The 144179-nt window shown below is 42.4% G+C and overlaps 3 protein-coding genes across 3 annotated transcripts in view; all 3 read left to right on the forward strand.

The window, feature by feature from the left end:
* Positions 1-2980, forward strand: part of rfx4 (regulatory factor X, 4) — a 171796-nt gene extending 168816 nt beyond the window's left edge. The window contains exon 18 of the mRNA XM_060840046.1: positions 2708-2980. Coding sequence (XP_060696029.1) covers positions 2708-2980 — 273 coding nt within the window. The remainder of the gene's footprint in view (positions 1-2707) is intronic.
* Positions 2981-35925: 32945 nt separating this feature from the next.
* Positions 35926-83635, forward strand: ric8b (RIC8 guanine nucleotide exchange factor B). The gene is made up of 10 exons (XM_060839702.1): positions 35926-36091; positions 42820-42867; positions 48134-48742; positions 50160-50254; positions 57619-57769; positions 60505-60600; positions 63352-63496; positions 65220-65364; positions 67360-67479; positions 79726-83635. The coding sequence occupies exons 1-10, from the start codon at positions 36002-36004 to the stop codon at positions 79844-79846; spliced, it is 1620 nt and encodes a 539-aa protein (XP_060695685.1). The 5' UTR covers positions 35926-36001; the 3' UTR covers positions 79847-83635.
* Positions 83636-140033: 56398 nt separating this feature from the next.
* The window catches only part of tmem263 (transmembrane protein 263), a 15650-nt gene continuing 11504 nt past the window's right edge, over positions 140034-144179 (forward strand). Inside the window, exon 1 of the mRNA XM_060840047.1 lies at positions 140034-140097. Within this exon, the coding sequence (XP_060696030.1) occupies positions 140034-140097 (64 nt within the window). The remainder of the gene's footprint in view (positions 140098-144179) is intronic.

Below are 144179 nucleotides of genomic sequence, written 5' to 3' on the forward strand. Positions count from 1 at the left end.
GTATCAGGGAATCATTGAGAGGTGCTATATAAGTGCAGGTCCTTTACTTTAATGCAAACAATCATCTCTGATTGTTCTTTTAATTGAATAAGTTAAACCAGTTAAAAATAATTAAAGCATCATTATTGTTGGAGTTATATAGATCACAAATGTTCATTTTTCTCCCAAGTTCCTGAATTTCTTTCTAGTCAGTGTAACTGGAACTGGGTTAATGGAGTGCTATGGTCCCAATCACCCCCCTTCCAGCTAAAACATCAGGGTGAGGAGCTGTCCAACAGAGAGACTGGTTACTCCACAACCATTTAGTGGTCAACTGGACATTAATAGATCAGAGGTAGGACTTCAGGGACAGGAAATTGCCTTGCGGAGGGCGACTGCTCAATCAGATGGAGAAAGTCCTGCAGTTACAGCAGCACCACTGTGAGCAGTGGCCACTGCTGGTACTGCACCCTAGACTTGAGGAGGTGCTCAGCCCTGAATCAGGACTCGACCACTGTTTGCTGGAGGAGTGGTCTATATCAGAACTACGCTGGCAGGACCTACGTATAGGCTGAGTTATTAGGGTTTGAGAGGCTGGGCACAGGGCATATCTGGAGGGTTGGGTGGGTTACTAATTTGGAAGGGGAGGAGGATAGTTTGTGCTGCAATAGGGGCTGTTAAGACCCTGGAAAACCAAGCAGGTTGGCCATTTGGCATAATTCTCTCCCACTGCCAGTTAATGCTCAGCAGTGGTGGGATGAAGCCCCTAAATTGACAGCATTTGTCCACCCAAGTGCTTGAATTGACCCATGGACAAGTGGGCTGTGTGATGCCACCTAACCAATTCTCAAAAATTGCTGACCAATTGTCCTTTGGGAAAGGTTTTGGTAGGAGCAGGAATGGAAAGGTACGTGTGAGCAGAGGAGTGTCAAATCCAGTCCCTGGAGGTTGGAATATTTCTTGCAAATATTTCGAGGGAAAGTTGATCTTATAATGTATATTCTTTGAGGGTAAAATGTTTGTCAGGGTGACTCATTAATGGCTTGAATTCCTGATTGTGCCTAATTTCTCCCCTAGCCTTTCTCCATCCACTCCCAAACCGAGTGCCCACTTAAACATGGCATTGAACATTTAATATGTTAATTGAGGTGTGACATTCACTCGCAGCCCATTGCACAATTGGTTAAAAGCTGGGTGCTGGGAGCAAGATACGCTCCTCGCTCTGGGTGGAGGTCAGCCTAATGACCACTTTGTGACAGGGAACACTGCACAAATAAGATTTTCCAATTTCTTTCCCTTGGTTCTGCGTCAATGCTGAAACTGTTTGGCACTGAACTAATTCAATGACATCAAGGGCTGTTTTAAAACAACCTACAATTGTTGCATTGTTGAAACTTGATGAAAAACCGTGCAACTTACTTTCATTGGAGGCATGGATACAAATGTTTTCACCTCAGTCTTCAGTTAAATAGGCTCCTTTAGGAGTCAGCTTTTAAAGCTGGAATTTGTTTTTTTGTGCAAGTGTACACGTCTTAGATAATTGTATAAATTCTATGCTAAATGGAAATTTAGTGTGTGATCTTATTCATTTGTCTACACAAATGGGGAATAAAAGCCCCAAGAGGGTTTATAATGCTCTATTCAGGACAATATAATCTTCTTTAACTTAAGGCATAGACAGACGCACATAGCAATAAATTAGCAGTCAATTTAACATTCAACAAATAAGCAACCAGATTTTTGATTAGGACTTTTATAAATGTTATCCCTGAATGATGCTGGCAAGGCTAACATTTATTGCCACCCCTAATTGCACTGAAGGAGATGGTGGTCATGCACCTTCTCAAGTACAACAGGGGGGTTTGCTTGGCTATTTCAGAGGGCAAGTAAGAGACAACCACATTGTCATGGGAGCTGGTTCACGTGTAGACCAGTTTGGATAAAGACAGAAGACTCCCTTCCTTAAAGGCCATTAGAGAACCAGCCTTTTTTAAAAAATATATATGTTCTGTATACCTACACAAACACCATTATTCATAAGAACTTTTTATTCCAGATCCATTTAATTAATTGATTTTAAATTCTCCAGCTACTGTTGTGGGATTTCAAACTATCTTTAATAGATCATGGTCCAGCCCTCTCGGCTACCAACAATATAATTACCATCCTTACACATCCTGCTGATGTTCTTCTACACCTTAGCCTTACTTGAACTTGTTACTTTGGATATGTAGATACATTGGAGAAATTGGGACCGTCTCCCTTGGAGCAGACAAGCTGAGAGATTTAGATGAGGTGTTCAAAATAAACAAGATAGGGAGACACTGATCCCAATGTTGGAAGGATTGACAACCAGAGGACACAGATTTAAGGTAATTGGCAAAAGAAGCAATGACAATATCGCTGCTAGTTAAGGATGCAGTGCCTGAACATGTGGTGGAGTCAAGTTCAATCAAAGACTTTAAGAGAGAGTTGCATTATAATCTGAGAAGGGAAAAAGTGCAGCACTAGGGGGGACCAAAAAGGGTGGTTGGGCCATGGGTAAATTGCTCCTTAGGACAGCCAGGGCAGGCATTGTGGGCTAAATGGCCTACTTCTGTTCTGTAACCATTGTGTGATTCCCAATCGCTTTGGTTTTATTTACTCCAATTAGTGCAGGGAGTGTTAGCTGTGTATTTTCTGAAGCAGGCTCCTAGTTGCCAGCTAATGCTGTGTTTGTGTTCCACAGTACCCTTTCAACAGCCAGACACCGAGGATGGAGCCATGCTTGATGAGCAGCACCCCAAGGCTGCATTCGACACCGGTCACACCTCGCTGGCCTGAAGTGCCTGCGGCTAACAGCTGTTACCCCAGCCCCACCATGCATTCAGCACGGTACAGCAACTCGAGTGAGATGTATACGCCCCTGGTTCCCCGGAGGAGTGCCGAGTACGAACACGCACAGCATTTTCCCGGCTTTGCCTACATCAATGGGGAAGCGACCACTGGGTGGGCCAAATAATTCTCTCCTGCAAAAATAACCATATCTAGACAGTGGAAATACCGTCCCACAAATAATATCTGGTCAACTATGAATTGCCACTGAAAGCAACGCATGAAGAACATTTTTTGAAACATGTTCTGCCAGTAGGGATTTAAAGAAATGCCTGGTGATACTAGCATCTCTGTAAAGCTGAGACTGATCAATTGGATCAGAAATGATGATCTGGGTGGGTGGGCTAATTTCTTCTTCTAAGTTGTGCAGTTTGCAATGTGGACATCTGCACATGTAAACTATTACATATTTCTTTAACACATGGTCATGCTCTCTTTGGGATTTAACATTTTTTAGCTTGTCTAAAATTAAAGGTACAAGTGGAGATCCATGAGATCACCTCACCAACCCTCCACCGAATGCCTCGAGGAGATGTTGACCCCAGGAAGGGAGTGTGGCTCATTGCCTGCCCACCACCAACAAACCTAGCATCTCATTCCCAATCATCAAGAGAGACTTATTGCTCCCTGTACCTGCCTTTCCTCCTCGCTACTGTGATGGTGGCAACTGTTAGGAGACCTCAGTAATGCCTGATGTCCTGCAGAATGCAAGGGGCACTGCACTTTGGTGTACTTGCTGAAGACCAGCAACATGCTGCCCACCAGATTTTACATTTGGATGTAATCCTGCTCTATCTGCACTGCACAACAAGAAGAGGTACAGTACTGTGGGCATCAGACAATATTTGCTTGTGTTTTTGCATAGCCACATAAACTCTTAAGGTTGTTAAAGCTGTGCCTTAGAAACCATGTTGTGTATGTGTGAAAATATGTATCTAATTTTCTATTGTATTTTTGACAGACTATTTTGTAGAAATAATATTTCTTTAGCCTGTCTGTCTAGTGTGTGAGTGTACTATTTTTGTCATGTTTAATTAACATAGTACCTGTATGTTTTGCAATTACAAAATGAGGTCAGCAGATTTTATGGACATATTACCCTATGGGTAAGGAGAATAATTGAAAGATAACACAAGAAACTCTAGGCTTTTTGTTTTGTAAATAAAAGCACTGATAGCACCAAGTGTGGTAACTATGGCTGTGGATAAATTTGAAGTACATAGTATTATTTGTACAGATGTGCAAGATATATGAAGGCAATACATTCTCAAAATGCAAATACATTTTTTAAAAATTACCCAGTCTTTACTGTCCTTAATATTGTGACTGTTCTGTAAATGCTTGTAGCCAGAAGTGTATTCTGGGGATGGATAGTTGAATGAGATATTAATTTTCTCGACCAGATGGGCTACAAAATCAGAGGTTTCTCAGTATGGTGTGCACACTGGTGATTCAGTTTCTTGCCTGTTCATTTAGTGATTACACTGCATCTGAGCTTTCCTGTAAGATTTGCACATGCATATTTTGGTGTGTTAACTTGCTTCCTCATCACAACAGAGGCTCACTTCATCCCCATAGGTGAAGTGGTATTAGGAAACTTTCAAAATTATTGACACAGTTTGCAAATAGAGAAGCATTTCACTGACAACTATGCTCTGCTTTGGATAAGGTAGAGAGCCAAGCAGAAAGCCTTGTAGGCACAGAGCAAAGTCATTCACCCTTTTTCAATTTCCCTGAGCAAATATTTTCTTCAAGCAGTACCTTTTCAAAACTCATTGTGTAATATTAATTCTGCCCTTCTTCTCTCAGGTTCTTCTGCCAATAATCTTCAATCTATGCCCTCTGGTCAGATACTCTTCTGTCAGTTGAGGAAAAGGTGAGGACTGCAGATGCTGGAGATCACAGTCGAGAGTGTGGTGCTGGAAAAGCACAGCAGGCCAGGCAGCATCAGAGGAGCAGGAGAATCAATATTTTGACATTGTTCATTCCTGATGAAGGGCTTATGCCTGAAACGTTGATTCTCCTGCTCCTCAGATGCTGCCTGACTTGCTGTGCTTTTCCAGCACCACACTCTCGACTTTCCAGTCAGTTGAACCAATTTGTCCTTATTTACCCCCTTCATAATTTTGATCACTTTTCTTAAACTTCTTGTTGATCTTCTTTGTGAAAATAAATCCCACCTTTTACAGAAACCCCACTTAACAGGACAGCTTGGTAACTGGAACTATTTAATAAATCTCCTCAGTACCTTCTCCAAAGGCATGCCAGCCTACTCAACAGAGGATAGCAGTGTTAGAGTTCCCAGGAATTCAATCTGGTTGTAACACTCCCATTAAGATAATAACTTCCCCTTAATTAAAATGGTTCAAATCCAGCCATAGATAGCTCAACGAAAGTATAACAATGGAGTTTTGGTGGAATTTTTGTTAATGAATTTCTCTGTGGTCAGTGTGACAATTTTCACATTTTACAATTTTTTTTAGTTGTGCTTGCATATGAGAACAATTCACTACAACTTTGTATCACATAGAATCATACAGCACAGAATGAGTCCAATTGCCCTGTTGCAATTGTACTTTACTAGCTCTTTGAAGGCGTTATGTAATCAATCCTACTTCCCTGCTCTTTCCCGAGAACCCTGCTCATTTTTCCTTTCCAAGTATTCATTCAATTCCTGATTCAAGGTAATTAAATCTGCTTACATTGCTCTTTCAGGCTGTCCATTCCTGATTATAACAATTTACTGTTCAAACCACTATTGTCCTTAAATTAGCCACCAAAATATTCAGGATTAAGTTTGACGATCTTTGCAATTATCCAACGATTCATTATGCAGCTCTTTCAAATTTTCAAATGATGTATGAATAAATGGCGGGACAAAATTTCATTCCCGCAATGTGGGTAACATTAGCTGTCCCAAACGTGCCCTCAGAAAATATGGGTGGAATATCCTTTTGAATCACTATTTGAGGTTGAATTCAACTGAGAGCGCTTCTAGAGGACAGGCAAGAGTCAGTCATGCTCAGTATGGGACTGGAATCACCTACAGAACAGGTACATTTCACAGGTTTCTTTCCCTTAAGGGCTTAGGGAATATAAGCAGGAACGAACCATTCAATTTCTCGAGCCCACTCTGCCATTCAATGAGATTAAACCTGATCTTTTACTTCACTTTCCTGCACTATCCTCATATCCTTTGATATTTTAAATAAGTAGGAACATATTGATCTCGGTCTTGTACATGCTCACTCACTGAGCCTCCACAGATGTCTGGGGTAGAGAATTCAAAAGATTCACCAGAGTGAAGAAATTTCTCATTGCAATTCTACATGGCCAATCCCTTAATCTGAGCTCATGGTCTCTGTTTCTAGATCTCCAAATCAGGGGAATATCCTTGCTGCATTTACCTTATCAATCCCTGTAAGTGTTTGTGCATTTGAATTGATTAGTTCATTCTTCTAAACTCCAGAGATTGTAGTCCATGTCTAGTTAACCTTTCCTCATGGGACAGTCCCCCCATCTCAGGAATTAGTTTGATGAACCTTTGTTGCACTCCCTCTATGGTAAAAATATCTTCCTATAAATAAGAAGATCAAAACAGCTCACAATATTCCAGTTGTAGCCTCATTATAACACTACTTAATTGCAGTAAGACATCTTACTCTTTTATTCAATTTATCTTGTAATAAAGACCAACATACGATTTGCCTTCTTAATTGCACATTCACTTTCAGTGACTAATGAACAAGGGCACCCAAATCCCTTTGACTTCCCAGCCTCTCACCATTAAAGAAATACCCTGCATTTCTGTTTTTCCTACTGAATGGATAACTTCACATTTCTCCTCATTTGTATTCCATCTTCCAAGTTTTGTTCACTCAGCTTTTGAAACTGTTTGAAGGTCTTTGCATCATCCGTACAATTTCCATTTCCAGCTAGTTTTGTGTCATTTGCAAACTTAGAAATAATTTGTTTTATTCCCAGTCATACAACTCATTGATATAGATTATGAATAACTGGGACCCAAGCACTGATCCTGATATTACCCTGCTAGTCACAGCCTGCCAACATGAAACTAACCTATTTATTCTTACTGTCTATTTTCTGACTATGAACCAGTTCTCAATCCATGCCATAGGTTTTAACTAGTCCCGTACAATCTAATTCTGATTACCAATAAGGGCATACTTAAGGTAATTATGACAATCTGACAGCTTAATGGACACTTATACTAATCTCACCTTCTTATTTCCAAAGTTTTAAAAGCTAATTTCAATTCTCTGCCTGCCACGGCGGGATTTCATTCTGTATTCTCAGGATAACTTGTCCAATAGTAATGACTCCACTATTGTCCTTGTAAATAATGAGGAACAATTAAATCTGATTCAGTGGAATTTAACTTTATAATATAACTGAGTTAACAGAAAGCAGTTGTAGTTTAGTGTGGCTGATAGCATGTAGTGCTAATGTAATTCATCAGTAATCTAGAGGTGAAGGCTAATATTCTGGGATGTGGGTTCAAATCTCACTACAGCAGTGGAATTTAGCTTCAGTTACTAAATCTTGAGAAAGGAGCTAGTATCAGAACCATGACAAGTATTATTAGTTATTTGTAAAAGAAACATCTATTTCATTAGTGTCTTTTAAGCAAGGAAATCTGCTGTCCTGACTTTTCTGGCCTACATGTGACTTTAGCAATGTGGTTAACTGATATCTGAAATAGCCTAGCAAGCTGCTCTGTTCAAGGGTAGGTAGGAATGGGGAACAAATGTAGGCTTTGTTTAGGAGCACTTATATCCCACGAAATGTAAAAGTGTAAAATTTTTGTTGCCCATTCCGAATTGTGGTTGTGAAGGTGATGGTGAGTTTCGTTCCTGAAGCTGAAACAACTACATATTTCCAAGTCAGGATGATGTATGGCTTGATTGGAAATCTGAAGGTTGTGGTGTTCTCCTGTAGTTGCTGTCCTCGCTCTTCTAAGTGGTAGAGGTTGTGGGTATGGAAGGTGCTATTGAAGGACGCTTGGTGAGTTGCTGCAGCCCATTTTGTAGATGGTATATATTATATGTATATATATATATAAAATCTGCAAAATGGTTCTAGTGTGTTTGTGACATATAATGTATATATCGCACATACACAAGTCAGTGTTCTCAAACTACTGTTCTAATGCAAAGCAGCTGATAATGTTTATTCAGGCAAGCTATTCACCATTCTCAATGAGTTGGAGCATAAGGACAGAAGCAATACAGAGAAAGGTATCCTTACAAGGGGAAATCATCCTATGAGCATTTTCCCTATGATCCTCCCTCCTCCCATAATGTGTGTTAGTAAGCTTATTTCTCATTCTTCTCAACACCAATGACTTCAAGCTGAAGTCATGGCTAATGTCATCTAGGAAAGTTGGAAGGTTATGCTGAGTCTCCCTATGTCTGACTCAGAAAGCTTAGCTTCAATTCTCACCTGCTCTGGAGGTGTGCCAAAACAGGCTGCTTTAAAAACCTCTATACTGAAACAACCATTGTCTTTTTGGAGTGATAAGCAAATGAGGAGGATATTAGAAGATGGGGCTCACTTCTGAGCAACTGCTGAGGCTGATAGCTCTTCACGTGTTCGGAAACCTCCTGCTACTTTTGAAATGCCAAGAAACACTGACTTTATTTGAAAAGACCCGGGATGCTTGTTATTTAGGTTCCTTCATTTTAGCATTTGTAAATTACCATCAATAAAATATTCTGCTGCTTTTGATTGTAGCTTACAAATGTATGGCTTACTTATAAAACAAAACAAAATGAAAGGACACAGAATGCTAAGGTACCAGAGGTTTGTAACCATATAAAGGCAAAATTTATTTGTTAAAGGATTTAAAAAAGAATGACAGTGTTCATTTCAGGAGCGTTAAGGGTTGGAATCTTCAATTCTGATGATGAAGTAAGGTGTTCACTCTGTCTGACATCACACAATACCACAGTAGAAAGGGGAATCAGTCACTAAACAGATCCTAACTAATGAATCTGCAACTCTTCATATTATAAGGATTGCAGATCCAAGATTCATTCCAGACTTTGAGACCCACTTCATGGACACCATTTTATTTTCAGGCCTTTGAAACAAACCAACTTCTTTAAGCTTAATTAGTCAAAAAGCACAAAAAGCAGGACTTAATTAAAAAAAAATTGTGCGTCTTCTAATTATGAGAGCCCTTTGAGGATGTGTCCAACCGACTACTACACTGCAGTCTTGGAATTAATCGAAAGGTGAGTGAGTAGTTCACCCATGATTAACAGCAGAACGCAGACAAACGTAAATGCAGCTAAGCCTACAAATAAGCCTTCAATTTTCCATTGCTGCATCATTGCACACAACCGAACACGAAATATTGCAACTAGGTAGTATGATCAATTGCATTTCTTTAGAGAAGAGCTAAATGATTTAGAGTAAAGTATTTTCTCGGTTCCTAAAGCGTTATACTTGAAAGCTTGCATATTGTTGATATTAAAAGTAAACTTGTACAGTTTGCTAATTACATTTTGCCCATCTAACCACATCCCTTTGACATTCAATGACATTACCATTGCTGAATCCCTCCCACTATGAACATCCAGGGGACTGCCTTTGACCAGAAACAAAACTGGACTTTCGATATAAATACTGTGGCTTGACAGCAAACCCAAAACAAAATGTTAAATGTCAATCTGCAATTAGAGAGCACTTGATGAGATTCCTGAGTATGCTAATGGTTACTGTAACAAACAAATTAAGACGATCACTCAAGCTCTTAAATGCCCAGTTTGCAGTTATAGAATTAATGTACATTCATAGCTAAGGATCCTTTCTCTGTAACCATTAAGTTCAAGCCTTGACACTTATGACCTGGAAATGGGGGGAGCCTATAATTTCTGGGTACTTGCTCCATAACAAAACCTTGATCCCTTTTCTCCTCGAGTGTAAATTGTGATCATTTAAATTTGGTAAACTTGTATTTGCCCTGGTGAGTGCAAGATGAACTGCATTGGGAACATGTATATCATTTAGACAAGATTCAACAAATGTAAGATTTGTTGTTGGTCCAGATTTGTTGTCCTATACTTATGTTCATATTTGTAACTCCATTTGTCATTGGTAAACTATGATGAAGGAACTATACAAATTCAAAGTGGTTCTACATTGCTCATAAAAGTAATTACCAATTTTGTCAAATCTATGTACTTCATTAGAGTTTTATTTTCTGACTGCTGGCACATATATACCATACTATATAAGATCCAGAATCCATCCTTAAGTGCCTGAGCACCAATTCTTTTCAGAAATTGATCAGTGAGGACACTGGTGCTGTTGAGTAAACAGGATGCGAGTTTGATGTTAAGAAAAGACACAATGACCTTGGAATTTTGTTGCTTTCAGAATATTATTTTGTTTTTTGTTTGTGATGCAGCAAATTGAATGTGACCCTTGAGATGTGATAAATAGACGCAACATGAGGGTTTTATTGTTTGTGCAAGTTTAACTGAGATTGGGGGATAAGGGAGGAGAGATTGGAGGTTTGCACATGATTGCTGAAAATGATTTGAGGAGGGTACAATCCAGTGCAGATTGGTTGAGCCGAATAGCCTGTTTCCATGCTGTGTGTCCACACTGTGTTCTGTCAATCTCCACTCAATTTCTGAAATCCATGATGTGGAGGTGCCAGTGTTGGACTGGGGTAGACAAATTAATGGCACACCCACAGGACTGAGGTGCCTAGCAGTTCCCCTACTGCTTAAATCAGAGAATGTTGTAGATACAATACATGATGAATTTCAGTAATTCATTAAAAAAACTTGCCACATCTTCCAAAGTCATGTGCCAGAAGTCACATGACAGAAAGTTTTAGTCCAACAGGTTTATTCAAAATCACAAGCTGTCTGAGCACAGGTCCTTTGTCAGGTGAGGTGTCACACAGGTGATACCTGGTGTCGTGTTTCACACAGGTGTCATGTGACTTCTGACAATTTCTGAAAACTCATGGGCAAATCCGTTTGTTTAATCATTCGATTTCCATGAGATGTTGGTGTCATGTAAAAGTTGAAGCTACTTTTTCCAAACCTGGGATTAGTGTCTAAATAATGAACATACTAATCTTATTCTGGGATTTCTCTGATTTATTGTTGAAACAGCTGGTAATATTAAACAAATCCATATGAAATAATTTACCCCCATAATATTTAAATTAATCTAATCTGTCAGCAGTGTATTAAAAGTTGATGAATCCAATCTCTACCTTGCATTGTAGATTGGAATATGAACATATGAAATAGGAGCATTGGGAAATCATTTAGCCCTTGGAACTTGCATCACCATTCAATAAGATCATGGCCACTCTATTTGTGTTCCAGGTGCCACATTCTCTTCTATTCTCAATAGCTTTTGATTCCTTTGCCTATCAAGTAGTTATCCTGATGAAGGACTTATGCCTGAAACATCGACTCTCCTGCTCCTCAGATGTTGCCTGACATGCTGTGCTTTTCCAGCACCACACTTTTCGACTGACCTCCAGCATCTGCAGTGCTCACTTTCTCCAGGAATTTATCCATCATTTCCTTAAAAATGTTCAGTATAAAAACTGCTTTAACTTATTGAGCTGTGGACTTTAACATGGGAAAAAGTACTGCTTTAAACCACAGAGACTGGGGAAGATGTGGCAAGTTTTTAAATAAATTACTGAAACTCATCATGTGTTGTATCTACAACATTCTCTGATTTAAGCAGTAGGGGGAATGCTAGCCACCTCAGTCCTATGGGTGTGTGTGCAGTGCCATCAATAAGCCCCTTCCATTTTCTTCTGAAGCTGAGTTCTAAAATCGCGCAATCCTTTGTGAAAAAAGTATTCTTCACATCTAGATTCTAAAAGGGCAACCATAATACTAAAAGTGTCCCTAGTTCAGCCACAAGGGGCAATACCTTTTCCATGTTCACTTGTCATGATCATTCAAGAACTTATACTTTTCCAGTCAAGATACCTCTCACTCTTCTAAACTCCACTGGAAACAAGCCCAGACTGCCCAACCTATCTTCATAACACAACTAACTCATAGCAGGCATCAATTGAGTAAACCTCTTTTGAACCACCTCCAATGCATTTACATCCTTCCTTAAGTAGGGAGACCAAAACTGCTCACAATATTCAAGACATAAAATGACGTAACAATTTGAACTCATCAATTTAAACAGTGGAGTAAAACTGGGAATCGAACCCGAAGATTAAATGGTTAGATCACTTGAATTAGGACAGACTGAAGGTGATTTTATGAACATTAACTTTCAGGTGTCTGTGAAGGTTCTTGTGGAGTAGAGGTGGTGCCCTCCAACACTATGACTCTGGGTCAAAATGCTTCGGTTTCGTTCCCACCTTCCCAACAGGTGTGTCATGACATATATGAACCAGTTGATTAAAAAGGATCTATGCAGGCAGTTGTAATCGATAAGTTAGTTAGTATGCACGACAGGGACACTACCCCAAGAAATGGTCAATTGAAATATTTTATGTGTAATTTTGAAAAAGTAAACAAATATGTGGTCAGACCACATTTGGAGTATTATGCACAGTTTTGGGCCCCATATCTCAGGAAGGATGTACTGGCCCTGGAGTGTGTTCAGAGGAGGTTCATGAGAATGTCCCCAGGAATGAAAAGCTTAACATATGAGGAATGTTTGAGGACTCTGGGTTTATACTCAATGGAGTTTAGAAGAATGGGGGTGGGGGGGATCTAATTGAAACATACAGAATACTGAATGGCCTGGACAAAGTAGATCTTTGGGAGATGTTTCCATTGGTAGGAGAGACTAGGACCTGAGGGCATAAACTTTGAGTAAAGGGAAGACCTTTTAGAATGGAGATAAAGAGGAACTTCGTCAGCCGGAGAGTGGTGAATCTATGGAGTACCTTACCACAGAAGTCATGATTTGGAGATGCCGGTGTTGGACTGGGGTGTACAAAGTTAAAAATCACACAACACCAGGTTATAGTCCAACAGGTTTAATTGGAAGCACACTAGCTTTCGGAGCGACACTCCTTCATCAGGTCGCTCCGAAAGCTAGTGTGCTTCCAATTAAACCTGTTGGACTATAACTTGGTGTTGTATGATTTTTTAACTTATTACCACAGAAGGCTGTGGAGGCTGGATCATTTAAGACCGAGATAGATAGGTTCTTGAGTATTAAGGTGATCAAGGGTTTCGGGAAGAAAGCGGGAGAATGGGATTCAGAAACATATCAGCCATGACTGAATGGCAGAGTAGACTCAACAGGTTGAATGGCCTAATTTCTGCTCCTATGTCTAATGGTCTTATAACTTTTTTAATGATAAAAGTTAGGAACTTGGAAAATTTTGGTCATTGTACTGTTTCAATTTAAGGGGGTTGATTTCCATTGCTACTACTACAGAGTGCAATTGTTCAATATCAGTTCACTTAATTGTGTCTGTTTCTTTGGCTTACAGTGTGTCACATGTGCTTAGATTTTAATTTCACAATGGCCTACAACCCTGCCATCCCGCCCCAGAATTTAATGACAAGGAAGGTCTTCACTGAAGCAGGAGAAGATTGTGGGAAATGTGTCCTGTCTAAGGAGTGTTCATATTTCAAATGTGAGGTGTTGCTTTTTACATTTGGTGCAGATGGGATACTCTTAATGTGGTGTGAACATCATTATTTTCAAACATCATTCAAATACGAGAGAGTTTATTAGCAAAGTGTGAAAAGGACTCAGCAAGGGGGAATGTGCAATGAAAGGTGCATGAGGCGGAATGTATTCAACCTCTTGGCAAGCTGTCTCTTTGGTGGTGGGGTCAATGACCTCCAACACTATGACCTTTGACATGAGACCTAGTATGTCTGTTATAACCGACCCACAAATCCATGAAACTCACAGCCAGACATCACTCAGAGGGGTTGAGATAAAACGACTGCACATGGGAAAAGCACACAGCGTGCACTGCACAAAATAAGCACTGTCACATTACTCACCGGAGGTAAAACTTCTTCTGCCTGTCCCCTTCAATCCAGCATTAATACAAAATTGTCTTTCTGATTTCAGCATCTGCTGAACTGTTAAATGTGTTGCTCCAACAAAGTGGGCAACAAATCAGATTTGTTTCTGACAGGAGACTGGATGATGAGTGACCTACACTAATCCCATCAGTGTAATCAGAAACAGAGATCAATGGCAAATTTACTGTCTTAAACTTATTTAGCAGGCAATGATTTTTTGTAAGATTCACCGCTTCAATTAGTCCAGCAACACTGCATGAAACTTGTGGTTGCTTAGCTCTCACAGTGATATTTATACTATTGCCCTGACAACAATCATTTTAGCAGCTTACCGGTGTAAATTCAATACTGTTGTGCAAGTTCTGATCTGAAGTCAATGCAGATCCAGTGGGAAACAGCTAAGAGAACCCAATGTTAGATTATCGCACACCACTTCAGCTGTCAGCCCTATGCTCCCAGATCCTTTTTGGCTGCTAGTGGTGGAACTCTGGTCAGGTGAGTCTATTTGTATTAAGGCACATATATTCGGAAATATTTTAGCTTGAGCAGGTGACCCATACTTATATCCAGTTCACTTACCTTTGAAAATTGTATGGAATAGAATCAAACAGAACATGCCATCTTGCCTTTGTAACAGCTATCCAATTTAATCCATTTCATTGCTTTTGTTTTTCATTTTCCAAGAATTTATTCCTTTTGAGAGTGTCTAATAAATCTGATTCCACATCCTTCAAACAATGCATTACAGGTCACAACTACTCCTCTACATAAAATCATCCTTCCTACCCTGCCTCTAAATCTTCAACCTGGAATCTGTGTCCTTTGTGTAACTGACCCTCCTGACAGTAGGATTAGTTTTTTTTTGCTACGATCTCCATTGAGAAAGCAGTTCTCCAGCAGCCTCACAGCCAAATTCTCAAGGGCAATTAATAATGGGCAATAAATGCTTCGTTGCAATATAGTTTGATGTTGTTATTGAAGTCCATGGCCTAAGCCTAATAGCCAGAGGTGTGTTATAATATCATTGCTGCATTCCAAAGAATAGAATCATTTTCACCAGTTGTTAGACAAAATTAGAATTTATTGGGCCAAGGCAATTTTCAGACACTGGTCAAGGCAACTGAGTTCAGGAGTTAGGCCCCTTACATATGGTGGTGCTTGCTTTAAGATCCCTTTGATCAATGGGACCAGTTTTTAAAAATTCACTTCTATGACATGGGCATTCCTAGCTGGACTAGCCCGCTTACCCCCCAGCACAGTTGCCCTTGAGAGGGTGGAGGTGAATTACCTTGGGTTGAAGTGGAATAAATTCAGCAGAGCAAGAGGCCATTAGCCAAAGAATAATTACATTTTTTTGGAAGTTTAATTTTGAAGCCTGAAGGAAAAACAACATCCTCAGGATCAAAATCCCTTCCCATTGTCCTTCCTTCTATCCTTGCTTCTCCCTTACACACATAATACTGAGCTAAGACAAGGTAAATAATAAAAGTATTTACCTTTTTATCTTAGCCTGCTGGACACACTTTCCTCATTCCTGATGAAGGGCTTGTGCCCGAAACGTCGGATTTCCTGTTCTTTGGATGCTGCCTGACCTGCTGTGCTTTAACCAGCAACACATTTTCACCACTAAATAATAAAAGTGTTTGGAATTTCCTTAGAATATTTGCAAATTGCCAGCAAATTTGTAACAGGAAAAGTTCTGAGGGTATTCTGGCTGTTGTTTATATCCACAGTAGCAATCTGTTAGTGTCGTGCTTGTTTGCCTGGTGTTTATGATGTATGTGTGTCTGTTGATTGCTTGCTACTCTCTGTCTGTGATCGGTTAATTTAATTGAGTTGAAGTGAATTAACTTTATTGTCACTGTACTCAAATGAGTACAGTGAAAAGTTTATATGTTGTCACTTACAGCGCCATCTTAGGTACAAAGGTACTTAGGTGCAATCCTTAGTTACAGGATAGAGGAAAGAAGAAAAAATGTTAATTACAGCTATACACAATAGATCAGAAAATGAAACACTGTTTGGCAGCACGGTGGCTCACTGGTTAGCACTTCTACCTCACAGCACCAGGGTCCTGGGTTTGATTCCAGCCTCGGGCAACTGTCTGTTTGGAGTTTGCACATTCTTCCTGTGTCTGCGTGGGTTTCCTCTGGGTGCTCTGGTTTCCTCCCACAATCCAAAGTGTGCAGGTTTGGTGAATTGCCACTAGTGTTCAGGGATGTGTAGGTTAGGTGCATTAGTCAGGGGTAAATGTAGAGTAATTGGGTAGGGGAATGGGTCTGGGTGGGTTACACTTCGGAGGGGTCGGTGTGGACTTGTTGGGCCGAAGGGCCTGTTTTTACACTGTAGGGAATCTATAAAAAAAAGAAACAAAGTTAAAAAGACAAATATCATAGTTGCTCTCTGCAGCAGACTAGCTCAGGGAGCCTCCACCTGGTCTGACCGCTGGCTGCCAACACAGTCTTCACTGGGTGGCTCTTGCACCAGCCACTGGTTGCTGGCCTCCCTACTCTGGCTGCTGGTGTCTCCGCTGACCATCGATGCTGCGTTTAGGGCCAAGAGAAGGGAGGAGTGGGGAGAAGGAAAAGAATGGATGGAGTGGAGGATCTCTGGCTGGAGCATCTTACTCCGCTGTCAACTTGCTGGAAGTTAAACTTAGAAAAATTCAGCAAAGTTGAAGAAAAGCCATCAGCTATGTGCATGGAGAAGACACATTAAAGCATTGCATCACACTCTAGATGAACAAACAGAAGTTGGTGTACCATATCCATATATGTTTGAAACATAAGACACATAACAAACAGCACCATTCAAATTGGAGTTCTCCCCAATGCCCTGATTAATATCTATGTTGAATTTTTAAGGCGAGAGGAGAGAGATTTAAAAAAAGACATAAGAAGCAAATTTTATTTCCACATGTGGAATGAACGTCCTGATGAAGTGATGGATGCAGGTACAATAACAATGTTTAAAAGACATTTGGATGGATGCATGAATAGGAAAAGTTTGGAGGGATATGGGCAGGCTGGTGGGACTAGTTTAGTTTGGGATTATATTTGGCATGGACTGGTTGGACCAAAGGGTCTGTTTCTGTGCTGTATAGCTCTATGTCTCTAAAAGTAAGTAGCAGCAAAAGCTGGTTAACTGGTCATTCACCCCATTGGTCATCTTTAAATTGTAAGGCTCTGAATTGGAATCCCATTCCATGCTTGAACATAAAAATCAAGGCTGATAATCCAGTGAGTGATACACAGTCAAAGCTGTCACCTTTTAGATAAGATGTTAAATTGAGGCCCCACCCTCTTGCTCAGGTGGACATAAAAGGGGACGTATTGCCAGACTATTAATCCAGAGACCCAGGTAATGTTCTGAAGATCCGGGTTCAAATCCTGCCACGGCAGAAGATGGAATTTGAATTCAATAAACATCTGGAATTAAGAGTCTAATAATGACCAAGATTCCATGGTCAATTATCAGAAAACCCCATCTGGTTCACTGATGTCCTTTAGGGAAGAAAACTGCCATCTTTACCTGGTCTGACCTACATGTGACTCCAGACCCACAGCAATGTGGTTGACTCTCAACTGCCCTCTGGGCAATAAGGGACAGGAAATAAATGCTGACCTAGCCAGCAACGCCCTCATCCAATGAATTAAAAAAAAGCCTTGACACAATATTTGAAGAGTGTGACCGTTCATCTAACACCATGCCTTCACCCCTGTCCCCTTACTTCATTTCCTGGGAAATATCTATCCCTTAATTGAAGCCACTAGCAAAGATTGCTATTTTTGAGCTCTTCCTATGCACAGACTGGTAGCTATGTTTTCTTCAACTAGTAATTCACTGGGGCTTGTAAAACATGTTGAGATGTCTCATAGTCATGAAAAGTGATAATTAAATGCAAAACTTTCATCCCATTATGTGGGGCATTGCCTTACACAGAATGGTTGCGATGTTCTCTGTAGTTTACGGTAACTTTGCTTGATCATAGTTTGTTTCATACAAAGTGTTGTGCAACTCACTGGAGAGATATCATAAGAGCTATAAAAATGCAAGTACTTGTGCAGTTGTTTTACACTATATCATGTGAAATTAATATTTCATATTTAATATTTCACTAGTGTATTGTATGTTTGTCCCCATTTAAGGGAAGAATGTTATTGCTCAGAAAGGAATTTTTTTTCTTTTTATCTGCCATATGTCAGCCTCAAGAACTCGTATAGAATAACAGCAAGGGAACGGGTTTGAGGTAAGCACTCTTTCAGAGAGCTGGCATACAGCAATGGGTCAAATGGTCCTTTGCACTGTAATATTTAGTGATTCCAGATTACATTGTTGTGCCCACACAATGGGCAAAATCAGCAGCTTTAAAGGCCGTGGGTTTTTAGTTCCCTGTTTAAACCTGAAAGTGGTGTTTCCGGATGAATAAATGACTTCAATTTGTCTCTATGCGTGAATTGAATCAGGTTCCATCAATTAGCAGTGGCAGTGAAAACTGTTTGTGGGTTGTGCCAGCTCGTCATTTTCTACTTTATCATTCCAGCCCGAATGACATCTCCATTCTACCCTTGATGGAAATGACGCAAATACTCACTTTGTCAGAATATGAATAACCTGTGTTCCTTGGCATCAATGGAATTTCTGGAACACTGTGCTGATCGAAGTTCTCCTTTTGAAGGATCTGTTGCAGAAACGTGTTAGCAGCACAGGAGAGGTATTCAAGATCCACATCAGCCGGATCACCACTTCCCCCTCCCACCCAACATACTTGAGCTTCATCCAAAACTTTGTGGCAGAACAAGATCCCAGTTGGAGGAAACTTGCTTTCTATTATTTCCACAAAATGTCTGAAACATCTACACCAATCTCCCCTGTACACCATGCGACTAGGCCCAAATTCCTTTAATCAAAAGCTGTTCTGGACTCTAGTGGTAATTTGTCAATGACACTCCACTTTCACTACCTGTTTTATACAGTGTTATTAGTTTGAGCTTATTTCATTTCAATCATTTTTGTTTGACTTTCATAAATATTCAATGTAACTTCACATTAAATCTTGAACAAATTATTTTTATTTGTTACAGGACACTGTGCCAGTACATATTGCCCATCTCTGAACGGACTTGTGAGGGTGGTGGATGTTATAGATGGATCAGGAAAGGTCAGAAAGGGTTAAAACCTAATTGCGTATGACAAGTACCACTCACTGTGATGACATAATGAGAATGGTGGGAGAGTAAAGTAGGATTTTGTGCGAATCAGACTAAAGATAGCTTCTTAGTAGTCTATGTAGTAATAGAGTCTTAGTCATACAGCAAAGAAATAGGGCCTTTGGCCTACCAGGTCTATGCTGACCAACAAACACCAAACTACATTAATCCCATGCATTTGGTCCATAGCCTACTATGCCCTGGCACTGGAAGTGCTCATCCAGATGCTTCTTAAACATTGCGAGAGTACCAGCCTCCACCACACTCTCAGGTAGCATGTTCCATATATCTACCATTTTCTTGGTGAAACCATTACTTCTCAGATCTTCTCCAAACAACTCACTCCTCACCTTAAACGTATACTGTCTAGTCATAAACATGTCCACGATGGGGAAGAGATTCTCACGATCTACACTTTGACAACCTTTTCTTAGAATTTGAAACATTTGCAGAGAAACTACATATTATTTGCAGTACAAGACTATTCTTGTTAATACAAGAAAGTGGCTACATTTGTATACGTAGACCACATAAGCCCCTAAAGAACCCACATATTTAGAATATAAGGGTAGCAGAGCACACAACATTGTGATCAACGTGGGATCTGAGACTTAACTTCACTGCACCCATCCCAATGAGGCAAACATAGTCCTAATCCTTAGGACTTTGTGGAAAACAGATACTGCTGATTTATGAGGACAGCAAACCCCAAAACACCTTATGGGAACTCTCAACACAAAAAATATTTCAAAGAACAACACTGAAAGCATTTCAGACCTGACAAGAGAGGTGCTGGAACAGCAGAGATCTGCAGCTCCAAGGCAGAGGTACAGGCCGTATCATGAAGAGATGGTCTGTGGGAATAATCCTGAGCCTGAGTGAATGGAAATCGCAGATTGTATGACTGAAAGCTGAAAATTCCAGTTAGAAAGGGGAAACTTTAAATGGTACTGTCATTCAGGCTGAAAGGGCAGGAATTTAAAAACAAATAGATTGCAACTCACATTGAATACTGCCACCATCGTGAGTGGATAGAACAAGTCATGTTTATAAAGAAATCAGAGCAAATAGAGCCAAGACAAGGAACCTACATAATCTGGGAGTGGAGAACCAAAGAAATTATATACTCAGTGTTTGTAATTCTGTACCACAAAGAGCTGTAGAAACTGAGTTTTTCAGTAAGTTTAAAGTAGAGATTAATAGATTTCTGATTATTAATGCTGAAGAGGATATGGAAATAGAATTGGTTAAAGATATTGAAATGTTTGGTCAGCTATGTGTTGGAGCAGGCTTGACAGACTGAATGGGCCTAATTCAGTTCCTATGTTCCTAAGAGAAAGACAATCTAAAGACGCAAACAATTCTTGTAGAACCTTTCCTCTGTCATAACGTCAGAAGTGGGATGTTCATTGATGATTGCACAATGTTTAGCATCATTTGCAACTCTGCAGATACCAGAGCAATCCATGCCCAAATAGCAATTTCCAGGCTTGGTTGCTGACAAGTAGCAACCAATATTCGTACCACACGAGTGCCAGGCAATGATCATCACAAACAAGAGAGAATCTAACATTGTTCCCTGACCACCAATGGCATTTCTCTTACTGAATCCCCCACTGTCAACATCTTGGGATTTCCATTGACCAGAAACTCAAATGGATTAGCCTTATAATTATAGTGGCTTCAAGAGCAGTTCTGAGACTAGGAATCCTGCAGTGAGTAACTCACCTCCTGACTCCTCAAAGCCTGTCCACCATCTCCAAAGCTAAGATCAGGAATGTGCTGGAATACTTCCTCTTTACCTGGATGAGTGCAGTTCGAACAACACTCAAGATGCTTGATACCAACCAGGATGAAACAGCCTGCTTGATTGGCACCACAAATTTTCTACAACATGCACTGTAGAAGTTCATCAAGAGTCCTTAGACTGTACTTTCAAACTATGACTACCTCTAACTGTAAGGACAAGGGAATCACTATCCCTCCCACACGACTAACCCTGTATGCCCTCTACATGGCTTACTCACTCACTCGAGATCCTTTCCACCTTTCACCCATCTGCACCAGCACTAACAGCTCTGCCAACAACTTCTATCTCACTCAATCCATCCCTTTTATTTTTGAAGAAAATGGTCCATAATTGAGCAAAAAGAGCCAAAATGGGGGGTAGGAAGAGATGAACCTGACTGTGATTACCATGAGTGGCTGACTGACTGTGTCCAAGTCCATGGATTGGTGTCAGAGGGCTGCCCTCAACTTATTGTGTCAGGCCACCCTAACTGGAAGGGTGCCTCCCCTGACTGAGGACTACTCCCTTTCGACTTTGAGAACACAGTGTGTTTGCTTGGGCATTGCTGGCACATGGTGAAGGTATGAGGTTGAAATAGTCTGGTGCTGTACAGCAACAGATAGCTGATGTCTGTTGATAACCATGTCAGTTTGCCTGTGATCCATAAGTTCTGATAGAGACAGTAAAGCAGAAAATGCTGTGGCGCTCAAAGTGATGGAGCACTAAGAGAGGATGTGAGGATTCCTGAGATGCAACTTGGTCCAATCCATAGTCTTGTCCTTGCCACTGTGTGCAGAGTGTCCTTGTATCAGTGTTTCAATGACAGATGCCAGTGTAATTCAAAATGCAGAACCATCCCGTAAGTGACCAGAGATGTGCCATGAAGGTGTGGTCAGGCTGCTTTGTATCCGATGGCAATGTTTGTGGATGTGAGGTTTGTGCTGTCATTTCCCATGGAGCGAGCCTTGAGATGTTGGTACTGGATGGAGACCCAGAGGAACAAGCAGTGAGCTAGGGTCACCAGATAACTGTAGTGATTTTTCATGTCAGGAATTTCCAATTTCTTGGTTCTATTAAATGGGTTGGAGAATGGGAGAGTACAGATTAGTGAGGTGAGATTAAGTAATAATTATGGTAATAATGAGCAATAAACCTCATTGATGGGCCTCTTGCTGCTCATTAGTGAGAATGTTATTTCAATATCTGAGTGTTTTAGGAAATCTCAGTGAATATCTAAGAGATACTAAGGAGCTGGGTGTTTTCCCAGAATTGACCATGCAGTGAACCCAGAGTGAGTTGGTCTAGAAAATCACACCATCAGTATTGTGACTCAAAATAAAGAGGATTTATATAACTGTCTTGATGATAATTGTACTGAGGAGAATCAAAAGTGAAAGCTTTAATTGGATAAGACTTTGGACTGACCAATTGTTGTTAAAAAACAACATTTTATAGAACTGTGTAACTGCAGGTCCAGATTTGTGCTATTACTTGTGTTTTTTTTATCTTTGTTGTGTTGACTATGTTGTGAAAACAATCTCTTTTTATTTGAAATATCTGGTTTTGATTTGTATTAGAGTAAAGGTTACAAGAAATTGAATCGCTAGTAATTTTTTCATTTAGCATCTTTGAACAAATTTGGTGATTTTGGTTTATGGCACCCACAAGTAGGGTGATAATACCTGATGTTGCGCCATTTTCAAGTCCTCTCTGGCACTGATTTAGAACTGGATTGGAATTTTAGCCCCTTTAGTTTAGGATTGTCTTTTTTGACATTTTGTCATTCAAAACTGAAAAGTAAAACCTCAGTAAAGTGAAGTTATGTTAATATAACAATCAAAAATTGGCAGTTTCACAGAAAAAGAACCTATTAATTGGATATAATATGTGGTTCATTTATCTGGAATTGATCTTGTTAAGATAATTAACATCTCACTTCTTCACCCATTAAATGATACAAAGAATTAACAATTGTTCCATTATACTCAATTAATAGATTCCACTATACGTCATTACTTCAGAAGATGTGGCAGGATTGATCAGCTGGGAAACTGGTGCAATTCATTTGTCCATTTCACAGTATGACTGTGTACTTTGTTTTTTTTCTCAGAAAGGAACAGAATGATTGAGCAGATTGTTCAGTTGCCACTGAATAAAACACTGAACTGTACAATTAGCTTGGATGAATTGAATCCCTGAGAAGTGAACATGTCTATTTCACAAGTAAAATGTCTGTTTTAAGGTTACATTTTTATCTGTGTTTAAGTCCTTTATTTAAAAAGTTGTTCTGTGTGTTTGTTTTAGCAAGTTATGTAAATCTTTCTATTGCACATTATAGATGATCGAACAATTAAATTGTCATTGCGAATTAGTGTGGATTCACGTATTTTAAACTGGGTAAACAGAGGGAGAAGAACTTGGAATTTTGCAGCATTACTTTCACTGGAGATGCTAAGCTGTCTTAGTCAAAACATTGAGCATTTTGAAGTGTGATCACTGAATGCAGATTAATGTAGTGGACAAATGAAGTTTGCAAAGTTCAAGACCTCTATCAGTGCTACAGAATTGCAAAATCGCAGAATTGTTACAGTGCAGAAGGAAGCCATTTAGCCAATCATGTCTGCGCCAGCTCTTGGTGTATTATAGCTTAGTGCTAACATCTTGAATTTTCGCTGCAATCCTGTACATTGTTTCTATCTAAATAATCATCTTGTGCCCTCTTGAATGCCTCAATTCAACCTGCCTCCATCACACGGTGCATTCCAGACCTGAGCCAGTATCCAGGTGAAAATGTTTATCTCATCTCTCATTTTCTTCTTTAGCAAAACACTTAATAACTGTGCCCTCTGGTTCTCAGTCGATTTATGAGGGTAACAGTTTCTTCCTATCTACTTCTCTAGGCCCCTCATGTTTGTGTAAACTTCTTATCGAATCTCCCCTCATCCTCTCCTTTCAAGGAAAACAGCTCAACTTCTCCAATCTGTCCTCAAAACAGAAGTTTCACAAAGCTGCAACCATTCTTGAAAGCCTTATCTGCATTCATTCTAATGCATTCAACTCCTTTCAATTGTCTGGCACTCAGAACTGTACAACGGTACCCCAGCTGAGGTCCAATCAGTGTCTTACATAAATTCATCATGACCTCTCGGCTCTTGTACTCTATGGTATCATTTATGAATCCTGGAATACGATATCCTTTATTATAGCTCCCTCTGCCTGTCCTGTTTACTTTTAGTCCAGCAGAAGACTTAGAATAGTACCTTTTAGTTTATACTTATTGTCTGTGTTTGTTTGTACCAAAGTGCATCACCTAACACTTCTGTGTTTTGAATTTAATCTGCCCACTCTGCCAACTTGTCAACGTTTTTTTGAAGTTTTACACTGTTCTGTTCCCAGTTCATAATTCTTCAAAGTTTTGTGATATCTGCAAACATTGAAATAGAGCCTTATGCACCAAGATCTAGAACATTTTATATATATATGGGGTAAAACAAAGGTCTCAATCCTGGAGAACTCCATGACAAATCTTCTAGCCTGAATGGCGATGGCCTAGTGGTATTATCACTAGACTATTAATCCAGAAACTCAGCTAATGATCTGGGGACCTGGGTTTGAATCCTGCCACAGCAGATAGTGCAATTTGAATTCATTCTTTTTTTTTAAAAGTCTGGCATTAAGAATCTATTGATGACTGTGAAATCATTGCCATTGGAAATTTCAATCTGTCTCACTAATGCACTTCAGAAAAGGAAATCTGCCATCCTCACCAGTCCTACAGCATTGTGTTTGGCTTTCAATTGCCCTTGGAAATGGCTGAGCAAGCCAAAGGGTGGCTAGGGATGTACAACAAATGCTGGCCAGCTAACAATGCCATGAGTGAATGAAAGAAAAGGTATGGTATGATTTGATCCCCTGCCTCTGAATTATTAGTGTGACCTCTGGGTTACTAGTCCTTTCACATTATATTCTGCAACCTTAAAAATGTAGTTTATATATAAATGAATTCACTCAGCTGAATCTGGCTCTGAGCTCAGCTGGTCATGTCATTCATCTGTGTTCCTTTCTGTGACAGGCCAACTTTGACGCTGTTTGTGTTTAGGTCTCAAGTCCTTTTTTGTCTCTTTTCATTAAAAACAGCTTGTTAAGTGTAAGATGAAGAAAAAACACCGGTGTAAAAACTAATTACAATAAAGTGAAAGATTCTTCAAGTGTAAACAGCAGGGGTACTAGAGTAATCTTGATCCAGCATTTTCTCATTCTCCACATCCTCTTGTTCCAAGTACCTCTGCACACACGGCGATAAAAATGATCCACAATGAAATATCGCCTCTTGCATCATGCAGTGCTATCAATTTTTATTCCTGATTATTTGCATCCTGGGTATTACTAGTAATCCACTCAACCAACTTATCTCTCCTGTGAGTATAATTTTCTGGTCAACCTTTGTCACGTTCCAGCACTCGTATCCATATAATTACATACGGGATTGCATAGAAAGTGCAAGACAGACACGAGTCATTCAGTCCAACTTGTTTCTACTGACCTTTATACTCTTATTATGAAGAGACTCCAAATTTCTTTTAAAGGATTAAGTATGAGAGCTGACAGGAGGAGAGAAGGGGTAAGGTGTGCTAAAAGTATTCCATTTCATGTGATAGTAGGCTAAGAGTGGGTGAGATTGGATTGGCTATGCTGAATGCAACCATATCATGAAAGGACAAGGGTGCCTATTGACTGCTTAAAGGCACAATATTGAATATATAGTGCATTAGGTTTTATGGGAGAAGACACTAACAGCATTCAAAAATTACTAAATAATCAAGGTGTGAAAGGGGGAGAGGAAATAAATTCAAGAACTATCTTTAGAGGAAGATATTATGGAAACTAATGAGGCTAAAGACTGATAAGCCCCCCGGGCCTGATAGCTTGCATTATAGAATATCAAAGGAAGTATCTACAGAGATAATCTTGCAAGAATCCTTAGATTCTGGAAAAGTTCCAAAGGAATAGAAAACTGCAAATGTAACACCCTCCCAAAAAGGAAAGAGACAAAAACAGGTGAAATCGTGCCTGAGAAATTTATTAGATTTCTTTAAAGTTAAAATAAATAGGATAGATGAAGGGAACCAGTAGATGTGATATATTTAGACTTCCAAAAGGTTTTTGATAAGGTACCACACATAGGCTACTTTACTAATTAAAGCTCATGGTGCTGATGTGGTATGCTTGCATGGATTAAGGATTGACGACCTAGTAGAATGCAGAGAGGGGGTCAGGGGAAGGAGTATTTTCAGAATAGCAACTTGTAACTAGTCCACAGCAATCAATGCTGTGGTCACAATTATTTACAGACTGCGATGAAGGAAGTGAGTATAGTATAGCTGTGTGTATGGCTCCTACAAAAGTAGGTGGGAAGATGATTGATGAGGATGATACAGAGGTATAGACAGGTTAAGTGAATGGACAGAAGTGTGGCAGAATGGGATATACTGTGGGAAACTTTTAAGCACTTTGGCAGTAAGAACAGAAGAGCTGAATATTATTTAAATGAAGAAGGAATGCAGAAAGCTGTAGCACAGAGGCATTGGGGGACTCCCGAGAATGAATCACAAAATGATAATGGACAAGTTCACTGGATAGTAGGGAAGGCAAATGGACTACTGAACCAAATTGAGAAGGAACTTCTTCACCCTGAGGGTTGTGAATCTCTGGAATTCTATGTCTAGTGAAGTAGTTGAAGCTTCCTCATTGAATGTTTTTAAAACTAAGATAGATAATTTTTTGAACAGTAAAGGAATTAAGGGTTATGATGAGAGGGTGGGTAAGTAGAGCTGAGGCTATGAAAAGATCAGCCAATATCTTGTTGAATTGTGGTGCAAGTTCAAAGGCCAGATGGCCTATTCCTGCTCCTAGTTCTTACATTCTTTAATTTAAAGGGAATGGAATATAAAAATATGGAAGTTTTGCTAAAAGGATAAAAGGACTATATATAGCCCCAGCTAGTCATGATATATATTAAACGATTTATTTGAGGAATCTAAATGTTAAATGCAGATGACAAAGCTGGGTAGGAGCGTGAACAGTGAGGAGGATACATTGATACTTTAGTCAGAAGTCACGCAACACCAGGTTATGGTCAAACAGGTGTATCTGAAATCACAAGCTTTTGGAGTGCTGTTCCTTCATCACTTGACTGGTGTCATGTGACTTCTGACCTTGTCTGTCCTAGTCCAACGCTGGCACCTCCATTTCATTCAAACAAGTTGAGTAAATGGGCAAATGCGTGGCAGATGAAATATAACTTGGATAAATGGGAGAATATCCATTTTGTTCGCAAAAACAGAATGGCAGATTATTATCTGAATGGTGATGGAAGAGAGGTGCAGTGAGACCTGGTCTTTGCACACCAGTTGCCGAAAGTAAGCATGCAAATGCAGCAGATGGTGAAGAAGACAAATGGTATGTTATCCTGAATAGTAAGAGGATTTGAGTACAGGAGCAAGGATGCCTTGTTGCAACTGTACAGGGTTTTGGTGAGACCACATTTGGAGTATTGTGTAAAATGTTGGTCTCCTTATGTGAAAAAAAGCATTCTGGCTATAAAGGGAGTGCAATAAATGTTTACCCAACTAACTTAGCAGGACTGATGTATGAAGAGAAACTGGATCACTTGGAACTGTAATTTTGGCTAAATATATTGGTTCAAGTTTAGAAGAATGAGGGGAAATTGCATAGAAACCTATAAAATTCTAACAGGACTAGGCAGAGTAAATGCAGGAAGGGTGTTCCCATTTAGCGGGGAGCCCAGAATCAAAGGGTCACAGTCGAAGGATATGGGGTAGTTCATTTAAGACTGAGTGGTGAACCTGTGGAATTTTCTTACACGGAAACATTGAACGTTTTCAATAAGAAGCTGTAGTTCTTAGAGCTAAAAGGATCATCGAGTACTGAGTTGGATGATTAGCCATGGTCATGTTGGATGGCAAAGTAGGCTCAAAGGACCTAATAGGTAACAGACTTTGCGTATTTTTAATTTTGCATTATAATTTCCAACATTTATATTTACAATGTTTGCTAGGCTTTATTAGGTCAAAGTACTGTTAAGTCCAATAGGTCAAGTTGCTAATAAGCATACTTGAAATGAGTTTAAAATGTAATTGCTATTCAGTTATGGAGTCTTAATCATACTATTGTACTGCATGGAAATAGACCCTTCAGTTCAACTCGTCCATGCCATTCAGATATCCCAGATTAATCTCGTCCCAGTTGCCAGCATTTGGCCCATTATGTTCTAAAGCCCTCCTATTCATGTAACTATCCAGATGCCTTTTAAATGTCGTAATTGATCCAGCCTCCACCACTTCCTCTGGCAGCTCATTCCATACAAGCAGCACACTCTGCGTGAAAAAGTTGCCCCTTAGGTCCCTTTTAAATCTTTCCCCTCTCACCCTAAACCTATTTCCTTTAGTTTTGGATTCCCCTACCCTCGGAAAAAGACCTTGGCTATTATCTAAGCCACTCATGATTTTATAAACCTCTATAAGGCCACTCTTCAGCCTCTGACACTCCAGAGAAAATAGCGCCTGTCTATTCAGACTCTGACAGAAATTGGAGAAGTTGCCAGGAATGGATTTATCTCTGAAGTAAGTTAGACCAAAAGAAGATTGCTTGTAATGCACTTTATTTAAACCACATACAGAGCAACTTCAGTTATCCGAATTTCGATTATCAAAATTTCGGATTATCCGAACAAGATCTCAAGGTCTCAATGCTTGGGTAAACTGTGACAATGACAAAGTCTGAGGATGTAAAAATCTCTTGCTCCATCTTCCATTGTATCACTTGAAGTAAGTATGATACTCTATTTGAAACAACCCTCTGTTGTGACGTAACAGCTACACATTAAATAAAAGCTTAAAGAAGAGAACTTACTGAGTGAGAGAAGCTGGATCTGGGACCTCGGCATGTCTGTTGCAAGGGGAACATGTGACACCACTGGCCACTGGGAGAACTGCAACCTGGTCTCACACCCACTCCCCGTGGCCATCAGATCAGTTATCCCAACATTCGATTGTCCGAACAAAATACTCCCTGACTGTGTCGTTCGGATAATCAAGGCTGTCCTGTATCATGGTACCTTCACACTTTACAAACTGTAATTAGAAAAATGTAATGTGTAGTTAATGCCACAAAGTCATCAATTGAATAAAAGATTTGTTTATGCATTATAATTTATCAACTTATCAAAGTTTATCATCGAAAATTAATTGTGCTGAATTTCAGTTGCTGTTAAATGTAAAATATTAGAACTCTTTTGAGCAAGAGTTATCAATAAATCTATTTTGAATGGCAACTGTTGAGTTTGCTGACACATTCAGAGAATTCTCTTCTCTCCCCTGAACACTGACATGAGATCTGAACAGGCGAATAGGTTTTTAGTTTAACATTGTAACTGATGAGCAGCACCTCCAACAATGCAACACTCTTTGTACTGAAGTGTAGGCCTGTATGAGCAAGGCGTGGAGTGGACCTTGATCCCATGACCTTCTGACTTGGAGGTGATCGCACAGGCCCTTGCAAGGAGTTTGGGTGCTAACTCTGTGCATGATATGTTTATCATGAGCCTTTTTCTCTGGCTACTCAGAGGATCTCACCTTTGACTTAGTAATTCAGGACTGTGACTACAGTACAAGGATTCTAGGTTTATTGGGGTCAAGTGGGTCAAGTTTGAAAGCCCTGTTGTAATCTGTTGATGGGATACAAGCATTGCTCCTGAATGAGACTAACCTTTGAGTGAGGGTTATATGCATGTTGCAGGTGAAAGATTTTGATAGTATGCATTCACTTTATGCCAGTTACAGTATCAACTACTCCCAAGGCAATTCCTGGTCTTGTATAGCACTATTATAGCAACTAACAAAATATAGTGCAATAGTAACCAGTTTCTACAATGTATCAAAAATTACTATAGTTAATTTGGAAAAAAAACGCATGTTTACATGTTTAAAAATGAATTTGCTTAAATCACATAAATAAATAAATCTTATCCAGCCTCTTGTAAAGCTTCAAAATCCATTTGCAGACAGCATAAATACCGGAAGAAACATCAAAGCAGCGCTTCACAGGAGGCTCCAATAGCACTGATGATGTTCCCTAGCCAGGGAACGAAACGTTTGCAGCAAAAACTTCCAGCTCGGCGAACAGAACTACAACAATGGACACCCGAGCTACAAATCTTCAACCAGACTTTACAGCATAAGTTACTTTCAGATTGAAGGTAAATCGGAAAAAATATTTCAAGGTTACAAACATAAAGACCAATGGGAATTTGAAAAAAAAAGAACAAATTAACAACTAACTAAATAAAACAAAGGTACAGGGCCAGGCAATGTGTTGTACCTGCATGGTTTGGGAGATGGTGGACTCCTATGTGGGTGTGACAACAGTTGAAGCAAGTATTCATTGCTTAAGGAACTCCAGCTCAGAGTTGATGAGCTGGAGTCTGACCTCTGACCTCAGAACATTGTGACACATGAGGGAGGGAGAGAATTAACTGTGACACAGTGAGGAGGCAGCCGCATTCCTTACATTAATTTTTACCTTGAATTCAGTGGTCAGGGATGGGACGGTGTGACTATGAGTGAAGCAGGTAGAGGGATCCGGGAGGTAGTACTGAAGGAGCTTCAGCCCTTGAGCTTGTCTAACAAGTTTGAGATTCTTGCTGCCTGTGTGGATGAGAGCAGGGGCTGTAGGGAGAATGAGCAAATTGATCATAGCACCAGGTACCATCATTAAACAGAGGTTAGAAAAGAGAAATGTAATTGCAAATGGGGATAGTATTGTCAGGGAATAGACACTGTACTCTGTGGCCAGGATCAAGAGTTCTGAAGGCTGTGTTGCCTGTCTGGTGCCTGGGTTCAGGATATCAGGATATGGATGGCACTGTGGCTTATGGGCAGCACGATGGCTCTGTGGTTAGCACTACTGCTGGTTCGATTCCAGCATCAGGTGACTTTATGTGTAGATTTGCACATTCTCCCTCTGTCTGCATGGGTTCCCTTTGGGTGCTCCGGTTCCCTCTCACAATTCAAAAATGTGCAGGTTAGGTGAATTGACCATGCTAATGTGCCCATAGTGTTCAGGGATATGTAGGTTACATGCATGAGTCAGGGATAAATGTAGAGTAAGAGGGTAGGGGAATGGGTCTGGATGGGTTACTCTTCAGAGGATTGGTGTGGACTTAATGGGCCAAATGGCCTGTTTCCACACTGTAGGGATTCTATGATCTCAGCTAGGCTGCAGAGGAACTTAGAGTGGGAGGGTAAAGATTGTGGTCCATGCTGGTAAAAGAAAGAAAAAGGTTTTACTGAGAATATGAGCAGCTACAGGCTAAATTAAAAGGCAAAATGAGAAAGGCAATAATCTCCAATTACTACCTGAGCCATAAGCTAATTGGCACAGGGTAGCCATGTGGCTCAAAGATTGGTGTGAGAGAAACAGGTTTGAATTCATGGGACATTGGCACCAGTACTGGGAAGGACGGAGCAGTCCTGATAGGACGGACTGCACCTGAATCAGGCTGAGACCAGAACCCTGGTGAATTGCAATAACAAGGCTTTAAACTAAATATTTGGGAGGTGAGTTCAGTTGCATGGAAAACTAAAATTAAAGGAGAAGATAGAATTGCTGGTTCAAAGTTTGGGAGAAGATTTGTAGCTCGGGTGCTCATTGTTGTGGTTCTGTTCGCCAAGCTGGGAATTTGTGTTGCAAACGTTTCGTCCCCTGTCTAGGTGACATCCTCAGTGCTTGGGAGCCTCCTGTGAAGCGCTTCTGTGATGTTTCCTCCGGCATTTATAGTGATTTGTCTCTGCTGCTTCTGCACTGAGGATGTCACCTAGACAGGGGACGAAACGTTTGCAACACAAATTCCCAGCTCAGCGAACAGAACCACAACGAGTACCCGAGCTACAAATCTTCTCCCAAAAATTGAACACCTACGGGCGAGAGACACTAAGACAAGCCAGGAAATGGGAATCTGTGCCAACCGCCTAAGCGGCACATACGAAAACCGGAAGCGGCAGAGACAAACCACTATAAATGCCAGAGGAAACATCACAGAAGCGCTTCACAGGAGTCTCCCAAGCACTGAGGATGTCACCTAGACAGGGGACGAAACGTTTGCAACACAAATTCCCAGCTCGGCGAACAGAACCACAATAGAATTGCTGGTTAGCGATGAGAATTGGTTACCAGAAAAAATAGAAAAGACAGGATGTGTAAATGTTTTATTGTACCAAGAAACCATAAAAGGATAGGGAATTTTGATAATGGAACAGACTTTGTATCTTATTCAGAATAAAGTCAATGAAATGATATTGCAAATCAAGGTAAATCAAGATTGCAAGGACTTTAAACTGGTTAAAGGAGAGGAGGACTCAGGAGAGGTTATTAATGTTTCCAGACAATCAAGAGGACCAGAGATTATGGAAAGGCTCAGGAATCTAATTCAGGCACTCTAGGTAACAGTATGAATAGGGGGCAGTGAACACAGGACTGAGGGTGCTGTACTTAAATGAGTGCAGTATATGAAACAAGCTAAATGATGAAAGAGAATAATATGAGGGTAAGCTAGTTACTAATATAAAAAAAAGTTGGATGATGTTTTTTAGATATATAAAAGATAAGAGAGAGACAAGATTGGACATTGAACCACTGGAAACTTAGGCTGGAGTAGTAGTAATGGAGTAGACAAAAGGAACAGTGGAGGAACTGAATAGGTGCTTTGCATCAGTATATCAGAATTTCAGGGAGCAGAGGCGAGTGTAGTGGCCATCACTAAGGAGAAGGTGCTGGGAAAGCTGAAAGGTTTGAAAGCAGATACATATCCCTGACTACACCAGTGTTCTATAGGAGAGAGCTGAGGAGATTGTGGAGGCATTGGTAATGATCTTTCAGGAATCACTGAAGTGAGGGTGCCAAAGGACTAGAAAATGGCCAAGTTACACCCCCTTTTAAAAAGGGTGGGAGGCTGAAGACAGAAAATTATAGGCTGGTTATCCTTACCTTGGTCATTGGTAAGATTTTAAGAGTCCATTACTAAGGATGAGATTTTGGAGTACTTGGAAATGTATGGTGAAATAGGGCTAAGTTAGCATGGCTTCATCATGAGATTATACCTGACAAATCTATAAGCATTCTTTGAGGGGGTAACAAACAATTTGGACAAAGGAGAGCCAGTGAACGTGATCTGTTTGGATTCCCGGGATTCCTTTGACAAGGTGCCACTCAGGAGGCTACTAAATAAGATAAGAGCCCATGGTGTTCAGGCAAGATACTGGCATGGTTAGAGAATTAGCTGACTGGCAGAAGGCAGAGTGGAGGTAAAGGGATTTTTTCCAGGATGGCAGTCAGTGACTAGTGTTGTTCTGCAGGGCTCCGTGTTAGGACCACATCTATTCCTGTCATACATTAACAATCTAGATGAATGGCATTGTTGCTACACTTGCGGGTGACACAGAGATAGATGGATGAACAGGTAGTGTTGAGGAGGCAGACAGGCTGCAGATGGACATGGATATTTATTCATTCATGGAATGTCGACATCACTGACTAGGCCAGCATTTATTGCCTATCCCTAACTGCCTAGAGGGCAGTTAAGAGTCAACCATATTGCTGTGGATCTTGTGTCACGTGTAGGCCACTCCAGGTAGGAATGGTAGTTTCCTTGCCTAAAGGACATTAATGAACCAGATGAGTTTTCCTGATAAACGGCAATGGCTTCCTGGTCATCATTAGACTCTTAATTCCTGACTTTTTATATTGAATTCAAGTTCCACCATCAAGTTCCCAGGCCCTAAGAACATTACCTGAATTCCTGGGTTAACAGTCTATTGATAATGTCACTGGCTCATTGCCTCCCAGAGAGGGCAAAGAATTGGCAGATAGAATACAATGTCGCAAAGCGTGAGGTTATACACTTTTGATAGGAAGAATAGAGGCATAGATAATTTTCTAGATGAGAAAAGGCTTCAGTAATCTGAAGCATGAAGATACTTGGGAATCTGAGTTCAGATTTTCTTAAGGTTAATGTTCAGGAAGGCAAGTGCAGTGTTAGCATTCAGTTCAAGAGGGTTAGAATACAAGAACAGAGATGTATTTGGAACATTATGAGCAGTGTTGAGCCCCTTATCTAAAGCTTTGGAGAGGCACTTGTCATGAGGAGCAGTTAAGAATTCTGGGTTTCTACTTAATGTAGTTTAGAAAGGTGGGGTGGGGAAGTGGAATCTTACTGACACTTACAGAATACTGAGCCTGCATACAGTAGATGTGGAGAGGGTGTATTCACGAACGTGAGAGACTTGGACCCGGGGCAACATCGAGGGCCAAAGGGCCTGTTCTGCACTGTATTGTTCTATGTTCTATTATTACACCTCTAATCTAACCCCATTACACCCCTAACACTACACCTTACTACAACCTAACATAACCACCATTATACATCTAACCTAACTGCCTATTACACCCTTAATCCAGCTCCCCATTCCACTCCTCACCAGTAGACCCCTAAACCAATCTCCATGACTGCTCAAACCTATTTACCATTTAGAACCTCAACCCAAGCACCAGCACATTCCCAATCCAAGGCATTACCCCCCAATTTAAACACCAGCACACTCCTAATCTAGGTCATTACCTCACAACCCAAACACCAGTACTCTCCTAATCCAAGTCATTATACTCCAGGTTATTAAAATTTGGTTGCCAGGGTGACGAGTGCAAATCTGGTAACAGGTATTGGGTGGGTGGGGGGAGTGTCAGTAGTCAGGCCGACAGATGCAGAAGGGGAGTGTGTTGGTTCACGGAATGACAGGGAGTCATTTGTTGGCTTGACGGGTGCTGGGTGATAGGTGAGAGGGGTGGTGGGAGCAGGTCAGTTTCAGTGGTGAGTTGTGTGGGGGGAGTGGGTTGTTGCTGGAGTAACGGGTGCATGGGTCACAGGCCAGTTGCCAGGGTGACTGGAGCAGGGGGGTGGGGGTGGAATGGGTAGCTTGGCAGTGCAACCGATGCAGGGATGTGTGGGTCGGTTGACAGGGCACTGGGGGGGGGGGTGCGCAATTAGTTACTGGGAGGCAGGTGACGTAGGGGAGGGACAGGGTCAGTTGTTGGGGGTGGGCATGCTGGTTATCACGGTTATGGAGGCTGGGTGGTGGTGAAGGGCGCCGGCCGGGAGTGAGGGGTGACCTGGGGGGTTGGTTGTCAGGGTGACAGGTGCCACCCTGACGGGTGCCTGATGGGTGCCAGGGACAGGGTTTGGTTCAATACTTGGTATGACGGGTGCCGGGGAGTTGGGGGGGGGGGGGGGAATGACAGGCGTCAGGGACGGGGTTCGGGTCAGTTGTCGTGGTGACGCGTGCTGGGGGGGTGTTGGTTGTCACAGTGATTGGTGCCCAGGGAGGACAGGTCGTTTATTGCAGTGACAGGTGCTGGAGGGGATGCCAGTGGGGACGGTGGGGGCAAGTCGGTTGTCAAGGAGACAGTTGCGGGGGTGGCGGTGATGGATTCTGGGGTGTGACGGGTGCCATGGTGGGGAGACGGTGTCTGTTGTCAGGGTGACGGGTGGGGGTGGCACGGGTTGGTTGCCGGGGTGACGGGTGCCAGGGTGGGGAGGGTGATGGGTTCCAGGGTTGATGGGTGCAGATGTCAGTTGTCAGGGTGACCAGTTCAGAGCAGGGGTTGGGAGTGTTAGTTGCCGGGGTGACGGGTGTGGGGGGGGGGGGGGGTCGGTTGCCATGGTGACGGAGGGGGTGCGGCGGGTCAGTTGCCGTGGCGACGGAAGGGGTGTGGCGCGGGTCGGGTGACGGGTGCGGGAGGGGGCGGGTCGGTTGCCTGGGTGACGGAGGGGGGTGGGGCGCGGGTCGGTTGCCGGGGTGACGGGTGCGGGAGGGGCGGGTCGGTTGCCTGGGTGACGGAGGGGGGTGGGGCGCGGGTCGGTTGCCGGGGTGACGGGTGCGGGAGGGGCGGGTCGGTTGCCGGGGTGAAGGGTCAGTTTGGGCGGAGCTCATAACCTTTGGGCTCGGTGATCGGGCTGTAACCGAGGCCCAGGCTCTATTCCGGCGTTAACGATGGATTGTGCTCCCGCGGCGGCCCTGGAAGCGCTGGAGAGCGGCGACAAGGAAGAGATAGAGCGGGTGCTGCAGGAATATAATCGGCAGGTGAGTGGCACCGACCGGGCTGGCGGCAATGACTCACACCCGGGACCCTGCCCCCTTCCCCAAGTTACCCAGGAACATATATCTCCTCCCTCTGCCAGGAATGTTACCTCAATCCATCACTGCCCCCCCCCCCCCCAACACCCTATTCCTGGGAAAATCACACACACCCCCTCCCCTCACCCCGAACATTTCACCCCCCTCCCCACACGAATCTAACCCCACCCTCGAGAACAACATGCCCTCACTCCAAGGTACGTCTCTTCCCTCTCACCCTCCCATCTCGACGAATATTGCCCACCCCAGTCCTGATGAACATCCCTCCCACCCCACTTCTGGGGGCAAACCTGTCCACACCCTGAGGAACACAACCCCCATCACAATCCTGAGTAACATCTCCCCACCCCACCCCCGTTCCCCCCATTCTAAGGAACATCCCCTACTGCAACCCTCTCCATCCTGAGGAACATCCCCCTCTCCTGCCGCTCCCATCCTGAGGAACATCCCCCTGCACACCCCCTATCCTGAAGAACATACTATGCCCCCCTTTCCCCACGTCCCTATCCTGAGAAATATACCCCCCCCCATCCTGAGGAATATAACCCCCCCCCAACCTGAGGAATATCCCCCTTCACACCCCCCCATCCTGAGGAACATACCATCCCCCCAATCACATCTCCATCCTGAAGAACATCCACACCCCCGCCCCCCCCCCCCCATCCTGAAGAACATCTCTTCCCCCACCCTCCCACATACACATCCCTACATCTCGCAAACATGACCATATGATCATCAGAAATGGGAACCGATTGGTCCCTCAAGCCTGCTTATTCAGTCATGTCATGGCTGATCCAACATTCTTCACATTCTCTTTCGTGTGTTTTCCCTGTGATTCCAAAGATGTGCAGGCTAAGTGAATTGGCCATGCTAAAATTGCCCGTAGTGTTAGGTGCAGGGGAATGGTCTGGGTGGGTTGCTCTTCGGAGGGTCGGTGTGGACTTGTTGGGCCGAAGGGCCTGTTTCCACACTGTAAGTAATCTAATCTAATCTAGAAATTAATTCTTGATACCCCTACTGATCAAGAATCTACCCCCTTCTCCCCATCCCTGAGAACCCTTACCTCACAAGAGGAAATGTCCTCTTGCATCTGTCCCATCATGCTCTCTGAGTCTGTGTTTCAATAAGATCTCCCTTCATTCTTCTAATTTCTGATGAATTGTAGGAATTTTCAAAGCTGAAGTACTGCGTACAACCCAGAGGGGCTGGTTTGGACAAACCTAAACCATAAATGGATGATATTGTTCCAACAAAAAACGAGGACGAGCATGTTCCCAATAATCTACCATGTGACAGGCCCTATGACTGTCTATTTTGACAGATGATGCTAAGAAGTATGTTACAGCTGTATAACTTTATTCTCAGCAAATCCTGGATAATAATGTGTTAACAACATCTGCCCTTATTGTTAATGTGTAATACTATAATTTACTTGGGGCAAGAGAGATATACCTGATGAATTGCAAATCAGCACAAATGCCTTCATGGCTTTAACCTCACTGAGATTTTCACGGGTTTACTATTTTGCACATTAATTGGTCATTAGACTGGGAAATAACTGTTACATTTAGTATTTAATGGTGCCAATCCCCTTTCTAACGTCACAATTTTTAATTACTGCCACAGTCTTCCTTCCATCAAAAATAAATACTTAAAAGTGTAGTGTCTCATTCCATCAGGAAGTACATCGTGTTTAGAATTTTACTTATGTTTCATTTTAGTTGTTTTAAGTTGTTCACTTTTCTCAACGTTATTTCTTTTTCTGTTTGAGACTCAAATTAAATTTAATTCCCTCTCCATTGTTTCTCTATAAAGTTTTTAAATCTCATTATTTAATCAGACACAGTGCTGGTCCCTGATGCCCCATTGCCTTCAGCTCATGTTTTCAGCAATTTGATGTCACTTGTTTTAGCGGAGAATCCAGGAACAAGTCTGATTAATTGGGCATGGAGAAAGTGAGGACTGCAGATGCTGTACATTTGAGTCAAGAGTGTGATTCTGAAAATGCACAGCAGGTCAGGCAGCATCCAAGGAGCAGGAGAATCAACATTTCAGGCAAAAGACCATCATCAGGAATTATGGTTGTGAGGCAAGGGGGTGGAGAGATAAATAGGAGGGGGCTGGGGGGAAGATAGCTGAGAGTGCGATAGGTAGATTAAGATGGGGGTAATGGTGATAGATCGGAGGGGAAGGTGGAGCGGATAGGTGAGAAAGAAAGTGGATAAGTCTGACAGGTCGTGAGGGTGATGCTGATTTGGAAGATTGAATTTGGGATAAAGTGGGTGGGGGGGATGATATGAGGAAAGTGGTAAAATCCAGATTGATGCCATGTGGTTGGAGGGTCCCAAGGTGGAAGATGAGGTGTTCTTCCTCCCAGGCATCGGGTGGTTAAGGTTTGGCGATGGAGGAGGCCCAGGACCTACATGAGCTTGGTGTAGTGGGAGGAGGTTTTGCCACAGAGTGGTGAGGTTGGTTGGTGCGTGTCCTGGAGATGTTCTGTGAAGCGTTCTGGAAGTAGGCATCCTGTCTGCCTAATGTGGCAGAGACCGCAGCAGGAACAATGCATACAGTAAATGACATGTGGAAGTACAGGTAAATCTCTGATGGATGTGAAAGGTTCCTCTGGGGCCTTGGACGGAGGTGAGGAGGCAAGTGTGGGCTCAGGTTTTGCAATTCCTGCAATGGCAGGAGAAGCTGCCAGGTGGAGAGGGTGGGCTGGTGGTGGTGGCAGTTCGGGGGTGGGTGGGTGGGGGGAGGGGAGGAGAGTGGTGGTGGGTGGACCTGATAAGAGAGTAGTGGAGGGAAGACTTGATAAGAGAATAGTGGAGGGAATTGTCTTTACGGAATGCAGATAGGGTTTGGGAGGGACATACATCTCTGGTGGTGAAATCCATTTGTATATGGCGGAGGATGATACAACATTTACAGTGGTTGGTGGTGTGGAAGGTGAGGCCTGGGGAGGTGGGTTCTGTCATTGTTGCGGTTGTGAGGGGGTGGGAGTTGAGGGCGGAGGTGCAGGAAGTGGATGAGATGTGCTGGAGGGCATCATCGGCCAAATGGGAAGGCAGATTGGGGTCTTTGAAGAAGAAGGCCATCTGGTGTCTTCTGTGGTGGAACTGGTCCTCCTGGGAGCAGATGCAGCGGAGGCGGAAGAATTGGGATTAAGGGGTGGCATTTTTACAAGAGGCAGGATGGGAGGAAGTGTGGTCCAGGTAACTGTGAGGGTTGGTGGGTTTGTAGATGTCTGTGTTGAGACAGTCACCGTTGGTGGAGATGGAGAAGTCCGAGATGATCCAGTCGAACTTAAAGTCGGGGTGGAATGTGTGGGTGAAGTTGATGAACTGTTCAGCCTCCTTGTGGGAGCACCAGATGGCGCTGATATAGTCATCAATGTAGTGGAGGAAAAGGTGGGGAACGGTGTTGGTGTAACTGCGGAAGATGGACTGTTCCTCGTAACTGACAGAGCTGGGGCCCATGGCTACCCCTTTGGTCTGGAGGAAGTGGGAGGATTCAAAGGAGAAATTATTGAGGGTGAAGACCAATTCAGCTAAGTGTCAGTGGAGGGGTACTGGTGGGGATGCCGGGAGAAGAAGAAACGGAAGGCTTGGAAGCCCTTGTCATGGTGAATAGAGGAGTGTAGGGTCTGGATGTCTATGGTGAAGATGAGGCTTTGGGGGCCAGGGAAACGAAAGTCTTGGAGGAGGTGGAGAGTATGGATGGTGTCCCGAACATATGTGATTAATTGGGCATGTTGTGACGTGTCTCACTCCAGTAAAATCCGGTTATTGTGAATTTGTACACAATTTGAATTTGTGTTTGAAAAGATTAACACTTCCCAGATGGAGAATTTTGCTGGTATATGAAGGGACTGGGGACATTTGGCGAAGTTTGCTGATGATACAAAGTTAGGTGGACAGGCAGGTAGTACTGAGGAGTAGGGGAGGCTGCAGAAAGATTTGGATAGTTTAGGAGAGTGGTCCAGGAAATGGCTGATAAAAATCAATGTGTGCAAGGACGAGGTCTTGCACTTTGGAAAAAAGAATACAGCCATGGATTATTTTCTAAGCAGTGAGAAAATTCATAAAGCCAAAGTACCAAGGGATCTGGAAGTGTTCGTCCAGGATTCTCTAAAGGTTGGCTTACTAGTTGAGTCCATGGTTAAGAAAGCAATGTAATGCTGTCATTTATCTCAAGAGGGTAAAAGCAGCGATGTGCTACTGAGACTTTATAAACTCTAGTTAGGCCCCATTTAGAATATTGTGTCCAGTTTTGGGCCCCACACCTCAGGTAGGACGTACTGGCACTGGAGTGCGTCCAGCAGAGATTCACACTGATGATCCCTGCATTGCTAGGCCTAACATATGATGAAGAGCTGACGATACTAGGATTGTATTCATTAGAGTTTAGAAGGTTGTGGGAGGTCTAGTAGAAACGGTGGATGCTGGGAATTTGTTTCTGTCAGGTAGGGATACTCGGACTCGTGGACATGGTCTTAGAATTAGAGGGGGTCAATTTAAAACAAAAATAAGGAGACATTTCTTCAGCCAGAGAGTGGTAGGCCTGTGAAATTCATTGCAACGGAGCGCAGTGGAGGCCGGGATATTAAATGTCTTCAAGGCAAAGGTTGATAAATTCTTAGTCTCTCAAAGAATTAAGGGATATGGGGAGAGTGTGAGTAAGTGGCGTTGAAATGCCCATCAGCCATGATTGAATGGCAGAGTGGACTTGATGGGCCAAATGCCCTTACTCCCACTCCTATATCTTATGGTCTTACTGCTACTCCGACCAAAATGATGACTTCACATTTATTAACATTGTATTCCATCTGCCAGACCTTTGCCTACTCACTCAATGTATCTATTTTTCTCAACTGTAGTGTTGAGGTTTTTGAGTGGTTTGGAACTTCACTCATCTAAGTGGAGCATATACCATCACATTGGTGATTTTTGCCTTATGGATGGCGGGCAGGCTCGAAGTAGTCATTGAGTGAGTCGCCAGGGTTTCCAATCTTTCACTTGTTCTTGTAGCTGCTTGTGTTTATATGACTGACTAGAAACTGAGTAAAAAATGAGGTCTGCAGATGCTGGAGATCACAGCTGCAAATGTGTTGCTGGTCAAAGCACAGCAGGCCAGGCAGCATCTCGGGAATAGAGAATTCGACGTTTCGAGCATAAGCCCTTCATCAGGAATCTGATGAAGAGCTTATGCTCGAAACGTCAAATTCTCTATTCCTGAGATGCTGCCTGGCCTGCTGTGCTTTGACCAGCAACACATTTGCAGCTGACTAGAAACTGAATTGGGCCAATCATAATTTCCAGCATTTTGTTGGGAATTCAGTAATGGTAGTGATATTGAATGTCAGGGGAGATCATTAGATACTCTCCTCTTGGTGTTTGCCTGGCACTTGTGTGATGTGAATGTCACTTATCAGTCCCCAACAAACTATTGTCCAGGCCTTACTGCATATGGACACAAATTGCTTCAGTAGCCAAGGGGTTGTGAACTGTGCTGAACATTGCACAAACTTCAGCAAATAACTCTGCATCTGACTTTATAATGGAAAAAAGATCATTGAAGAAGCAGCTAAATAAAGATGATTGACACTGCCCTGAGGAAGTCAACTCTTGTGTAGCGGTAGTGACCCGAGTTCAAGTCTTACCTGCTCCAGAGCTATGTAATAACATCTCTGAGCAGATGGATTCAAAAATATCTATCCTGAGGAGCTCCTGCATTAATGTTCTGGGGCTAACATCATTGTCGCAACTGTCACAGCTATCTTCCTTTGTGATTAGTGTGATTCCAACTCGAGAAGAATTTTCTCCCTATTTCTGTTCATGTCTTCGGTTTAGCTCTTTTGACCAAGAGATTAACGAGGTCAGGAGCTGAGTGTCCAGGTTATTGCTTTGTGCCACTTGGTAGCATTTTTGATGACCTCTTCATTTTGTGGACTGGATGTAATGCATGACTGGACTCCTCTCTGCATTGCTGGGTAGTATTTGATAAGTCGAATGTGCAAGTGATTAAGATGTGGATGAGACATTCAGCTGTAGTGCGCAATGTTGTGATGTTGAAGATGGGCTATTTTGGTGTTAAGAAACATATAATATTTGAAGCTGAAATCTGTTTTAAATGTAAATTAGTGAACTGATAGAATAAGGACAGTGTAGCTTTACAGTTCAAGCACTCGTAGTATCCTAATCCAGGATCCTTATCCCGTTCAATTATGAAAACTTTTGGATAGATTAATAACTGTCATACATTAGTCTGTCTGCTCATTTGCAAGAATCTACAGGTAATTGTACAAAAACAGTGCATTCTGTTATGTATGTTCAGCTGTTTTCTTCAGAAGCTGCTGCTTGGGAAATAATTGGAGGACTTTCCCATCAATTATTCATGGGGCATGGGCTTAATCAAAGACAAAAAAAAAGTGCACAGATAATTTAACTTGAGGATTTATGCCAAGAGAGATGAATGTTTGCAGGGAAGTGAGGGAGTACACATACTCTGGGAAATTTTAATAGAATTGGAGAGCAGTTAAATCAGCGAAATGTTAAGAAACTGAGGTTTATCATGTTTTTTTAAGAACTGGTCAGATAGATTATGAAGCCTTGTCAAGTAATGTAAATTCCTAAATACTCCATACTGCAATCATTTATTGTTGTCTTATTTAACAGAACAGTCGAACTTTCACATTTGATCAAAATGAGGAAGAAGAGAGAAAGGTAAAAAAAAATGACAATACGTATTTTTTTTGACAAAAACAAAGATGCTTAACCATAATTACACTACTGAGCTGTAGTGGCTTGGCATTCTCAAACACCAATACGAGGATTTGAAAATATCTAAAACGTAATTGTCTCGGGCCATTAAATGTTTATATAATTTGTTTCATTTAGTTTAAATGTTGGATAATTTTAACTGTAAAAATTGAAAATTGTCTTATGTTGCATAAAACTCATCCTGGTGCTGTTGAGTTCTGAAGTATGCCTTCAAATTGAAGATAAAAGTGCTGGAATTTTCAAAGATTCCCTGACCTACTAGACTTACCAGATTAAGCTACTCTTGCATATGGCTTAGAACCAATTGCATGAGATCAGTGCTGCAGGAGCCTAAAAGCAATGTTGCTTAAAGGCCATCTTCATGAAGTACTGCAAATTTGGTCAATGGATTTAATGTGGACAACTATGAGAGAGTTCGCTTTGGAAGGAGTAACAGGAATGCAGAGTACTGGCCTAATGGTAAGATTCTTGGCAGTGAAGATGAACAGAGGGATCTCTGTGTCCAGGTACACCGATCCTTGAAAGTTGCCACCCAGGTTGATAGGATTGTTAAGAAGGCATATGGTGTGTTAGCTTTTATTGGTAGAGGGATTAAGTTTCCGAATCATGAGATCATGCTGCAGCTGTACAAAACTCAGGTGAGTTTTGAGAAGATTTGTAGCTCAGATTGAGGTTCTGGATGTATGTTTGCTCGCTGAGCTGGAAGGTTAATTTCCAGACATTTTGTCACCCTGCTAGGTAACATCTTCAGGTGGTCTCTGGGTGAAACATTGCTGATGATTCCTGCTTTCTATTTATATGTTTGGGCTTGTTTGGGTTGGTGATGTCATTTCCTGTTTTTCTCAGGGGGTGGTAGATGGGATCTAACTCGAAAAAACTCTGGTGCGGCCATATTTGGAGTATTGCATACAGTTTTAGTCACCAAATTATAGGAAGGATGTGAAAGCTTTGGAAAAGGTTCAGAGGAGATTTACTAGGATGTTGCCTGGTATGGAGGGAAGATCTTATGAGGAAAGGCTGAGAGACTTGAGGCTGTTTTCATTAAAGAGAACAAGATTGAGAAGCAACTGAATTGAGACATATAAGATAATCAGAGGGTTAGATAGGTTGGACAGTGAGAGCCTTTTTCCTCAGATGCAATGGCTAGCACGAGGGGAGGTAGCTCTAAATTGAGGGGAGATAGATATAGGATAGACTTCCGAGGTAGTTTCTTTACTCCGAGTAGTAGGGGCATGGAACAAACTGCCTGCAACAGTAGTAGACTCGCCAACCTTAAGGGCATTTAAATGGTCATTGGCTCGGCTCGTGGATGAGAATGGAACATTGTAGGTTGGATGGGCTTTCGATTGGCTCCACAGGACGGCACAACATCAAAGGGCGAAGGGCCTGTACTGCGCTGTATTGTTCTATGAGGGTGGATTGTCCTTTTAATTCAGAGCTTGGTAAACTATTTTTAAACTGTTGTATTTTAACAATATAAGCAATTTGCAATTATCTTTAAATGTACTGAAAAGCTGCTCTACTTATAGTTTGCCGTATCATTGAAACTAAAATTGAAATATTGTACTGATAAAGGTCCATTCATGTCTCTGGGAGGTCCTAAAGCACTCAACAGCCAATTTTTAATTGTACCTTAAAAAAGAAACATAAAGTAATTGACCAGGTTAATCTGTTCTTTTTGTTTGATATGGCTTGCAGGAGGAATATTGACCAAACACTAGAGAATAGCCTGGATTTCAATAGTGCAGTCAAATATTTTACATTCACCCACATATAATACCACATGCTTACAGAATATTGAATGGCCTGGACAGAGTAGATGTTGAGAAGATGTTTCCATTGGTAAGAGAGACTAGGACCTGAAGGCACTTTGTTTTCTTCTGTGTGTAGGGGGAAGGGGATTTATAAGAGGGTTAGAACTTTAACTAGTATAATTTCTTACCAACAGCTCCTAATTGTTTACCTGTAGCAAGAGTCTAATTATTTCTCATTAAAAAAAACTCTTGTTAAGTATAGAAACCTGGTCTGTCTTCCTGTTGATCTGGGTACAGAAGTCAGGGGAATTATGGATATCTGGGTATTTTTAAAACCTTTTAATTTTTGTGATGAATCTATAGCAATAGAATTGAAAAGTATAGTTGAAATTATACCAAACCTACACTGAATCTTTTCTAGACCACATTTAGGCTACTTTGTACAATTCTGGTTGTCATCTTAAACAAAGGATATAGAGGTTTTGGCCAGAGTCAGAAAATGATATCAGAAATGACTGGGTATATATATCAGGAAAGGGTTAACATGTTAGGTCTGTACTCTTGGAAGAAGGTGGCAGAGCGGAGATGTGATAGAGGTGTTTAAAATGATAAGATTTTCATGGAGTGGATGCAGAAAGAATGTTTTCTGTTGTGGGGAAGAGCACAATGGAGGAAAAAATGGAGAGTAAGTCACTAAAAATTTGCAAGAAACTTCTTTACAAACTTCACAGAGCACTGAGAATGTGGAACAGCGAGTGAGTAAAGTGAATAATGTCAGTACATTTAAGAGGAATTTGGACATACATATGAGGGAGAAGGGAATACAAGGTTGCGACAACAGATTGAGATGTGGAACAATGAGAGGAGGCTTGAATGGAGTATAGTAACTTGTAATAACTAGTTGAGCCCAATGACCAGTTTCTGCCATGCGCACTTCAGACTTAATAATGATGGCAGGGACAGAAAAGAAAAATTCTGATCTGATACTAGAATGTCATCACCCAGAGAGTGACTAAAAGATGGAAAGGACCCTGAGTATAAATCTAGAGTATCATTTAAACAGTTACGTGCTGTGACATTCTATAGAGTAGGTTGTTTTCTAGGGCTTTTCATGAAAGATGAACCAAGATTGGCATTCCTGTCCCATTTTTACCGTGGAATCATCAGGGAAAATAATCGTTTTTTCTTCTGGCTTTTCTGTTCATTATGTGCAGTGATATTTAGGTGTCAGTATCTTTATTTCCTTCTTTTGAACTCTGTTCCTGGTATAATTTTGGATCTTCTCTCTTTTGTTATTTGTATTTTGCTGTCTTTCGCTTTTGGAAAGATAACTGCAGTTGGGAAGGAAAGCTGTTTCCTAGATATCTCCATGTTTGCAGGACATTAGGCAACAGAAATTCACTGCTGAATCATAGGGAAATTAAAAGGATACAACTTATATACAATTGAAAATCACACAACACTAAGTTATAGTCCAACAGGTTTAATTGGAAGTGATGCTCCTTCGTCAGGTGATAGTGGAGGGCTCAATCGTAACACAGAATTTATAGCAAAAATTTACAGTGTGATGTAACTGAAATTATACATTGAAACATTGACTTTGTTAATGTAAATTTTTGTTTAAATTCTGTGTTACGATTGAGCCCTCCACTATCACCTGATGAAGGAGCATCGCTCTGAAAGCTAGTGTGCTTCCAATTAAACCTGTTGGATTATAACTTGGTGTTGTGTGGTTTTTAACTTTGCACACCCCAGTCCAACACTGGCATCTCCAAATCATGGCAACTTATATACAAGTGCTTTCTACTTCTGACACCAGAATAAAATGCATATTTTGAGTAGTGTATGTATATATGGTACTTGGAATGGCTGTGTGTGTGCATGTGTGTGTAAATATCTATATTTTCTGTATTAAGAGCCCTATATTCTCAATGAAACACTGACAATGAGGGTTAATCTGGCTGAGCTCAAACACTCCAGGTGGTTCTGACTGCTGTGGGTTAGCAAGAGAAGTATAGGCAGCAGAAAAGCCCCCAAACTTGTTGCTAGGAGACTTGACTAGATACTTTTAGCCATTTGTGTTATTTATAGATTTAGAAAAAAAAAATGTCTGCCAATGGCTGTGAACATGCAAGGCTTGTAAAAATGCAAACTTCATTCAATGTGATTCTAAAGTCCCTTTTATCTTATTTCAACTCTTTGTACTTTCTTTTGTTTCCTTGTTGCACACCAGTGGCTTAGAGGATGTTTAGCTAGGCAAAGTTATGCTACAGCGAAAAGACAAGCTAACAGTGCAGTGGATCTCCTTGGGGCCCCTGAGCTGGCCGACAGGGAAGAATCCTTTGTCTTCCCTCTAGATTTACGGTGACCTCTAAGGCACCCTGTTATTTTGGTGTAGTTTGAACGGCTTTATAAGTCAAATGAGAAGGTGATCACTGACCACACCATTTCTGATTCCCTGTGCAATTTTGGACATTTGGTTTGGCTGTTGCTTTCACAGATTAGCAACATAGATTACTGGGATTTGAATTCCCATTGTTATGAACCCTGAACCATGACACCTATATGGTCTTTCCAAATTCCTCCAACTTCCCTATATCACTTAAAAGTCAGAGTGTAAGGATTTCAGCCTAGAAGCTTACTTGAAGTTAATTTGGCAGAATTAGCATTTGTATGCAAACAATGAGAAAAAGTGGCAAATAAACAATATCTGGTAATATGTAGGCTTTATTTTAACCAGACAATAAAGTGAACAATAATAAAACCATATTGTTACTGCTAGAAAACCTGAAACTACTGGAGAAGCTCAGCAGGTCTGACAGCATCTGTGGAGAAAAAACAGACTGGACTCAACAATAAGTCTGTGTTCTCACATTTTCAATAAAATGGACAATGTCACTTCCTGGAAAGGAAGCATAGATTTTCATCACTTTAAATTTTCAGTGCAACAGACAACTGAAGGCACCTGGTAACCTTTACTGGGGGTTGGATCGAAGTTCTCTGTTGAGGAATAAAGATGATGTATCGGAAGCACTGGTGTGGAAAGTGACGTTGTCAGCAGAGGAGCTGGAAAATGGAATAGAGTTTTTTTTTAGAGGAAACCGGGTGGAAATATAATCAAGGTAGCAGTGGCAATGAGCTTAGAGTAGTATTTAAATGAACTATTTATGAAAAGAATATACATATTTTTTAATAGAAATCACAAATTTAGAAACATTGATATAAATCATAAGTTATAATGCAAACAAATGATTTTTAATTGATACTAGAAGTTAACTAACTTCATAATGCTTTAATAAAGTGCTTACAATGAAAGTCAGGCCTTTCAGCCCAACAGGCGCTTTATCAAAATGTCAACGATTTTTCTGATTATTTCACTGATCAATATTGTTGTGGCCTTTTTAGTTAGTTGTTCTGAAATGCTATGTTTTACCTCTGTTGTTTTATGTTGACAGAAAATATGTGATGAAATATTGAAAGTGCTGCAGAAAGACCTGGGACCATCTTGCCAAGCCACCTGTTTAGAAACAATCCGTATACTCTCCAGGGACAAGAAAGCTTTGACTCCTTTGACAACCAGACCAGCAATGCTTGCCCTAATGAGGTTGGCAGGATTGGAGTACACACAAAGCTCAGCACAGGAGATGCTCAATTTTAGTGTTATAACTGAAGCTTTAAAATGCCTGTGCAATATTGTATTCAATAGTGAAAAGGCGCAGCAACTTAGTGTGGACTTCAAGCTTGTCAGTCGAGCCTGTGAGCGCTTAAAGGCGCACAGAGACAAAAATGTGCCTCGTGAAATTAAGTTCTTTGACCTGCGCCTTCTTTTCCTGTTGTCTGCATTGCGAATGGATGCCAGGGTTCAGCTAAAGGAAGAACAGGGGCTACTGTTGCTTACTGATATTCTAGAGAACACACTGGATATCAAGTGGTCAGATAAATATGTGGTGGCTACAGACTGCAAGGGTCCTGTCTTGTCTAATGAGCAGGCAGATTTATCCATGGAGGTTCTGAAAGCTCTCTTTAATGTTACTTATGACTGCAGTCAGCAGCAAATTGATGAAGTAAGTTTCCCTTATTTATCTAATGCATCATAACGTTTTGAGCAGATGTTTGGGAGATAATATTGTGTTATCATGTGACATAGTTTGCTGAATTGAGCTACAAAAAAATAATACTCCCACTGTAGGAGCAAATTACTGCAGATGCTGGAATCTGTACTGAAAACAAAAAATACCGGAGGTCACAGCAGTCAGGCAGCATCCATGGGGGGAGAACAAGCTAATGCTTTAAGTATAGGTGATGCTTCATCAGAGCTGACGTGAAGTGTGATGGGGCATTGCTGACTCTTCATGTTCTCTGGTTCTAAGCTCACCAGCCAGAGAAACCACCTCTCAGCATCTACCCCATCAGGCCATGTTTCAATGATCACCTCTCATTCTCTAAACCTGAATATAGGCATATTCTCCTCACCCTCTCATCCCAGCAATCAGTGTAGTGAACCTGCTCAGTTAAGTAGTTCCTATATTTGAAGACCAGAACTGTGCAAATATATCAATCCTAATAGAATTACAGTAAGACTTCCTTACTTTTGTCCTCCATTCTCCTCACTATGAAGACTAACCTACCATTTTTGCTACTGCTTGTTGCATGTGCATGTTATCATTACATGTTCCTTGTATAGGGACTCTCAGATTCCTCTGAAAGTTGACATTCAACATTCTTTTAGTATTTAAAGTCTGTGTTTTTCTTTTCCTACCAAACGTAACCAGTACTCCTACCTGTCAGTTTCCATTCTCACTCATTTAACCCACTTATATCTCTCTTTGCAGACTCTCTATCTTCCTCAAAACTTAGACTTTTTCACTTAGTTTTGTGTCAGAAGGAAAATGTTTTGATTTGAAACTACTTCACCACTTCTTTTACTTGCATTCCTATCCTGTTAGACAAATTTATAATCATCAGAAAAAGTAACACTTAAAACCTATAAAAACTGCCAGTGTAACTTAAAACTGTTTTCTAGCATAAATAATTAATTCCATTAAGCCCTGAATCAGTGATACAGAGAAGGAGGATATTCCCACCCTATTCTTTCTATTTTACAACACAAGGAGCTGACTGATCATGTTTGCTTAGTGTGTGACTAATTCCATGCTGATACCGTTGACTCCTAACTCTTCTGAAATGACCCAACAAGCCACTGGCTGTATCAAACTGGCATAATTATGACATTTAGGAATGGACAATTAATGACACTGCACTGATGATACACCTTTCCTGAGAATGGACAATTAAAAAAGAAAGATAGCAGGCTTTAGAGTGAGAAATTGAGTAAGGTTGAAAGAAAAATTGAACTTAAAATTCAGTTGTATTCTCTTTTCTGACTTAGACTGGTTATAGAATAAGAAACACTTTGCTAGGTGCAGAGTTTTATTTTCTGGTGAAAACTTTATCTCAGTAACACTAATTTCTTTTGGGCAGGATCGTGCCCATCAGAACAGACACCTCGCTGCTATTCTGTGTCACTGTTTGCTGCTGAAGACTCAGTCTGAAGACAAAACTGAAGAATTTCACAGGTCAGTGCATTGTTTATAACAGTCTATCTGACCCCTCACAACCTCATCACCAGCTATGAGTGAGAGTGAAACTAGGACTGAAACTGGTTTGAAGAAGAATTATTTCAATTTTTGACGGAGTGTCAGTTAGCATAAAAGGTTGGCAAACTAGTATACGATTTGCATATACAGTGACAACAACTATCTGCACTTAATGACAATCCGAAAATAATTTAATTATTTTCCCCAAGATTTTGCGAGGTGAATGTGTGGCCTTAACCAAGATCTTTGTATCCTCACTAACCACTGGAGAGGTCCCAGAAGACTGACGAGTAGCTAACGTGTTTCTGTGTTCAAGAAGGGAAATAGGCATAATCCAGGAAACAATTGACCAGTAGTCTCATGCCAGATGTTGGGAAGCTATTGGAGAAAGTTCTTAGAGATAGAATTTATGTGCATTCAGATAAGCATGGCCTAATTAAGGACAGTCAGCATGGCTTTGTGCAGGGCAGGTCATGTCTTACTAACTTGTTTGAATTTTTCGAGAACGTGATGAAGGTGGTTAATGAAGATAGAGCAGTGGATGTTGTCTACATGGATTTCGGTAAGGCTTTCGACAAGGTCCCTCATGGTGGTCTCATCCAGAAGCTTAAGATGGTTGGAATACATGGTGACTTGGCTGCAGGGATTCAGAATTATTTTGCCCTAAGAAGGCAGATGATAGTGGTGAAAGCTGGTTTTCAGGCTGGAGTTGCGTGATGCTTAGTGGTGTTCCGCAGGAATCAGTACTTCTGCTGTTTGTGGTAAATATATAAATGACTTGGATGAAAATGCAGATGGGTGAGTTATTAAGTTTGCATGTAACACAAATATTGGTGGAGTTGTGCATACGGTAGAAGTTTGTCAAAGGAACAGTGGGGTATAGATCAGTTGCAGGTATGGGTGGAGAAATGGCAGATGGAGTTTAGTCTGGGTAAGTAGGAGGTGCTGCATTTTGAAAGATCAATGTTAAGGCAAAGTATACAGTTAATGACAGGACGCTGAACAGCATTGATGTACAGCGGGATCTTGAAGTTCAAATCCATAGTGTTACAACATGGAGTAAACCCCTCTGCTAATTTAAACCTGGAACACCGAGATGCTCACTTTGCACCATAATCTGTTAAATTTCGAGGGGCAAAGAACCATCCCAGATCTCACTACATAAAGTAAAAATTAACAATTATATTCTTTAAGTCCAAAAGAGAACATTAAACAACAACTATTTACAACTCCTTTCTCTTAAACCTATATTTTACCTCCAATTCTACAATTTGGTCCGATTTTTAAAAAAAACCATTTAGGTTTTACAAAAAAAACCCCACATTTCAAAAATAAATCAGCCAATGATGTCAATTTTCCTTCGTAGATTTTCCTCTGTATTTTCCTGGGTCATCTTTTCTTCGGTCTACTGCTGCACAAATTGCTTATGGACAGGTACCTTTCAGAGAGATATTCAGCTAGCAGTCTGTACTTGTTGGTGCTCTTTGCTGTTGTCTCCCTAACTATTCAAAATGCCTGATTTTATACCTCTAAACATTGGATCATTTCGTTAGTTTGATGACATCCCAAAATTCAAATCCGGTTGGATTTTGGTATCTGGGGCATAATTTAAACTGATTGATTGTCCGAATTTGCATTTGTTTTTGTTCCATGGCAATGTAGAACCAGCTATTTGTTTCAGCCAAATGTTACATTTTTACTTTGTTCAGCACACTGTGTTTTCAGTCAGTTCTTGCCAGCTTCCTTTCTCTCTCCAAGGTACAGTACACACCTACACCTTCATAACATCTCGGTGAAATTGGCCACACAACTGGATAGGGTGATATAGAACATGTGTGGTATGCTTGCTTTTATTGGTAAGGGAATTGAATACAAGAGTCAGATTGTCATGCTACAGCTTTATAAGGCTTTGGTTAGGTCACACTTGGAGTATTACATTTATTTTTAGTCACCACATTACAGGGGGGATATGGAGACTTTGGAGAGGGTGCAGAAGTGGTTTAACAGAGTGCTGCCTGGATTAGAGGGTATGAGGTATAAGGAGAGGCCAGAAAAACTCAGGTTGTTTTCTCTGGAGCGGCAGAGGCTGAGGGGAGACTTGATAGAAGCCTATAAAATTATGAATTGCATAAATAGGGTTGACAGTCAGACTTTTTCCCAGAGTTGAAATGTCTAAAACTAGGCGGTATTCATTTAAGGTGAGGGAGGGAAAGTTCAAAGGAGATGTGAAAAGCAAGTTTTTTTTACACAGACTGGTAGGAGTCTGGAGTATGCTGCCGGGATGGTGTGGAGGCGGATATCAATAGGGTTGAGAAGGGACTTTTGGATAAACACATCAATATGCAGGAATGGAGGGATTTGGATCAAGGGCAGGCAGAAGGGATTAGTTTAATTTGGTGTCATGTTCAGCACAACATCATGGGCCATCAAGTCCCATTCCTGTGCTGTACTATTGTATGTTCTAAGATTTCCTTTAAATTAGTTTATAGTTAATGGATGATATTGGCAGTGCCTCATTTATTGCCAATTTTCTGCAACAACTGTGGTAGAACTTTCAAAAAGAGCTAACCATGTCACGTGCATGGTCTCCTTCTGAAGAAACTGTTTACTGAGGCACATTGGTATCTTTCAGCCAGTTCGGTTTTACTGACAACCTTGTAGTTTCTTGGATGGTTATCTGTTGAAGTGTTTTGTGACTAATGTGTAGTTGAGAGATGCAAAGAAAATTCTCTATTCATTTGAAGGTTTTAGAATCTACATGCAGAAGGCTGCAAATTCAAAATTCCTGTCTTGCTAACAAAACTGAGACAGTCACAAGATTTCTCAGCAGTAAAGAACCACCACGGTGTTGCCACTGTGGATTGTGCAGGGCTTGTACAAAACAACCCACCATCACATTAGAGATGTTTTCCAGTATATTTTGGTTGTAGGCTCGCTGCTGTAGTGCATAGATGTGAACTTGTTTTTATTGTATGCTGAGTGGGTGAGGGGAAAAGGAAGGAGCAAGACAGAGTAGTGAAGGCAGTGTGTAATGGAAGCAAGCAAGGCAAAGATTCACTGCTGACAGAAATGTTGTGAAGTTTTTTTTAAGCTACAAAAATATGACATGCATATTGTTGTAAAACAAGATATTCACTTGAAACTGAATAGCAGTGGTTATGGGCTAGACTGCTAGTTATAAAAGAAAACCGTTTACAGTTAAATAAGCACATCTTGTGTAGCATATTTGACAATGCAGTGATTTGGAGACTGGTCCAGCAATTGTGAAGACAAATTCCATCAAGGCAGGCTATGAAATTAAACTCAGTAAACCAGGTAACTTGTAGATCAGGAAAATAAATAACGGTTGTTGTAGAAATTAAGTTGTTTTACTCATGCCTTCATAATTCAGGGAACCTATCGGCCTTACTGATTTTTACCTCGTGTTTTACACACTTGCAGCTCATGAAACTCTATCAGTGTAAATGGAGCATAGCAGTAGTGGAAGGCAGCCCATCATCCCTAGGGATAGGCAGTAAATAGTATCACTGCCACGTCTAATATAGTAATTGAAACTGTGCTCATTTCAATTATTTTACAACCACTCCTGGCACTCCAGGATGCACTGAGAATGCTGAATAGGAAATCCTATTGCCTGCCATTTCCCCTATCAGAAGACATCTGTGGACTACTTTTTAAAATTAACATTTAAAAGGTGAGGGGAATAAGTTGAGGCCAGGCACATCCAAAGGGGTAGAAAAATACATTTTAGTATCTGATCTGTCTGTTCACACTGTAATATGCTATAAGCATCAGCTTCAGATCAGTCTTCCAGTTTTTGCATGTGATAATGCAGCTCCCCTTGAAGTTGCTGAAGGTCTGAGTGAAACCCAGAATGTATGATATTTACCTTATCCAAATTCCATAAAAGCTACTTCCTGTAATATGCAAGCTACTTTAGTCACCGAGCAAAAAGAATTCAGTCATGTACTGGCTTCAGCAGAGGTAAACTGACATTTACACTAGCATCTTGTCAACTGGTTGGACTGTTATCCACTCGTGCTGCTCCTTAAATTCCACTAGTACTCAGTTCTACATCTCATGCATGCTCACAAATTATAAGGGGCAAGTCTAGTAACAAAACATTCAACACTGCTCTACTTTGCTTCTGGATGCTTGCCAACTCTCCCCTCAGTTCTCTCTAATCCTTTACTCCCGTGAGTGTAGTAAAACCTCTGGTCCTATTGTTATCCTTTTCGTAAGCCTCAAGAACTCCATCTACAAACTTATTCCTGTATCCCTTTCTGCCAATCTTTCCTTTTTGCCGATGCAGCTGTAATCTAGAGAAAGGTCAGCTGCTCCCATCCTTCCAATTATTGCTATATAGAAATACAGAAATGTTCACGTGGGCATTCTTGATGAGCTTTCTAATGTTCTGTCAGCTGTTAATCAGCTCAGCTTATTCATCAAGTACTAGCCAGAGCTATGAATGCCAATATGGCTTTGGAGTTGGGTTCAAAGCTCCTCTCTGGTGCCGAGAATCCTTTGAAGACATCTCGGGATCAAAGGCATCAAGTATTCTTTCTTCCTAGCCTTCAATGAACAGATAGCTTTCTTTGCATCTCTCAACTATACACAAGTGACCCAAGCTCTCCATCATATATGGGAGTGGCGATCATGTTCTTATCATGGAGTTCAGGTTTTGTGTTCAGACATTAGCCGTACGGTTGTTGATACAAGTATCAACCAGACTTTTACCTCTTGAATCGTGATTTCCATTTCTCTTCTGGTCCTCTATTTATCAACATTCTTGACCACACTATTATCTTTCCATGGAAGCTCATGTCAGTCTAAGAGGTGAATATTGCTGCCATATCTGGAGTAATTCCTGAAGCATCTCTGTCTTGTGCCTTTATTTGATACAGTACTTCAAATGAATTATTTCGCTTCGGCATGAATTTTTTCTTTCATAACTGTGAACATTTCTCCTTTTAAATGTTCTAATTCATTTTGTTCAGTATTCAGTGATACAGTCTTGAAACTGGGAATTGTCATGCAGTTCTGACTTCAGTTTGTTGCCCATCAGGAGTATGGAAAGCTAAACTAGTGAAATTTAATCAATGCTCCTGGAGTTGGACTTTAAAAATCATTTCAGCTGCTCTGGTTTTCCACATGATAGGCTTTTGCCCTTTAACTTTTTTTTACATCATAAAGGAGCTGTTCTTTTCAAAACTTAGTATTTGTATTTGACTTTTTTATCTTTAGTAAGATCACAAGATCAGTTTGAATGTTTTGAACAGATAATATCGAGGATTGTCTTGCTTGATATCTATATCTGTGACCTGTATTATGATTGGTGGGGTGGGGGCTTCACAGTGGTGGAGTTAAGCAATTTTTTAAAGTCAGTTTCTCTTCTAATTCAGCTCACTAGTTACTGGATTTTGAATATAATTGTGAAGAACTGCGCATCCAGACAGTCTCACCTTCATAATAGCTTCTGGGACTAAAAGAAAAATAAATAAATTACAAACTGGACCCGCATTTAAAACAACATGCACAAGACAAATTCACTAGTCTGCAGTCGGCCGAGGAGAGCTGCAAGTCAGAAGCTCCCTCTTTTGGAATGTGTGAAAACTCTGATTTGTTACTGAGTTGAACATAGCCAGCTGACTGATCTGTGTCAGTGTGCACACATTGTGGATGGGTTATGAGAAGTGACTGATCTGTCTCAGTGTGCACACATTGTGGACGGGTTAGAAGTGACTGGAAGTGTCAAGAGCTTTATTCAGTGTACTGGTCAGGAGGGGGCTGAGAGCTGAGGGGGTGAGTGTCATCCAAAGGATGATTAATGGGCTCTGTAGGGTGTAATAAGGGCTAATATATGCTCCATACCAATGTGTATTTCTACCTCCTGGGGGAAGAATGCTGATGACTTTGTATAGACCTGTTTATGGTGGCAGACTTGGTGGAAGCTGAGGAATTTCATACCCTTTTCTGTAAATAAAACTGTCAGTGCAGTGACAGAGATCAGAAAGTCAGGCATCTATTACTGAAAAGAATAGCTGAAACACAGTGATCCATAAAATTAAGTTTAAAGGTATTGGAGAAACTTCTTTGCATACTACTGCATGAAAGGGGACCTCACAGCGGAAAAGAGTGCACACTCAGGAACTGCAAGGAGGCACATTCTGGATCAGACACCTCAACCTCTGCTAGTTTAAAAGATTAGAAAATGAATAAAACGTTTGGAAGACCAAACAAATTCCTTCCACAGGAGTTACTGGAGGTAGCATTGGGTAAGTGCTACTGAGTACATGGATTACGTTATACAACTGTTTGTGAAAGCTGAGTCAGTGTTAGTAATCAGAATAACCTTTCCTCATTTCTGTGTGTCTGACACTGTACCCTGGTGTTGGAACTTATGGTTTTAAAAAAGAATCATACTACAAATTGCCTGCATTGTAACATTTTCTGTCCAAGTTGTTCATCAGCATGTAATTCCTGGCATGTTTAAAATTGTGATGTTTTGCCATATAATGCACTTGTGACTTCTGGTTTTACCTGGGGTAAGGTTTGCAATAATCCTTTGTGATGCTGTCAAGGATGATAATACGAGTGTTACCTGTGAACCTCCAAAGTACAATGTGGATGGATAGTGCTTTGATGGGGAATAGAATACCAGCTTAGAGAGTACAGAAGTCAGGTGTAGAGTAGAACAAGAATTTCGAGTGTTTACTTTATTGAAGATGTGAAAACAATGTTTATATGGGCTTGTAAGTTTGTATTTGTTCTCTTGATCACCAAATTTCAGTCAATTTTCTTCAGCTGTCCTTTATATGTTGGGGATTTTCCCTGTGGCAAGTTGCAGATGCAAAACTGCTGACGTGTTCAAGACCCACAAGTGTAAATAGTTCTTGCTGCACACTGATGCGAGAAACCAAAATCCAGCTGGTGGTGTAAAGAAGCAGATTGCTTTGCTTTGTACCTACAAACAGTCAGCATCTCAATGAGCTGTATCCATTTTGAGTGACAACTTTATTTCCTTTTTCTTTATAATAACAAGGTTATGGCTACGCTTGCCAGCCTCTTCCCTTTCTGTCCAAGAGCGATGTTTTCTTTGCATGGTATAAGAAAGGCTTGTGTCTAGATCCAGTGAATGTAAGAGAATGACATGACTGTGGATCAGAGTTTAGGGGAGGGGTTTTCCATCATGAGAAGTTAGTGCATTGCAGGTAAGAAGTACATGCAGAGATAAATTGTGGGCAAGTCTTTTGTGGTTTTCTCACAAGTAAAAATGCAAGGACTGAAAATGTGAACTTCATAGTTTTATGAAGTTAAAAGTCACAATTCTAATCTTCCTTCAGCCACACAGTCAATCTTTTGAACAACATTCCAGCATCAAGCCTTGATCTCCTCTTCAGCCCCAGCATCAAGTGTGGAACAGTCAAATACAACGGGAAGATGATGGATGCAGTTGAGGTTTTGCTGAGTTTCATGGAAAATCGAATAGACAAAGTAAGGCATGTTATTTTTTTACAACAGCAAGTATGATGAAGCAAGGAAGGTGATGTTGAGTATAGTATTATACTAGTGCTGAGAGAGAGATTTCACACAGTCCACCTAAGCTAAGACCTGTTGCACAGTAAAATCTTAATATCAGCTTGGGGGTCAATGATGTTGTTGTTTGCAGCTTATATTTTGATAAAGTAACTACAACAATTGATGATACCAGTTATTTGGGGACAGTAAGGATATGGTGAGCCAGTTGCATTTATCTGTAATTTTGATTTTTTTATTTAAAGCTGCACATAATATAAAATTCTGCATCTGAGAATTTCTCACCAGGGTTTTTAATAATGAATGTTAGTTCCTATTATAAATGAGGATTACAATGTGTATGAATGTGCTAAATTATAACCACAATCTCCATGCAAATGCAGTGCTATCACTAGTAGTGCAGTTTAATTGACGCTGTGACAAATTTGCATTGAAGGTTTTCATTAGAAGGTACGACACCGCTTAAGAAATATGAGCAGGAGTAACCATCTGATCCTAAGAAGCTGCACAACCATTCAAATGATGATGGCTGATCCTCTGCAAACACATTTGACCTTTGTCTTAAATGATGAGTCTGTTATTCTGAAGCTGTGCCCCTGCTTTGTCAGGGTTCCACTGGCTGGGGAAAATCTCTCTGTCTAAGACATGGGCATTTATTTACACTTTCTTGGCTTGGTAATCCCCTAACTGTCAACACTACTTTGCCAAAAGATTGCGTGCGCTTGATGTTGAATATGGGAAAGTGAAATTTATGTTGTGCAGTGAAGCACAACAGGAAATATGAATCGGCAGCATGTTTTACATTTCTTTTAGCTTTCTTTTCTATGGATGTTGACCGTCAGTTGGGAAGAATCATGTGTCTCAGACTTCATAATGTCCTCGGAGAGTAATGGAACAATGTCTATATCATTTTGCTGCTGATTTGCTATGTCATGCTGCACCCAAGATCAGTTTCATCCCTGGAAAAATGAGTACTAGTACTTCATTTTAACTGTTACAGATTGCTTTGCAATCTAGTGCTGCAGATGATAGAATGTTGGTAATATTACAGACATACACGTTCAGTTGCATAGGCTTTCTTAAAATAAAGCTGCTTCCACTAATTAAATTTCAGGCACTTTACAGTATGTTGGTTCTCTCACAATTGAGCAGACTTCTCTGTGTAAATGGATATGCAGCTTTCTGACTACAGTCAAGATGAACCTTTCTATGGGACTGCAGTTTTGTTGGAACATTAACATTCTTTAATTTCCCACCACTCACTTGTTGCCCTTCACAGTGTGCTGAACTGCTTCAGCTATTGGCTTAAAATGTTGAAAACAGTCAGCAGTTCAGGCAGAATCTGTGGAAGGAAAAATAGGATTTACATTTAAGTCAATGCTTTTAATCAAAACTATTCATTGATCTGCTGGTCTCTTCCTGTCACCTGGGATTACTATCCAGTCAACTTAGTTCTCACTCCATTCCTCCTCCACCTGATTTTCTAGAGCAATTCCACGCAAGGGAATGGGGAAGGAATAGATAATCTTTTATTGATTTCTCCAGCTGGATGCAAATTCTGGAATAGTAACTGCATAAAATGCAGTCTGCAAATTGCTTTGACTGGGGGGATGTGTTTTCCCCCTCAGTCATACAACATCTGCAAAAACAGGCTGTAGAGAGGTACAGCTTCCAGACTGCGGATGCAATGGTAAATATGTGCCGGCTCGGAGGATTGAAATCATTGGGAGTCAAAATAGTCCTTTTCCAAACCTCCATCCAGTGAACAGTGCAAAAGATACCCAATGTGGAAAGTTTGGCTCCTGTGACATTAGAATGTTCATGAGTCTGGAACTTGCGTTGTGCTTACCCACCAATGGGAGATTTCCGGCAAGAGATTGTTCTGACCCCAGTCCCTGAACGTTATGATCAGTTGATTCCCTTTTCTCTCAAACGCCAACAATCTAGCACTGATATGATTAAAATTGCAAACTAAATGGATTGAGGAAAGATTTTTTAATGCACCCATTTATAAGCTAGAATCTGCTGCCTGCGAGTGTGTGGGAGAAGGTTCGGTAGTAACTTTCAAAGGAAGTTGGATAAATGTTTGGAGCCAAATGTATGTGGGGCTGCAGGGTATGGGACTTATTGAATAAAATAAGTCCTGAGTCAGGCAAAACGGTCTCTTCCTGTGCAGCATAATTCTGGGTAAATTCTTGTTCCCTCAATGCTATTTGAGCTTATTTCCAACAAACAAATGTCTGTATAGAGTGATTTTTATGTACCTAACCTATGCTATGTACGAATTAAATTCAAATGTATTGATTATGCTGCTCCTTTTCTGAGAGTTGATCAATCTGAAGCATTAACTCTATTTTCCTCTCTATAGATGCAGCCAGATATACTGAGTATTTCTATCATTTAAAGAGAAAAAATGAAAATTGATTTTTTTTTTACTTTCTTGATACAATATCTAGGTAACACTGCTGAGGTTTAGGGAACAACAACAACAAACTAAAATTATTGATGTTTTTATTCGGTTCTATACTTTTGGCCTGTTTATTAAAAGTTAGGTTTAGTACTGAGACCAAGAAAGATAGAAAAACAATCCGAGCAGTTCTTGAATATTGATATAAACATGAGGAAGGAGTTAAACATACAGCTTATTCAATGATTTTTGTTTGTGATTTCGGATTTTTTTTTACATTTAACAGGGGTCCAATTTAAAGGAAGGATTGACACCAGTTTTGAGTGTTCTTACAGAATGTTGCAGGGTGCACAGAGATATGAGAAAATATATCCGTTCACGGGTAAGCACTTGAAAAGTTCATAAGGGAGAAAACATGATTCATTCTTTTTCCTTGTGGTAGAAGCTACTAGAAATAAGGATTGAATGCCATCTTGTTGCCACCTGGATAATTTTATCTACATTGTTTGTTTATCATTTGGAAAGCTGGAAGGTGGACATGCATTTAAAATCTTCAACAGTATCCCACAGATGCATTTTTTCCCCAATTTAATGTTTGTCCATTGGATGAATGTGTCAATGTGGTGCATCCTTACCCCTCCAGGGGGTGGTCAATGGTCATATTTATGTGGAAAAAGTGAGGTCTGCAGATGCTGGAGATCAGAATCGAGAATGTGGTGCTGAAAAAGCACAGCAGGTCAGGGAGCATCCGAGGAGCAGGAATTCCTGATAAAGGGCTTATACCCAAAACATTGATTCTCCTGCTCCTCAGATGCTGCCTGATGTGCTGTGCTTTCCCAGCAACACACTCAAGTCATATTTTTGTGGCCTGTATCACTAATGCGTAACTTTGCCAGAACATCAGGCTGTGCAAGAACAAGTCCGTTTCACTGCTTTGCCTCTTCTCCGTGACCTTCGAATTAACGGTCATGTTTATGGGTAGCACGGTGGCACAGTGGTTAGCACTGCTCCCTCACAGCGTCTGAGACCCAGGTTCAATTCCTGCCTCAGGCGACTGACTGTGTGGAGTTTGCACATTCTTCCCGTGTCTGCATGGGTTTCTTCCGGGTGCTCCGGTTTCCTCCCCCAATCTTGGAAGCTGATGTGCCCCTCATTGCATTAGAGCCAGTCTCAATACCAGAAATTTGGCTGTTGGTGCCACGTTCCCTTGAGAAGCCATCACCCCCTACATTTTCCAAAACAGCATACCTGTTTGAAATGGATATATCCACAAAAGACTCCTGCCTTAGGTGCCTACCTCTCTTACCCTTCCTGGAGGTAGCCCATCTCTGTGACTGTATCCGAGACATTTCCCCCCCATCCTATAACTGCCATCCATCACATACTGTTGCAAATTCCTCATCACTTCCATCTGTCTCTCCAACCAATCCACTTGATCTGATAAGATCCGTATCCAACAGCATTTATGGCAGATTTAATCAGCAGTAACCTTTAAACTCTCTTTAAACTCTCAAATCTGACAAGGAGTACATATCACTGCAAAGGCCATTTTAACTCCTTCACAATCTACAAACCCAGAAAATAACACCGTCTTAATCCTCTACAAAACACTGAACTAGGTTAAATTAATAGCTGTGGCTTATATTTTAAGTTTAATCAAGAGACTTAACTCCAAAAAACATACAATCAAGAGAAAACCCACTGTACTCACTCATACAGCCTTTCTCTTGGACAGACTTAAGTTAATTGTTGTTGTGTCTGATTCTGTGTTGTGAACTTCACCGAAACTGTTCCTCCAAGATTAGTTGTGAAATTCACTGTATGTTAATTTTGCCAGATGCACTCTGATCTCTCTCTCTCTCTCTCTCACTCTCTCTCCTGCACTGTCCTCACCATGTGCTTCCTTTGTCTGTTCTTCTCCCTTTTAAAACTGCTGTTGTTTTGACTTTTTTCCCCCAAAGTTCCAAACAATGCAACAGCATATAAAACAGTAATTGCTGCTCCTCAAATTCGAGGAAATCACCTCCAGCACCGAAAATACCTCAAAATAAGAAGCAGCTCTTACAGCCAGAAATTTTTCCCGATCTCCACCTTTAAAAGGAGTTTTTTCCTTTTTTGTTCTTTTGCCAGTCCCTTTAACATTCATGTTGTTCTTGATCTTTTTTCCAAGGAGAAAAATTTCTCTCTCGATCTAGACGCACATGGTTTTGAATCCCAACCCCCCTCATCAAACCTCCATTCACCCTTTTCCAAAGGGATCAACCCCCAACTTGGCTCGTCTGTCTACAAAGAATACGGCAATAAATGCAATCAAACTTCGAATCAGGCTTTTAGAATTTCTAGTTTTGAAACATTGTCCTCATGAAAATGAAATCAGTTTATTGAATCTGCAAACTACGAAATGAAAATAATCGAGTGAAGACAACCTAGGCAGAGAATATGGAGTCTTTATATATCAGCCATCACACATCTCCAAATGCCCAGTTACACAGCAACAGATGAGAATAATGATGCAGAAATGCAAAGATATTGGAACCCAGAGTAAAGTTAAGTGTTTGTATTTTCTTGGTTGAAAATGTGTTGCTGGTTAAAGCACAGCAGGTTAGGCAGCATCCAAGGAATAGGAAATCCGACGTTTCGGGCATAAGCCCTTCATCAGGAACGTCGAATTTCCTATTCCTTGGATGCTGCCTAACCTGCTGTGCTTTAACCAGCAACACATTTTCAACTGTGATCTCCAGCATCTGCAGACCTCATTTTTTACCTGTTTGTATTTTCTGCTCTTTTAAGTAATATTCGAACTCCAAGCAGGACCTCCACTGCATGTATGAGAATTGTATTTGGTCTTTTTAAATGTAATGAGCTATTAGTATAAATACAGATTCCTTTTTTAAAATTTAATTAATATCTGATTTAATTTAAATTGTTTGATGTGCAGTTAAACTGATATCATTGAATTTAGTTGCAATGAGTTTGTTTGTACTTCCACAGGATGGCATTGTCACTGGCTAGGCAAGCATTTGTTGTCCATTCTAATTACCCTTGAGGGTTCTGACCGTGCGTGTTGAAAGTTATTCATGTACTCTAATGTGTCTCAGTATTTTCTAATCTGAAACCATTTTTACATTGGCAGGTCCTACCTCCTTTGAAAGATGTAAAGAATCGTCCGGAAATTGGCACCACTCTTCGAAATAAGCTGGTTCGCCTCATGACCCACATTGACACTGGAGTGAAACACACTTCAGCAGAGTTCCTGTTTGTACTGTGCAAAGAGAGTGGTGAGTGGTAGCCAGTCTTTTATTGTGGGAGGCGGCTCACAAATTTAGTTCCTGGCCAACATAATATTGATTAGTAAGTTTTATTAAACTGTGTGATGGAAGAGCAACATCTTGTCACAAACTACTTCTGAAAGTAGTAAAATATACCGTGCATACTTTCAGGAGAAAGTGAGGACTGCAGATGCTGGAGATCAGAGCTGAAAATGTGTTGCTGGAAAAGCGCAGCAGGTCAGGCAGCATCCAAGGCAAAGGAGAGTCGACGTTTCGGGCATGAGCCCTTCTTCAGGAATGAGGAAAGTGTGTCCAGCAACACATTTTCAGCTGTGCATACTTTCAGCCAACTGCTTTCACTGAAAATATCGGATGTAAACTTATCACACTGTAATCACTCCCAGGATCACAGATTTTACATACAGGAGGCCACTTAGCCCATCCTGTCTGCACTGGCTCCTTCAGTGATAAATTCACTTACTGCCATTCCTCTGCCTTTTATCCACGTTCTTCCTTTTCAGATAACAACCACTTGAACCTCTGCCTCTGCCACAATTTAGGCAATGAATTCCAGATCCTAGCAATTCACTCTGAAAAGTTTTATCTTCAAATCACCTTTGCTTCATTTACTGACTACTTTTAAATCCATGCATTCTTGTTCTTGATCTTTTCTGAATGGAAACAGTTTCTCCCAGATGTCTTCGAATTTTTCTAAACCACCAATGGTATATATGACTACAGTGCCTTGGTTTTACATAGGGTAATACAGCACTGATGGGTCATTTGGGCTATTCTGTGTGTGCCAGTTCTTTTAAAGACCTATCCATTTAAATCCCATTCACTTGCTCTTTCCCTCAGCCCTGAATCTCCTAGCTTCTCTAAATGCACTTTAGAAACGCTGTCAATTCTGTGGAGATGAGTGAGAGTTCCGAAGAAAGATCACTGGACTTGAAACGTTAACTCTGCTTTCTCTCCACAGATGCTGCTGGACCTGCTGAGTTTTTCCAGCAATTTCTGTATTTGTTTCTGATGATCAGCTGCTGGTGGTCGATGGCTGTTCTGCTCTGCTTCAGTTTTTTGTGCCATGGAATCTTTTACATTGACTGGAGAATGATAAATGGAGCTTTAGTTTAATGATTCAATAGAAAGATTATATCACTGACTCTTGCAGCCAAGACTGACAGCTTGAGTCCACCGTGGAGCTTGAACACTGTTTTCTAGTTTAGTTTAAAGTGCTGCCAACTGAACCGAATTGACATTTTTAGTGTTGTTGTTAAATGGCAAAACAAAAATCAATGCTTTGAGGAGATATTTAAACAATGGGCAATAAACCAGAACATACTTCCTGAAAGATTGATGGGAGAGGATTTTGTAGTAACTTTTGGATAAATACTTGCTGGGCTTTGGGGAAAAGAACAGCAGAGTTGGACTAATTGGATGGCTCTTTCAAGGAGACAGCACAGTCTTGTCGAGTGAAATGGTCTCCTGTAATTCATTTTATGAACAAATAAATTATTAGTTACTAATGGTATGGAAACCATATGTACTTTACATTTCAAATGGTTTGCCTGTGTATGCTAGTGAAAGATAGTGGCAGTACAAAAACAACATTTCATTTACTGTCTTCATTCCAAACAATGACATCTTGTGCTAACTATTTCTTCATTTTATATATGGAAAATGCATCTCCTGGATGATGTATAACTTACTGGTGAATGTTGTACTCTTCCAGTTGATTGCTTATTAAAGTACACTGGCTATGGTAATGCTGCGGGACTACTTGCTGCACACGGGCTACTGGCTGGAGGGAGAGGCGATGGTCAGTATTCTGAAGATGAGGACACTGATACCGAAGAGTACAAAAGTGTCAAATCTTTGTAAGTTTCTTCTCAAACTGGCATGATAATGTAAGTACTTGAAGCCTTTGTGCTTGCAATATAAAGAGGACTGGTGGCTGGCACATCCATAGAGTCATAGAGGTGTACAGCACGGAAACAGACTCTTCGGTCCAAACCGTCCAAGCCGACCAGATATCCCAACCCTATCTAGTCCTACCAACCAGCATCCGGCACATATCCCTCCAAACCCTTCCTATTCATATTCCCATCCAAATGCCTCTTAAATGTTGCAATTGTACTGGCCTCCACCACTTCCTCTGGCAGCTCATTCCATACACGTACCACCCTGCATGAAAAAGTTGCCCCTTAGGTCTCTTTTATATCTTTCCCCTCTCACCCTAAACCTATGCCCTCTAGTTCTGGACTCCCCCCAACACAGGGAAAAGACTTTGCCTATTTACCCTATCCATGCCCCTCATAATTTTGTAAACCTCTATAAGGTCACCCCTCAGCCTCCGATGCTCCAGGGAAAAACAGCCCTAGCCTGTTCAGCCTCTCCTTATAGCTCAAATCCTCCAACCCTGGCAACATCCTTGTAAATATTTTCTGAACTCTTTCAAGTTTCACAACATCTTTCCAATAGGAAGGAGACCAGAATTGTACGCAATATTCCAACAGTGGCCTAACCAACAACCGCAACATGACCTCCCAACATCTGTACTCCATACTCTGACCAATAAAGGAAAGCATACCAAACACCTCCTTTGCAATCCTATCTACCTGTGACTCCACTTTCAAGGAGCAATGAACCTGCACTCCAAGGTCTCTTTGTTCAGCAACACTCCCTAGGACCTTCCCATTAAGTGTATAAGTCCTGCTAAGATTTGCTTTCCCAAAATGCAGCACCTCGCATTTGTCTGAATTAAACTCCATCTGCTACTTCTCAGCCCATTGGCCCATCTGGTCAAGATCCTGTTGTAATCTGAGGTAACCCTCTTCACTGTTCACTACACCTCCAATTTTGGTGTCATCTGCAAACTTACTAACTGTACCTCTTATGCTCACATCCAAATTATTTATGTAAATGACAAAAAGTAGAGGACCCAGAACCGATCCTTGTGGCACTTCACTGGTCACAGGCCTCCAGTCTGAAAAACAACCCTCCACCACTACCCTCTGCCTCTACCTTTGAGTCAGTTCTGTATCCAAATGGCTAGATCTCCCTGTATTCCATGAGATCTGACCTTGCTAATCAGTCTCCCATGGGGAACATTATCAAACGCCTTTCTGAAGTCCATATAGATCACATCTATTGCTCTGCCTCATCAATCCTCTTTGTTACTTCTTCAAAAACCTCAATCAAATTTGTGAGACATGATTTCCCATGCACAAAGCCATGTTGACTATCCCTAATCAGTCCTTGCTTTTCCAAATACATGCCTGCCTTGAAGAAGTTTTCCTCCTCTCTCTACAAGAATGTCAGGAAGTCCCTCTCCCACTGCAACTCCCAGGTCATTTCCGATGCTACTTTTTCCCCACCCCCACCCTCCCCTAGCTTATCTCTCCACGCTTTAGGCTCTCTGCCTTTATTCCTGATGAAGGGCTTTTGCCCGAAACGTCAGTTTCGTTGTTCCTTGGACACTGCCTAACTGCTGTGCTCTTCCAGCACCACTAATCCAGAATCTCGTTTCCAGCATCTGCAGTCATTGTTTTTACCTTTCCAAATACATGTACATCCTGTCCCTCAGGATTCCCTCCAACAACTTGCCCACCACTGATGTCAGGTTCACTGGCCTATAGTTCCCTGGCTTGTCCTTCCCACCCTTCTTAAACAGTGACACCACGTTAGCCAACCTCCAGTCTTCTGGCATCTCACCTGTGACTATCGATGACTATCCAGAAGAAAGTGGATGAAGATATCGACAGGGGAGGGAGCTGTTTTATTTCTGAAAATTAATCCTTGTGTTATTTGGAACCAAGTGCATGAAATGTCAGTTTGCTAGGTGGTGACTGTGTTCATCATTTGATTTCCAGTATTAACCCCATCACTGGTCATGTGGAAGATCCGATGCCCAATCCAATGGATGGAATGACAGAGGAACAGAAAGAGTATGAAGCGATGAAACTCGTCAATATGTTTGACAAGCTGTCCAGGTAACGTGATCATTTCTTCCTGCTGTTGCTGCTTATAACACAAGGCAATATCAGGTTTTGTTAGTGGGTAAAAACCTAGTATCAGGGGACAGAGTTTAAAAATTAAGGGGTATCCCATTTAAGATGGAAATAAGAAACATTTTTTTGAGGGTCAAGTGTTTTTGGAACTCTCTTCACCAGAGAGTAGTGAAGTGGGATCATTGAGTATTTTTAAGGTAGAGGTAGACTGGCTCCTTTGTTAATCAAGAGTCTGTTGCTGTCAGGATAAGCAGGAATGTGGAGTTGAAGATGCAATCATGTAAGTCATATTCTTATTAAACAGTAGAGCAGGCTTGATAGACTGAGTGGCCTACCACTGCTGATTCATATCTTTGTATACATTATTTGATCAGCAATATACCTCATATTCCAGTATTGAAAGCATATTTGTCAGACTTTACTTATTTTCCCACTAAGTTTTGACCAGTATCATGTTCTCCTTTACCTGTTTACATTCATTGCTCATATTTGTTGCACTGTATTTGGCTGTTTTCCTTGATTGTTATGATAGTCCAATGCAGTGCTATTTTTTTCTGGTGTGACAGTGTTTTCATGCTTCAGACTTAGCATGAGATGGTGAACCTTCAGTATTTGAACAGAGTTGGTTGGGGCGTGTAGAGTAGTAGTAGCAAAGGTGAAAGAAATTAAGTATGCTCCTGATCTCCCGTTCCATGCAAAACACCCTCCCCATTCCAAAGATGTACAGATTGGGTGGATTGGCCATGCTAAATTGCCTATAGTGTCCAGGGATGGTAGTTTAGGTGAGTTAGCAATGGGAAGTGCAAGGTTCCAGGGATAGGGTATAGGGTCTGGGTGGGATACTCTTTAGAACATCAGTATAGACCCGATGGACCAAACAGCCTGCTTCCATATTGTAGGGATTCTATGATTCTATCTCTCTATCCTTTCAGACACATCCCTCTCCATCTTGCCCTCCCTTAGCCAACCATTCTACCTCTTCCTCCTTAATCCGCAACCTGTCCATTTCTCTTGTGAGTCAGTTGACGAAAAGTTGCCCAGAATGAACATTTTATACTGACTTTCTCCCAGCAGGAAATTGGGCATCGGTGACCAGGCAATTAGGCTACACACACCCAGTGGAGAAAACAATGAGCAATTCGAAGGCTGTCACAGCCATTAGAAATCAGCCGAAGTTCCACGGCAGCCATTGCTGTTTCGGTGCTCAGGACCCCAAAATCTTATATTGCAACCCCATTGGGTATCACAACCCACATTTTTGGAAACTATGTTTCAACACAATTAATATAGACAACAGGTTTCCCTTTTATTTGTTCAAATTTACTTCAGAACTTCTTAGCCTGCTTGGCACACCTTCCTCATTCCTGAAGAAGGGCTTATGCCCGAAACGTCAATTCTCCTGTTCCTTTGATGCTGCCTGACCTGCTGCACTTCTCCAGCAACACATTTTTAAGCTCTGATCTCCAGCATTTGCAGTCCTCACTTTCTCCTTCAGAACTTCTTTACCATTTAGTACCAATACAGCTTGACTGTGGGTGTGAGCAGGGGAGACTGAGCTATTGGGTACTTTCCTTTCGTTGAACATGTGGCTGCCTGGGAACATTGTGAAGATGGTTTTGCCTCTGCCTCTGGTGGAGAGAGACAGCTATTTGAATATTGCTGTCAGCGGAACCCTTAGCGGAACTTGGCTGATAGCAATAAAACTTGTGTTTATTTAGTGCCTTGAGCTGCTTAACCTTTGATTTATCCATTTCATTCTGCCCAGTTAGTGAAGGAACACTAACTAGTGAAGAACAGATTGGTATTTTGTGTGACATGACATTGATTAGGCGTTGTGGAAAGATAAATTAAAGTGAGCAGAGGAGGCTTAAAGATTGCTGCAGGAATTGAGGAAATAGCAAGAACCGTCAGACTAACTGCAAAAAGGCAGCAATGGCAGGAAAGGAGTTACATTTAGATAGCCCTTTTCCTGGCACATATCAGGTACTTGAATCCAGTGAATCACTTTCTGAAAAACGAACACCATTTTTACATAGTATGGAGAAAATAATGACAGATGTAAAAGGATTACAGACCAGGAGAGGCAACGATAGGACTTGGGGTACAACAGAATGAGAGAATGTCAGTATGGATACTATAGCTGAAAGCCTTCTCCTACCATTTTATGATTCCATGTGGAGAGTGGGGAGAAGAGAGTGCGATTCCACCCTTGGTGACTATCTCTGTGAAGTCTGCACATTCTCCCCGTGTCCGTGTGGGTTTCCTCCCATGGTCCAGAGAGGGATTAGCCATGCGAAATGCAGGGTTACGTGGATATGGTTCCAGGTTGGGATGCTCTTTGTGAGGTCACTTGGACTTGATGGGCCGAATGGCCGGTTTCCACACTGTTGAGGATTCTGTTCTAATGCTGTAGAAGGTCATCAGATTGGTGAAGTGAGTAACACAGGCTGTTGCTTCTTTTAAGAACCCAGTTGAGGAGCAGCTGGACTTCAGTAACATTGAATAATTCAAGTGAATCTTGCACTCATTCTTGGAAGGCAGTAAATCAGTTGATGTATAGTAAAGGTAAAGAGTCCAAATTGCATCATTCATAGTCAATTTTAAGGATCTTGCAAAGGGATCTGTGCCAAGAACGGCCAGGAATATACATGCTAAATTCATGCCTGGATATTGTAGCCTGAAGTTCAGGAAGCCAGAGTGGTGTAACCCCTTTTAGACAATCCTAGTAGTAGATTTTAAATGCTTCAAGTACATTTGATTTTGTGTATTCTGAATTATGGTCAGATGTATTTTAATTTTTGTAGGAGCTCAATTTAAATCCATGCCTCTCAGCACCAGGGATTCAGGTTCGAGTCTTGCCTCGGGTGACGGTCTATGTGGAGTTTGCACGTTTTCCCCATGTTTGTGGGTTTTCTCTGGGTGCTCTGGTTTCCGCCCATGATCCAAAGATGTGCAGTTCAGGTGAATTGTCCATGCTAAATTGCCCATAGCGTTCAGTGATGTGCAGGTTTAGGTGCATTAGTCAGGGATAAATCTAGGGTAATAAGGTAGGATAATGGGTCTGAGTAGGTTACTGTTCAGTTGGTGTGGACTTGTTGGGCTGAAAGGCCTGTTCACACTCACACTCGAGCGATTCTATGATTCAAATTCAAACTGTTGGATAATGTTTGAAGAATATGCAGGATTATGAAGAATGTGTAGTACAGTGCACTTGGTTTTGAATTGCTCTAGTGAAGAGCTTGTACAACACATGGGCCAAAAACCTTCCTCCTGATCGGCAAACATTCCTGCTTCATTAATGCAATCTGTTAATCAGTAATGAAATTCTTGTCACCTTCCATCACCACAGTTCCCAAACATTGTGCCTAAAACTGAACATCATTTGACTAAACTTGATTTTGAAATACTTCTGTGATCTGGCTATTTTCACCCTTCCTCTTTGTTTAAGAAGTACTTCACACTGATTACTTTGTCCAATTTCATACGATAATGCTGAATGTTCAGCTTATTTTAGATGGTGATAATGTATAGAAAGTAGGGGAAAGCCTGTCTTGAATGTGGAAAAAAAGTTTTAGTAAGTGGGATAAATACTAAATCTAAGATAGTTGAGTGTTGATTTGCACATAAAAATATTTAAGTTCTTTTTGTGTTTTGCCACCCTTAACTATTCACAAGGTTACATCTTACAAACATTAGCAGCAAATGCACGCAACATCAATCAGCATGGATAAAATGGCAGGTTACTGTTTTGGGTGAGTCCCTTTAGTCAGAAGTCAAGCAATTTTTTTTTTCTTTTTTTCTATTGATCAAATATGACCTCTTGACATTTTGATGCAATAATGAGAGGGATGGGGCTAGTTAGTACCTTCAGTCTGTTCTGCGATATTTAAATTAAACCCTGGCTAATATGTACACTAACTCCCTCTAACCACCTTTTGCCCCATACCCCTTAATACATTTGACTAACAAAATTCTGTCGTAATTTTAAAATTAATAATACATCAGAATGATTCCTTGCCAACCTACTCCCCAAGACTGGAATGTCTATAAATTAGTGCGGACCAATTAACTTCAGCCAGACATAGGATGGAAACCCGCACAAAGGTTAGAGCTGAGAGGATATAGCAGAACCTGTACTACTGTCGACTGCTCTCATTATGAGCACTGGTTTAATTAACAGATCATTGAGGCCGACAGTACAGCTTTGAGTTTTTCTTTCTTCAGAATCCATCTCACAGTTGATGCCTCATGAAAAGGTCGCAACTATTGTGTGGCACTCAATTAGAGAAAGATGAACAAGTCCCTCCAACACTAACCAAAGTGTTTTACCCAGGGAGAGTGGGGTTCTGCTTTGTTAAGTTGGCAAAGGTACGAATGGCATAATTAATTCCAGGTATTGGTACTGACAAACGTACAACAGACCAGAAAGATTGTGGTACAAAAGACCTAACTCAGTCATAATCAAGCTAAATGGCAATGCGAAGATGTAACCTGCATCAGTGAAAAGGGTTCTCGGGAAACCTGAAGGCGCAGATAGGAATGCAAGCATCCAGCTCCTTAATTGAGACTCCTTTCCACAAAGCCACTCTAAAGATGATGTTTTATTTATACTGAATAATTAGCAAACTGAACTGGAATGTGATGCTGGTGGCTATATCAGAGGCAGGCTGTAGGGTGTTTGTTCTTATTTCTCAGGATGTTGGTGCCTTTTTCTACCTTCTAACAGATCAGGTTTATATGTCAGTACTATTTGAAGTAAGTGCATTCACATTCAGAATTACAAATCATATAAATGTCAGTCTGATGGCCAGCTTCTGTGTTCATTCAGGTTACACACATTCCCAGAGTTTTTGACAGTGATAATTCACAACTTTGTTGACTATATTGGACTGCATAAAATAATCGCCTTAATTAAATCTCTTAATCAATTCACCTAACAAAACATTGTATTTATACTTTCAACTATGTAAAACATTTTATGGCACTTCACAAGTGTTACTGAATAGAATTTAACCCTGAGGCATGTAAGGTGAGACTGAGACAAGTGACCCAAAGTTCCACCAAAGTGGTAATTTTTAAAGAGTTTCTTTACAGAGGTGAAGGGAGGGAATTCTGGCTCTTAGGGTGCTATTTATTTAGAGAATAAATGGGGGAATCAGTACAACAAGCAGTCAGTATAGGTCATTGAGCACAGGAATAATGGATGAATGAAACTTGATATGAGCTAGTGTCTGGGCAGCAAAAGTTTTAGATGACCTCAAGTTTATGGAGGGTAGAAATTAGAATGTCAGCCAGGAGTTAATTAGAATCTAGAGGTAGCAAAGGCATGCAGGACTACTTCCTTTGTGATGTGTACCAGTTGCCTATCCCTGATGCCTAGGTGATGAGTTGCCTTGTTGAACTGCCTCAGTCCTCTGAGTCATTGTACACCCATGATATTGATAGTAAGGGATTTTGACCCAGCCACAATGAGAAATGATGGTATATTTCCACATCAAGTTGGCTTAGAGGGAATTTGCCCTTGCTAGTGTTTCCATGTGCATGCTACCCTTGACCTTCTAGTTGATAAGAGATTGTAGATTTGAAATGTGGTGTATTAGGGGCCTTAGTGAGTTACTGTCAATTACAGACCCTTCTGCCACTGTGCCTTGGTGGTAAAGCGATGAAAGGAGTATCAGTCAAGTGAACTATTTTCTTCTGGACGGTGCTGAGCTTCTTGAGTGTTGTTGAAATTGCATCGTTAAGGAAGTGGAGAATATATCATCAAACTCCTGACTTTTACCTTGCAGGTAATAAAGCTGCATGAGGGAGACAGGGAGTGAGTTACTTGCTTCAGAATTCCTGGCCTCTAACCCACTTTTGTAGCCACAGTACTTGTATAGTTATCCAGTTGTTAACTCCCGGGGTGTTGAGTTGTGGGATTCAGTGATAATAATACCATTAACTATCAATGATTTGGATTCTGTCTTGTTTGAGATAGTCATTGCTCAGTACTTTTGCAGTACAAATATTGCTTGCCACTTATCAGCCCAATCTTGGATGTTGTTCAGATCTTGATGCAAATGAATGGACTTCTTCAGTACTTGAGGAGATTTCAGTGGTCTAAAACATTGTGCAGTCATCAACAGAAATCCCCACTTCTGACTTGATGATGGAAGGAAGGTCATTGATGAAGATTATAGCTGTAGATGTTTGGACAGAGGAGAAGACCCTGAGGAACTCTGCAGAGATATCCTGGGGCCGTGATGACCGAATTTCACAACCACGACTACTTTTCTTTGACCCAGGTTGGACTCCAAGCAGTGCAGAGTTTTCTCCATTTACTCCAGTTTTAGAAGGAGTAGGACGTCTTGGTTCGACACTTGGTCAAATGCTGCACTGATGTGAAGGATAGTCAGTGTCACATTGCTTATAGTGTTCAGCTTTATTGATCATGTTTGGAACAAGGCTGTAGTGGGTCAGAAACCTGACAGAACCCAAACTGAATGTCAGTGAGGAGGTTACTGCTGAGTAAATGTTATTTTGTGGCACTGTTGATTACCCCGTCTGTTACTTCTCTGATGGTGAAGAGTAAGCTAATAAGGTGATAATTGACTGGGTTGGATTTATCCTTTTTTTGTGTTGTTAGATATCCTGTTTTTTTAATTTTTCAAAATTATTTGCACTTTCAATGTCTTGCTAAGCAATGGCCTTGCAAATGGCTTAAGTAGCAGCTGTAATTGAAACTGACTTTGTGATCAAGGGCTTAAATTCACAAGCTCCCAAAATTAAGGTCAATCAGAAAGCCTAAACAAAGAAGTCCAGAGACCACCCTTGATTATTCCTCGGGCCTCATCGTCATTGATCAATAGACAATTAGACTTTAACATCTGACAGTGACTAGTCAAAGCCTAGCTAGTGGTATAAAGCTGAGACCCACAGATAAGCTGGGCAGGGGATAGTGGTAGAGGGAGAGTTGATTAGGAGGAGGGCGGTGAAATTTTTAAAAACTGCTTAGTTGAATTGGTGTCTGAGGTCTCCAGTTGCATGTTTAATGACCCAGGTTTAGCTTGACTGAACTATTTCCTTTGATTTAGCAACCCATGTAAGGTTGCTGGACCAGATAAATGCCTGCTGGAGTGCTCAGAGGATGCTCTGATGTACTGGTGATGTTCTCGTGGATATCTTCAGCATCTTCCTGAGTTGTGTCATAGTTCCAACATGCTTCAAGGCCGCTTCCATTGTCCCCATGCTGAAGAAGTCTTCAGCCCTGTTTCAACGGCTACCGTCCTGTTGTGCTTACACCCATCATCATGAAGTGCTTCGAGAGGCTCATGATAAGGCATATTAAGACCCTGCTGTCCCCCTCACTGGACAGTCTGCAGTTCACATATCAACCCAACTGCTCAACAGATGATACCATTTACACCACCCTCTATCTGGCCCTTACCCACTTTGAAATGAAGGGCACCTACATCAAACTACTGTACGTAGACTTCAGTTCTGCATTTAACACTATCATTCCTCAGCACCTGATTGGAAAGCGGAGTCTGCTGGGCCTAAATGCCTCCCTTTGTAACTGGATCCTGGATTTCCTGACTGGGAGAACTCAGTCAGTCCCAATTGGGAACAGTATCTCCAAAACCATCACACTGAGCACAGGGCCCCCCCCCAGGTCTGTGTACTCAGTCCACGATGTTCACCTTGCTGACACATGACTGTGCAGCGATGCACAGGTCAAATCACATCAAGTTTGCTAAGATATGACTGCAGTGGGTCTCATCAGCACCAACGACAAGTCAGCATACAGAGAAGAGGTGCAGAGGGTAACGGACCAGTGCAGAGCCAACAACTTGTCTATGCTGGACATCGACAGCTCCTCTGTGAGATCATGAAGAGCACCAAATTTCTTGGTGTCTATTTAGTAGAGCATCTCACCTGGGCGATCAACGCCAGTTCCATAAGCAAGAAAACCCAGCAGCATCTCTAATTCTGCGCAGACTGACGAAAGCTCACCCCCTACACCCACATCCTACCCTGAGCTGCTGCATCACTGCCTGGTTCAGGAATCACACCATGTCAAACTGTAAGACCCTACAACGGATAGCGAGGACAGCTGAGAAGATCATCGGGGTCTCTCTTCCCTCCGTTACAGGCATTTACATCACATGCTGCATCCGAAAGGCAGAGAGCGTTGTGGAAGACCCCACACACCCCTCACTCAAACTCTTCTCCCTCCTGCCATCTGGCAGAAGATACCGGAGTATTCAGTTTCTCACTGCCAGACTGTGCAACAGTTTCTTCCCCCAAACCATCAGGCTCCTTAACACAGTATGATTGGACTGTCTCCCATTTGAAATCCTTCGTACAATCCTTTGAATTGCTGCTAGAAAAATATCTATTATTTGTCAATCTTTGATTACAGTGTAACTTGCGTGTTTTGCAGTTTTTATGCACTTTATGCCATGTACGAGTGTGTAGTTTGTGCTGTCCATGTAGCACCCTCTGTCGTGGAGGAACGCTGTCTCATTTTGCTGTATCAATTGTATATGGTAGAAATGTCAAAAAAAAAGCTTCTCACGCTCACTCTCACTCTCTCACTGTCTGAATGTGGAGTTATGATCTGAAGTTAGAACTAGAGTCGCCTTGGGCCTTGTCAAGAAATCCTACTTTAAGCAAAGAGTAGTGGAAATATTGAAAACTACCTCCCGTAAGATTGTGGATGCTCAGGATCATTTGAAGTCTTTAAAACAGATTGATCATTTCTGTAGGTTAAACATCAAGGTTTATGGTGAAAGCTGAGAGAAACAGGGTTGATGCATAGACAGCCAGGATCTACTTGAATGGTAGGAATAGGCTTAATGAGCCAAATGGCCTAACTGTTCCTCAATCAATATTGTGATCAACCATTTTGTCTTTTGACTTAATTTAAATAGACATTCACTATGTAGCGTTCCAACCTGCACAAGCATCATTACCTTTGATGGTTTACATTTACACCCTCATGGCAGTCTGGCCAAGTCCAGGCTTGCTTATTATGGAGCACTTTTCATTTGACTTTTATACTGGTGAGTTCATAGATGTTGCAGTTGCTTCGGCTCTGAATGATTGTGTCCAGGTTTTGGGCAGTTCCTGGCAATAGCCGGATGGGACGTAGATGCAGAGTATTGTGGCGCCCCTGATGTAGAGCAGAAGAAACTGCACAGAATCTACAGGCTCAAGCAAGCATATTTCTTTAAGTTAATGTAACGACCTCTGCCTCAATAGCCACTCTTTCATCTTGTTGTGTTTGTTATGGTTGGCTTGGGAAATGAAAGGATTAGAACTCATCCCAAGAAAAGTGAGATATGTAAGATCTGGTTCAGCACTATTATTTAAAGAAAAGAAACCGTGTTTAACCAATCTACTGTAGTTCTGAGGAAGTAAAGTGCTGTGAATAAAGGGGACCTGGTGGACATACCATATGGGGGATTCCTGATTTATGGGTATCTGAGATACAAATGTGAACCCCTACAGAGATGTAACTTTAAATAGCTCCTGAACAGCCACTTTGTGTTGTCCTGCATTGTATTTCACTTATGTACAATTTGACTTATAAATGGACGTAAGAACAGACCCATTTGCAACCCGGGGACTGCCTGTACTTAAAATTCCAGAAGATATTTGACCAGATGTCAGATCAATAGTTATTGCAGAAGATAAGAGGTCATGGTGTAGGGGGTGACAAATTGGTAAGGGTTGAAAACATTGATTAAAAGGAAATAGTGAGTGTGTATAAATGGGTCATTCTCTGCTTGGCAGGATATGAAAGTGGTGTGCCACAGGGATCAGCACTATAAGGCCTTGACTTTTTACAATTTATATAAATGACTTGGCTGACAGAGCAGAAAGTATAGTTGCTAAGTTTGCTGATGCCACAGGCAGGAAGCCATAAGGAGGCTACAAAGGGTTAAGTGAGTGGCAAAGAACTGGCAAATAGACTATAAAATGGGGAAAATGTGAAATTGCCCATTTTGGCTGGAAAAAGAAAAGTGTGTTATCTCAATAGTGAAAAATGTAGAACTCTGAGATGCAGAGGAATTGGGTGTCATTGCACATGAATTGCACTAGGTTAAAAAGCAGGTACAACAAGTAATTCATAAAGCTAATATAATGTTGTTTATTAAGAAGGGACTTGACTACAAAAGTAGGGATATCATATCTTAAATGTGTCACTCGTGCCCTGTTTAACTGGACTAGTATTGGTCTGCTTTCTAAAGGAAAGTTTACCAGACTAATACCTGGAATTACTGGCTTATCTTCTGAGGAGAGGTCAGACAGGGTAGGTTTTTTGTATTCACTCATAGGATGTGGGTCACTGGCTAGGCCAAAATTTATTGCCTTTACATTTACAGTATTAACAAAATACAGTTGAGAGTTTAACCATATTGCTTTGTGTCTAGAGTTGCATGTAGGCCAGACCAGGTAAGTATAGCAGACTATTTTCTCTGAAGGACATTAATGAATCAGATGTGCTTTTCTAAACAAGTGATTTCATGGTCATCATTAGATCTTAATTCCTTATTTTTAATTGAATCCAAACTCTGCTGTCTGCAGTGGTGGGATTCAGAGTCTGGTTCCCAGATTACTACCAGAGTCTCTGGATTAATATTCGAGTGATAATGCCACTGGGCCATTGCCTCCCCATATTTAGAAGAGTAAGAGGTGACTTAATTGAAACCTGAGGAGTCTTGGCCATGGTATATCTGGAAAGAATAGTTCCTCTTGTGGGAGGATGCCAAAGGAAGGCATCGCTGTTTAAAAATAAGAGGTGATTATTTAAACAGAAATAATTTTTTTTTCTCCCGGTGGTCATGAGTCTTTGAAACTCTCTCTTCCTCCAAGGGCAGTGAAAGTAGACCTTTGCCTTTTAAGGAGAGTTCTAGTGAAAGCAGCGTCTTTGGATGCTTTTCAGAAAGAGGTAGGTAGATTCTTGATAAGAAAGGGCCTAGAAAATTTTTAGATTGGTAGGAATATGGAGTAATCTGATCAGCCATAAGGTGCACATCTACGCCTTCTAACTTGTATATTTGTAAATGAGAAGGAAGGAACAGGTCGTGGATTTCCAATATCTTTCCTGCTCATGTGTGATCGGTGTGCTATAAGGTTGGGTGGAATGAGTGTGAACTTTGCTTGCAAGTCTGGAGTATCTTGAACATATTGATCATAGACACTTGATCAGCACCTTCACCATTCAGTCCCTCCATCACAAATGCACACAAACAGCACTGTGTAGCAATATACAGAATACACTGCAGCAACTCACAATTCAACAGCATCCTCCAACTACATGAAACTTATCATTTAGAAAGATGAGGACAACATACACATGGGAACGCCACCACTTGTGAACACTCCTTCTGGCTACACACTTGGAAATACATCATCATTCCTACACTGCTGCTAAGTCAAAATCCTGGAACTCCTTGTGAGAACTACAGCTGTACCTGCACCCCCTGATCTAAAGGAATTCAAGAAGGCAGCTCACTACCTCAAAGGGAGTTTGGAATGCTTAATATATTCTGGCATTGTCAGTGATGCTCATATGACATAAAGCAATGTGGAAAAAACTTAAATTGAGAGAAGTGAGTGAACTCTGAAATTTTAAAGTTTTTAAACCATAAACTTCTAAAACTTTTAATGCACCTTATTAGACATTGTGTTATATTTGTGCATACTGCAGCTTATGCTTTTGATTAGAAAATCATCTTTAAGGCAGGCAGAACACAGGATAGATATAATTGGATTATCTGTGAAGAAGTACAAAAAGTTCCCTTTGAAGAGATTAAACTGACTGACAATTTTATAATTAAACTCTCCTAAACAATGGCGATATGAGATGGGCTTGCCACTCTGAATCCACTGGAAAATACTCAAAGATCACTAGAATTCACACAGGATGCATTTTGAAAGACAAGATCATTCGATTTACTCAAGTTAAATCTATTCTGAGAGTGTATTGAGCACAGAAGTTGGGTTGCGGATGCTGGGGCAACAAGTTATGTACAGCAAATACCACGGAGGAGGCCAGCGACTGAGATATTGGTTTTAAATCTGTTTATTAGGATTTGACTTTGCATTTAGAACCACTAAATCACTTCTGGCATAATAATTTGTTTGGGAAATATTCTGACTTACTATTGAAAGCTTTTGGTAAGCAGTAAAGTATGAACCTAACCATTCATGAAAATTATCATTTCTTTCCCCCAGGGAGCAGATAATCAAACCGATGAGGGTTAAACCAGATGGGACGATGGGTCCATTGGAGGAAGCAGCAAATGAATACACCAGTGATCATGATTCCACTTCAGGTTCTGATGAAAACATCTAGCAGTGCAATTGAAATCCCTTTACCAAACTCAGCCTACTATTTTCACAGTATATTTGTCGGATGGAGAAAAAAATGGTTTGCAACATGAAATGCATTAAATGCATTGGGTGTCTGTAATGGTGTCTGATAGCTGTCCAGAAAGGCGGCCTTTACCAGCAGAGAAGAGGTTTTCTATTTTATTTCTTCCACACTATATTTATACCATCATTTGTAAAGCCAGAGAATGCTCAGTTTTCTAATATTGTCCAGTTCTGTAACTGACAGCATGAGCACACTACCCAGGAAGTCTGTTATTTCCCAGACCTGTATTGGAGTTGGAATAAAAGGAGAAATGCTGTTCAGGATCAATCTCTGCTGGAAAGCACAATGAGCAGACCAATAATCAGTGTGTCAAATCAGTTGATTTGAGAGTATGTGAAGTGGCCGTTCCAGAAATAGTTCTATGTGAGATCTATAGAATCATGCTTTTACTTTATAAATCAAAATTATTTAGCATATTGAAATTATTTCCAAAAAACTCTGCCAAAGTTTAAGGATTTGCACTTATACATTGTCTTTCAGAGTATTTCAAATCATGTCACAACCAGTTTATTACTACTTAAGTTTAGTCACTGCTGTTTTTAGGTAAATACAGTAGCGATTTTGTACACTGCAAGGTCCAACAATGAATATGAATGACCAGTTAATCTGTTGTTGGTGCTGTTATTGAAGGATGAATGTAAGCGAGAGCATTAGGCTAATACTCTATTCTTTCAAACATTTTAGCTGTGTTCCCTTTTTGAAAAAAAATGGAAAATAAATACAGGATTCAAAATTGGTGGCAGGTAGTATGATCTGGTTTAATATTAATTAGAAAAAACTTCTAGGAAGAGCAATAGAGCAATCCAGTACAAAGTTGAGAGTACATCTGCTTATGACCAAGCTTATGGCTTTCCCCACACTGATGCAATCCAGATTTAATGCTGCTTTTGATAAGAAAGGAATGTAATTTAAATAAATAAATTTGGATTTTGCTAAAAAGAGACATATGCAAGAATACCAAATTTCAAACAATCTAATAATTTATACTGCATGAGAATGCAGTCAAAAATTTCAGTAAAGTGTCTTTTTTCAGCAATATTAAAGTTCTGTACTACCAAGCAGCAAACTTTTTTTAAAAACTGAATACTAAACGTGTCTGAATTTGTAGGCTTGAGAAATAGACCATATTCTGTCAAATGTGCATCTAGTAGCAATTATTGCCTGTATTCATGATAAGTATATGTTGTTATATTAGGTAAGCTGTCATTACCTTTTAAGAGCTTGAATTGGAGATGGATTTGAGCTAGGTTATTTATAAATGTTGCAATTGTTTTTTATGGAAAACAAAATTAGCCTAGTTTTCAATGTTTTAAAGATGGGTAGACAAATCTCTTCATTTGTGATTCTGCAAAAAGAACAATGTGTAACTGAAAGGAAGAGAAATGGCTTCTTTGACATGGCTGTTGGATGAAAGATTGCCTCTGAGTGTTAAGTTTTCTTTGCAATATTCTGCTGATCAGACTTGATGTGGTACATAAGGGGGCCAGTCATGCGATCTTATCAGCATTGGGTCTCTGAGCATGATGATTCTATAGCAGCCATTGCAGTTTACGTTGTGTTTTGGACACGATTGGTTTTAGATCATTCTTTCAACGAGGTGTTTCTATGAGCAGAAACTGACTGCCAAGTAAGTATCACATATTCAACTTTTATCACAAGCACTTATATCCATCACTATCCAAAGTTGAGCTTGGATGATAGTGGGAATTGTTAGAAAACATGAATCTGTGAAGATGTCAATCGTTTTATTGTTTTTGATGATTAGAAATGGGATTTGAAAGTCAGACTTCATTCAGTAATTTGTATCTTTGCATGCTATCATATAAACCAATATTGATCATGAAAATATTGATGAGCTCCACACTGTCTCAGCTCTAGCTAGATTGGGACTCAGTGTGGTGAGCTAAATGGCAGCCATCTATATATGCCACATTTAATCATTGCATTGAATCCCTTAAAATGAAAATCATGGTCTTGTATGATGTACAATTTCTTATTAGTGTATGCGTCAAGAGAAATCAACATTTATTCTGTTTTACACAACTGAATTGCTAAATGTCATAGCATTTTACAGCACAGAGAAAGGCCCTTTGGTTCACTGTGTCCTTCCAATCATCAAGTGTCTATCTAATCCCATTTTCTGGCAGTTGGCCCGTAGACTTTAAGTTCTGGGGTTAAGTGTTTATGTAAATACTATTTAAACATCTTGAGGGTTCCTGTCTCAACCACTCAAACAGCGAGCTCCAGATACCCATAATCCTCTGGGTGAAGAGTTCCTTCTCCTCTGATCTCTGTCATAGCTCCCCCACTCCTTACCATAAAACCTGCTTACTGGCCCCTCTATCTCCCTACCAATGTCCCTTATAAGCTCGTATACCTCAACCAGGACCCCTATCAACCTTCTCTCCTGTAAGAAATGCAGGCCTAGCCTGTCTGGTCTCTCTTCATAGCTGAAATCAATCCAGCCCCAACTACATTCAAGACTAGATGAACGGTGTGCACTGCAAAATAGCAAGGGACCCAGGACTGAGCCCTGTGGTACTCCACTCGACATAAGCTTCCAGTCACAAAAATATCAGGCAATCATTACTCTCTACGTCTTGACATGAAGCCAATTTTGGATCCCAATTGCCCTTAAGCTTTTGAACTCGTGGCTTCTTAACTCTTCTGTCATGCAAGATGTCGTCAAAGCAATGCAGACGACATCAACTGCACTACCCTCATCTGTACATCTAGGCATCTCAAAATACAATCAATTTGTGAGACATCATCTGCCCATAACAAACCCATGCTCACAATCCTTGATTAATCAATCCTTGAGATTAATTCTGCCCCTCAGAATTTTTCAATCCCATCTGGTTCCAAACTCATCTTTATCAGTAATGTTCTTGAGGGAAGGAAATCTGTCATTCTTGCCTGGTCTGGCCTACATGTGACTCCAGATACACAGCAGTGTGGGTGAGTCTTAACAGTTAGGGATGGGCAATAAATGCTGGCCTAGCCAGTGTTGCCCTCACCTTGTGAATTAATTTCTTTTATAATCACAGCTGTTAAGACTCACCGGCCAGTAGTCACCTGCAATTTACAGTCTTGAGGTCTCCACATTAAATTCAATAACTTCAGAAACTGACCACATTATCTCTCATTAATTTCTTACATTTTTCAAATTCTAAAGTTATACCAGACTTGAAATGTTAACTGTTTCTCTCTCTCTCTCCATGAATGCTGCCAGACTTACTAAGTTTCTCCAGCATCTGCAGTATTTTGTCTGTATTATTGGCCTGTAGTTTCCTGGTTTATCCCTACCACCCTTTTGATTGACAGTACGATATTAGCTGTCCTCCAGTCCACTGGCACCCATCATGTTGCCAGTGAGGATTTGAAAACTCTGAGCACTATAATCTTTTCCCTTGCCTCCAAATGAGCCTCAGATATATCTTATCTGGGCCTGGGGATTTGTTCATTTTAAACCCAACAATTTCCTCCTCCTCATGCTAGTTGGTTTAAATATATTTGTTCACCCTCTGCCTTTGATTTCTATACCTACATTGTACTTCTCTATAGTGAATATACATGCAAAGTTCTCATTTAAAACCTGAGCTATATCTTCTGGTTTCACAAGTACTGTTTATCCAGATTATCATAATGTGATCAAAGGATGCAAAATTTGTAAAGTAATTTTATTAAGTTTTAAAGTAGATTCACGAACTGTGCAAAATTATATAAATAAACTTTTCACAAATTGTTGTAGCTTGTTCATTTCAAACTTGACACTTGTCTCATGTTAAACCTTGGTATCAACCATAGTTTTTATCGAGTCGTAGAGAATACAGCATGGAAACAGACCCTTTGGTCCGGAAGGAAATAAAATCACATTTAAATTAAAATTTAGCATTAAAACCTTTCATGTCGATAGTCAACAAATTCTGAATCTGTTGGGACATAGAGCAGGAGATTTGAGTAATAATTACTGGAAACCAAATTTCAAAATGTAGTTAAAATGAATACAGGGTTCTGAACCATCTTTGTGCCTAATGCAATTGGCTTTTGCTAGCAATCCAAATGGTAATGTTTAAGTCTTCATTCTGTCTCAAATTCAGAAGATTTTGATGTGGAACAGCTCTCTGCAGAGCTGCTCTCATTGTGAGATTGTTCAACGCTGCTATGAGGAAAGCTTTTCAATCCATTACAGTTGTGCCTCTGGGCTTTTATAGATGCTTACCTGTAGAATTCTGCTGCCACTGTTCTGTGGCAACCAGTGGCTGGTCTGGTCCACTGTGGCTGCTTATTTATTCGAGGGTTATCTGGTGTCAGGGGTCCTTGATCAGTTCTGTGTTGGCCAGGAGCAACACTAACACACTGCAGATGAATTCACAGAGAAATGAATCTACTAAACTATAGAATGATCTGTCAAAGGTGATCTTACTGCAGCAGTTATGCCAGCCCTTTAAAACAAGAAGCAAACATACTATCAGATATTTTTTAAAAACTCCTTAACCCAATCTATGTGCTCAGTCACCTATGTTTGTTTTCCCTTTGGTAAAGCTATTTGAAAATTTCTCATCCTTGTTTTTAAATCTTGCTCTAATCCATCTCTAACCAGCTCCAGCTCTAAAACTGAAAATGTGTTGCTGGAAAAACACAGCAGGTCAGGCAGCACCCAAGCAGCAGGAGAATCGACGTTTCAGGCAAGAGCCCATCTTCAGGAATGAGGAGAGTGTGCCAAGCAGACCTTCCTTGAATACGCTCTCTTCCTTCCTCTACAAGCATTTTATCTTAGCCTGCTTGGCACACTCTCCTCATTCCTGAAGAAGGGCTCATGCCTGATTCTCCCGCTCCTTGGATGCTGCCTGACCTGCTGTGCTTTTCCAGCAACACATTTTCAGCTCTGATCTCCAGCATCTACAGTCCTCACTTTCTCCCAGCTCTAAAACTCTCAGACTCCTGCCATTATCCAATTTCAGTTTCCTGTCTGTCACCAATTTTGATTGTTCCTCTGTTTGTGGCCATCATTTCAGCTGCTTAATCCCTAGAATTCCTTCCCTGAAATTCACTCTCCTCTCAGCAAAATTCTTGGTTACTTGATGGTATTGACTTATTCTTTATTAAATTTTGTTTGATTATGCTTGTATCACCTCAGGAAGTTTGATTACATTTGTTGCTGTTGAGAGTCAAGTTATGATGATCTTATCAAGTCTGGTGGCTGTTAACAGGACAGGAATTAGGATGTAAAGTTTCAGGAACCATTAATAGAGAAGAAGACGGGTAGATGTTTAGAAATATCATTGTGTCTTGTAATGCAGTAATAGAGGATTAATTTGCAGAAATATGGAGAAAGATCTGGAATGCAGGATGGGAATGAACTGTTCTTTTAAAGGAACAACAGTGCTGCAATGGGCCAAATTTCTTCCTCACTCATAGCACATACAAAATCATGAAGAGAATTTTGCAAAGTGCCAGATGTGTGTACTGCCTAGAGATGCACTGCTGCAACCCATCAAGACTCATTCAACTGCATCTTTGAAACCTGTGACCTCTACTACCTAAGAGGATAAAGGGCAGCAGGCAATGAGAACACTAACCCTTGCAAGTTTCCTTTCAAGCCACAAACCATCCCAAATTGGAAATTTATCACTGTCTTTTTCACTGGATCAAAATCCTGAAGTCACTTCTAAACAATGCTGTGGGTGTATCTACACCAAATGGACTTCACAAGGGCATAAATGCTAGCCTTGCCAGCAATTCCCACAGTCTATAAATTATTTTCAAAATAGAACTGAGCTTATTGGTGCTGTAAGGTTTCACTCCAGGAGAAGCCCAGTCCACAGTTTTTAGATGCTCAAAACATTTTCTTAGCTAAACCTCATTCTAAACTGCTATTGGGATGTGGAAAACACATTTCAACATTGAGTAGGAAATTTGCTGTAGGATGAGACCTGCTGATGAAGCTTTTAAGTTTTGCACTCATCTTTGGACATATAAGAATGCTCAATTTCAAATAATTGTAACAATTTATACTGCAGAAAGATAGGAGGCTGATTTGGAACAATAGAGTCCTAGAAATGTACAGCACAGCAACAGACCCTTCGGTCCAACTTGTCCATGCTGACAAGACATCCTGACCTAATTTAGTCCCGTTTACCAGCACTTGGCCCATATCCCTCTCAGCCCTTCCTGTTCATATACCCATTCAGATGCTTTTTAAATATTGTAATTGTTTCAGCCTCCATCACTTCCTCTCGCAGCTGATTCCATGCGCACACCACCCTCTGCATGGAAAAATTGCCCCTTAGGTTCTTTTTAAGTTATTCCCCCCTCACCGTAAACCTGTGCCCTTTAGTTCTGGATTCCCCAACCCCAGGGAAAAGATCTTATCACTTTACCCTATCCATGCCCCTCATGATTTTATATACCTCTATCAAGTCACCCCTCAAACTCCGATGTTCCAGGGAAAACAGCTTCAGCCTATTCAGCCTCTCTCTACAGCTCAAACACTCCAACCCTGGCAACATCCTTGTAAATCTTTTCTGAACCCTTTTCAAACTTCACAACATTGTTCTAATAGGAGGGATAAATGCACACAATATTCCAAAATTGGCCTAACCAATGTCCTGTACAGTCACAGCATGACCTCCCAACTCCTATACTCAGTGCTCTGACCAATAAAGGAAAGCATACCAAATGCCTTCTTCACTAGCCTATCTACCTGCGACTCCACTTTCAAGAAACTATGAGCCTGCACTCCAAGGTCTCTTTGTTTAGCAACACACTCCAGAACCTTACCATTAAGTCTATAAGTCCTGCTCTGATTTGTCTTTCCAAAATGCAGCACCTCGCATTTATCTAAATTAAACTCCATCTGCCACTCCTCAGCCCATTGGTCCATCTGATCAAAATCCTTTTATACTCTGAAGTAACCTTCTTCACTGTCAACTACACCTCCAATTTTGGTGTCATCTGCAAACTTAGTAACTATACCTCCTATGTTCACATTCAAATCATTTATATAAATGACAAAAAGCAGTGGACCCAGCACTGATCCTTGTGGCACGCCACTGGTCACAGGCCTCCAGTCTGAAAAGCAACTCTCCACCACCACCCTCTGTCTTCTACCTTCGAGCCAGTTCTGTATCCCCCTTTCTAGTCACAGGGCAAAATAATCCACATAAATATCATCTGGGAAATTGTTATAAACAAAGTACTAATCAAGAAAATAAAAAAAGTCACAAGATATCATCTAGTGCACACAGTGAGGTTGCAAGATGCAAAAAATAAAGATTTGAGATGTTAAAACATGCTTTTCTCAGAGTGCATGGAATTGGTACAGAGATTTAATGTTTTGGGCAAAACAAACAGGAGAACCTTTTAGTGATGGTAATGAGCTGGAGCTCAATGTCCATACGCAGTGGGGACAGTGACAGTGATTGATTCCAAAAGAAAATTATTTGGGGAACTTGTGAAATGAGCCTGCAGGGGCTTCTGGGTGGGGTAGGGGAATGGGGCTGTCTGGATTGCTCAGCAGAGAATTGTTAAGCCAAATAGGTGGGAAAGTAACTGGTGAGTCTGCAGAGGGATACGGATAGATTAAGGAAGTGGTAAAAAAAAACTCGGAAACTGGAATATGTTGTAGGAAATTGGCACGATAGCAGAATGAAAAGAAGAGCTGAATATTATTTAAATGGGGAAAGCTGCCATACAGAGGGATTTGGGAGACCTTAACTATTAATCACAAAAAGCTATCAACAAAGTTCATGTCAGATAATAGGGACATCAAATAAAATGTTGGCTTTTATTTCAAAGACTATGGAATATAAAATGTAGGGAATTTTTGTTGAAACTATTGATGGCTCTAGTCAGACTACAGGGAATACTGTGCTCCCAATATACCATCCAAGGATGTGCAGGATATGTGGATTAGCCTTGGGGAATGCAGGGTTACAGGATAGCAGGGTGGGATGCTCTTTGGAGGGTCAGTATGGACTTGATGGGCCAAATGGCCTACTTCCACACTGTAGGGGTTCTATGATAATCTAAGGAAAGATACACTGGTGTTGGCAGTCCAGAGAACAGTCCTTAGGGCTGAACCTTGACATGGAGGGACTGTCTTATAAGCAGTGGTTGAGTACGTTGGGCCTGTACTGTTGGAGTTTAGGAAAATGTGAGGTGGTCTTATTGAAATATAAAGATTTTTCGGGGACTTCTCAGGATGGATAGAGTCCCATGGAGATGTACAGCATGGAAACAGACCCTTTGATCCAACTCGTCCATGTCAACCAGATATCCTAAATTAGTTTAGTCTCATTTGCAAACATTTGGCCCATATCTCTCAAAACCCTTCCTTTCATAAATCCATCCAGATGCTTTTTGAAATGTAATTGTACCAGCCTCCACCACTTCTGGCAGCTCATTCCATACATGCACCACCCTCTGTATGAGAAAGTTGTCCCTTAGGTTCCTGTTATATCTTTCCCCTCTCACTTTAAACCTAGGCCCTCTAGTTCTGGACTCCCCTACCCCAGGAAAAAGACTTTGTCTATTTGTCCTATCTATGCCCTGCATGATTTTAGAAGATCACTCCTGCTCCAGGGAAAACAGCTCCAAACTATTCAGCCTCTCCTTTTAGTTCAAACCCACCAATCCTTTTCTGAACCCTTCCAAGTTTCCCACCTAGGACCAGAAGATGTACCCTCAATAAAGGATCACACGTTTAAGACAGAAATAAGCATTATTTTTTCCCCTCTCGAGGGTCGTGAATCTCTGGAAATATGTACTGAAAAGGCTAGTAGACACTGAGTTGTTAAATATATTCAGTGTTGAAATGGACAGATATTTAATCAGCAAGACAATCAAGGGTGATGCAGAAAAGGCAAGAGAGTGTAGTTGAGAATTATTAGATTAGCTACAATCTCATTGAATGGGTGAATGGTCTACTTCTGTTCCTAAGTTTTATGGTCTTTAGGCTGTATGATTTTTTTTTGTAAATGGCTATGATTAAATTTGATATGGAAAAAATCATGAAGATTCGATAGCTTTACTGAAGTATTTGGAAATACACAAGACATTGATATCACATGACTTTTCCACAAACAGTGAAAACTTTACAACTCTGTACCTTGGTCAGTTCATTCAGGTCAGCCTCCCATCCCAAAAACATCACTAACAGCTGGACACTGTTGATCAGGTCGCCTGGTTACTCTTCATCTGGGTGTTTCAAAGGTAGCCATGATGTAGAGGTGCTGGTGTTAGACTGAGGTGGACAAAGTTAAAAATTACACAACACCAGGTTTTAGACCAACCAGCTAGTTACCTGATGAAGGAACAGTGCTCTGAAAGCTAGTGCTTCCAAATAAACCTGTTGGTCCATAACCTAGTGTTGTGTGATATTTAACTATTTCAAATGTGTGTGTTTAAAAGGACCAACAGGAGCCCAGTTCAGGAGTAGGCAGGGTACATGAGGCTGCACAGAATTCACAATGCTCACAAAGCATTCAATCTGCATCCAGGAAGGAAAGATGCTTAAGGTTACACAAAATATGAACAGAAGCAGGCCATTCAGCCCTAACACTACATGCTGTTGCTTATGCTTCACCCCCAATTTCCTCATCTATAATCTCTATTCCCATCTTTAACCTATGCTTGCCTATGCTCCCATTAAAATACATTACCCCTTTCACTTCAACTATTCCCTATGGTGGTGAATTAGACAGTATCACCACTCTCTGGCTACATTTTTGCTGAATTTCCTTGTTCAGGTCTTGGTAACTCTTATAAAATTGATGGTTTTTTTATTCATTGATCTTTAAATTGAAATATTCTCTGTGTCTACTCTACCAAAACATATTAACAGTTTAGAAGGTCTCTGTAGGCCATTCCTTAGTCATCTCTTTTCAAAACTTTCAATTGGGATTCAATTGGGATTAAACCCAATTGTTCAGCCTCTTCTTGAAGAGTGTTAACTCGACGTTTCTGGTATCACTCATGTTAAACTTTCTCTTGCACCCTTCTCCAGTGCTTCCATATCACTTTTGAAATAATGTGGTTACAACAGATCTCTACCTCCAACGATGTTCCCATGACAATCAGGAGGTCACTCTGGATGTAAGTGTGCTCGCTGAACTCAAAGGTTCATTTTCAGATGTTTCGTCACCATACTTGGTAATGTCAACAGTGAGCCTCCAGTGAAGCGTTGGTGTTATTTTCCTTTTTCTATTTAAGTGTTTAGGTTTTGTTGAGTTAGTGTTCCAAGGAAACCTAAACCATTAATAGAAAGCAGGACATAGCACCAGCACTTCACCAGAGGCTCACTGAAGATGTTACCGAGTATGGTAATGAAACGTCTGAAAACGAACCTTCCAGCTCAGTGAGCAAACTTACATCCAGAACCTCAACCTGAGCTACAAATCTTCTCAAAAGGAGGTAACTCTTTCAAATCCTTTCCGTAGGACAAAAACCTTGCAGGGAGGCTTTCGCCAAAAAAAAGCACCATCTGATTTTCTGATTCCCAAATAAGTTTTACATCAGGAATGCCATCATTTAGAATTGCAGCCTGGAAGAGGAAAAATGTTCAGGAGAACAGGTGGCAAACAGGCACAAAGCACTCATCACAAATCAGTAACTGAGCTACATGTATTGTACTCAATCTAATGAGGTTGGATTGGATTTTATATATTTTTACAAAATAACAATTGATAAAGTTTGGGAATGTTTTACAGAAGCTGTGATGAAACAGTAAAAGGACAAAATACAGGACTGCAGCCAAACAGCAGGTACTGCCAGGGATAGCGGCAGTATCCAAATTATTGGGAAATTTTAAAACCTTCAAACACAATTAAAAATTGACATTCAGAAAGTATGGGACCTTTAAACTTACAGCTATGACTGTAACACAGTCTGGATTTAGGCAGCCACCCCTTCTGGCTTCAGATTGGCCTCCATCCAACTGCAAATGTGTTGCTGGTCAAAGCACAGCAGGTTAGGCAGCATCTCAGGAATAGAGAATTCGACGTTTCGAGCATAAGCCCTTCATTACTGGATGTACAATAACTGGCCAGCGAGACTTGATTAGACACTATGAGGAGGGAAAAAGTGAGGTCTGCAGATGCTGGAGATCAGAGCTGAAAATGTGTTGCTGGAAAAGCGCAGCAGGTCAGGCAGCATCCAAGGAACAGGAGAATCGATGTTTCGGGCATGAGCCCTTCTTCAGGAATGAGGAGGGAGTTACAATGAGAGTCAATGGAGCCTTCAGTTCTTGTCCTGCCTCCCTTTCCCCAGCAAGAATCATAAAAACACAGCCCATTGTTTATTTATAGGAAGGAATTTTTGATTTATTATTGCCACGTACCTAAGTACAGTGAAATGTTTTGTTTTGCATGCAGTACAGTAGATCATAATGTACAAAGTCTCAGTGATTGAACAGAGCGAGGAATACAAAGTTACGGCTGCAAAGGTGTACAAAAAGCAAGATCAACGTTAGATTTGAAACTTGAGAGGTCCACTCAGGAGTCTAGTACCAGCAGAGAAGAAATGGTTCCTGAACCTGTTGGTACATGTGCTTAAGCTTTTGAGTCTTTTGTCCAAAGGAGGACGTTAGAAGAGATTATAACCGGGATGGGAGGGGTTTTTGAGGATGTTGGCTGCCTTCCAGGGCAACAAGAAATGTAGATGGAATCAATGAATGTAAGGTTGGCTTGTGTGATGGATGGGGCTGTGTTCACAACTCTCTGTAGTATCTTACAGTCCTGAGCACAGCAGTTTAGATTAGATTAGAGTAGACTTACAGCGTGGAATCAGGCCCTTCGGCTCAACAAGTCCACACCGACCCGTCGAAGCGCTACCCACCCATACCCCTACATTTACCCCTTACCTAACACTACGGGCAATTTAGCATGGCCAATTCACCTGACCCGCACATCTTTGGCCTGTGGGAGGAAACCGGAGCACCCGGAGGAAACCCACGCAGACACAGGGAGAACGTGCAAACTCCACACAGTCTGTCGCTTGAGTCAGGAATTGAACCCGGGTCTCAGGCGCTGTGAGGCAGCAGTGCTAACCACTGTGCCACCGTGCCGCCCACAGTTGCCATACCATGATGCATCTGGATAGAATGCTTTCTATTGTGCATTTATAAATGTTTGCATATCCCATCATAATGGGCTGCCGACATAATTATTTCTAAAGTTATTCTGTCCTTCATGATCTCGCCTCCTAAATTAGATTGTTTATGTCATCCTGGATTGGTAATGTAGTTTATTACCACAGGTTTGGTGCACAGGTCATACAGTTGCTATGGCACTGAAGCCAGCATTGCTACCCCTGTTTTTGAGAGAAAGTGCTTGCAGGATGTTGGTCTCATTGCCTTTGCCAATATTTACTGCCCATCCCCAACAGCCCTGGAAAAGGTAGTCGTGAGCTGCCTTCCTGAACTGCTGAGTCCCCTGTGGTTAGTTACATCCACCGTCCTGTTTGGAGAGGGTTCCAGTTTGTTGATCCAGTGACATTGAAGGAATGATGTTAATGTTTCCAAGTCAAGAAGGCAAGTGGAGGGGAACTTGCAGGTAAAAAATGAGGTCTGCAGATGCTGGAGACCACAGTTGAAAATGCGCCGCTGGTTAAAGCACAGCAGGTCAGGCAGCATCCAAAGAACAGGAAACTCGACGCCTCGGGCATAAGCCCCTCATCAGGCCTGATGAGGGGCTTATGCCCGAGGCGTCGAGTTTCCTGTTCTTTGGATGCTGCCTGACCTGCTGTGCTTTAACCAGCTGCGTATTTTCAACTGGGAACTTGCAGGTAGTCTAAAATATACTTGCATCAGGTGTTATCCACATTCTGAAAATAAACATTAAACTTTTCCCCAGCACTTTTGTTAATGGAATGGCAAAAATAACATGATAAACCATTCCTGGGAGAAAGTCACAGAAGGAAACTGAGAAATTTTCAATCAAAATTAATTTCTCAGACTACAAGGCATCCAAACCCCCACTTTCATAAAGCAGCGTGGTGAGGGCTTCTTCGAATTACTATCACTTCAGATGAGAGCACCATGTGAAGAGGAGGTGGTTTTTCAGCCCCTTGAATGTATTGTACCATCTGTCAGTTCATAGCTGATCTGTACAGCAATCCCACATCCCTCAACTCCCTCACTCCACAGCAATCTCAATCTTACTCTCAACAGCTCCAAATGCTCCAGCATTAACAGACTTTGGATGAAGGAGCTCCATTTTCCAATCTGTGTAGAAGTGTTTCCTGACATCACCCTGAATAACTTTATTCTAATTCTATGGCTACACACCCTCCATATCAGAATCTTCCCCCACCCACCCGCATTTCTGTTTGAGTGAAGCCTTTAAAATGTTTGAAAAATCCAAACGCATTCATCCAAGTAACCTATACTGAAAAGTTCCATCCATCCTAACTGTATCATCCCAGTCTTTCCGACCTCTGGCTCCAAATCACAACTCCAGGTTCTAGGTTGCTGGGTGTAGAAACCTATCCAAACAACCTGGACTTTAGCAAGTGGGTTTAGAAATAGAGACTGAAGATGGAAGTTGGAATGCCATACCTACTGTCCAATTAAATACAGCTTATATATTTACGGCTGTGTAGGATACATCTCAGTAACTATCTTGAGAATCTGTAACCTCCTGCGCTGTCCAGTTTGTTTCTCTCAGTTTTGCTGCCAATCCAGCACCTCTTTACCTCCAAAGTAAAACTTCCATTTATCCACTTTCCCTCTAAATAAAGTTTGTTTTCAGTCTCTCTCTCTCTCTCTCTCTCTGTTCAAACCCCTGTGCTCTCCTACTCCAATAAGAAGTTTGAGGCAGATTTCCATTGTTTAATCTTAACCCCACACATTTCAGTACTAAACTGTAGCTGCCTTTCATGTGCCCAAGTTCAGAGTGTTTGAGATGCTACTGCACACATCTTGGTTGATTTGCACATCCCATTCACAGCAGAAACAAACTTCGATAAATAGATAGATACATAGAGACAGTGTGACTGAGAGAAACAGCAAACGCAGGAGTGAGACAATGAGAGAGCATGGAAGAGGAAGAGAGAAACAATTCCTCATTACTACACTGAGAATCTCAGCCTGGATGTTATGCTGATGTCATTGGAGTTGCACTTAAATCCAGAACATTCGGGCTCCTGGGCAAGACTGCTGCAGACTAAGTGGCACCAGGCACCTTATAAAGGCATAACATTGAGGTTACCCACCTCCTGCCATTCTTTGTGTCTGAATTTATCTTTTTGCCAAGAGGTGTGTTAATGGGATGTTACTATATTAGAACAGTTAATTAATAGCAGCTACAGTATCTATTATTTGGTTCAGATTTCCAATAGTTAAGCTATTCTAAATTCCTCCCTTTCTTTTGTATTTTAACCATAGTTTTTAAATAAATTGTGTCTTGCTTAATGTCGAGGAGTTGGACCAGTCACATCATATCTGGAACACATACTTCACATCTAGCTTTAAATAAAGGAAAGAAATAGGGTCTAAGCTACTTGAGAGGGTCTGGTCTGGTCCATAACACACCCATGTTCATATGCTTACCAACTCCTGTTGGCACATCAGCCTCATGCTCACTACTTGGGTGAGCAATACCTCCACTTGAACATTCTTATCCTCACCTCCAACTCTCAATAGTCTCAGCCCTCTGTATCTTTGTAATCCCCTCCAGCTTTACAACTCCCCGAGATGCCTGCACTCTAATTCTGCTCATTTCAATTGCACCACCGGCAGCCATGCATTCAGCTGCTTGGACCCCAAGCTCACCCGAAAATTTCCTCCCCAAAACTCTGTTTCTCTTTCCGCCTTTAAAACCTAATTTTTGACCAAGGTTTTGAGCACCTGCCTTGATGCCTTCCTTTCCAGAGAGGACTCTTCTGGAGTAATGTGTCCAGCTCTGGTCATCCTGTTACAGGAAAGATATTATTAAGCTGGAGAGGGTTCAGATTGACCAGGATGTTGCCATGAATGGAGGGTTAGAGTGTAGGCAGTTGAGGGGTGACCATATAAGACTTTATAAGGTCATGAGGGTTACAGATAAGGTGAATGGCAGGTGTCTTTTCCCTGGGGTGAGTGTTTCCAGACTAGGGGGTATATTTTGAAGGTGAGAAGAGAGGAGAAAGATTTTAAAAAGACACAAGGGGGAAAATTTTTAAAAATTTTATACACAGTGGCTTGTGTGTGGACTGAACTTCCAGAGGAAGTGGTGAATATGGGTCCAGTTACAATGTAAATATGAATAAGAACTGTTTTGAAGGGATATTGGTCATGCACAGGCAGGTGGGACTAATATAATTTAGGATTATGGTTGGCATGGACTGGTTGGACCAAAGGGTCTGTTTTCATGCTGTCCAGGCTGTCACACCTGCTGAGCTTTTCCAGCAATTTCTGTTTTTGTTTCTAATTTCCAGCATTCGCAGAACTTTGGGGTTTTTTTTACCCTAATATCTTTTCTAGCTCAGGATTAAATTGTGTTGTGTAAAGTTCCTGGGAAGAGCCTTGGGACATTTGAATATATTAATCAGTGCTAATATAAAAAAGTTGCTATCAAAGAAAGGCCATTCAGCCCATCATGGCTGCTCAGTGAAAGAGCTGTCTGGTAATCCCAAACCCCTGCACACCGTTTTTCTTGAGTGAGTGTTATTGGAGTTACACTCATCCAGACAAATGGATAGTATTCCACCACATTTCTGACTTGTACCTTATAAATTAACAAGTTCCTTGCTATAGAATTCCCAGCCTTTGTCCTACTGTTCTAGCCATGACATTCATATGGCTAGTTCAGTTCAGTTTCAGTTCAACATAATCCCCAGGATGTTGATAGGGGGGTTTCAGTGATAGTGAAGCTACTGAATGTCAAGGGGTGATGGTTGGACTTTCTCTTGTAGGAGATGGTCATTCCCTGGTATTTGTATGGGACCACTGTTACTCGCCATGTCTGTTGAAGCCTATATGTTGTCCAGGTCTTGCTGCGTATGGACAAGGACTGTTTCAATATCTGAGGAGTTAGGAGTTGTGCTGAACATTATGCATTTATCAGCTAACATCCTCACTTCTAACCTTAAAACTGAGGGAAGGAGATGAAGCAGCTGAAGATGTGTGGGCCAAGGACACTATCCTGAGGAACTCCTGTAGTATTGTTCTGTGCCTGAGATGATTCACCAACATTAACCACAAGCATCTTCTTTTGTGTTGCTGTGACTCTGCTGTGACCAGAGAACAGTTTTCTCCCTGATTCCTTTGGATTCCAATTTTGCGAGGGCTCTTTGATGCCATGAGATAGGCTTCTCAAGCTCTTAAGTATTTCAAGGAAGGCACAAGATTTGAATGTATTCCTCCTGTTTGTGGAGATTGGGTGCTTATCGAAGAGTTTATACTTTTCTATTAAGTGTAAACATTACAAGCAGTAATGATTATCTTTAATTGGTTGTTTGCAGTTTTGGGCCCCGTATCTAAGGAAGGATGTACTGGCCCTGGACCGGGTTCAGAGGAGGTTCACGAGAATGGTCTCTGGAATGAAAAGCTTAACTTATGAGGAGCGTTTGGGGACTCTGGATTTATACTCAATGGAGTTTAAAAGGATAATGGGTGATCTAATTGAAACGTACAGAATACTGAATGGCCTGGACAGAGTAAATAGGACCCAATGACATAGCCTTAGGGTAAAGGGAAGACCTTTTAGAACGGAGATAAGGAGAAAGTCTTCAGCCAGAGAGTGGTGAATCTATGGAATTCATTGCTACAGAAGGCTGTGGAGGCCAGTATATATACTGAGGTAGATGGGTTCTTGAGTACCAAGAGGATCAAGGGTTATGGGGAGAAAGCAGGAGAATGGGGTTGAAAACCTATCAGCCATGATTGAATGGCGGAACCAACTTGATGGGCTGAATGACCTAATTTCTGTTCCTATATCTTGTGGTCTTATGGTGTAGCTATTAGCACATCTGGGATCATTGCGATCTTTTGGCATTCTTGCTTTCGTCCTGATGAAAGGTCAGACAAGAAGCTTCAGCAAGGTCTCTCTATCTTTCTCTCGCTTTGGAGCTAAAAGTAATTGCATTCAGGTAAGGAATGAATACATAGCAAAGTGCCACTTACTTTATGGATTCACCTCACAATTAATTAATTAATGTCGTGGGGGCATGATAGTTTGCACACAGCAGGATCCCACAAACAAACAGAGTGAGATCAAGAATCAATTATTTTGTTTTGGCTGCTGAGTAAAGGATTAAGACAATAGACAATAGACAATAGGTGCAGGAGTAGGCCATTCAGCCCTTCGAGCCTGCACCGCCATTCAATATTAATGTTAGTTGAGACACCAGAAGGCAGCATCCTTGCTGTGAAATGGGACTCTTTATATCCTTAAGGGGCGATGGTGGCCACAGAGTAATTTTTTTTAGATTAGATTCCCTACAGTATGGAAACAGGCCCTTTGGCCCAACAAGTCCACACTGACCCTTCGAATAGTAACCCACCCAGACCATTTCCCTACCTTATATTTACTCTTGACTAATGCACCTAACACTATGGGCAATTTAGCATGGCCAAGTCACCTGGCCCACACATCTTTGGATTGTGAGAGGAAACCGGAGCACCCGGAGGAAACCCACACAGACACGGGGAGAATGTGCAAACTCCACACAGACAGTTGCCTGAGGCGGAAATCGAACTCGGGTCCCTGGTATTATGAGGTAGCAGTGCTAACCACTGAGCCAATGTAATTGGACTAGTCATGCAGAGGCCCTGCCTATGGCTCTAAATCTTACCATGACAGAATTCAATGAATAAATCTAAATTCAGTAATGGTTTCTGTGAATCAATTTATTTTTAAAAGAATCTTTTAAACCAGTGCCCTTTAGGGAAGGAAGTCTACCATCAATCTGGCCTACATGTGACTCCAGATCCATACCCACAACAATGTGGATGACTCTTACTTACTCTCTGAAATGGTCTGGCAAGGTACAATTTGAAGAGTAAGGGTCAGTACCTTGGTCAATATTTAACTTCTGTTAGCACTGAATAACTGCTCATTTATCCAGTTGATGCTTTTGAAGCTTGCTATATTTCCTAAAATTCCCACTTCCTGGTGTATTTCATTGGCTGGATACCACTTTGGGATGTTTTCAGGATATGAAAAAAAATGCTCAGATGTATAATGCTCATCCTCATTATCAAATCCCTCCTTGATGTCCTGCTCACCCCAATCCCTGTTGTAATGTCCTCAACCTATATCACCCTCTGAGTGGTCATTCACAAAATGTCACCAAATCCCTCCAACTGAAGGATGGGGCTTTGCCAGCCTGAACCTCAGAATTCTCTCTATAAACACGCTTTCTTCAAGATTCAGGTTGAAATCTACCTCTTTGGCCAAGTCTTTGGTCTTCATCCCAATACAGTTGTTTCTTCCGTAATGCGATGGCTCCGTCCTTGTGCAACCCCGCCCTATATAAAAATCACGCATTAAAAATAGCACTTAAAGTGCTGACGATGCAATCATGTTATAGCCAACACAGGTTTAAAACGTTTGCACTTTAGAAATGGCATCATTTCCGTTATAGCCAATTTACATTGACGAAATGCACATGATAGCAGAATATACTTCCTTGCAGAGCTGGATGGTAAAATTTGTCTGGATTTCTCATTTGTATATTGCCATTCATAAACACTGGAATTCTCAAAATTACTTACAGCCAATGAAGTGAGTCACTGTTGTAATCAAGGCAGCCCCTCTTACCCATTCCAACCCATTCCAACCTCTCTCCATCCGAACTTTCTGCCTTTCGCTCCTTTAGGTCCAACCCCAGCCTTGTCATCAAACCTGTTGACAAAAGGGGTGCTGTTGCTTTCGCTTTTATCCAGCTAATTCGTGCACAGCTCCCACCATCAACAAATCAGATACTTTCTGTGACATTCAGTTAAGAGATAAATCGAGCCAGAACTCCCTTGCTCTTCTTTAAAAAGGTGGCAGAGGTTTTTTTTTTCAAATGTTCACAGAAGGGTAATGGGCCTCAGCTTAACTTCTCAGCTGGAAGATCTCCAACAGTGCAGCACTCCCTCAGTGTTTCACTGGACAGTCGCACTTGATTTCTAAGCTCAAATGCTGGTGATTGGACTTTCTGAAGGACGGTATTCATATGGTTACCCCCTCCCTCCCTGAGGCATTTCACCAATGCCACAGAAGGCTGATGATGTCTGAGAAATGTCTGCCCCTCAGCCGGAACACACTCTCAGCAAACCCAACAGGCTAATAGTGAGCATCCTCAGTGGGAGGGTGGGATTGGTAGTTCTAGCAATTCCAACAACATAAGGTAGGGGGCGTTGCTGGTACTGTAGGAAGGTCCACAGAGAAGCTTGGTCAATCCCTTAGCCTTGCTTTACTGGTAGGAAATTTATCAACCCCACCCACCTCCCTCCCAATGTTTAACCATGTTGGTTTAAAATAAAAGGTAATCCACTTTAATTGTCAATGCCTCAGAAGATTGATGATGCACCGAGGGAGGTCAGTTTGCAGCTGTACAGGTCATTGGTCAGACCACTTTTGGAATATTGTATGCAATTCTGGTCTCCCTCCTGTATGAGGGATGTTGTGAAACTTGAAAGGGTTCAGAAAATATTTACAAGGGTGTTGCCAGGGTTGAAGGATTTGAGCTAAAGAGAAAGGCTGAACAGGGTGGTGCTATGTTTCCTTGAGCATCGGAAGCTGAGGGGGTGACCTTATCGAGGTTTATAAAATCATGAGGTGCATTGATAGGTTAAATAGACAAAGCCTTTTCCTCACGGTAAGGGAGTCCAAAACCAGAGGGCATAGGTTTAAGGTGAGAGAATAAAAATTTAAAAGGGACCTAAGGGGCAACTTTTTCAGACAGAGGGTGGTGTATGTATGCAATGAGCTGCCAGAGGAAGTGGTGGAGGCTTGTACAATTACAGCATTTAAAAGGCATTTGGATGGGTATATGAATAGAAATGGTTTGGAGGGATATGGGCCAAGCTGGCAAACGGGGCTAGATTTATTTAAGATATCTGGTCGGTATGGACAAGTTGGACGAAGGGTCTATTTCCATACTGTATATCCCTATGACTCCAGGACTCTATACTTCCTCTCACCCCTTCGAAATTGAAAACATATATGGATTGGATGTAAAATCTTGTCTCAATCCCTGCACTACTTAGAAGAGTATAAAGAAAGTAGGAGAATACTTAAGAGGGAAATCAGGAGGGCAAAATGGGGACATGAGATAGCTTTGGCAAATAGAATTAAGAAGAATCCAAAGGGTTTTTACAAATATATTAAGGACAAAAGGGTAACTAGGCCCCTCAAAGATCAGCAATGCAGCCTTTGCGTGGAGCCACAGAAAATGGGGGAGATACTAAATGAATATTTTGCATCAGTATTTAGTGTGGAAAAGGATATGGAAGATATAGACTGTAGGAAAGAGATGATGAAATCTAGCAAAATGTCCAGATTACAGAGGAGGAATTGCTGGATGTCTTGAAACGGTTAAAGGTGGATAATTCCCCAGGACCTGATCAGGTGTACCCGAGAACTCTGAGAGGAGCTAGAGAAGTGATTGCTGGGCCTCTTGCTGAGATATTTGTACCTTCGATAGTCACAGGTGAGGTGCTGTAAGACTGGAGGTTGGCAAACGTGGTGCCACTGTTTAAGAAGGTCGGTAAAGACTAGCCAGGGAACTATAGACTGGTGAGCCTGACCTTGTTGGTGGGCAAGTTGTTGGAGGGAATCCTGAGCGACAGGATGTACATGTATTTGGAAAGGCAAGGACTGATTCGGGATAGTCAACATGGCTTTGTGCATGGGGAATCATGTCTCACAAACTTGATTGAGGTTTTTGAAGAAATAACAAAGAAGATTGATGAGGGCAGAGCAGTAGATGTGATCTATATGGACTTCAGTAAGGCGTTTGACAAGGTTCCCCATGGGAGATTGATTAGCAAGGTTAGATCTCACGGAATACAGGGAGAACTAGCCATTTGGATACAGAACTGGCTCAAAGGTAGAAGACAGAGGGTGGTGGTGGAGGGTTGTTTTTCAGACTGGAGGCCTGTGATCAGTGGAGTGCCACAAGGATCGGTGCTGGGTCCTCACTTTTTGTCATTTACATAAATGATTTGGATGCGAGCATAAGAGATACAGTTAGTAAATTTGCAGATGACAACAAAATTGGAGGTATAGTGGACAGCGAAGAGGGTTACCTCAGATTACAACAGGCTCTGGACCAGATGGCCAATGGGCTGAAAATTGGCAGATGGAGTTTAATTCAGATAAATGCGAGGTGCTGCATTTTGGGAAAGCAAATCTTAGCAGGACTTTACACTTAATGGTAAGGTCCTAGGGAGTGTTGCTGAACAAAGAGGATAGTGAAGAATGCGTTTGGTATGCTTTCCTTTATTGGTCAGAGTATTGAGTACAGGAGTTGGGAGGTCATGTTGCGGCTGTACAGGACATTGGTCAGGCCACTGTTGGAATATTACATGCAATTCTGGTCTCCTTCCTATCGGAAAGATGTTGTGAAACTTGAAAGGGTTCAGAAAAGATTTACAAGGATGTTGCCAGGGTTGGAGGGTCTGAGCTACAGGGAGAGGCTGAATAGGCTGGGGCTGTTTTCCCTGGAGCGTTGGAGGCTGAGGGGTGAGCTTATAGAGGTTTACAAAATTATGAGGGGCATGGATACGATAAATAGACAAAATCTTTTCCCTGGGGTCGGGGAGTCCAGAACTAGAGGGCAGAGGTTTAGAGTGAGAGGGGAAAGATATAAAAGAGACCTAAGAGGCAACATTTTCACAAAGAGGGTGGTACGTGTATGGAATGAGCTGCCAGAGGAAGTGGGGGAGGCTGGTCCAATTGCAACATTTAAGAGGCATTTGGATGGGGATATGAATAGGAAGGGTTTGGAGGGATATGGGCCAGGTGCTGGCAGGTGGGAGTAGATTGGGTTGGGGTATCTGGTCGGCATGGACGGGTTAGACCGAAGGGTCTGCTTCCATGCTGTACATAACTATGACTCTACGACTCTACTACTGAGACATGATTAACACACTAGATATCTCTCCAAGGGAGATTTTCCTAAAACCCACTATGTAAATGCAAATTGTTGGTATTTGTTTTTGAGAACTAGCTTACTGGGTATAGAAACTGGCTTCTTGGTGATAGTTAATTGACTGATGTTTTTCACCAAGGTTAATTTTGCTTCTTTCATTGCTGTTTCAGCTGAGGGTCGGATATCAGCTCCTGAGACTTGGTTCTTTGTCCAGATCCTCCTGGATTCTGCTCTTTTCCCTCTTCATCTCAGGGTGATGTTAAGCTGCAGACCCTTTTGTTCATCCCTAAGGGGTTTGCTGTCATTTGTTTGTCATCCCTTCCCAGAATCCAGTCAGTAACCAGTGTAAAAGGTTGATGGTCCTAATTTGTGTTGACATTTGAGTTGGCATGACAACGCAAACAATTCAGTTCACACGCCAATAAAATACACCTTGCATTAAACAAAAACAGCTGATTTATGTTCAGAATGGCAGGACATCGTGCAAGAGAGGGTTTCTGTTTTTAAAAATATCAACTTAATGTGACATACCTTCACGACAATCACAAATGGATATCCAAATAGGAGCAGGAGTAGCCATTCAGCCCTGTGTCTGCTCCACCATTCAATAATGCCTGGTCCTCAGCTGGGTCTCAAACCCCTGACCTACTTCCCCACATCTCGACACAAGAGTATAACCACTCATCACAAAATCCATGGCAGGAGCGGGGTTCGGGTGCAAACGAAAAGTCGATCATTTCCTACGATTTATTGGAGGGGATTTGGAAGAGGCTGCTTGAGTTGTGGTCACCAGACCCAGCCCCAGGTTCGCTCTCTCCAGACAACCATGATGTGGAGGAGCTGGTGTTGGACTGGGGTGGACAAAGTTTAAAATCACATAGCACCAGGTTATAGTCCAACAGGTTTATTTGGAAGCACTAGCTTTCTGAGCACTGCTCCTTCATCAGGTGGTTGGAGCTGTTGGACTATAACCTGGTGTCGTGTGATTTCTAACTGTCTGGCTAAGTCATTTAGTAATGAAATTTTACATGTCACGACTCAAACAAAGGAAGTTATTGTAGTTATATTATTAACAAACATCTTCTGCGTATAATCCTACTTTATTGCAGGAATCTGTCTAATTTTACCAGTAAAATTAAAGCAAACAGTGGACAGCATTTGAATTAATTCAGTGAAAATTTCCAGAGACGTCTTATCATTCTTTTACCCCCTGAAACATTATCTTCGTCCTGGTGGAGACACTGCTCTTTGAGCCTTGAACTTTTCCACCCTGCCCCTGATCTATAATTTAAAAATACTTACAATTAAATTAGTGCTTTTCACAGCTTCTCCTCGCTTGCTGTGTGAAAAGCTGAGATGTTTTATAACTGTCACCTTTTGACAAGGGGGACTGGAAGAGCGGTATATTTAAGTCCCCAAAGTGTTTTATTCAGAAAATCTCAGCCGATAATGACCACAGCTGTAGATGCTTTATGGCCCATTGGGGAGAGTGGGTGGAGGGACGGGAGGAAGAGAGAGAGAGAGGACCCAGATTGACTGTACCATCAACAAATGCAGCTGGGAAAGAAAGCAGCGGCCCTTTGAAAGCCTTCATTGCGGTGCTTAAAGAAAACAAGATAAATTATGCTCCCATTTAAAAGGATGACGTGGAATTCAATAAAGACAGACTACAGGGCATTACCAGACCCAAAGCCTTTCTTTGCTGCTAGACAGCTTATAAGAGAAATGAGCAAAATTAGCCAAAGAATAAAGGATACAGGAGCCAAGCCGAAGCACAAAGGAACCTCCCAGTAAAATGTTTGGGAATCTCACAAAAGAGTGAAGTGCATTAACTCTTCCAGTCCTGGTTAACCGCGTTTGGACCATCAACGCATTGTGCAAAGTTGAGAACGAAAGCTTGTAGTCTCAGGATAAAGGGGGGTCAGCCATTTAAGACCAGGACGAGAGGGACCTCTTCCTCAGAGGGTTGGGAGAAGGTGAAACCCAAAGAAAATATCTTGCCCCCCACCCCATAGCCCCTCTTCTTTTGACTGCAATAAACTAGTCCCATCTAAAAGGAGAGGTGACGTTCTAATGGAATTATTGCTGGATTATTAATCCAGAGACGCGAAAGTGAGGACTGCAGATGTTGGAGATTAGAGAGTCGAGAGTGTGGTGCTGGAAAAGCACAGCATGTCAGGCAGCATCTGAGGAGCAGGAAAATCAAGGTTTCAGGCAAAAGCCCTTCATCAGGAATCCAGAGACCCAGGTTCAAAACTCACTACGGCTGATGCTGGAATTTAAATGCAATAAAACTCTGGAATTAAGAGTCTAATGATGACTGTGAATCCTTTGCAGATTGTCAGAAAAACCCATCTGGTTCACTAATGTCCTTTAGGGAAGGAAACCTGGTCTGGCCTACATGTGACTCCAGACCCACATTAAGGTGGTTAACTCAACTGCCCTCTGGGACAATTAGGGATGAACTGGGCAACTATACACTCATCCGATGAATTAATTAAAACCAACTCCTGAAAACACCAATCTCTTCTCATATTGTTGGGTCAAACCAAACCGTGGTAAATTGCTTGGATGAGGGAATTGGACAGGCTACACATAGCCATATTGGGTCACAGAGCATCTACCGTCAATAAAGGAGAGGAGGCACAAGCCTGAGGAGAACATGAATAGAACTGTAATGATTTACCAGTCACCCTATAGACACCTGCAGCCAATGCACATCAGAAGGATGGAGCAAGACTTGTTATCAGCTATTCCAGTTCCTCCACCTTCCAAGAACTTCCAATGCGATAACATGCACAGTGACTTTGCAGACAAGAAAGAAATGCTGTGGTTATTATGGAGGTCCATCCTGAGCAGCACTGTAACTCAGGACTCTATGCTCCGTGGCTGTTCACAGGGATACACATCAGGTACACCTGGAGAACCAGTCACTCCCTCAATGTTAGCAAAATGAAGGAGCTGGTCATCAATCTCAGGAAACGGAGCGGAGGGCACACCCCTGTCTGTATCAATGGTACTGAGGTAGAGATGGCCAAGCATTTCAAGTTCCTAGGAGGAAATATTACCACGAATCTGTCCTGGCCCATCCACATCGATGATACAGTCAAGAAAGTACATCAATGCCTCTAATTCCTCAGAAAGCTAAGGAAATTCAACATGTCCACATTGACTCTCACCAATTTTTACAGATGCACCATAGAAAGCATTCGGATGTATCACAACTTATTATGATAACTGCTCTGCCCAAGGTCACAAGGAATTACAGAGAGTTGTGAACATAGCCCCATTCATCACAAAACCCAGCCTTCCTTCCATCGACTCCATCTGCATTTCCCGCTGCCTCAGGAAAGCAGCCAACGTAATCAAGGACCTCTCCCACCCCAGTTATTTTCTCTTGTACCTTCTTCCATTGGGTAGAAGACACAAAAGTTTGAAAACACATCCTAATACGACTTAAGAACAGCTTAATTATCAGACTTATGATTGGACCTCTCATATATTACAGTTGATCCTTCTCTGCACCTTCTCCGTTGCTGTAACACTATATTCTGCATTCTGTCCTATTACCCGGATGTACTTATGTAAGGTATGATTTGCCTGGATAGCACACAAAACAATACTTTTCACTGTATCTCAGTACATGTGACAATACTCAAATCAAATCAAATCAGTGAAAGGCTCTCTCTTGTCTGAAATGTGTTGGTCTCCCAGTACAATGAGCCATCTATGACCATGTGTTACAGACTGGAACAATCCAAAGTCCAGGACTATGTGCTGAGGATATACAAAAGCTTGAATCAGTCTTACAAAGGGGGGAGGTCACAGTCTGTGTGATTTGGAAGAACACAGAGCTCTTCATTCTGTATACACCAGTGAATTTTTTTTCATTCACAGGATAAGGGCAATGCTATCTAGGCCAGCATTTACCGCCCTTCCCTAATTGCCCAGATGGCAGTTAAGAGTCAACCACATTGCTGTGGGACTGGAGTCCCATGCAGGCTCGACCAGGTAAGGATGGCAGTTTCCTCCCCTGAAGGACAATAGTGAACCAGATGGGATTTTCCAACAATCGACAGTGGATTCATGGTCATCATTAGACTCTTAATTTCAGATTTTTTTTAAATTAAATTCAAATCCCACCATCTGCCGTGGCAGGATTTGAACCTGGGTCCACAGCACATGACCTGGGTCTCTGGATTAACAGTCCAGCGATAATAGCACGAGGTCTTTGACATAAAATGAAAACAAATATTGGAAGTAGAAGATGTTATGTATTGAAAGAAATTGAACAGCATTGCACTTCATGTCAAATCAAATTAAAAACTTATATCATGCATTTGACAATTTGAGTAAAGAATATATTTTGGAAAAATAACGTGACAACATGTATATGACTGGGGAGATGATGCCATCCTGCTAATGGCAGAGCCCCAGGTGAGTGCCTTGGGGATATGGGTCCAAATTCTGTCGTGGAGGAGTTTAAAATTGGATCAAACATTTCTGGAATTGAAACTAGTCTCAGTAATTGAAACCATCAAATAAAGACTGATTGTCCTGAAAACTCATTGGTTCACGACTGTCCTTTATGGAGGAGAATCTACCAAGCCTTCACATCTGGCATACATGTGATTCCAGACCCACGGCAATGTAGTCGACTCTTAACTGCTCTACGCAAGGTTCAAGGTCAGTTAGGGATGAGCAATAAATATTGCCCCATGAAAAAGTTTATTTTTTTTAAAAAATCCAAAATCATTGAGCACAAAAGGAGATCATTTAATCCATCATTGTCAGGGCCAACACTGAAAGATTTATCTATTTGGTCCCTCTCCAATGCTCTTTCATCACAGTCTGGTAAACTTTCCCTTTACAGTGACTTACCCAAGGAGGTAAAGAAACGTTGAGTTCTTGATGGTGAAACCTGGATTGTTTTTTTTTCACTCAAGAACAATTGAGTTCTTCCTCTGAAAACGCTTGGCAACAGCGGGAGCCAAAATGATCAGCAGTGCCGCATTTATTCAGAAAGGAAGATTTAAGACTTCAAGAACCCAAAATAAATAGATCAGCTAGCAAAAGAGGGAAGAAGAAAATAGCAGATCCTGAAAATGCTCAACACCATCCAGAAGCCTTATGAGAACCCCATCCTGCAGTGTGTACCATCTACAAGATGCACTGCAGCAACTCAGCAAGATGGCTTAGACAGCACCTTTCAAACTGGTAACCTCCACCATCTAGGAGGACAAGGGTCGTAGGTGCATGGGAGCAACACCAGGCTCCACCCCCCCCCCCCAGGTCACTCACCATCCTGACTTGGAAATATATTGCCGTTCCTTCACTGTCGCTGAGTTAAAATCCTGGAATTCCCTCCCTCAGGGCATTGTGGGTCAACCAATAGCACAAAGACAACTCACCACCACCTTCTCGGGGGCAACTAGGAATGGGTAATTAATGCTGGTCCAGCCAGTGACACCTATATCCCAAAATCAAATCTTAAAAACTGTTGATGCTGAGAAGTCATTTCTTACAGGTGGGGGAAGGAGGTGTAGTTAAATAAAAAAAATGATCTCACAGTAGTCACTGTTGAACACCACAGATTTAAACTTGCATGGACAGAATCCAGGCAATGTACTTTCTCTAATCATCACAAAACCTGCAGACACTGATTATTTGTTTCTGATGTAGACATAAACATATATAAAAATTACTGATGAAGAGCTTATGCTCGACACTTCGACTCTTCTGCTCCTCAGATGCTGCCTGACCCGCTCTGCTTTTCCAGTTACACACTCTCCACACTCTGATCTCCAGCATCTGCAGTCCTCACTTTCTCCCATAAAAATTACCCAGTCATGCACCTACCCAGTTATCCCTTAACGGATAATCATCACCTGTTCTAGTTTCAATTGCTCTCTGGCATCCCTACCTGACCCAACTTGATGATAAAACAACTTAATATATTAATATTCCTAGTTTGAAAATAAAAACCTATTTTATTATGAATCAGTTGCTCTATAAAGGACCTAAACAGTGTTCATATGGTACAGTGGTAGTGTCCTTACCTCTGAGCTGAAAGGTTCAGGTCCCGCCTGTTGAAAAGGCATGTGTCATAATTTAATGAACCCGTTTAGAAATGTTATTTGAAAGAATTAAACATTTTAAAATGCAGAACTATGAAAGCTTGAAAAACAGGCTGCACACACTCGTTGCAAAATCACCTTCATAACACTGGCAGAATTGGTGCCGATTTGCTAACGGCTTTGTCTGTAAATGCCCTGGGTACTGAGGGTTTTCACACACTGCAGTTAGCACTGCCACCAGGGAAGCTCCATTCCACGCTGGAGATTATGAAGTGGGTGGTAAGTTTTATTGTGCTCTCCCGTTCAGGAAAAAACCCAGTATGTTGGGGATTGGGTAACAGAATGGGGATAAAGTTTTAAAATAGTGGCTTTGACAGAGCAAGATATCTGCTCCATCCAATTAAATGGAAGAGGAGACGACATTTGCTGATGGATGAATGGGCTTGTAACTAAAGGTCAACAAGACAGCAACAAACAGACGAGACTAAGGATGCTGTGTGTTGAGTGTTAACAGAGCACAGAGGCTGTGACCACAGGATAATCGAGGTGGAGCCACTCCTGAGCCCATGTTTGGACATTTTCTATTTCAAATCTGAAAGGAGCACAGGGGTTTACTCAAATAGCTCTCTCAGTGTTTTTTATTTAAATCACACTGTCAAAATTTCAACAGACAGGGATTGCTGTCACCAATCTCCAACTTGATGACTCCGAATACCACTGTTCACATTGAAAACGGGAGATTACCTTCTACAGGGAGCGGTTGTCCTGTGGCAAACATCACACTAATTCAACCTCGGACACTTTTCAAAATGAAGTCCAAATAGTCAACAGCCCTTTTCTGAATCCACTTTGTTCAGAGACTAAACATTAATGTCATCACATAAAACACATTATTTCAGAATATTTCAGTAGTTCAATATTTCAGAACAGGCCTGAGGAGGCAAGTCAAGGCTGAAGGAAGGTGGTGGGTGGTCAGGGTGTGGTTATAGAAACAGTGGATACGGACAATGGAAGATTTTATCAGATACATGCACATTACCCCTTCCTCTTTCTCTCTTGCTCTTTGTCCGCCTTCAGTTGTAACTCTCTCTCCCTACTCCATGGTTTCTCTATGTTAGAAAGGGGTGCTGGGATTCTGAAGTGGACCTAGGAAAGTCAAAGTCAAGATGTTATAGATTGGTTGTTTTGTGCAGAGCATGAGCTCTCTAGAGGAAGGGGAACAGGAAGACATTCATTCCCAGCCATTTGGTCCATTGTACCCATGGCAGATTGGGTTGCTCAGCTCCTGGTCTATACCTGAACTCAGTATGAACAAAGCCCTGACCAATGGGGGAACAGAGCCCTCCCCTGAATGTATCATTGCAGGGAGAAGATGGCACACATTGGTGTGAGATCACATGAGGCAGCCAATGGTGACCGTGACCTCTGGCTATTCAGAAAGACATCTCTCAATTCCTTTCTCTAACCCAGGCTGGAGGAGGGCGATGGGAAAACGGAAGCCAGCATATCGCACACTTCCTCTGGCCACTGTCCCCCTCTGCAGCAAATGTGGCAGAGACCCTCACATCAGAGAGGGGCTCCTGGACCAGATTGACTGTCTATATCGCACACTTCCTCTGGCCACTGTCCCCCTCTGCAGCAAATGTGGCAGAGATCCTCACATCAGAGAGGGGCTCCTGGACCAGATTGACTGTCACAGTCACACAAGATGCAAGACTGCCAAAGGTGACAGCCAATAAGCCTAGTTTCTGAACAGCACAAAGACACAGAGTAAAATTGCCCTGCTCAAATTTGAGCAAGATCAAAACAGTTATGCTCCCCTGTTTATTGAATTCTTTTAAAATTAAATAAAGGATTGAAATATCTGGGGTAAAGGTGATGATTTTATGGCCTTGATGATAACTAGCCAGTCTTGGTTGTTAACGGATGGTTCCGAAACCATGGTAAAGAACTGGCAAGGGAGAGGGCCGATTGGAATGAGGAGCTAGCAGCTTTTCAATGTGTCACCATCTATGTTCACTTCGAGATGCTTTGAGTGATTGTTAAAAGGATGTCAACTAATTGACTCAAATTAGTTTAGCGCCGGCTGGGCAACGTTTAAGGTTTCAGAGTCATGCAACATAGCAACAGCACAGAGAGAGAGAGAGAGAAAGAGAGCGTGTGTGAGAGAGGAGACAGAGGGAGAATTAAGGAGGGAGAGAGTAGGCGTGGGGGGGATGGGGGCTGGTGGAGAAAGGGAATGAGGAAGGAAAAGAGAGAGAAAAGGACTGATGGAGAGAGAAAGAGAAAAAGGAGATTGAGAGAGTGAGAGAAAGAGAAAAAGGAGAGAGAGAGAAAAATAGTAAGAAAAAGAACAAAAAAAGGAGGAACCTCCCTGATGACAATAATTGAACCAAGAAATGAGATAATAGCTACAAGTGCAATATAATGACTTTGACAACACTCTGAAAGGTTAATTTCTCTCCTGCCTTGATACTGGATTCTGAAACCAGGAACTCACATTGTTGGTTTAATTATCCTGATTGATGTTGGCGAAATCTCCCTGATTGTTCCTTAATGACAAATAAATCCCCCAAGAGAACTGCAAACTAGATTAAAAAGGATTGTCCCTCTGCATTCAGTCAGGCAGCCAGAGACCCAGAGAGTGCAATCTGTGTCCGCTCTGGGACCTCCAGACCACCAGGCTAAACTACTTATTGTGCTTACAGTAATCTCATTACAGCTGCCCTTCATTCACAGGCAGCCTTCACTTGCCAGCTTTGGATTGAAGCTCCCCCCCTCCTGCTCTCCTCCCACCCAAACCTGAAGCACAGAGTAATCCCTTTAACTGAAGCACTTGCAGAAACAAAAGTGGTTTCAGTTTGAAGCAGTCCAGGAAGCAGCTGAATGGGGAGATGAAAACTGTCACAGTGACTCCAACCCACACCCCGTCTCCTGTTGTCTCAGGCCCCTCACACCTCCCTGAATTCCACAGCACATCCTGGGCACGTTCCTGCTTTCAGGCACCCCAGCTGGTTTTGTGACAGTGTCATGTTGCTGTGCAGTGTGTCCCAGGTTTTGCTGGGAAGGGGACAGAGATTAGACAATTTGTGCCTCTCTACCTTTAGCCTGGTGAAACTAAACACTCCAGCACAGCCTCCATCAAGTTACACACATCCTCCCTGCATCTTGTCTGTCCAGCCCTATTACAATTGTATGTGTATTCAGATCCCATCTCCTATTTCGAAAATCGAATGAATACAGGCCCAGTTGAGCCACTGTTTCCTCATAAGACAGTCTTGCCATCCCCAGTCAATTCCATGATGTTGCACTTTAATTATCCAATACACTTGCTGCAGAACATTAGGGTGCGTATTTATCAGTGCCATAACAACAAATATTCGCATAGTACCTTTAGCATCATAAAACATTCCAAGACATTTCACTGGGAGTGTTTTAAAATAACACATGACACAGTTGCTTAGGGAAATATTATTGTCAGGTAAGAACTAGCTTGGTCAAGGAGATAGGCTTTAAGCAATGTCTTAAAGGAGGAAAATAATACTCAACCTGAACACCTGTGACCATGAAAACAAAAGCTTTCCAAGCTCTGGATGTTTTCCTCTTATCAAAAAGAGGGAATCTAGTCAATTCCTGATCCTTCTAACTGAAAACAGGCTTAATGCTGTTTAATATTTACTCTGATCATAAAATTGGCACAATGGAGATGATTTCCCAGGAACACAGTCTCTCCCCCTTTACACACACTGGTCTCAAAGAAAATGGCTGCAGAAATACTGACAATTTAATCATTAAACCCTGTTAGACCAAAATCTACATGCCACTAGTTCAAAATCCAAACTTTAAAATAAAATGATATTAGATATACAGAAGACACATATATTTCACCACAAGAGGAAAGGGAGTTTGAAATCTAGGCAGATAAAGGTGCAGTCACTGATGACAGGTGCTTAAGAGGCCTGAATGAGAAACAAAGAAACTAGGAACAGAAATAGGCTATTCGGCCCTTCGATCCTGCTCTGCACTGAATATGACAACACTGATCCTCTCTCTCAATGGCATATTCTCCCTTTATCACCCAATAACATTTGAAGCCTCTAATATCTCAGAAAAAAAGGATATTTTTCTTGAATATATTTTGTGACTTAGCCTCTACAGCCTCCTGCAGTAGAGAAGTCTATAGGTTCATAGTCATTTAAGTTTGGAAATATTGCTTCACTTCAGTTCTAAATGGTACCCTATATCCTGAGACTGCAACCACTGGTTCTAGAGTCTCCAACCATGAAGTACATACATCCTCCCTGCAATCTGTTTGTCCAACCCTATTACAATTGAATGTGTATTCAGATCCCCTCTCCTCTTTCAAAAATCAAATCAAAAATCAGCTGAACCACTCTCTCCTCATAGGACAGGAGAACGTGAGGACTGCTGATGCTGGAGATCAGAGCTGAAAAATGTGTTGCTGGAAAAGTGCAGCAGGTCAGGCAGCATCCAAGGAGCAGGAGAATCGACGTTCCTGGAGAAGGGCCTATTCCCGAAACGTCGATTCTCCTGCTCCTTGGATGCTGCCTGACCTGCTGCACTTTTCCAGCAACACATTGTCAGCTCTCCTCATAGGACAGTCTTGCAATCCCCAGTGCCAGTCTAGAGACCCTCTGTGATAAGTCTGTCCTTTCTTGGGTAGGGAGGCCAGAACCGCATGGTGTGGACTACAGAACTACGGTAAGGCATCCTTACTCCTGACCTCAAATCCTTTGTCAATGGATTTCTCTTCCTAATTGCTTGCTGCACCTGCCTGTCCACTTCCATTGACTGGTGTACAAGGTCACCCTACTGCACAACCACAGTCCCCAAAAACATCATCGTTTAAATAATGCTCTGCTTTTTTGTTTTGCACACTGAAGTGTATACCTCAACATTTAGCTATGCTGTACTGCAGAGAGGAGAGCCAATATTTTGGAGACTTGTCGGTGCTGGAGCAAGTCACAGAGATGGGAGGGGATGAGGTATTGGAAAAGTTTGAAACCAAGAATGAGAACTTTAAAATCAAAATGTTGATCAAGTGGGAGGCAATGCAGAATAGAATTGGGAACAAGTCAAGATGCAATGGGGAATAGAATTGGGAACAAGTCAAGATTCAATGGGGAGTAGGATTGGGAATATGTCAAGATTCAATGAGAAATAGGACTGGGAACAAGTCAAGATTCAATGGGGAATGGGATTGGGAACAAGTCAAGATACAGGCAGCAGAAGTTTGAATGATGTCAAGGTTCCAAAAATGAGAGGAGTCAGGAGGTTTTGGCATAGCTAAGTCGAGAGGACTTTAGCAAATTGGTTGAGACAATGTCAGACATCGTAATACGATAGAAATAGGCAGTCATAGTAATGGCATAGATACCTGAGCAACGCCTCACCTCAGGGTCAAATGTGACACCAAGGTTGCTAGCAGACTGGTTTAGAATCACAGAAGCAGAAACCGGTTACAGCACAGAAAGAGGCTATTCAGCCCATCATACCTGCACTGACTGAATTAACCTATTCCAATGCCACTCACCAGCTCTCAGTCAGTAACCTTGCAGGATCCAGTGTATCAGATGCAGAACCTCGGCCTATCTAACCTTTCCCCATTGCAGCAAATTTCAACATCTGACAACATTCTTTTAAATCTCCTGTGTACTCTCCCTGGAGATGTTATCTCCTTCCTGGGTAGATAGATTGGGAGGAATGACAGTAAGCAAGCAAGGGGCAGACATTTAAGAAGTAAAAAATGAGGTCTGCAGATGCTGGAGATCACAGCTGCAAATGTGTTGCTGGTCAAAGCACAGCAGGTTAGGCAGCATCTCAGGAATAGAGAATTCGACGTTTCGAGCATAAGCCCTTCATCAGGAATAAGAGAGAGAGAGCCAAGCCGGCTGAGATAAAAGGTAGGGAGGAGGGACTAGGGGGAGGGGCGATGGAGGTGGGATAGGTGGAAGGAGGTCAAGGTGAGGGTGATAGGCCGGAGTGGGGTGGGGGCGGAGAGGTCAGGAAGAGGATTGCAGGTTAGGAGGGCGGTGCTGAGTTGAGGGAACCGACTGAGACAAGGTGGGGGGAGGGGAAATGAGGAAGCTGGAGAAATCTGAATTCATACCTTGTGGTTGGAGGGTTCCCAGGCGGAAGATGAGGCGCTCCTCCTCCAGCCGTCGTGTAGTTGTGTTCTGCCGGTGGAGGAGTCCAAGGACCTGCATGTCCTCGGTGGAGTGGGAGGGGGAGTTAAAGTGTTGAGCCACGGGGTGATTGGGTTGGTTGGTTCGGGCGGCCCAGAGGTGTTCTCTGAAGCGTTCCGCAAGTAAGCGGCCTGTCTCACCAATATAGAGGAGGCCACATCGGGTGCAGCGGATGCAATAGATGATGTGTGTGGAGGTACAGGTGAACTTGTGGCGGATATGGAAGGATCCCTTGGGGCCTTGGAGGGAAGTGAGTGTGGAGGTGTGGGCGCAAGTTTTACATTTCCTGCGGTTGCAGGGGAAGGTGCCGGGGGTGGAGGTTGGGTTGGTGGGGGGTGTGGATCTGACAAGGGAGTCACGAAGGGAGTGGTCCTTGCGGAACGCTGATAGGGGAGGGGAGGGAAATATATCCTTGGTGGTGGGGTCCGTTTGGAGGTGGCGGAAATGGCGGCGGATAATACGTTGTATGCGCAGGTTGGTGGGGTGGTAGGTGAGAACCAGTGGGGTTCTGTCTTGGTGGCGGTTGGAGGAGCGGGGCTCAAGGGCGGAGGAGCGGGAAGTGGAGGAGATGCGGTGGAGGGCATCGTCGATCACGTCTGGGGGGAATCTGCGGTCCTTGAAGAAGGAGGCCATCTGGGTTGTGCGGTGTTGGAATTGGTCCTCCTGGGAGCAGATGCGGCGGAGACGAAGGAATTGGGAATATGGGATGGCGTTTTTACAGGGGGCAGGGTGGGAGGAGGTGTAGTCCAGGTAGCTGTGGGAGTCAGTCGGTTTATAATAGATGTCTGTGTTGAGTCGGTCGCCCGAGATAGAAATGGAAAGGTCTAGGAAGGGGAGGGAGGAGTCTGAGACAGTCCAGGTGAATTTCAGGTCGGGATGGAAGGTGTTAGTAAAGTTGATGAACTGTTCAACCTCCTCGTGGGAGCACGAGGCAGCGCCGATACAGTCATCGATGTAGCGGAGGAAAAGGTGGGGGGTGGTGCCAGTGTAGTTGCGGAAGATGGACTGTTCCACATATCCTACGAAGAGGCAGGCATAGCTGGGGCCCATGCGGGTGCCCATGGCAACTCCTTTAGTTTGGAGGAAGTGGGAGGATTGAAAAGAGAAGTTATTCAGGGTGAGGACCACCCGCATGGGCCCCAGCTATGCCTGCCTCTTCGTAGGATATGTGGAACAGTCCATCTTCCGCAACTACACTGGCACCACCCCCCACCTTTTCCTCCGCTACATCGATGACTGTATCGGCGCTGCCTCGTGCTCCCACGAGGAGGTTGAACAGTTCATCAACTTTACTAACACCTTCCATCCCGACCTGAAATTCACCTGGACTGTCTCAGACTCCTCCCTCCCCTTCCTAGACCTTTCCATTTCTATCTCGGGCGACCGACTCAACACAGACATCTATTATAAACCGACTGACTCCCACAGCTACCTGGACTACACCTCCTCCCACCCTGCCCCCTGTAAAAACGCCATCCCATATTCCCAATTCCTTCGTCTCCGCCGCATCTGCTCCCAGGAGGACCAATTCCAACACCGCACAACCCAGATGGCCTCCTTCTTCAAGGACCGCAGATTCCCCCCAGACGTGATCGACGATGCCCTCCACCGCATCTCCTCCACTTCCCGCTCCTCCGCCCTTGAGCCCCGCTCCTCCAACCGCCACCAAGACAGAACCCCACTGGTTCTCACCTACCACCCCACCAACCTGCGCATACAACGTATTATCCGCCGCCATTTCCGCCACCTCCAAACGGACCCCACCACCAAGGATATATTTCCCTCCCCTCCCCTATCAGCGTTCCGCAAGGACCACTCCCTTCGTGACTCCCTTGTCAGATCCACACCCCCCACCAACCCAACCTCCACCCCCGGCACCTTCCCCTGCAACCGCAGGAAATGTAAAACTTGCGCCCACACCTCCACACTCACTTCCCTCCAAGGCCCCAAGGGATCCTTCCATATCCGCCACAAGTTCACCTGTACCTCCACACACATCATCTATTGCATCCGCTGCACCCGATGTGGCCTCCTCTATATTGGTGAGACAGGCCGCTTACTTGCGGAACGCTTCAGAGAACACCTCTGGGCCGCCCGAACCAACCAACCCAATCACCCCGTGGCTCAACACTTTAACTCCCCCTCCCACTCCACCGAGGACATGCAGGTCCTTGGACTCCTCCACCGGCAGAACACAACTACACGACGGCTGGAGGAGGAGCGCCTCATCTTCCGCCTGGGAACCCTCCAACCACAAGGTATGAATTCAGATTTCTCCAGCTTCCTCATTTCCCCTCCCCCCACCTTGTCTCAGTCGGTTCCCTCAACTCAGCACCGCCCTCCTAACCTGCAATCCTCTTCCTGACCTCTCCGCCCCCACCCCACTCCGGCCTATCACCCTCACCTTGACCTCCTTCCACCTATCCCACCTCCATCGCCCCTCCCCCTAGTCCCTCCTCCCTACCTTTTATCTCAGCCGGCTTGGCTCTCTCTCTCTTATTCCTGATGAAGGGCTTATGCTCGAAACGTCGAATTCTCTATTCCTGAGATGCTGCCTAACCTGCTGTGCTTTGACCAGCAACACATTTGCAGACATTTAAGAAAGAAATTCATGACTGTCAGCAAAACTACATCCCAGTAAGGAGGCTAACCAAGGAGAGTATTAATTTGAAAACAAAAAGCATTTAAAAGGGGGCAAATGTCAAAAAAAAGCCCAAAAATCTGGGATAAATTCAGAACTCAGTAAAAGATGACTAAAAAGGTAATAAATGGAGAAAATAAACTACAAGAGCAAACTAGTGAGGGATATAATGATAAGAAGAGTTTCTTTAAATTTATGAAAAGGAAGAGAGGTCAAAATTAACATTGGCTCCTTATAAAAGGAATCTGGGGAGACAGTCTTGGGAAACTAGGATATAGTAGAGAGTTAAACAAACATATCGCATCAGTTTTTATGATGGCAGGTACTTCGATCATCCCATTAACACTAAAGAATATAGGATAAGAATTAAATCACCATCACTGGAAGAGTATTATCAGACAAACTAATGGGGCTAAAGTCAGATAAGTCCCCTGGCCCTGATGGTTTGAAACCTGGGACCCTAAAAGAATTAGCTATAAAGATAATGGATACAATGTTGGATTCTGGAGATTCAAAAGGATTGGGAAACTACTAATATGACATCCTTACTCAAAAAGGGAGGGACGGAGAAAGCAGGTAATTACAGGGCAATTAGCCTAAGATCTATTGTTGGAAAAGTATTGGAATCAATTATTAAGGAAGTAATAGCTCCCACACAAACAGCAGAATGACAATTGATAGGAAGATCTTTTTTAATCCCCCAATGGTGATGGAGGAATTAATATAGACACCAGGGGTCGCTCCCCGTCCCTTTGGGAAATGACAGCATGGCATCTTTCATATGTGCCAGAGGCCTCACTTTATCATCAACCTGAAAAATGGCACCTCTGACAGTGCAGCACTCCATCTGTATCACAATGGAATATTGGCCAAGGCCTTTTCCCTAAAGATTCTGGACTCAGAGGCAAACGTGCTACTCACTGAGCTGCAATTGTTAGAAACTTTTAATTTATGTTCAGGTTATCAGGTTTCACAGTTAACTATTCATTTTAGATGGAGAGAACAACTCACACCTAGACTTTAAAGTATTGGTAGCTCAGTGGTTGGCACTGCTGCCTCACAGCACCAGGGATTCGGGTTAGATCCCATCCTCAGGCAACTTTCTGTGTGGAGTTTGTACATTCTCCCCGTGTTTGTGTGGGTTTCCTCCAGGTGATCCAGTTTCCTCCCACAGTCCAAAGATGTGTGAGCTGGGTGGACTGGCCATGCTAAATTATTCATAGTGTCCAGGTACCTGCAAGCTAGGTAAGTTAGCCATGGGAGATGCAGGGGTACAGGAATATGGTAAGGGGATTGGGTCTGAGTGGGATGCTCTTCGGAGGTAGGTGTGGACCAGATGGGTCAAATGGCCTGCTGTCACGCTGTAGGGATTCTATTAAAGTAACCGGAGGCTAATTAAGGCCCATTCTACCCTCTATGTAAACATTTCACTTGATGTTATCCTCAAATGGGCTAGATTTTCAGATAATTCGGAAGAAATGGTCTCTCTCATCAACCCCTCGAGGTAAAATTTTAAAAACTTTTCAAGAGACATTTAATTTACATTTTAAAAGTCTCAAGGCACTTTTATATAGTGACACAATAAGATATCTGAATGCACAGGGTAATGTGAACCTGAGAAAGGAGATCTTTAATCCTGGATGGATGCAATACCAGTCTTCAATTGGACTGTAGACTGGGGATTGGAGTAAAACATTTGGCTTGATATCCAGCTTCGAATCAGAAAGGTTTTGAAGCATCCTGTTGGCTTTGAGCATCCTCTAGTGCCCAGATTGAGAACTGCACCAGAAAATTGGAATGTAACAATTAAAATTAAAATTATCTTGTTTAACTGCTAGTAGAGTTTAAGCCAACTGCTTAACATTGCCAGGAAAAGTGCAGCGAGACCAGTGCAACAGCATATTAAAGGGCATTTGAGTGAGAGAATACAAACAACTTCGTAACTGGGTCTGAGCCCATCAGTAGAATACAATATCCTACTCTCAAGTGTGAACCAACACCAGGCTAAGGTGATGCCAGGGCAAGACCTGCTGCCTTCACTCCAATTAGGTCCAGAGTGCGAAGGCCTAGAACAATCAGTTGTCTCTGGAACTGAGAAGACTCGAGGGGAATGGGTCTGGGTGGGTTACTCTTTGGGAGGTTCGTTGGGCCGAAGGGCCTGTTTCCACACTGTAGGGATTCTATGTATTTGATAGGCCACTGATTGACTCCCCTCAGAGAAGAAATCCCTCCTCATCTCCGTCTTAAATGTGTGATTCCTTATTCTGAGATGATGTCCTCTGGTCCGAGATTCTTGTACGAGGCGAAACAACCTCTCTGTATCTACCCAGGCAAGACTCCCAAGAATCTTGTATTTCAATAATATACCTCTCTTATTTCCAATGAATATATTCCCAAACTATTTAACCCGCCCTTATAAGGCAGACCTTTCCTACCATGGATCAGCTGAGTAAACTTTCTCTGGACAGCCTCCAATACTGGTATGTCTTTCGTTAGATAAAGAGGCCCAAGCGTGTTCTCAGTGTTCCAGCTGCAGTCTGACTTAGACCTTGTACACAGTTTTAGCAAAACTTTTCCATTTTTATATTCCATTCCCTTTGATTCCATTAGCCATCCCTATTACCTGCTGAAGTCATAGAGTCATCGAGATGTACAGCACGGAAACAGACCCTTCAGTCCAACTCGTCCATGCTGACCAGATATCCCAACCTAATCTAGTCCATTTTTCCAGCACTTGGCCCATATTCCTTTAAAGCTGAAAATGTGTTGCTGGTTAAAGCACAGCAGGTTAGGCAGCATCCAAGGAACAGGAAATTCGACGTTTCGGGCCAGAGCCCTTCATCAGGAATGAATGATTCATTCCTGATGAAGGGCTCTGGCCCGAAACATCGAATTTCCTGTTCCTTGGATGCTGCCTAACCTGCTGTGCTTTAACCAGCAACACATTTTCAGCTCTGATCTCCAGCATCTGCAGACCTCACTTTTTACTCCCATATTCCTTTAAACCCTTCCTATTCATATACCCATCCAGATGCCATTTCAATGTTATTATTGTACCAGCCTTCACCACTTCCACTGGCAGCGCATTCCATACATGCACTAGTCTCTGTGTGAAAATGTTGTCCTTTAGGTCCCTTCTAAATTTTTCACCTCTCACCCGAAGCCTGTGCCCTCTAGTTCTGAACTCCTCACCCCAGGAAGAAGACCTTGAATCCATGTGCTAGCTTTTTGTGATTCTTGCACAGACTTTCTGTGCTGCAGCTTTCCACAATCTCCTTTTAAATAATCTTCAGCTCGTCTACTCTTTGTGCCAAAATGTATGACCTCACATTTTCCCATATTATATTCCATCTGTTTAACGTTTTTGCCCACTCACTTCTGCAGACTGTCATCCTTAGCACTTGCTTTCCCACCTATGTTTGTATCATTGCAAACTTGGTGACAGTACACACGCTTTCTCCAAGTCATTAATATATACTGCCAATAATTGTAGCTGAAAATGTGTTGCTGGAAAAGCGCAGCAGGTCAGGCAGCATCCAAGGAGCAGGAGAATTGGCCTTTCGGGCATGAGCCCTTCTTCAGGGCATGCCTGAAGAAGGGCTTATGCCTGAAACATCGATTCTCCTGCTCCTTGGATGCTGCCTGACCTGCTGCGCTTTTCCAGCAACACATTTTCAGCTCTGATCTCAAGCTTCTGCAGTCCTCACTTTCTCTTTGTAAATAATTGTAGCCCCAGCACTGAGCTCTGTGGCATTCCATTAGTTACAGGTTGCTATTCTGAAAACGTCCCCCTTATTACAGCTCTCTGCCTTTTGTTAGTTAGTGAATAAATCCTTTATCCATGCTAATATACTACCCCCAACATCATGGGGTCTTATATTAAGTAGCCGAATGCGTGACATCTCATCTAATGCCTTCTGAATGTCCAAATATATTATGTGCACTGCTTCCCCTTATTTATCCTGCTTGTTACTTCTTCAAAAGAACTCTAATAAAATTTCACCTTCATGACGCTGTACAGATTGTGCTTTATTGTATTATAAAAGCCCGCTACAAGGACACCAGGAAGCAAGATATGAGGATGGCAGATGTCGACACTGAAAACTGGGAGACAGCAACTGACAAAGAGACAATAAGACGCAATACAGCAACTCGCCAGGTTCCTTTGATAGCACCTTGCAAACCCGTGACCTCCACCACCTGGAGTGTGACAGATACAAGGGAACACCAACACTCCTTGCACATTCCTCTCTTTGTCACTCACCATCCCGACACAGAAACAGAAGGAGGCCACTCAGCCCTTTGGTTCTGCTCTGACATTCAACACAATCACAGCTGACCATCCAACTCTGTACTCTGTTGATGCCTTGAGCCCCAAGAACTACATTGATCGCCTTCTTGCAAACTTTGACGTATACCTGCATTCTTTCACAGTCACTCAGTCAAAGTCTTGAAACTCCCTCCCTAACACCTAACACCTGAAGGACTGCAGTCGTTCAAAGAGGCAGCTTACCACCATCTTCTTGAGGACAATCAGAGGTAGTCATACAACATGGACACAGACCAACTAATCCATACCATATACCCAAACTGATCTAGTCTCATTTATCTGCATTTAGCCCATATCCCTCAAATCTCTCTATTTGTTTACATATTCAAAAGTCTTTTAAATGTTGTAACTGTACCTGCATCAATCACTTCCTCTGGCAATTCATTCCTCACACGAACGACTCTCAGTTTTAAAAAGGACAATGAGGGGCAACTTTTTTTTTGTTTTTTACACTTTCTCTTCTCACTTTAAAAATATTGCCCCTCATTTTGAACTCCCCCACTGCCCCTCATTTTATAAACTTGTATAAAGGTCACCCTGCAACCTCCTAAGGTCCAGTGAAAAAGGTCCCAGCCTATTTTTATAACTCAAACTCTCCATCCCAGCAACATCCCGCTAAATCTTTTCTGAACCCTCCTTAATTTAATAATATCCTTCCAATAGCAGGACAATCTGAGCTGCACACAGTACTCCACAAGAGGCCTCACCAATGTTCTGTACAACCTCAACATGACATCTCTACTCCTATACTCAATGGTCTGGACAATGAAGGCTACTGAGCTAAGTTCCTTCTTAACCATGCTGACTACCTGTGACGCAAATCTCAAAGAACCCCTAAATCTCTCTGATCAACAACATATCGAACAAATGCTAGCCTGGGCTAGCAATACTTGCTGAGAATGAAAGACAGAGAAAAAAAAGCTGTCTCTTTCGAAGAGTATTGGAAAAGGTGAGCAAAAGTGAGAAACTCAGCTGGTTGAGAAGACAGAACCCAGTGAATTGTGTACCTCCTTAAGGACAGTCTCCCTGTGCAGCAGAGACTGCTGTGTCAGCATGGGGACACCGAGCAACACCGGCTGATGCTTAACACAGTTTTCACCAAACAGTTGTCTTACAAAACTGATGGGGGGGAGTCGGTGTTGGACTGGGGTGGGCAATGTTAAAAATCCCACAACAACAAGATTATTTGGAAGCACTCGCTTACAGAGCACTGCTCCTTCATTAGCTAACTAGGATCATTAGATGCAAAATTTATAGCAAAATATCACAGTGTCATGCAATTAAAATGATATATTGAACAAACCTAGATTGCTGTCAAGAGTGTAGTGCTGGAAAAGCACAGCAGGTCAGGCAGCATCTGAGGAGCCTAGATTGCTGTTAAGTCTTTCACCCCTTAGAATGGGTTTGGTTTCGGTTCATTAATATGTAAATTCCAGAACTTCACGATAACTTAAGGTTTTATAAAAGAAAGCGACATCTCAGCTCTGACAATGTGTGTTAAAGGTCTGAGGTTAGAGTCTGTCTGTATCCTCACCTTGAGTCAGACTGGTTCTATTTCCAAAGTAGGAATTTATAAAATGTAATATGGATTGATTGTCTGCATTGACTGGCTGAGGGTTGTGTGTTTTGTGAGCAAACATAGAATGTACTTTCAAAGACAAATTCACTCCACAAACTTGTATGTGCGTGTGTGTGCGCATGTGAGGGAGAGAGAGTGAGTGAGGGTGCATGTGAGAGAGTGTGTGTTTGCATGTATGGATGTTTGGTAGAGAGTGTGCTTCAGTGTGACCTGAATATAAGCCTGTAAGAGGATGTGTGCGTGGGTGTGAGTGTTGTGGGGTGGGGGGGGGGGGGGGGCGGGGCGGTGTATGTGTAAGTGTCTGAGAGAGAGATAGGAGAGAACCTACATGAGTGTGCATGTATGCTTGTGTGTGTGTGTGTGTGTGAAAGTGAATAGTGTAGTGAGGTCACCTCTAGTGTGACATGAACACAAAGTTCCAACTGAGGCCATCCCAATGGGAACTGAACTTGGCTATCAGCCTCTGCTCAGCCACTCTGCGTTGTTGTATATCCCAAAGTCGACTTTGAAGGACTCTTATATACTCACACACTCAGACCCTCTCTCATACACATGCTCTCTCAGATACACACACATCACATACAACCCCCACGCACCCTCTCATAAGCTTATACTTAGCTGACACTTACATGCAGATGCAAACACACACTCTTGCGCACACACACACACACACACACACACACACACTCACACTCACACTCTCTCTCTCTCCCTCACACACACAGATATGTTTTTGGGTTGAATTTGCATTTGCAGAATTGCATTTGCAGATACATTCTATTTTTGCTCAAAAAGTGCACAATCTGCAGACAGTCAATCCATACAACATTTTATAAATTTCTACTTGGAAATAGAACCAGTCCAACTCAAGATTGGGATTTGGAAAGGCTCAATGGGGTGACATGGTGGCTCAGTGCTTAGCACTGATACCTCACAGCACCAGGATCCCAGGTTCAATTCCTGCCTCAGGCAACTGACTGTGTAGAGTTTGCTCATTCTCCCAGTGTCTGCGTGGGTTTGCTCTGGGTGCTCTGGTTTCCTCCTACAATCCAAAGATGTGCAGGTCAGGTGAATTGGCCATGCTAGATATTCCTATAGTGTTAGGTGCATTAGTCAGAGGGAAATGAGTCTGGGTGGGTTACTCTTCAGAGGGTTGGTGTGGACTTGTTGGGCCAAAGGGCCTGTTTCCACACTGTAGGGAATCTAACCTCAGACCTATAAAACCTTAAGTTATCTCGAGAATGTAACTTAAAGAAGTTCTGGGATTTACATATTAATGAACCGAAAACTGCAATCCATTCTAAAAGATGAAAGACTTAACAGCAATTTAGGTTTGTTCAATATATCGTTTTAATTGTATGACACTGTGATCTTTTGCTATAAATTCTGTGGCTTATGATCCTGCCCCACTTGTTACCTGATGAAGGAGCAGCGCTCTGAAAGCTAGTGCTTCCAAATAAACCTGTTGGACCATAACCTGGTGTGGGATTTTTAACTACTTACAGAACTGAAGCAAGTATAGTGTTCAGTCGATAAGGGAAACTTTGCCTGAGTGAGACAGGGACAAAACAAACAACTTTAATTACATCTGGAAATGTGGTTCAAGCTGAGAACCTGGTGCAGAGGGTAAAGTGAACTACTGTATAAGAAGGAAAGTAAACTTTATTGCAAGAAGTAAAGTGTGCTGAGTGGGGATGGGAATGCTTTTCTCTCATGCTCTTTCTCAGTACATTCTTTGGTTTGTCAGAAACTGCCATTAGAGACTCTTTTTTTAAATTGTTGTAAGTGAGAGACGTGTTTTATTTTTAAAGTAGTAACTATATTTGGATTTAACGGAGAAATGCCAGGAATAAGGGAAAGTCAGTACTAACAGGATAAAGTAATGCAGAGCAAAATAAAGTTAACATAAGGGACATAACGTTTAAACATGGCCACACAGTTCAGTGGAAGATAGACTGGGTTGTTAAGTACATTCAAGGCTGGGCTGGACAGATTTTAAGATCAAGGGTTGGGGAATCAAAGGTTCTTGGGGGAAAAGGTCATGAAAGTGTTGAGGATTATCAACCATGATCTCATCGAAGGCCACAATTGACTTGATGGGATGAATGGCCTTCTTCTGTTCCTAGATCTCAAGGTCTTTAACACTTTCATAATCATCGTCGTATAGGAATGGATGATCGGGACATCATGGCCTAGTTGGATAAACAGCTCCTCGGTTTTAAAGTTCTGATCTTTTACAAATCCCTCAGATGGCGTTGTCTCTCCACTTCTCTGTAATCTTTTCCAGCTCTGCATCGTCCAACATCTGTGGTCTTCCAACTCCAGCCCCTCAAGTAAACACATACAATCATCGCGTCTCCAGCACCCAGATCTCAGGTTGTGACATTTACCCTCTGAACCTCTAATTCCTCCAGAAACCTATTTATTTGACCAAATTTATAAGGGCTTTTGTTGCATAATAATAATGCCCCTACCTCTGAGGTTTCAGTTCAAACCTCACCTGCACCAGAGAGAGGTTGTAACTTCCTAATAGATTGACTCAAAACATCTATAAATCACCGATCCAAATAAACTTATGTACTTTGGGAAATTTTGTATGATACTTCTGTGGAGCACATTGGAATGTTTTCTGGATGTTAAAGGTGTTATATAGATGTAACTTATTTAACCTGTCAGAATTTGACGAATCAGTGATTCTGGGAGTCACAAACAAACCTTTACCGGTCACTAATTAATTATAGCTAGTTGGATGAATAAATTATCAATAATCTCTCAGAAATTTTAGCAATTGGAAGATAAGTGGGAATATCTCAATTAATTCTCCCACCCTCCTCGAACGGACCATGAGGGTAACTCTCCCCCTCCAGAGATTTATGGGCGGCACGGTGGCACAGTGGTTAGCACTGCTGTCTCACAGCGTCTGAGACCCGGGTTCAATTCCCGCCTCAGGCGACTGACTGTGTGGAGTTTGCACGTTCTCCCCGTGTCTGCGTGGGTTTCCTCCGGGTGCTCCGGTTTCCTCCCACAGTCCAAAGATGTGCGGGTCAGGTGAATTGGCTATGCTAAATTGCCCGTAGTGTTAGGTAAGGGGTAAATGTAGGGGTATGGGTGGGTTGCGCTTCGGCGGGTCGGTGTGGACTTGTTGGGCCGAAGGGCCTGTTTCCACACTGTAAGTAATCTAAATCTAATAACTCTCTCTCGCTCTCTCCCCTCCAGGGGACCCCGGGGATAACTCTACCCCCTCTCCCCTCCGGGGGGAAACTCTACACCCTCCAGGGGACCCTGGGTGTAACTTTACCCCTCCAGGGGTAACTCTACACCCTCCAGGGGACCCCGGGGATAACTCTCCCCTCCAGGGGACCCCGGGGATAACTCTACCCCCTCTCCCCTCCTGGGGGTAACTCTACACCCTCCAGGGTCCCCGGGTGTAACTTTACCCCTCCAGGGGTAACTCTACACCCTCCAGGGGACCCCGGGGATAACTCTCCCCCCCTCTCCCCTCCAGGGGACCCCGGGTGTAACTCTATCTCCAGGGGTAACTCTACACTCTCCAGGGGTAACTCTACCCCTCCAGGGGACCCCGGGGGTAAATCCTACCCCTCCACCCCGTGAGTCCTGTGGGTATTGACCGGAAGTGACCTGTTCAAATGTTGACACATGAAATTGACAATTTGGTTTCCATGGCGACGTGATGTTGCGGCTCCGAAGAGGGACTCCCACAGATTCACTCCGAGAGGCGATGCTGAGGCTGTGCCGGGACCATGGAGCTGCCCCGCGTCTGTGTGAGTGACACTGAGGGAATTACCCCGTGTGTCTGTGTGTGAGTTACACTGAGAGTGAATTATCCCGTGTGTCTGTGTGTGAGTTACACTGAGAGTGAATTACACCGTGTGTCTGTGTGTGATTTACACTGAGAATTACCCAGTGTGTCTGTGTGTGAGTTACACTGAGTGAATTATCCCGTGTGTCTGTGTGTGAGTTACACTGAGAGTGAATCACCCCGTGTGTCTGTGTGTGAGTTACACTGAGTGAATTATCCCGTGTGTCTGTGTGTGAGTTACACTGAGAGTGAATCACCCCGTGCGTCTGTGTGAGTTACACTGACAGAGAATTACCCCGTGTGTCTGTGTGTGATTTACACTGAGAATTACCCAGTGTGTCTGTGTGTGAGTTACACTGAGAGTGAATTACCCCGTGTGTCTGTGTGTGAGTTACACCGAGAGTGAATTACACCGTGTGTCTGTCTGTGAGTTACATTGAGAGTGAATTACCCCGTGTGTCTGTGTGTGAGTTACACTGAGAGTGAATCACCCCGTGTGTCTGTGTGTGAGTTACACTGAGTGAATTATCCTGTGTGTCTGTGTGTGAGTTACACTGAGAGTGAATTACCCCGTGCGTCTGTGTGAGTTACACTGACAGAGAATTACCCCGTGTGTCTGTGTGTGAGTTACACTGAGAGTGAATTACCCGTGCGTCTGTGTGAGTTACACTGACAGAGAATTACCCCGTGTGTCTGTGTGTGAGTTACACCGAGAGTGAATTACCCTGTGTGTCTGTGTGTGAGTTACACTGAGAGTGAATTACCCAGTGCCTCTGTGTGTGAGTTACACCGAGAGTGAATTACCCCGTGTGTCTGTGTGTGATTTACACTGAGAATTACCCAGTGTGTCTGTGTGTGAGTTATACTGAGAGTGAATTATCCCGTGTGTCTGTGTGTGAGTTACACCGTGTGTCTGTCTGTGAGTTACACCGAGAGTGAATTATCCTGTGCGTCTGTGTGTGATTTACACTGAGAGTGAATTACCCAGTGTGTCTGTGTGTGAGTTACACCGAGAGTGAATTACACCGTGTGTCTGTCTGTGAGTTACATTGAGAGTGAATTACCCCAGGTGTCTGTGTGTGAGTTACACTGAGAGTGAATTAATTACCCCGTGTGTCTGTGTGTGAGTTACGCTGAGAGTGAATTACCCCGTGTGTCTGTGAGTTACACTGAGAGTGAATTAATTACCCCGTGTGTCTGTGTGTGAGTTACACTGAGAGTGAATTACCCCGTGCGTCTGTGTGAGTTACACCGAGAGTGAATTACCCCATGTGTCTGTGTGTGAGTTACACAGAGAGTGAATTACCCCAGGTGTCTGTTTGTGAGTTACACTGAGAGTGAATTACCCTGTGTGTCTGTGTGTGAGTTACTCCGAGAGTGAATTACCCCAGGTATCTGTTTGTGAGTTACACTAAGAGTGAATTACCCCGTGTGTTTGAGTGTGAGTTACACTGAGAATGAATTACCCTGTGCGTCTGTGTGTGAGTTACACTGAGAGGGAATTACCCCGTGTGTCTGTGTGTGAGTTACACTGAGAGTGAATTATCCCGTGTGACTGTGTGTGAGTTACACTGAGAGGGAATTACCCTGTGTGTCTTTGTGTGAGTTGCACTGAGAATGAATCTTCCCGTGTGTCTGTGTGTGAGTTACACTGAGAATGAATTACTCCCTGTGTCTGTGTAAGAATTACACAGAGAGTGAATTACCCTGTGTGTCTGTGTGAGTTACACTGATAGTGAATTATCCCGTGTGACAGTGAGTTACACTGAGAGTGAATTACCCCGTGTGTCTGTGTGTGAGTTACACTGAGAATGAATTACCCCGTGTGTCTGTGTGTGAGTTAAACTGAGAGTGAATTACCCAGTGTGTCTGTGTGTGTTACACCAAGAGTGAATTACCCTGTGTGTCTGTGTGTGAGTTACACCAAGAGTGAATTACCCCGTGTGTCTGTGAATTACACAGAGAGTGAATTACCCCGTGTGTCTGTGTGTGAGTTACATCAAGAGTGAATTACCCCATGTGTCTGTGTGACCCTGTGTGTCTGTGTGTGTTACACTGTGTGAATCGGTCACTCAGTGACATACTGAATTACACTGTAGGAGTTACATCTTGAGTGAGAGGGTGGGTTATACCATGAGAGTGAATTATACTCTGTGTGATCTACCCTCTGTGTTGGAGAGCTGGCGTTTTTGTATCCACTGCTCAGTGTACCTTGTGTGCATGCTGAATTGTGTATTACAGTCCTTCCAACACCCACCTTCACTCTCATGTTATGGCCTGCAGCTAGGGATAATGACATGATAGCCTCCATTAGTGCAGATTTCAATTTCCATCCAACATGTAGTTGACTAGGAATTTCTCCCTCCCTTAATACCTGCCACTGGTGTGCGATTAACAAATTGGCATTTGTTTCCCCATGTCATGAATTGAGACAGGGACTCCATCCAATGCACCACCTGACTACTTTATAGAACATGTGCAGATGCTTTTAAACAAGTTAACAGACCTTTGAAAGGATGATCTCTCAGTTTCACTTGGGAATGACTGATGCATAGTGCAGGTGAGTCAGTAACTATATTCAGAAATTGGAAAGACAGCAGTCCCTGAGATCCAGCACTAGGCAGTTAGTACACAGTGTAAAGCTTAAGCTATAACAGTGAATGTGTCTCAAAAGTTAATAAGACCACATTTGAAAATTCTGTGTAGTTTGGATGTTGTCCTCTAAAAAGGGCACGGGTTTTTTGGGGTGTTGCCTGATGTCAGGAAATACAGGTAGTTGGAAACAAACTGTAGCTGAGATAACCTCACTGCTGGCGTTTGTGATTCATGCAAAAACCATGCAAACAATAAAACATATTTTTACTTGTACACGCTGTAGGCATGGATGGCAAGGCCAGCATTTGCTGCCTATTCCTAATTGCCCATGGATTGTTTGGCCATTTCAGAAGGCAGTTAAGGGTCTGTGGATCTGGAGTCACATAGAGTCAGGAATGTGATGCTGGAAAAAGCACAGCAGGTCAGGCAGCATCTGAGGAGCAGAAGAGTTGACGTTTCAGGCATAAGCTCTTCATCAGGAATTCCTTGGAGCTTATGCCTGAAACATCAACTCTTCTGCTCCTCAGATGCTGCCTGACCTGCTGTGCTTTTTCCAGTACCACACTTTATCGACTCTGACACTGTAGCATCTGCTGTCCTCACTATCTCCTGGAGTCACATAGAATCCCTGCAGCATGGAAACAGATACTTTGTTCCAATTTGTCTGTGCTGATCAGACATCCCAAACTGACCTAGCCCCACTTTTGCCAGCATTTGACCCATATCCCTCTAAACTCTTCCTATTCATATACCCATCCAGATGCCTTTTAAATGTTGTAATTGTACCAGCCTCCACCACTTCCTCTGACAGCTTGTTCCGTACATGCACCACCCTCTGGGTGAGAAAAGTTATCCCTCAGATCCTTTCCCCTCTCACCTTAAAGATAAGTTTGGACTTCTTCCTGTCCGGGAAAAAAAAATACCTTAACTGTTCTCCCTATCCATGCCCCTCATGATTTTATAAACCTCTATAAGGTCACCCCTCAGCCTCCGCCGCTCCAGGGAAAACAGTCCCAACTTATTCAGCCTCCCCCGAGAGCTCAAACCCTTGACCAGATTGGGTAAGGACAGGAGACTTCCCTCCCAAAAGGGCATTAGTGAACCAGATGGTTTTTTACAACAACTGATGACTAGCTTTATGTTCCACCAGCTGCTGTGGTGGGAGTTGAATTATGGATGACTAATCAGTGGCGTTATCAGTACAACCCCAAAACTCTAAGAGAAGGTGTTTGAGGAAAGCACTTAAGTGAGTATGGGAACAAAGCAGGTGCATTGGATCCAAATATTGCTCATGTTAAGGACAACATGAACATTGAGCTGAATGGACTCTTTCAGTCTTGTGGTTTCTATGTAATTAATCAAACATGCCAGCATGTATCAAATTGTTGAATCATTGTAATAAGAACTAGGAACAGGAAGAGGCTATCTGGCCCTTCGATTCTGCTCTGCCATTCAATAAGATCATGGTTGACCTTAATACTAACTAACTTCTGCTGCCGCCTTCAGACTTATGCACATGGACCCTCCGATCCCTCTTCCCCGCATAGTCCTTTATGCATCATCTCATACTCCACGTATTAAACTGCATCTGCCACTGTCTGCCCACTCTGCTAGCCTATCGGTGCCTTTGATGATTTTAGGGTCCAATTAGGGTGGCACGGTGGCTCACAGCGACAGGGACCTGAGTTCGATTCCACCCTCGGGCGACTGCCTGTGCGGAGTTTGTACATTCTCCCTGTTTCAGTCTGGGTTTCCTCCCACAGTCCAAAGACGTGCAAGTTAGGTGGACTGGCCATGCTAAATTGCCCATTGTATCCAGGGAGGTGCAAGCTAGGTTGGTTAACAATGCGAGTTGCAGTGTCACAGGGATAAAATGGAGGTTGGGGTCTAGGTGGGATGCTGTTTGGGTGTTTGTATGGACTCAGTAGACCAAGTACAGTAGTCTGCTTCCATATTGTAAGGGGTACTGATTCTACGTTGCAGCTGGTTTGTACAGCTTCTGTGTTTGCTCTACATTTAAAGTTGATAATTGCTGCTTAGTGAGGACCGGACCTGCTATTCCTCCCCTATCCGTGCTCCTTTGACCCCTGAGTCAGAAACAGGGAATTCCACCCCTAATGTCATCACAGGCAAATCTACAATCCATGGACTGTGGCGGCTCTAACAAAGAAAGGCAGTGTGTGTGTACAGCACCTTCCAGGAGCACCTGATCTCTCAAATACAGTTGATGAAATATTTTGGAAATCTAGTTACATAATGCAGGAAGAGCATCAACCAATTGTTTAATAAGCTTCAGTTTTATTGTTAAACCTGAACCTGCAGCATTGCATGTTTGTGTTTCAGTAAAAGACCACCTTGTTAAAAACCAAACATTTTTTAAAAAGTACGATCTACCAAGCCAGATTTCACTCTGGGATCTGATTTGTCGAGCAATAATGTCATCTGGGAGCATAACACATGTAAAAGTAATTCTTCATTCATTCAATCTCTTTCTCTCTCTCTCTCTCTCATATATCTCTGTTTTGTCTTGTCCTACTCACTCCATCTGTAACCTATCCCAGTTCTGATGAAAGGTCACTGACCATTAGCTCTGTTTCTCTCTCCACATAGGCTGCCTGACCTGATGAGTTTCTTTCATCTTCCACCACTTCCTGTCCTCAATTCTAATTTGCCAACATCTGCTTTTCCTTTATTAAGAGACAAAAAAAACAGCAGACGCTGGAATCCAAAGTATACAGGCAGGAGGCTGGAAGAACACAGCAAGCCAGGCAGCATCAGGAGGTGTAGAAGTCAAAGTTTCGACTATAACCCTTCGACATTTTGGGTGAAACATTGACTTCTGCACCTTCTGATGCTGCCTGACTTGCTGTGTTCTTCCAGCCTTCTGCCTGCCCACTTTATTAAAACATTACTCACTTATGGGACAATCACTAGCGAAACAAGCATCGATTGCCCTTCCCTGTTTGTCCTGGAGGAGGTGATAGTGAGCCTCCTTGTTGAATTGTTTGCGGTCCATTTGGTGTAGGAGGTGAACATTGTGAGAAAAGATTGGTGAAAAGGCAAAGCTTTAGTGAAGTAATGATTGCATTGACTTGGTCAGTGTAACAAAGAGTTGCCAACCCTGACGGCGGCAGCAGGGACGCGAACTGGAGTTTTATCACATGACTGTCTTCTGCCAACTGCTCTGCTGTTACTCTCTCTCAATTGGTTGCTTGTATCATTGTAGTATGATACCTTCTTGCAACCTATTAGAAGGCAAACATGTTCTTTTATTGAATTGTTCCTGAGTGTTTGGCCAAGATCCTTTCTTTCCCCCACTCTGCCCTTTTAGTGAAGTGTTGAAAGAAAATGCTTTTTGTTTTGGCCCAATAATTAATCTCTTGGTTCTTCTGCCCTCACCCCACCCCAACAACTCCAGCGTGGTCTCGAACTAGGGGGCCACTGTTTAAAAATACAGGATCACCCATTTATGACAAAGGTGAGAATTCTTTATCACAGAGGGCTGAGTCTTTAGAATTCTCTCCCTTAAAAGGTGATAGAAGAGTCTTTGAATATTTTGCAAGACAAGGGATAGATTCTGGATAAGTGTGCAAGTGATAGGTTATCAAGTGTAAGCAGAAATGGGCCATAATCTGATCAGCCATAATCTTGTTAAATAGTGGAACAGGGGCTAAGTGGCCTCCACACGCTCCTAATTGAGATGGTTCAATGTTCCTGGAGGTTAATCTTCAGTTCTGCATGAATCACCTCTTTGGAAATCATTGCATGTGATCTTAACCCAGAGATGGTTAAGAAGCTCATGGAGCAGTTTAAAATAATTGGGAAAAGCCCAGGCCAAAGTATATCAATTGGCCACGGACAAAATCACTTTCAGTGAGATAATGAGGAAAGGTGAATGTTGGTGATTTTCCACCATCCCAGGTCCCCTGGCTGCCGGTCCCCTGTAGCTCCCATCGTTGGTGTTTGTGGCAATTATCTCTGGGCAGAACATCAACTCCGAAGTCCTGACTTTCTGGGGAGGGGCCTGAGGCACACAGATGCTTGGACAGCCAACGGTTTGAGATGAGTTCAATCTTGGAGCGTGAACTTCAGTCATTAAGTCTTTATTTCCATTGATTCCCACACAGGATCTTTCAACTGACTCTTACTACATTGGCGAAAGGAGGGAGGATGCCCTGCAGAGACGACGCAAATATATTGAGGTTACCTCGCGATGAAATCTCCTGCGAAATTCCTTCCCTACCCTACCCCTGATCTCTTCCCCACACCACCAACACCACAAGGCACTGTCTTGTGAGATGTTTAGATGAGGCCTGTACTCAGTGAGCAGTGACATTACTGAAACACGTAATATTCTGAGGGAACTTGACACAGTAAATGCGAAAAGGTGTTTCACCCTAGTGGAAGAGTCGAGAACCAGAGGGCATAATGCCAGAATAAGTAGTTGATTCATTTTAAGACTAAGATGAGGAGGAATTTCTTCTGAGTTTAGTGCATCTGTGGAATTCTTTACAACAGAAGGCTGTCGAGGGTGGATTGTTGGGTATTTTCAAGGCTGCATTGGACAGAATTTTCAACAGGAAAGGCCTCAGGGTAATTGGGAGAAGTCAGGGAAGTGGGTTTGAGGATTATCAGATCAGCCACAATCTCATTGAAAGGCAGAGCAGACTTGATGGGCCAAATGGTCTACCTCTGCTCCTATACCTCCTTTGATTTAATTCACTCTCCTTCTGCTCGTTGTTTGAATTCCAAGCTACAACGGTTGTGTTATCAGCAAACCTGTAAATGGAGTTGGTGCAGATTTGGTCACCCAGTCAGGTGTGTGTGTGTCTATAAGGAGTATAATAGGGGGCTGAGTACACAGCTTTGCAGGGGATGGAGGATTAGCCTTGAGGATATAGAGGAGGAGGTGCTGTCACTGAACCTTACTGACTGCAGTCTGTTGATCAGGAAGTCGAGAATCCAGTTACAGAGGGAGGAGCAGAGCCCTAGGTCCCGAGGTTTGGAGTTGAGCTTGTTTGGAATTATGATGTTGAAGGTGGAGTTTAATCAATAAATAGGAGCCTGACATAGTTATGCTTGTTGTCCAGATGTTCCACGGATGAGTGTAGGGCCAGGGAGGTGGCGTCTGCTGAAGACCTATTGCACCAGTAGGCCAGTTAGAGATCCAGGCAATCTGGGAGGCTGGAACTTTTGTGAGCAATTATCTTGAAACTCTTCGTAATGATGAATGTCAAAGCCACCAGGCGGTAGTCGTTGAGGCACACTGCCTGATTTTTCTTTGGCACCGTGATGATGATAGTCTTCCTGAAGTAGGTGAGGACTTCAGATTGTAGCAAGGAGGGGTTGAAGATGTTTGTGAGTACTCTGCCAGCTGTTCCGCACAGGATCTGAGTACACAGCCGGAGAGTCCACCCGGGCCAGTCACTTTCCATGGGTTCACTCTCAGGAAGGTTTATCCAATATTGATGGCATTGACCGTGGGTGTGTGTGCATCTGAGGCTATTGGGATAGGTGACATTGTTTCACTGACCTTCTGTTCAAAGTGAGTATAGAGTGCATTGAGTTCATCGGGGAGGAATATACTGCTACCCGCAATTCTGTTTGACTTTGCTGTGTAATGTCTCGTAAGCCTTGCAGAAACAATGGGTGTCCATGTGGTTGGTCTATGGGTCTTGAGCTTACTTTGGTACTGCCTCTTGGCATCTCTGATGCCCTTATGAAGGTCATACCTGGGTTTCCTGTATCGGTCAATAGCAACCGCTTTGTACGCCTCAGACCTGGTCTTCAGTAAGAAGTGGATCTCCCGGTTCATTCATGGTTTCTGTTGGGGAACATTCGGATTACCGTCTTGACCACGCAGTCATCTACACGCTTACTAATGAGGTCTCCATACTTGTTTAGATTGGCCACTGAGTTCTTGAATCTAGATCAGTCCATCGACTCTAAGCAGTCCCATAGAAGCCCTTCAGTTTCCTCAGGTCAACACAGCATTACTTTATGTACTGGGTCATCACACTTCATTTTCTGCTTGTAAGTTGGGAGGAGGGACACAGCATTAGACCATAAGACATAGGAGCAGAAATTAGGCCATTCAGCCCATCGAGTCTGCTCCACCATTCAATCATGGCTGATAAGTTTCTCAACCCCATTCTCCCACTTTCTCCCTGTAACCCTTGATCCCCTTTACAATCAAGAACCTATCCAACTCTGTTTTAAATGTACTCAATGACCTGGCCTCCACAACCTTCTATGGGAATGATTTCCATTGATTCAACTCTCTGGTTGAAGACGTTGCTCCTTATCTCCATTCTAAAAGGTCTTCTTTTTATACTAAGCTGTGCCCTTAGGTTCTAGTCTCTCCTACCAATGGAAACATCTTCCCAACATCCACTCTGTCCTGGCCATTCAATATTCTGTAAGTTTCAGTTAGATCCCCCGTCATCCCTCTAAACTCCATTAAGTATAGACCCAGGGTACTTAAATGTTCCCAGTTCACTAAGCCTTTAATTCTTGGGATCATTCTTGTGAATCTTCTCTGGACCTGCTCCAAGGCCGATACATCCTTCCTGTTCACAATACACTAAATGTGGTCTGACCAGACCTTTATAAAGCCTCAGAAGTACATCCCTGCTTTTATATTCTCGTCCTCTCGAAATAAATGCCAACATTGTATTAGCCTTCCTAACTACTGACTCAACCTGCAAGTTTACCTTAAGAGAAGCCTAGACTAGAACTCCCAAGTCTCTTTGCATTTCAAACTGCTAAATTTTCTCCCCATTTAGAAAATAGTCCATGCCTCAATTCTCCCCTCCAAAGCACATGACCTCACACTTTCCCACATTGGATTTTATCTGCCATCTCTTTGCCCACTCTCCTAACCGCATCTAAGTCTTTCTGCAGCCTCCCTGTCTCCTCAATGCTACCTGTTCCTCTACTTATCTTGTTATCATCTGCAAACCTAGTCAGAATGCCCTCAATTCCTCCATCTAGATATTAATGCATAAAGTGAAAAGTTGTGGGCCCAACACTGACCCTTGCAGAACATCACTATGCTACCCTGAGAAGGACCCTTTTATCCCCACTCTCTGCTTTCTGCAAGACAGCCATGCTTCTATCCATGCTAGTACCTTGCCACTGATACCATCAGCCCTCTTCTTACCCAGCAGCCTCCTGTGTAGCAACTTGTCAAAGGCCTTCTTGAAGTCCAGACATATAACATCCACTGGGTTTCCTTGGTCTAATCTGCTCATTACTTCCTCAAAGAATTCTAGCTGATTTGTCAGGCGTGACCTCCCCTCGATGAAGCCATGCTGACTTTGTTCTATTTTACCATACACTTCCAAATATTCAGAAACCTCATCCTTCACAATGGATTCCAGGATATTACCAACTACCGAGGTCAGGCTAATCAGTCTGTAATTTCCCATCTTTTGCTTTACTCCCTTCCTAAACAGGGGCTAACATTTAGCAATTTTCCAGTGTCTTGTGATTCTCCCTCACTTCAATGATTCCTGGAAGATCACCATTAACACCTCCACTATCTCTTCAGCTATTTCCTTCAGAACTCTAGGGTATAGTCCATCTGGTCCAGGTAATTTATCCACCTTCAGACCTTTCAGGTTTTCTAGTACCTTCTCCTTGGTGATGGTTACCATACCCACCTCTGCCCCTGACTATCTTGTATTTTTGGGATGTCACTCATGTCTTCCACCGTGAAAACTGATGCGAAGTAATTATTCAGTTCCTCAGTCATTTCTTTGTTCCCCACGACTATTTCTCCTGTGTCATTTTCTAGTATCCCAATGTCCACTTTTGCCACTCTTTTACCCTTTATTTTTCTAAAGAAACACTTACAGTCTTCTTGTACATTACTGGCTAGCTTGCCTTCATATTTAATCTTCTCTCTCCTTATTTCCTTTTTTGTTGTTGTCCATTGCTGGCCTTTGTGGACTTCCTAACACTCTGGTTTCCACAGCCTTTCACCACATTATATGTTTTCTCTTTTGCTTTTATGCTGTCCCTGGCCTCCCTAGTCAGCCAATGGTTGCCTCATCCTCCCTGTACCATGCTTCTTTTTCCTCAGGATGAATCTCTGCTGTGTCTCCCAGGTTACTGTCAGAAACTCCTGCCATTGCTGTTCCACTGTCTTTCCTGCGAGGCTCCTCTCCCAGTCAATTCTGCTCAACTCCTTCCTCATGCCTCTGTAGTTGTCTTTATTCAGCTTTAATACTGTTACATCTGATTCCACCTCCTCCCTATCAAATTGCAGAGTAAATTCAATCATATTATGATCACTGCCTCCTAAGGGTTCCTTCGCCTTAAGCTCCGTTATCAAGTCTGCCTCATTGCATAGCACTAAATCCAGAATTGCCTGTTCGCTAGTGGGCTCCACCGCAAGCTGCTCCAAAAAACCATCTTGTAACATTCCACAAATTCTTTTTCTTATGATCCACTGCCAACATGATTTTCCCAGTTTATCTGTGTATTGAACTCCCCCATGATCCCTGTAATGACTGGCCCTAGATCTGATTTTCCAAAATGCAGATGAGAGATGGAGTGGCGGGTATCTCTGTGCAGCAATGGTCAAGAATGTTCGAACCTCTGGTGGGTCAGGAAATGTGTTGGTGGTATTTTGGTACCATGTTCTGGAGGTTGGCCTGATTGAAGTCACCAGTTACGATGGTCTTTAGTTGACTTCTAAAGCAAGATTCTCCTGCCCTACATATCTTTCTTACAAAAGAAGGAAGCTGACTTGTATGCAACCAATACAGGAATCAAAGATTCAGCATGGTACAGCACAGAAGGAGACCATTCAGCACAAAGAACATAAAAACAAAAGAAGATATGAGTTAGGAGCAGGAATAGGCTTTTCAGCTCCTTAAACATGCCCTGTCATTCTATAATGTCACAGCTGGAGGGTTCAACTGAGATATTTGAAATATAATTGGACAATTGACAGCAGGCAATTGCTAAATATAAGCAAAAATTAGACCAGAACAGAGATTAATCCTTCAGCTTAAATAGCAATTCATAATTCTTTGCTTGAGAACATTACATAGAGTCAAAATCTAGCACTGCACAACACAACGTGACGCCCTGGTGAAGGGCTTCTGCCCAAAACATTGACTCTCCTGCTCCTCGGATGCTGCCTGACCTGCTGTGCTTTTCCAGTGCCACACTTTTCAACTCTGACTCTCCAGTATCTGCAGTCCTCACTTTCTCCTAGTGTGATGGCTCAGCCTGACTATCCCCTCAACAAAGCTGCATCCAAATACCTCTCACCCCATTGAGTGGGTTCTCATAGCAGCACAGAAGCAGGAGGAATTTCTGCAGCCCTTTCAGCCGACTCAACTATTCCATATGATTGTGGCTGATCATTCAAGCCCTGTCCTTTTTTGTGTTTTCTCCCAGTTCCCTTTCATCCATTAAGCCTGAAGTATTTCTAGTTCCTTGCTGGAAATGTTCAATGTTTTTGCCTCAGCTGCTTTCTGTGGCAGAGAATTCCGCAGGCTCCCCACTCTCTGGCTGAAGGAATTCCTCCTTACCTCAATCTTAAGTGATCTAGTCCCATAACTCTGGCTCATTGATCTAGGGCTATGATTCTCGCTTAGGGTCATCTACTGTGCTGACTTGCGAGAGGTCCTGGGTTCAAATCCTGGATGAGCCTGTGTTTCTTAACTTGGCTTGTGCAAAAATGCCCGATTAATTTTATGGGTGGCACAATGGTTAGCACTGAAGCTTCACAGCGCCAGAGACCCGGGGTCAATTCCCACCTCAGGCGACTGAATGTGTGGAGTTTGCACATTCTCCCCATGTCTGCGTGGGTTTCCTCCCACAATCCAAAAATGTGCAGGTTGGGTGAATTGGCCATGCTAAATTGCCGTAGTGTTAGGTGAAGGGGTAAATGTAGGGGAATAGGTCTGGGTGGGTTGCGCTTTCGGTGTCAACTTGTTGGGCCGAAGGGCCTGTTTCCACACTGTAATCTAATCTAAATCTAAACCTAAATTTGCCAGCACTGGGCCCATATCCCTCTGAACCCTTCCTACTCATGTACCCATCCAGATGCTTTTTAAATGTTGCAATTGTACCAGCCTCCACCACTTCCTCTGGCAGCTCATTCCATACACATACAACTCTCTGCATGAAATCATTGCCCCTCAGGGCCCTTTTAAATCATTCCCCTCTCACCCTTTAGTTTTAGAATCTCCTACCTTCAGATAAGGACTTTGGCTATTCACCCTATTCATGCCCCTCAATTATAAAATCTCTAATAAGGTCACTCCTCAGCCTCATTACTTCATGTTAACCTCATTACACTCCATCTGCCATACACTTGCCCACTCACTTAACTGGGTCAAACCAGACTGAAGTGTGACTGTATATCCTCATAGCTCAGCCTTCCACCCAACTTGGTGTCGTTCACAAGAGATTTGCATTTAGTTCCCTCCTCTACATCGTGAATGTATACTGTGAATAGCTGGGGATTCAGGTTCTGATCTGTGTGTGGCATTCCATGAGGCACTGCCTGCCACCTCGAAGAAGACCCATTTATTCTTACTCTTTGTGTTCTGTCTGCCAGCCAGTTCTCTCCACATGACAGTACACTACCCTCAATTCACATGATAATATCTGTTGTGGGACCCTACTGAAAGCCTTTTGAAAGTTTAAGTACACAACACCCACTGGCTCCCCCTTATCAACCCTCCCCCTTGTCACTGGAGCTCTGCTAAACTTAAGAAAATTCAATCTATTGGAAATGTTTCTTTGCATTTTGCTCTTGATAGAAGCCAATGGAACAAGCAAGCGGTGATCAGAAGGACATCTCTTCATATCTAAGGGAGCTGCCAACAGAAGGTGAGTACAGTGACCGTGGGTCATCAGCACGCTGCTGTACTGATAGTACACAGTTGAGGGGAATGCAGTGGTATTGCAGTAATGCCACTGGATGTGTCATCCAGAGACCCAAGTTAATTTTCTGGTGGCACAGCAACTGGAGAAATGTAAACTCAGTTAATAAACCTAGAATTAGTCCCAGAAATAGCTCTCTCCCCTCAAAAGGATTTGGATATGGGGTTCAACTGGAGCTTAACTAATTTTGCAGAATGGAATTTTGTTTGATAATGATGTCAAGGGATGTGGAGTGAAACTGGGGCATTTGGATCAACTGTAAGGTGGAACAGGCTCAGTGGGGCTGAATGGTCTCCTCCTGTTCCCATGTTCTTAGGAATTGTCCTCAAACATATTTGCTGCAAGATCAGAGCTCAGTAATTGATAGGTATCTCGTGTAAAAGGTGGAGATAACACATGATAATTTTCAGCTTTAATCTAAAGTTGTTCCTATGGGTGCACAGAATCATAGAACTGTTACAGAGGCCATTCTACCTGTTGTGTCTGTACTAGCTTATCAGTGAGCATCATTGCCTAGAGCCAATCTCCTGCCTTTTATGCAGTCTCTTGCATATTTTTCTATCTCAATAATCACCCAATACTTTATTGAATGTCACAATTGAACCTGCCTCCTCCAAGTTTTCAGAGAATGAATTCCCCAACTACTCACTGAGTGATCAAGTGTTCCTTTCTCAAATCTCATTTTTGTTTTTTAAAATATATTTAAATCTATACCCTCCTGTTCCTGTTCCTTTCATAAGCAGGGGACAGTTTCTCCCCTAACAGTCTATCTAGTCTGTTCCCCATTCTCTCAGATCTCCTCTCAGCCACCTTCTCCCCAAAGAAAACAATCCCAACTTCTTCAATGTGGGGTTGATGTGATCCCTGAGAGCATGGAGGAAGCTGGGTTATCCTGCATTTAGGGCCAGATCTGCCCATCACCCCCTGCACTGGGTTGGTTGAGGTGTGGTGGGTGGGGAGGGTAATATTTTGGTGCCAAGGTTGTGATATTGTCTGCGGGATTTTACTCATGATGGCACATTGAAGGAGTAGGCATCCACTGGGATAACCTGGAGATTTATTCTGCTTCTTGTTTTTGCACCTCGTGCTCAATGGAAGACCCCCCCTCCCTCACTCTTGCTCTTAAAAAAAAACCTTTTATCCCTTCATCCTAAAACTCACACCAACCCCCACAATCAGAATCATCCTACAGTGTAGAAAGAGGCCATTTGTCCCATCGAGTCTGCACAGACTCTCCACAGAGCATTGCACCCAGATCCATCCCTTCCCAACTCCACATTTATCATGGCCAGTCCACATAACGTGCATATCCCTGGAAATGCACACAGACAAAACGAGAACATGAAAACAGTCACCCAAGGCTGGAATTGAACCCAGGTCCCTGGCACTGTGAGGCAGCAATGCTAACCTCTGTACCACCATACCACCCCTACTTTGAGACAATTTTGGGGGCAGCACGGTGGCAGCAGTGGTCAGCACTGCTGTCTCACAGCGCCTGAGACCCGGGTTCAATTCCCGACTCAGACGACTGTGTGGAGTTTGCACGTTCTCCCCGTGTCTGTGTGGGTTTCCTCCGGGTGCTCCGGTTTCCTTCCACAGTCCAAAGATGTGCGGGTCAGGTGAATTGGCCATGCTAAATTGCCCGTAGTGTTAGGTAAGGGGTAAATGTACGGGTATGGGTGGGTTGTACTTCGGTGGGTCGGTGTGGACTTGTTGGGCCGAAGGGCCTGTTTCCACACTGTAAGTAATCTAATCTTCTATGCTGGCCATCTATGCAATGTCATAGAGGTGTACTGTGCAGCACAGAAACAGATCTTTTGATCCAACTTGTCCATGCAGACCAGATATCATAAATTAATCTAGTACCATATGCCAGCTTTTTGCCCATATCCCTCTAAACCCCTCCTATTCATATACCCATTCAGATACCTTTTAAATGTTGTAATTGTACCAGCCTCCACCACCACCTCCGGCAGCTCATTCCATACACGCACCACCCTCTGTGTGAAAAAAGTTATCCCCTCTCACCTTAAACCTATGCCCTCTGGTTTTGGACTCCCTTACCTTGAGGAACAAAAACCTTGGTTATTCACCCACCCATGCCCCTCATGATTTTATAAACCTCCATAAGGTCACCCCTCAGCCTCCGACGGTCCAGCTTCAGCCTCTCCCTATAGCTTAAACCATCCAACCCTGGTAACATCCCTGTAAATCTTTTCTCAATCCACAGTCTAACACCTTTTAGTCAACCCCTGTCCCCTTGCCCACCTCCATTTGAAGGTTACTTTTCATTCGTTCTGAGAACAAAACCTTCTCAGTTTACCAAACAATAACATACAGAAAACAGAGTATGTTTTATGCCAGATCAGTTGTTGAAGCAAGCTCAATGGGCATTGTGATCTTTGTATTTTGTTGTATTTTTCCCCTTTGTTTTCCAAAGGGGAATTTGGAAAGTTAATTACTGTGAACATAGCTCTCAAATTAAATCCCTTACAACACAATAAATACAGAAGAAAATTCAGTTGTTGGAGGACCCCAATTTCCAACAACACTCCCTGGTTAGGACAGTGCAGTGGCGTGTACTGGAGTGTGGCCAGATCTTTGGATCCCATGGGCTACTGATTCAAAAGTTTGCATTTGGCCAAAAATTCTTTGCCAGAGCAACCTCTCCACCCATTTCGACTCTAGCCAGTCCCTTTGCGCCATCAGAGATTCAGGATTAGTGAAGTGTTAATGTCTTCCTCACTGATGGTATGTGGAAATCCGTGGTGTCAGTGTTGGAATCAGTTTGACAATGAGAGGTCTCATTCATGATCAAAGACTCTGCGCTGGGCAAGTGCCTTTACTTCCACCGGAGGGAGCCATTGGACCACAATGTTTGTTTTACTTTGGACCATCACTCTGCCAGAACATTTGATTAGATTCCCTACAGTGTGGAAACAGGCCCTTTGGCCCAACAAGTCCACACTAACCCTCCGAAGTGCAACCCATCCAGACCCATTCCCCTACACCTAACACTATAGGCAATTTAGCGTGGAAAATTCACCTAACCTGCACATCTTTGGATTGTGGGAGGAAACCGGGAGCACCCAGAGGAAACCCACGCAGACATGGGGAGAATGTGCAACTCCACATAGACAGTTGCCCAAGGCTGGAATTGAACCTGGGACCCTGGCACTGTGAGTCACCGTGCCGCCCCTAATACAAATATTCCTGCATTCCTCAGGTTCCCAGCTCTTCTGGGTCTGGCCCAGCACGATCCAGGGTGACGTGAATCTGTTTAGTTTGATTCTTAGCTCGGGGTTGATGAATTAACAGTCAGTGGGGATTGGTTTGAGTCTTGGGCTGATCGTTGTTGAGGAATGCACAGGGCCAGTTAGACCTTCATAGAAGGGTACAGAACATTGTTGGATGTGAGGGAAGCCCCTTTCTTACTTGCTTTTCAGTAAGGACTGCCTCATGGATCTGTTACTGTGAGATAGTGCTTTCTGGACAATATCAGTCTGTGTGGCATGGGAGAGAAGCCTGGAATCTCTCTCTCTCTCTCACTCTCAAATAGACTTGTTAAATCCAATCCTTCCTTGGATGGGAGCAGTGAGTGATGCTATCTCCATGTGGGTTGTAATCGGTCAGTGCAGCAATGGGAGAGCTGGCCAGGATATTGTGTCCACATCTCTGAAGTATGGTCTGAATCCCAAACTTCGGATCCAGGGAACGTAAGAAATAAGAACAGGAGTGGACTATTCAGCCCCATGAGCCTGCACAGCCAGTCTGCAAGAGACTGATCCTGTCTTGCCCTCACCTCCAGTTTCCTCCAGGATATAACATGTGAGTTGATGTAGAGAAACCAATAGATTTAGAGCACTTGGTTTTCCAGGAGGCATTTGAAAAATGTGCCATATAAAAGGTTATTGCAGATCTTGCACATGAGATTGGGGTGATGCACAGAGGAACCTCGATTATCCGAATATCGATTATCCGAATTTTGGATTATCTGAAGGAGATCTCGAGGTCCCAATAGAAACATT

Source organism: Hemiscyllium ocellatum, chromosome 19 (assembly GCF_020745735.1).
Source record: "Hemiscyllium ocellatum isolate sHemOce1 chromosome 19, sHemOce1.pat.X.cur, whole genome shotgun sequence".
Lineage (NCBI taxonomy): Eukaryota > Metazoa > Chordata > Chondrichthyes > Orectolobiformes > Hemiscylliidae > Hemiscyllium > Hemiscyllium ocellatum.

Bases quoted from the DNA above. Each gene is read 5' to 3' on its own strand.
- ric8b (XM_060839702.1), top strand. From the start codon at position 36,002: ATGGATTGTGCTCCCGCGGCGGCCCTGGAAGCGCTGGAGAGCGGCGAC. The intron at 60,601-63,351 runs GTAAGCACTTGA...TTACATTGGCAG, and splicing joins GAAAATATATCCGTTCACGG to GTCCTACCTCCTTTGAAAGA. The intron at 67,480-79,725 runs GTAACGTGATCA...TCTTTCCCCCAG, and splicing joins ATGTTTGACAAGCTGTCCAG to GGAGCAGATAATCAAACCGA.